Raw genomic sequence first — 144,179 nt, forward strand, 5'->3', positions numbered from 1 at the left:
CAGGGCAGGATATGGACCTTTGTGATGCTCCATTTCTTTTCCAGGCTATGTCATTAGCTCCCTGTGTTGCCACAAGCAGGTCACTCTGTTTGGCTACTGCTGGTTCCCTGCTATGCAAATAGCAACAGCCCCACTTGCCCATGTTTTAAAATTCTCCAAGGAAAAAAATTGGATTTACTTGTTAAAAACATAGATTGATTCCTAAATTTGAGACTGAAATCCATAATAATACTTCTACTGGAAGATAATCCACCATAATGAACATCACTGCTAATAAGAATTTAAATGTGGATAATTATGCACAATTTATTTAGATCAGCACTTCTTAAGTGTATAAAATACTTATACTACATAAGTTTATTTAAAGTTAGCAGTAAAACCAAAGGAACTCATCATCTAAACTTCCTCCTGTTGTTGAAAGCTACATGACTTTGCAATTCTGCTAGTCTGGTAATGGATTCTAGAAACTGCCTGAATACAGTATGTTGGTGATCTTCACCCTGCACATTATTACTTAAGGTCTTTGAACAAGGGGGGATAATATAAAAACGAAAAAAAACTACAGCCTTTAACAGAGTCAGATACCAGACTATCATACACAGTCTGGAGATTCCCACTATGTTTTTCAAGTTGAACAGGTGAAGATGTCCTTAATCACAGTGACTGAGAACAGTCTACTTCTTCTCACTTCCATAGAAGTTCATACCTCCAGCATCAGAGTGTGAAACACCCCAGCTCATCATATGGTGTTTGCACAGAAACTTTTCCAGAGATTCCATAGAAAGGAATTTATCTTGTACTTTTGCAGTCAGCCACTCCTGGGAGTATGGTATAGGATATATACCTTGTTTAAAACTCAGAAGCTATATATTACAGCTGTTGCTTTGCAATTAGCCTAGCAAGCAATTCAGTGTCAAAGAAGTTTAAAAAATTGTATGATGACAGTAGACTACTTAAAAGAATTAGCTCTTTCCAAAACTGTCACAACAGCAAATAGCAAAAATATGAACAGTTCAATACATTTTGTAAAATAGCAAATGTACTTCAGGAAAATTCAGTAGAAATTGGTGTAAAATCAGAAGTAATATGCTGATATGCTTTCAGCCATATGTTAATGTTGTTTTATTTTTCAGCACGTCATCAACAGTTTTCTTTTGATATGATCAAGGAACCACACACATTCACTCAAATAAGGTATAAAGAAATCTGTGCTTGTATTTTTCTTTAGGTTTTAGTCCTTCATTTCTGTCTGTTCTTTAAATAAGAAACCTTGAGTGTTCTTGTGGCTAAGATGTGTATCAATTAAAAGTTAACTGTTTACTGTGGGAAAGCTAAAAACTTCAGGACCTTTCAGATGTGTGTCAGTGGTAGGAATCTGATTGCACTCCAGGAAGATACTCTCAGCTATCACAGAAATGCTCAGACTTAGTGCTCTAGTGACTAGTGCAGAAAAAACATATGCACGGATAACTGGATTGAATGTAAGCAACTAATTTTCTCCTTAATTTGTAAAAATTTGCAGACACTTTAGCAGACCCACAGCTCTGGATCCATTCCCTAGTCTCCAGTAAATGGAGAAGATTAGAGGAAGGGTGCATGAGTCTCCCTACTTTTAGCTGTGCTAGCACTGTCCACAACTCTTCTAATGTACTATCAGAGCTGGGTTTGTACTGTGTTCCCTTATATGTCTAGTTCTGGCAGAATGGCGGTTTCTGTGCCTGCAGAAGGGATGTGTTTTGGTCATAAAGATGTTCACAACAGCCAATTTGACAAAGCAGCCTAAAATAAGCTAGTGAGAAATGGCCCAAATGTCCTGAATATTGCTTTTCTTGGTAATTTACAGCTCCAGTTACTTTAGAAACTTTCAAGTTTAGGTGGAGAGTGCATGTCAGCTTGTCTAGATCTGCCATTAGAGGTACTGTTTGGTGCATCTGGGAAAAAACTATGAGCAAACTGAGAGTGTGTATACCATGGCCAGAGCAACCTGGGGACCTAAGGCACCGCCTTGCTTTAGCTGTGCCGGTGCTCAGCTCATTGCAAGTGTGGATTTGGTGACTAATGAGGGAGCAAGAGACAAGGTGTGGCTGTCTAAAATCAGGATCCACAAACAGGTCTTCACAGGGCATCAAATCTTTTTGTTGATCTTTAGTAGATTTGACCCCAGCACAGACTTTCTAAAAATGAAGTTGGGAGTTCCACGACAAACAAGACTCAGAGCTGAAAGTATAATAAAAATGCCAAGTACTGCAAGATTGGTGCTAAAACTGTAAGCACTGACAGTGTCATGCTGAAGTCCTCCCTTCACCAAGGTCATTGAGAATTTTATTGAGGACCTGACAGAATAAGGACTTCATGCTATGTTTTTACGGGCAATATAAAACTATGTAAGTCTTGACCATATCTACTCATTTCAGTCTCTCTGCTAGAGCTCTGGTAACTTCTTAGTAACACTGTTTTTAAACTGGCACCACTGTTTCAATACAGGTTGCTTAAATGCTGAAGACCAAGCATACCTGCATGTGTTCAAACTTTCAAATCCAGTCACTGAAATTACCATTTTTTTTAACCAAAAAGGGGAAAAACCCCAAATAACCATATTTCAGAAAAAAACAAAACCAAAAAAGCAAAAAAAAATCCCCCCACATCAACTGTACAGAAAAGAACAATAATAAATTGGATATAATATATAGCTTCTAATAAGAACACAGAAGTAAACCCAAAGATCTTGGCCGTCTTCCATTTCTAATAATTGCATTTTCACTCCCTAAATTCCCTCTGTAACTTCGTATAGGTATTCTTCAGTACCTGTCCTAAGCTGTTGTGTAGATTTGCTATTCATTAATGAGCAATGTCATTTTCCAGTCAGGCAAAGCTTAAGTCATACATAAACTATTTGGATTTTATCAAATTTACTATTAAGAAAATGCCCTAACTCCAGTCTACTCATAGGTAACTTCCCAGGCAGTTTTGCTGGTAAAAAGATATATGGTTCTCCAAAGTTGTACTTCTTCTCTTCAGGTGAAATATCCAAGATTTTAATATTACAATACACAGCAGTAGTATCTTCAAATGCTATACTTTGACAAACTCTGACAGTCAGTTATACATTTTCTTTTATGGCCATCTGAATAAGGTACCTTCTTTTATTCAAAACCCGGACATGTATGAACAAAATGCGTATCACTAATGTTCAGCAGTGTCATGGTTTGAGCATGTTTTGAGGGTGTTTTTGTTCAAGGTTTTTTTCCAGCCAGGTGGAGGAGGGGAGTCCGGGAGGAGGGAGAGACAGGACACCTGACCCAGGCTAGTCAATGAGGTATTCCATACCATAGCACGAGATGCCCAGGATGCATACTGGGAAAGAGAGCTGGAGGGGTATAGCTCTGGAGGAAAATGGAGGAGGGAGCACGCGGTGCTTGGCCAGGCAGGGTGGAGTGAGTTATGGGTCGGTGGCTGGTGGGGTGTTGTATTCTTTTCACTTGCTGTTTGCTGTATCATTATTATTTGTAGTAGTAAATGGCAGTAGGGGTTTTGTGTTATGCCTTAGCAATAAAACCGTTCTTATCTCAATCTGTGGGGGCTACATTCTTTGGATTCTCCTTCCTAACTCTCCAGGAGTTGGGGGACTTGGTTTAAACCACGACAAGCAGCATGCATATCCACCAATGCAAAACTAGAACAGCTTTTCCTCTGTCATTTGAGTACATTTTTTTCTGATGCTCATTCTTTACTGAGTGTATTATGGACTTCTTCAGGGAGCAGAAAATGTTTTTTCAGTAAACATGAAATGAGTTGATAAATGAAAACATTAAAATGAGACTACTATCGGTGGAAAAAAAACAAAACAAAAACCTGATATTCTATTGTTTAGTATAACAATATGACCCTTTATCCCAAAAGGCTGAAACAAATTTTTATTCATTGTGGCCATACTGCACATTTCTTAAAAACTAAATTGTCATGTCAAATGTAAATACCGTATTCCCAGAAGCTAGTCAGAAAGAAATAGAAATTGCTTACAGCATACTGAGTGACTGATATTTTAGTGTGACAATTTAAAGAAGCAGCACCTTTCCTGTACAAATACTCCTGTATCATAGACATTCAGGGGTCTACACTTTTACCTACTCAGTATAAATCAAAGCAACCCACAGTGCAAACGGATCACTCACCTTTTGAATATTGACCTGCGATAGTAAATTTCAGACTACTGCTTGGAATGCTGCTGGGTAAAACACCAGAGGATTGTTTTTACCTAAAAAAACCCGAACACTTCTTGCTACTTATTACCTTCTATTGTTTTACATTACACCTTGGAATGTTACAGCTATGCAGAGATTTGTTTTTATGGAGATAAACCCCCAATACCTACTTTAATGTAAAAGCCTTATATTTCAGCTTTAAAACAGCGATTACAAGCCTGATACTATAGGCCATATACACTATTCAGTAATGTCTATTGAATACAATAGGCTCCTTGCAATTAATTTGAGACTGCTCCATAAGTCAAAGATGCAGCAAATATTTCTACGTAATAGAGCATTATAGGTTTTAGCCTCGCTTTGAGAGAAATAAAATAACTAAATATGTGCTACAAGAGTATGAGTCAGACACAGCAGCATTTGGAAAGTTTAGAATACTGAACATAAAGTCATTAATGTTTAGATAATTAAAAATACCTGTGAAAACTGAGAGATCTCTTGCCCCAAACTGACCTTCATAGAAATCTAAGTCTACCACTACTTTTAGATAGACCATTTTAACTCAGGAGATCTGATCTCAGCAAGGTTAAGAAATATACCTAAACCATAAACCTAATAATCTGGTAGAAGTCCAGCAAGGCATTTAAGCATGAGCTTAATTTAGTGACTAACTCCACTGAATTAAAAGCACAAATCATGGACTTGAAGTAAGCAAATGCTTAAAGCATTATATTGACTTAGTTGCAACTATTAGATTAGCATTTCTCCAGGCTGCTTCTCAGACACTGCCAGATTTGTAATTTGTGTGAGATTAAAAGAAGTGTTGATGTCAGGGAAACCCCTGCAATTCTGTAAAAGCCACGGGGCACACAAATTGCATGTTTTTGCAGGGTTTCCTGGATTTACATACACTGAACTTGAATCTCCTCTTCCTGAAATAAATAATTTACAGATTCCACAACCTTGTACAACATTAATTACAGTATATTTCTCTACCACGCTTCTCTAGAAAAAGTGAAAATAAATTGTCCAAAGTCAGGCAGTGAGTGGAGGAGCTGGTAACACAATTCTAATATCCATTCACTTGCTCTCTATTTTGATTTGATATATGATTTAAAGAGCTAGACACTCTGTCTGACAAATCAGACTTTGGACTGAGGTTATTGCACTTAAGTTAACCAATCCTGGGTGGCAGAGCTGTAAAATTCTTTTTTTATTCTTTTGAGTCTTTAGTTTCCAGGGAGGTGAACACTTCTTTTTGATTTAGAAACATACCCAGTGTAAAATTTATAGCTAAAAAATTCCCTAAAGTGAAAGAATGGGTTAGAGACAGTGTGTGAGTACAAACTCCTCCCTCCCAGACCCACAGACCCCATCCACATCTCATTTAAAGGGGAGGGTCTTTCTTTATTCAAGTATGCCCCGTCTTCTCTGTTACCAAAACTGCATGTCTATCCTCATCTCTGCCTGCTCAAGATGTTGTTACTGTTGTGTTGTCATGAGTACCTACATTCTTTTCAGTACACATGTTGTGAGCTCTGGCACTTTATAATATGAAAAAGCAGTCAAAACGCTAGAATGCAAAGCACTTCTTTATGAATTAACTGGCACCACAGTACTTGACCTCTTAACTAGATTGTGGTATGTAATTGGAGGGTTATCATTAGCAGCCCCTATAAAAGTGGTACAATAGCTCTGTGAACACTGTTCAGAGTAATAATCTTCCTGCAATTGTGTCCACTGTTGTTCTTTAACTGTATGGGGAAAAAAAAGTATCAGTTTAATTAAAAGAATCTAGTGTTTATTTCTTCCTTGCTATCTCGTACTAAGAAATTACAGAGCATGTTTATAATATCTGTTTGCTAAAGACAATAATAAAAGGTTGGTGTAGAAAAGCACATTTTAGTTGGTGTTGATATAGCACCTTTTAACAAAAATATCCATGACATTTGGTAGTATAAAGCTTTTATAAACACTGTTTTTTGCTAGGCTACTGTATTAGGAGTCTTAAAGCTTCCTCCAGTTAAGGCTAATTTATTGTCTGTAATAGTGCATACCCGTTAACAATGTAAAGAACATTTGCCACAGATTAGTTAATAAGATGCAGCACAGAGAAAAGGCCAATGAATCTGTTTGTTACAGTCTACTTAGTGAAGCTATGACTACAGTACTCAAGTGCTGAAGTCAGTGAAAAGACACCAGCACAACACAATCCAAGGAAAATGCAAGCTGATACAGCACAAAAGATTCTTTGTTTAAGCACAGCAGAAATTTCCAGCAACTATCTGTACAAAAATGCACGATAGCAGAGAATGTAATTAAATCACAAAACAAGCCCAAACTATAAGAGAAACATTATAAACCAGGACAAGGGCACTTTGTTTTTAAGTGCACAAAATGAATTTTAAAGATCTTCAGAAGGAGCAATAAAGTATTATGGAGGAGTGACACATTTGATGGATGGGTAAGTTCTGAAAAAAAATGTTATCAATTACTTCTTCATGTTTGGCTCTGGTCCAGTAATTTTTATTTGAACTGGCCACATGCTAGCATGGCTTTGATTGCAGGAAGTGATTGACTGCTGTTAAAGGGGGTACTGTTCATTTGCTATCTTCAACTTTACTCTAGTCCTCCTTTTTCTCATAGTGACTCTGTTATGGCAGGCACTGTTTCAATACTTAAAAAAAAATGTTTATTTAGTAAACTATTCCTTGTTTTGTTTTCAGCCAGCTCACATCAAGTTCAACCCAATATATCTTGCAGGTTGTTCAGAAAACAAGCAATGTGATTGCCCCTTAGGTTTATTTCCCAGTCAGTTTGACCCTGTGTATCTCTCTTTTATACCAGTGTTCATTCAAAGCAGTGTCATTAAACCTGATGGAGTCACTTGAGCTACAAGAAATTAGGGAGTAAATCCCCAGTCACTGTTCTCTTAAGTAAACTTTTCAAAGGTTGGTGAGATTGCCTCATCAAAAGGATTAACCATCACTGTTTACCTTTGAGACAGGTGTAGGTTAAAGGACTGGCTGATACCTGGAGTACCTGGAGTGAGGATCATTGTATGCAGATGTAGTTACAAAGACAGAAACAGTCCTTCAAATAACAGTCATTTTTACTTTAACTGTGGTTTGTGAAAGTCTATATCCTAGCATCCAGTAAAGAGAACTGCATTGTTTGCATTCAGTTTTTGTGGAGATGAGGCTATGACCCCTACTGTAAGTCATACCTATAACACAGGACAGGGTCTTACCACTTCCAAAATCCATTTTGTTCCACTCCAGGAGACTCACAGTATCTCTGCATCCAATGGAAGGTACTCTGGACTCCCAGTTGGGCTCCTCTCTGGTATCAGGGGCAGGAACAGAAAAATATGTCAAGAACAAGAAAAGCAAGGCTGCCCCACGATGATGTAACTCATGCTAGCAGAGCATGAAGTCTCAACTCTCCAGACCCAGGTCAACAGTCATAACAGAAAGGTAACCTCACACGCTGCTTTGACACATCTGATGACTTGGCACTACTTTTCACATCACCTAAAAATATGCATATGATCCACAAAAGCCTAATGTTGACCATTTTTCTGAAGAAAACATTGATGACTTCATGGATATGTCTATGTACATATATATGGTCACTGTACATCTATCCATTAAATACAGAAACAGAATGCATTTAGGGGTTCTCAAAATCCATTTACTGTTTAAAAGTTTCAATGCTGAATACACTAACAATTCAAACCTTCCTGGACTCTGGTAAGACAGCAGAAGTTTACACTGCAACTAATAAATTTACTTGAAGCACATCACCTTGACTATTTCCATTCTGGAAAGGAATTATTCTTCCAATTTCTTAGAAAGGAAACGTGTATTTAGAAAACAGCCCTAGCTGTTCATCATATGGAAAAACCCTGCTGTCAAATTAAGAGTTTTCCATTGTTTTAGAACAATGTATCTATAGCAGCTATTTTTTTAAATCACTCTCTGCTAATCACAATGTTTCACGTAGTAATTCCATAGCTACTAAAAAAGGTGTGCACATCTTACTCATGAATGTTGCTCTTAAGAAAAGGTGTAAAGAAAATAAAACTGTTTCACAATCTAAATTCCCGACTCCCTCTGCATGCTGAATCTGCACCATGACAGTATGCAAGTCAATTTCAATATATAATTGAAGATTATGAAGATTATTAATATGAAATGGGACTTTGGCAATAAGAAGAATGTAAGGACTTAGTTGAAAAACAGTTTGGAACATGCAAAACTCTTGCTTTGTGAGAGAGCTATCTATAAATTGACTTACAGATAATTGTATTATACTTAGTATCATAAATTCTCCTAATGTTCTTACTAGCTACAACATATCCCTAAGATCACTAATGACTAGTTTAGAAAGTTGTATGTAGGGAGTGTTTTAAAAACATACTGAGACAGGGTCACTTGACAGCACTTGTAAAACACGAGAACATAAACCGTGTCATGCTGTTACATTCTTCTACCGGTAAAACCTGGCTTAACACCATAATTAAAAATTTTGAGAACTTGATGCCAATTCAACTGAAAACCTCACTGAGTTTACCTTTCTGAAAAGAAGTGCATTTGTCACACAGTACACTTAAATATGTGTACTGCTGTAAGACTGAGGAGTTTTGAAATGACTGAATTATTAGTTTAACACTTCATTTTTGCAAGTGAGTGTATGTGTGGAGCACACAGCTGACAAAGCATGGTGACCTAGTAACTTGGTCCCAAAATAAACCGTAATAACCTACAGTGCTGGGCACAACTCTCTTGGTCTTCAGCTAGTCATTCCAGACAGGAAATCTGTGGGGTTACATACAAAATGGCCCCAGGATTGGACCCTTTATTAAAAGTCCTCTGGCACTGATAAATCTCTGTATTAAGGTTATGACTTGACTGAAGAAAAAAAAATGTAAAAAAAAAAATATATCACCAGAGTCTAGAAGTGGGTTAGAAAATCTCAGCTGGAAAAGAGTTTCTTCTTCATCTATCCTGTAAAATACATAAATAAGCACACATTGTTCTCTTCATTTCAAACCTTAGACTTTGAATATAAACAAATGCAGATTAGTTATAAATTAGTAGGACTGAAATAACCAGTTGCTTTTCTTGGTACCACGAGAAAAAGAATGGATATGTTTTGTAACCCCTGGCTCATCTGTGATATTTCATATGGGTTTTTTTACACCAGTCAAAACTCAGCACACTTACTGTGCATATAAAACTGCCTAAATATTTCTTGCAGTCGATTCACTTATGAGAAATCTTTAGTAAGATGTGTAAAACATTTAAAAGCTACCTTCTCTACTTGGTAGATAATAGCACAGGTTATATAACCTACCATAAAAGATTTCTCATAAAAGAAGGAAAAAACAAGGAACTTCAAATACAAAACAGCCTATATTTAAAGACCCATCAAGGCTGTGTCAGAAGTGACAGAAGACAGGAAAATAGAATGACACTAACGTTCTGATCTTAATTCACATAATTTAAAAGTGGCAAGTTATAGCACACTTTCTCTTAAACTTCTGGGTTTTATGGATCTTGTCAGAATGCTGCAAAACTGCACACAAATTCACTGAAGACTAATGGGAAAGCGAGAGTGAACAGTGTTTCAGCTTCAATGAATAAATTGTCCTTCAAAAGAAGGCAGCAGACTGCTTTGACCAAAAACCCGATTGCTTTTTGCCTTCCAAGGTGTTGAATACTTTTATTTGGAGCTCTGTACCTCATGCCAAACTCATGCATGGCAACAAGGAACAACGAATCCTGCTGTTATTTTTAGAATTCAATTTCTTCAGATATAGTGTCTAGTTTACAACCAGAGTCGTCCTTCCCCAGGTTGGGGATTCCACGGTAAAATCCAGAGTGGTATTTTCATAATTAGGCAGGTGGTTTACCTCCAGATCTTGAACAATATTTAGAGGTCTAAATCCTACTGGAACACTGATTAGGAACTTGGCAAAAAGAAAATTCCAGCAGAAACAAAATACGCAAGTGGGATGAAGGCTGAGTACTGCATACCCAACATGAAGACATTTTCAGTGGTATAAAAACAGAAGGTGAAAAGGACATGTTTTGGTGAACCTCCCACACATCATTTTAGGCAAAAAATTGTTTCAAAAGGATTCAGCATCAGTTGCCACAACCCACTCAAGATGCTAGTGGTTACTGCACTCACCACAGAGAAAGCAGATTTTGGTTACACAAGAGGAGGGATTTTCATCCCGCACCTACTGCAGCTCGGTGTCTGGGTAGTGCAGATGTATATCATTACCACCTTCATAGGTATCACCGCTGCTCTTTAGTCCTGAGCTCTTGACTACAGTACCAGTCCTCAGAGGTCATGTAAACAAGGCAAAAATCTCTGTGGCAAAACCTCAGAGGCATGTCCCATCAAGGCCTTAAGGTGCTCAGCAGCTGCATGCCTTTGCCAGATATCTGCGGGCAGCAGAAAGAATTTATGACCACAAAATCTTAAGTATATCTAAACTGAGCCATCATTGTTGTGGCATTAATTGCCAAGTGCAAGTTCCGGGACTGTAGATTCGGAAAGCAAGCATCAAAAATGACGTGACTAAACCGCCATCTATTTTGCATGCAGGTTTACACTGCAGCTCATCAGGAATACAAACTGCTTGAAAGCAAATCTAAGCATGACAGGCATAGAGCAAAAACCACACAGCCTGAGCCTATCCCTCACGTGTGCGTCACTGCACGGCACTGTCTGCGGTGGGACTCGCCAGTAGAGTTGTTGCGGGGTATTTTTAGGACACAGAACCCCTAGGTGCAGAGGTATCTGGTTACTTATTTAAAGGCAGCCTTCCCGTCGCAGGTACCCGGTGGCGGTGGGGCAGTGGTGCAGCAGGCATGAGGCGTGTGGGCCTAGAAAGACCCTCCGGAGACGGCTCAGCCTGCAGCTCACAGAAGCGGCGGTTGCCGTCGCCTGCCCCTTCCCTTCCACGAGTAATTCCGAAGGACGCTTACCGCCCCTTCAGCAACAGGGCCCTTTGCGCCCAGCCGCCCTCCGCCAGCCCGGTGCCGGCAGTAAATGCCCGGTCAAATGCCACCGTACCTGTACAGTACATCACGTAAAGGTCATGCCTTTTATGCCTTACTCTTTAGCTCAGACCCTCTCCCTGCAACCGCTTCCCGCAGCAAAGCGCTGCGTCCCCTAAGCAAAGCCAGCACGGAAAAACCTCTCACGTCGCGTCGCTTTAAGCGGCTATAAGGCGGCACCGCTCCCCTGCCCGGGAAACGCCGCGGGGCCGAGGGCACGACTGGGACACGGCGGGGTGCACCAGTGGCTGCGAAGGAAGGCCTGCATCGGCACCGTTCGCTTGGGGCTGCCCGGCCCGGCCCGGCCCGGCCAGGAGAACTGATGCGAGGCGAGGCGCAGGACACCTCTCTCTTTAAGCAGACATTGTCCCCCCCTAACTAGCGCACGCGGCCGGCGGTAGCCGCTCGCCGGACGCAAGGCAGGGGAGGGCGCCCCCCACCGCCCCCCCCGCGACACCGCCCCGCCCGGAGGAGGCGGCGGGAGCAGCAGCCGCAGCGGCAGCGACAGCCGACACCGTCCCACGTTACTTTGATTGACGGCTGAACAAATGTTTCCCCTGTTCGAACGCCGGCGCCGCGGAACGCCAGCGATCTCGAGGCTCCTCCTTGGGCGGCGGGCGAACGAGAGCAGCGAAGCAGGAGGAGCCGCTTGGTTGGCTGCGGGCCCGCGCGGCGTCAGGCCCCCACGTGGGGGCCGAGCCCGGGGCCGCCCTCCCCTCTCTCCCTCCACCCCCGGGCCCGCATGCCCATTTGTCAGCGGCGAAATGATGGGCATTAATACAGAACGGCGATTAATGTGCTGCCACCGCCTATTGGTTGACGGCGACGCCCTCCATGGGCGGAGCGGCAGAAGGGCGCGGGTGAGGTGTTGCGGGAGGCCCCACGATGGTCGCCGGGAGTTGAAGTCTTGTATTCGGCAGAGGGCGAGTGGGGAGGAGAGCGGTGCTGCCGGGAGGACTGCGTTTCCCAGAATGCGCAGTGGCGCCGGCGGCCCTTCCGGCTGCCTGAATATGTATCAGAATGTTAATGACAAGCCGCGGCTAAATTTGGTCAAAGGAGTCACCGCGCCACAGCGGGCTGTGCGAGCAGCGCGGAGTGGCTGAGGGCTGGGGCCAGACGGAACGGACCGGGCAGGGCTGCGCCGAGCAGTGTAGGGCTGCAGCGCACCGAACCGAAGCGGACCGGGCACAGGGCTCCGTCCTGCGACGCGCTGCCGCTGCTGCCGCCACTTACCGGAGTTTCGAAAGGCGAGGAGGGGAAAGAGAAAAAAAAAGACATTAATAAAGCAGCCCGGAGCATATATTCTGCTTCATCTTTCCCGCTCTCTTTTTATTTTTTTAATTAAAACAAAAAATCCAAAACCCGACAACAAAAAGAACGGGAAAAGAGCGGCCCGACAGCGCTTAGGGGAGATGCGGTCCGGCCGGTAGCAGCGAGGACCAGCCCGCCACACAAAAGCGCACCGCACCTCCGGGCAGCCGCCTGACCCCACCCCGCGAGCCGCCCTTCCCCGCCGGGGCGGCAGCTCCGCCCGGCGCCGGGAGAACCGCCGGCAGCAATAAAAGTTTGGAGAAGGAGAGAAAACTGCCGGTGGGGATCTCCGCCGAAGCGCGCACCGGCGCCGGCGGAGGGGCTTTCCCCTCCCTCCTCCTCCTCCCGCTCTTCTTCGCCCACCACCGCACGGGGCTCACCGCCCGCCAGAGCCCGCGGAGCGGCGGCGCTCCGGAGAGCCGGTCGGCGCCACCCGCTGACCGCCCCCGGGGGATGTGGCAGCGGCCCCTGCACGCCGCGGACGCCGCCGCCGTCGCCGCCGCGCCCCGCTGCTGTCGGCGGTGCCCCGCCAGCTCCGGGGCGGCAGGGCCGGGGCGTCCTTGCCCGCCACCGCCGCGTCTGCAGCGCTGATCCCTGCCGCTCCGGCCTCCAGCGCCCCCTGAAGCGGCGTGGATGATCCGTGACCTGAGCAAGATGTACCCGCAGACCCGGCACCCGGTGAGTGGTGGCAGCGGCCCCGCGGGCAGCGCTCCAGCGCGGGCACCGCGGAGTTGTAGCCATTTTCTTATTGTTGTCCGCCGCGCCGCCTCCGCTTCGGACGGGGGTTGACTCCTCTGTGTTGCCCCCGCCCGGCACTCCCGGCAGCGGACGCGGTGCCCGCCCCGCGTCCCGCAGCTGCGGCCGGTGCGGTGGTTCCAGGCGGGCGATGCCTCCTCCGGCGCAGGCCGTGCTCCGCCGGCAGCCCCGTCGGGGCAGTAGCCTGCGGAGGTTCGGGCATCGCGTCGCCGGCCCGAGGCGGGAGGGCGGGTGGGGACCCGAGGGAAGCGGCGTCTCCGAGGAGCCGGGCGCAGCGGCGGGCGGCGACCGGGCGGGGAGAGCCACGGGCGGGCGAGAGGAGGCGATTAAAAGACCCGCTCTTGCTTGCTTGCAGGCTCCACACCAGCCAGCGCAGCCCTTTAAATTCACCATTTCCGAGTCCTGCGATCGAATTAAGGAGGAGTTTCAGTTCTTGCAGGCTCAGTACCACAGGTAACACAGCCTACTTTACTCGAGGTCCGCGCGGATGCCGGGACCAAAGCCGACCCATCCGCTCTGGCCACCGCTTACAAAGCCCGTCCGCTTCCCTCCGCCGGTTCCGGCTTCCGGGACGGGGGCTTGAAAGGGCTCCCAGCGGCGTGGGGCGAGCGGGTTTTCTTGCTTTCCCCACACTCCAGTGTGTGTGATGGTTTGTTTTTTGTTTTTTGATTTGTTTTTTTTTTTAATGTTTTGTTTAGGATTTTGGGATTTCTGTGGCAGGGAGGGGTGGTGTTGGGGGTTGATGGAAAAATGTGTGGATGTCTGGGCTCGTGTTCTTTGCTTTCCTTCGAAATGCCGTTTAGGACAAGCATCTAGGCTTGGCTCGGCCCCCTCGCGCCTTTCATTGACATGTCAAGTGCTGATAACCTGGAAGTGAGGTGGCGAGTTGTTTCATTATCCTTAGGTGGAAGAGTGCTGTGTCTTCAGAGTGACAAGTGACTTCTGGCAGGATTGCTTAGCCGGCTTCCTAGAACAAGCAAACAAAAAAGCTCCAACAGCGGAGGTGTTCATGTTTACCACGGTATTCCATAAATTGCCTGCCGTGTTTTCCTTGCAGTTCTGCCGTCAGAAAAGAAAAAAAAAAATCCATCAACTTTTTGCTCCTTGAAGTAGTAATGCGTGTTTGATTCTCCTGGGGGTTGAGTGAAAACAAGAGGTGTCTCTAAAACTCTTTGCAATAAAAATGCCAAACCCCAAATTATGGATTTGTAAGTGGCTTCTCAAGCTTAAGTGTTGTAGGTGTGAGCCCCTATGTGCTTCTGTGAACTAGTGTTGGGTTTTTTTTAGTTGGAGAAAAATACTCTCCTATGTATTGTATACGGTTTGTTTAGATCAGGATGAGGGTATTGCACAGTGTCCCTTGAAAAAGGAAAAGTACAGACCCCACCCTGGAATCCCAAGCAAGAGCTGGAATGCCTATTTCTATTTGCGTGTTGGAGAAATGCTTGAAAAGGGGAGTAACCTGTGTTCAGAAGAATACCATGTTTGTGTTATGAAGTACCAATGCTTTTCCTTTTTATGTCTTGAACAGTTTAAAACTAGAATGTGAAAAACTGGCCAGTGAGAAGACAGAGATGCAGCGACATTATGTTATGGTAAGCAAGCTGCATACCAAATTCAAAATGTCTATTGACTTGGTAAACTGAGACCGAAATACATTCAGATTGCTGGAGGTGAACAAAAAGACTATAGTATCACTGCTGTTGTTAAGGTTGCATCAGTGCTTCCATTACAAATTCTTAGTTTCAGGGGTTTTTAACTTGTTTGTTGCAGCTAGTTTCTGCGCGACACCTGCTTCAGCCTTTGTCAGCAACTTGTTTCTTCTGAATGCTAGCAGATAATTTGTCAGCCTTTTAAAGCTGTGAACAACTTTCATAGTGTACCTGGGGATGATGTTTCACTTTTGCTGACTTCTCCCAATGATCATATCTCCTTAAATCGTTTTGGAATAATATTTATTCCTGTGAAGGGAGTAAGCCAAAATTGCACTTGTATGGATACAAACCCAAAGCCTACTTCTTAGAAGAACTGTTGTACCTGGGCAGCTGGTTCATTGTTTCCCTGAATTTACACGGGCAGGGATCTCATCTGTGAGAGAGATTTCCTCAACGGTTATGGTCTTCCTGGTTAAATAATGTGCGTAGGAAGGTATCTGTAAACACATGATTGGATGATGGATCATGATAACTTCAGAGGAGCTCTTGCTGTCTGTTCTCCTGTACATCTATGAGGAATTAGCCATTTTCCACATGTACATGTTGAATGACACTCTTTGTATTCACAAAAAGAGTAAATAACCTTGAGAAATTCTTAACCAAGGGTACAGGCAAATGTTAAGGCTCACAGTTGTCTTTTTGATCCCTGATGTACCTAAGTCTTGGGGATTGCTTGGTGCTAACATTACATACTGAACAGAGTTCCCTGCGATACTCGAGCACAACAGGGCATAGTTAGATTGGTGTGTCTGCTTTGGCTCTGATTTTACATGCTCTTGTATTTTTTGCAACTTTGCTATTTAATTATAGAATTCTGTGTGTTTAATTTAAAATATTGAATAACTGGTCTGTTAGACATTGCTGATTTAAATGTGTGTCTGGCTTCAAGCATTTTGGGTGTTTTTTTAGCATCTTTTATGTGTGCTAGGGAGTAAAATCTTGAGAGTTTTCTCTGTGGCCTTTTTGCTGCTTCTGATCATTAACTCTGGTTTTGATTGCTTTTTGTGATTTTTTTTTATTGTCTGGGTGATTTTTTTCTTGCTTTATGGTCTTTTTTTTTCCCATGAAACAATGTAGATAAAGCAAAAAATAAAAAAAAATGTTGCTGTGAAATGCTGTTTTGAATTCCAAGAGCAATTCAAGGCCAATAAATATTTGTAAGTCTGTATGTCCTTGTACAGATGATGTTTGATTCAAAGTGATTTTTCGCATAGTTTTAACAATTGCAAGGTCTAATAGAGTAATTTTCTTCTTTCTCAGTATTATGAGATGTCATATGGACTGAATATAGAGATGCATAAACAGGTAGGTGAATAGTTTTTGTGTAAGAATGCTCTGTACAGTTCTCCCATCAGTGTTTAAAAATATGTGTGTTCTGTGTGATGTGCTTTAATTGCATGCTTGAGTGCTCTGGATATTTTTTGTACTTAACCTGGCCCTGAAGCCTCAGCCTTGCGTGTGGTGTACACGCTTTGCATAGGGTTATGGTCTTGGCTGCCAGCTATATGTTACTTGGTTAACCTTCCACATGCAGTCTCCATAACAGCAAGTGGTCCTATATTGCATGGGGAGGGTGTATATGTGTAGGGACGGGTATGTAGGTTGTGGCCTCAGACCTGTCTGACCTCAAACTTTTGGGGTGTACTTTTTGGGATGATAGCGATGTGATGAAGGCATATTAGGTGTTGAAGGATTTGTATTTGTATATAAAAAAGACTGTTCTCTTTGGTGAACCTGGGCTATTTTTAAGCTGGAGCTACAAAAGCGATTACTGCACAGCTGTGTTTTTGTTTTGCTCAGGCTGCTACTTGGACCTTTGTCCAAAACCAGTGTCTTGTCATCTCAAACATGTAAGAGTAAATGAACTTTCTGTAAGGACATTAGCATATCATCATAGAATGGTTTGGGTTGGAAGGGACTGTAAAGCTCATCTACTTCCAGCTCCCCTGCCATGAGCAGAGACAACTTCCACTATACCAGGTTGCTCAAAGCCCTGTCAAGCCTGGTCTTGAGCACTGCCAGGGATGGAACATCCACAGCTTCTCTGGACAACCTGTTCCAGAGTCTCACCACCATCACAATAAAGAATTTCTTCCTAATACCTAATCTAAATCTAGCTTCTTTCACTTTAAAGCTGTTACCCCTTGTCTTATCCCTCCAGGCCCTTGTAAAGCAGTCACTCTCCAGCTTTCTTGTAGGACTGCTTTAGGTACTGGAAGGCTGCTATCAGTTTTGTGCCTCGAACAAGTCTACTACTTAGACCAAGATAGCAGGAGATTAATCAGATGGAACATGGTAGTGTAAATCAGAGTTTCTTATTTGATAATGTGTGTTTTTAACCTCTCTAGAGGAGAATAAATTAAGTATTTGACCTCTTTCCCAATGAGGGAACTATTTATGTGGTGGAGTTTAATACCGATAACTCATTTTAGCGAACCGTTGAGCAATCTGCCAGCATTGCTGGGGAGTGTAAATGGAAGAAATAAAGAAATGTTGGATGGGAGAAGAAAGACCATTTGAAAATTGGTTTGTATGCATTTCTGTTCAAAGTTAGGGATTTGGAACTTCTCTGGGTTGTGGAAATAGGATTTCATTATCTTGTTGGGAGCAGACATACAAGTCAAATGTGTGGGTTTTTTTCTCATGTTATTTATTATATTTTGTATTCCGTTAACATTCGAAATGCCAGAGTACTGATTAGGGTTATTTGTCCTAGATGGCAAACACATGTGAAGACAGTGGGATTTTCTGCCTCAAAGCATTTTGCATCTGCAGTTCCAAACTTAGGGGACCTTGTATATACGTGTTATTTTACAGGCTTATATGTAGACCTGTTGATTTCAAATGCCCACTTTACAGGTACTGTGAAAACACAAGAGTGTTTAACAAATAGTTGAGAGGAAGAGGCTGTGATTGCATCTGATCAGATTGTACGTACATGATGTCTCTCTGGACCTGATTCAGATTCCCGGTGCTGGTGGACAGACTCATTGCTGACTCAGAGGTGTTTGGTCTGTTCTCAAATGAATAGCTAGATTGTTTCAGGTCACGTTAAAAATAAATAAATAAAAACACTGAAGTAGGAGATACTGGAAAAGGCCAGAGTCCTTACAGACCACCAATGTAACAAATTTTTACAGGTGTTTGAAAGCAAGCATTGCAGCCAGACTCATTTATATTTCTAGATAACCTGTTTTTACAGCAATTAGATGTATGTAGATTTGCATTGTCTGCACAAAATTGCATGGGACAAAATCAGCTTGAAAATGCAGTGTGGAATTAAATTGTTTTAAGCGGGAGAAAAAAACAGCAAAAGCCCTTTTTACTTTTAATTTCTGAATGCTTTGCTTCAGGAATTGCATAAAGTTATGATGATGGAGTTATCAGTGATATTCTGGAGAAATTAAATACTTAGTTACAACTAAGTGTGGGGATTACAAAGGACTGAGTTTTAATCAAACACCCTTTTTCATTACTGTTCGGTCTGTTCAAATTAGTAGTTCATACTCTCATGCAGAGCGGTTAAATATTTTGTCAGATGTTGGTTCTAATTAGCTGTGGCTAAGAAACTTATTCGCTATCATTCTTAAATCTGATATAAATTTCCTATCTCTCTACTCCCCATCTGTTGGCACAGAATTGTGGGTTTTTTTCCTTTCTCCTCTTCAGCAACTGCAAAATGTTTCCCATCTTGCTTTATGGTCACAGTGTTAAGGTCCAATTTGGTATGTTATATAGATAGCGTTGGTTCCTTCATTTGATTGTGTATGAGGCTTTTTTAGTCTTCCACCTTAAATTCCCCTCTCTTCCATCCCTGAATTTGACTCAGCTGAAATTGAGCAATTCACCTTTTTTTTTTTTTTCCTGTTTTTCCTCCCCCCAGCTTTCTAAATTCAATCATATAAAAAAACCTGTGGGCAGTTTATCACATTATGAAATACAGACAGCCCTGCAAACCACCTACTTATTATATTTTCTTTCTCTTTTTCACTTTAGCACAGAGGCATATCTGTCTTTATTTGTTTTTCTGGGCAGGCAGCCTTGGTTCCTCTCAGGTTCTTTTCCAGATGTACTCACTGGATGCCCTTGTAATGGAAAGCAGGCAATAATGCAGTGAAGTTGCCCTTCGGCGTAATTGGGCCTACTTCTCAAGATCAGGTTAGGCTTATTCACTTATTAGATTTGCGTCTCAAAGGGTTCAAGAGCAGGACTCCCTGGAGTCCTTGGAAGTACCCTAGTAATTGGTGGCCCTGATATTTGAAACCTTTGTGTATTTTTCTGTTAAAGCTTCTGTTCTTCTTGGCTGCTCCCAGCCAAAGAGTATTTATTTTTAGAGAAATTTTTCACTGGAACAGAAAATGATGGCTGTGATGGAGTCATGACTCTGTGACTTAGCAAATTGATAAAAGGGTAAACGCACACAGAGCAGCGGTAGTGAGTGTGCCTGTGTGTCTGGAGGGTGAAGGGGAGGGGGGGGAAGAACATCGCTTTTCCCACTCCTTGTGTGATACTCATCATCAGTCATCCTGTGTTGATTTTGATAGAAGACTATTAAAGTGAAACCTATGGGGAATTTGTCATTCTGAAAGGAAAGCTAATGTAATTAGTACCAATTAAAGTACATTTAGTAAATTGGATTTAATCTTAATTAAGCCTGCATAATGTTGCCAATTTTTAACAATTATGTTTGAGAACATAATTAATTTAAATTTTGGTAACTGAGTAAATAGCATTAGACTGGTAGAATTAGTTACTTTTTTTTTTTTTTTAAGTGTGGGGTATGTTATGACGTGGTGTGATAGCCTAAAATTCTAAGCTAATTTTTGGTATTCTGTACTAGGATCAATAAAGCTTCAAAACAGACATAGTCTTGAAAAAAAGGCAGAGTTGGGGGTTTTGGGGACACAGGATGAGCAGATACTTCTCTACAGTTTCAATTTCACTGTTTGTATATATATATATATATATATATATATATATGTATATGAATGTTTGATCTAAAGATGCCAGTATCTTACTGAGTTGATTTTTTTAATGATTGTTTTTAAGAGGCTCAGCGGATAGTTTTATGAATGAATACCTGATGTGCTACTTTGTGTTTCTAATATACTTCTGCTACTTGGTGGTGGTCATTTGGTTTAATTTCTGAAATAAGGCTGTGTTAATGTTATAGTAAACAGCTTATTTAAATTGCTGTAATCAAACATGCTTGCTGAAGGTTTTAATTCAGTGTTGTAATTATAAGCATCTGTATTTGGCTACAGACAACAGCTATTTGGGGATGGGATTGATGGGAAGCATAAATCGGGTACAGCCTTCACTTTTTACTTTGATTGCGGTTTTTTGGAGGTGGTGTTATGTATATTCTGGGTTGCTCTTTTTGGTTAGGCCTCTGTCTTTGAATAAATTCACATGGTAGAATGTTGGATTTCAGCATTTTTGAGAAAATTCAAGTATTTTGAGGAGCCGGGTATTAAAAAATAAATGTCTTTTTAAAATCACAGTAAAAAAAAAATCAGTCCAATCCATGTAAATTTTATTACAAGACTTGGGCAACAACCATTTGAGTGCTGCTAAAATATTAATTGGAGAGAAATGAAAGGGCTCTGCTAGCTGATAGGATATCATAATCATAACTGCAGTAGTCGATGGTAAATGATGATAAATGGCATTAGGAACCTTTTAGCAAACTGTAATAACTACGAGGAGGGAAGCAGTATGGATTTGCATTATATCTGATACCCTCTAGCACCAAGTGGATTGCCAATACTGCTTGTTTAGCATTTTCTAAGTGCAATAGGATATTGATTTTTGACTTACAAGGAACGGCTCTATTTTCACCATTGAAAAGTATTGCAGGTTGTTAAGAAGAAATTGACTTGAAGAGGCCTGACTGCTGCCCATCATGGAGCAAATAAAGCAAAACTGCCGAAGCATGGTGGAGCAGCGAGATGGGGCCCTCAGCAATTTGTTGCTATTAATTTACCATGCTCGACAGCAAATCAATCGGCATCTACTTCATCTGCTGGAGAAAATGCTGTCCAGGGCAGATAAAAGACCCTGCATGGTCCAGGTAATAGACTGGATTAGCCAAACGGAGGCTCCAGTTAATGTGTAAATAAGTGAAATCAAGGCCACTGATGCCAAGAAAGCTGTTTTTAATTAGGTTGGGGCTTTATAGTGAGCTATTTAAGAAAGTAGTATGGAGAGTAAGGGCAGATTTATTGCTGACTTAGTTAATGTATGGGCTGTATGACATCCCAGCCATGAGCCTGCTTGCTGCTTAAGCCTTAGTAAATTATTTTGGTAAAGGGGTAAAGATGGGAATCAATTTTTTTAATTTAGGGCAGAGTTTTGACTGTTTTTCATCTTCATGGCCATAAAATGCATACATCACAGAGAAGTGGTTTGTGTGTACACTACCTGTATAACAGAAAAATGTTATTTTTTCGCACTTTTCTTTTTTTTTCGGCAATAATCTGGGCTTGGTGTGAATATGTTTGCATTCATTTGTGCACATTTGTTTCAACCCATTTAGTAGTTGAGCATATATTGTCTTCCATTTGAAGAATAGCTGGAGAGCCAACTAGAATTATACTGGCTGAATTTGCTCTCCGTTATAAACAGTGTAAAAGATTTAATAGAGATACAGGAAGTGGGTAGTCAGAATTGAACTAGAAGACTTCAAAATGAGAGAGATTAGAAGTGAAATTTTGAAGATTGCAGCTGACACAGGACTATTAAGGAGGAAGAGGAAAAACAAGTGGCTTTTCCATTAAAGTTGCAAAATGTAAAAAATAGGCTGCCAAGTCAGTTTGACAACTGAGGCTTGTTTGTCTCAGTTTTAGGTTATTTAGCCTCTGAAGCCAGCAGAGAAGCTTAGAAGCTTATGAATAGTTAGAAAATGTATTATTGTGCAGTTAAACCAGAAACCTTTTACTTGGTAATAACGGCAAGGTTCTGAAACAAGATTCTGCAGTTTCTTTTTCCTCATGGTACAGATGTTAGATAGCCTTTATGTGGAGAGGTCCTGTTAATTACTGTGGAGTTTATTGTTGACACTTCTCTTCGAGTTACTGTTGAAATAACCTTGTTCCCCCTGCAACTGCACAATAACATGCATGTGGACAAGGACTTCCATTTCACCCTCCTTTTGCTGTTCATAAGCAAAGTGAAGTGTCATTTTCTCCCACTTGTTTTGGCAATTCAGACAGATGCTTAAGACACAGGAAGTAGCACAAAGCATGCTGAGCAAACTTTTAAATTAAGACATGTGCTCTGTTTTTACTGGCAAAAGTCTGCTCTACAATGCTTAAACATAAAAGCATTTTGCTGTCTTTGAAAGAGGCTAATTGCCGTAATGCTGCCTCACTGACTGTGTTAGTTTATGAGCTGATTTGTAATTACAGAGGGGGCCATTGCTGACCCTGTGGTTAGGGTTGCCTAACACCCTCACCTATAAAAAATTCTTGCAAGTTGTTTTTTCTTTTTTTTTCTTTTTATTTCTCTCTCCTTTCTTTTTGAATGCCAGAAACTCTCAGTAAGTGACACCGTTGTGGTGAAAAGCCCCAGCCTATTTTGAACAGTAGTGGGGGAGAGGGAAAGCAGAGGAAGAGAGGCGATGTGGAGCTCTGGGGTGGGAAGCCTCTTCCTAGCCAGCTCGGCTGCTGGCTTCTTGGGTCAGCCAGCCCAGCTGAAAACTTGGCCATAAGGCTCCTGCTTAACAGTCAGAACTTAGTACCTGCCAGAAAAGGGAATCTGTGTCACCATTTTGTATATAGTACTTCTGCACCATTTTGTGGTGTGAGACTTGCCTACCTTTTGGGGCAAAAAAAAAGTGCTAAGGTCATTCAGCACAGGAAAAAAATAACAGGTAGATTTCAAAGTGAGGTATCAGGATGCTAGGGTGCCTGAGTCTTGCAGCATTTGTGTAAGCTTGATCCTGCACCATTGTGTATGTTCATCATGGTGCAGGTTTCAGTTACACACTCACTGATCTCTTTACTGGTTTTCCTAGAGAACCTCTTCCAGTGCACAAAATACATTAAGAAAGTAGAATTAAGGCTGCAGAGGTGACTAAATCTAGCTTGAAAATGTCTGGTTGCTTAACTTAGGAACTGAAATAACATAAAGATTCAGGCATATGAAATAGTTACCATTGTAAGCTCCTTGAGGCAGGGATTCTGATTTTGGTGTAACAAAAAGTGAAGGAGTTGTTTGTACTGTGTATACTGTGGACTCTGCATTAAAGCTAGGAAACAGATTTTGTGAAAAAGCTGTAAAAAGTTGAGAATTCAGAGTTACCAGTTTGGTTTTACTTTTATGATTCTTTTTTTTAATGAGAAAATGCTACTTGTTGAAATAAGAGGGAATTGGGTTTATCAAATAGGTGGGCCAGTTTGTGAGCAGTGTGATTGTAATTGTTACAGAAGTCACCTCTTTTGCTGTCTATAGATAGAGCACATCTTGTCACTGACTTTCAGAAAACTTGTTTAGCCACAAGGCACAGCAGGAACAAAACAAAGATGATAATGTGAAGCACAGGATGTATAAACTGATACTTACAGTAACTAACAGACAATACACTTGAAGCAAAACCTATCTATACCCAAAAAATGGTATTCTGTGAAAGAAACTGAATGTTTGAATTAAAAATTAATCTTTATTTTAAGATATAAAGATATTAAATGGTTTTAAGAACATCTGTTTGCCTCTCTTGTTCATCTGAATATTTTTACACCTTTTGCCTTTTTCAAAATGATACTTTTACAGTTCTGCTGGTATCTTGAAGTACTATTTTTGTAATTTTTCTTTTCCCCCTTGATATTGTTTATCTTAATGGTAGCACAAACCCTGTAGCACAAACCCTTTCAGTGTAGCAGAAAGCATTTTGGCGCAATATCAAGAGCATGTATCCATATATTTTAATAATATTTTTTAAAAAATATAACTGTAATATGTCACAAATAATAAAAAGAACTCTAAACAGTGCTTTTTTGCCTGCATGGATAGGATTTTGACATAAGGAATCATCTTTCGACGTCCAGGACAGGTACATAATGCTCCTGTATTGAACACTGTGGTATTATGGCTGAGATGTTTAAATGTGCAAATGTCAAGCATGTCAAAGTTATAGTCCCCACAGTAAACTTGAATTGGTCTCTTTATGGCTATGTGTTTGTATGGTATGTTGTATTGCCAACTCCAAATGTTAAATCTTGCTAGTCCCCAGAAAATTGTGAGATTGGCTTAAAATTAATCATTGAGATAAAAATAATAAATTTGGGGTTCTTTTTATTTCCCTTCTAATTTTAAGCTGTCAGACTGTGCTTGGCTCATGCTTTGTAGGTTTTCACCAGTATTCTGCCATAATAATTTTTCATAAGTAAGGAGTGAAATATCCCAAGATTCATGATAAAGACAGGGGAGCTGGGTATGAGGTACTGCTGGAAACTTTTTGTCATAATTTCTTATTCTGGAGAAATATGTGAGGTGTTTTCTCCTAGGTAAAAATAATACCAAATTAAAAATATGTACTTACTCTCTCTGTAATTGCTTGTTAAATTTTTGTGGATTATATATTGTAAGATGGCACAGATACGCTGATGGAAGTTCCCCTTTCTGTATTAGAAGGAAGGGAAACATAGGCCATAGTTTTGAATTGAGATCTTTTAACTTGTCCTCCCTTATTTGGTCTACTTAAATGGTTTCTCTGCAGGATCTTACACTGCCAAAGGTTTCTGACATTTGCTGGATCAGATTCAACTTCTTCAAAGGAGAAAAACCTTTCGGTGTTATGTTTGGGATGTGGAACACTGGCACGAAGAATGTGTGCTTTTCTTTTTTCTTGTGGTTGCCTGAAAACCTCAGCAGAACATCTCACAGTTGAGCACAAATCAAAATCTGTCCACTTCATGCTGTAAAGGATCTGCAGAACAATAAGTCGTGCTACTAGGTTTTGTTTGGCACATGTTGTGTCCTGTGTACATGTTGTGTATGATCATTGAGAGCATTTAGTTTTTAAAAATCCTATTTCTTCCATCTTAAATGCAATAAATTTCTCTTGTGCTTACTCTGTCTGCTTAATGTGCTTGGCTTCTCTTAATGCTTAAGTGTTTGGAGGTTTTGCAAATGTGAATAAAACCCTCTGACCCTTTTCTGCAGTACTCAAGAGAGAAGTGATTGCCCTTGGACTAGGTAGCTGGTGATGGAATGACACCGTATTGAGGGCATGATGATCCTGCTGCTGGGACATCACCTGGGTTTCAGTTACAGGCATAGCCAGTGATGCACATTTACTGTGACAGAAGAGTAATTTGGAAAGCAAAGGGGCCTCTTTCTCCTTCTCTTTTCCGCTTTGAACCTCAGACTGACAAATCAAAATGCAGCAGGGCCAACATACATGGTCTGCAAATACTTTGTGAAACATTGTGGTACTTCTAGGCAGTGATAGCAAATGCTATTGAAATTTAACACTAATAGTTTTAAACCCAAGGACAACAGCAGAAAGGTCTAGCCTGGGTCTACTGTGTCCTTGGGGCAGTGAGTTTTCTCAAAACTCACTGTGGGGTGTCCATGGGGTTGCAATAGGAGGCTGAGCAGGGAATGAGGGGAGAGCAGGTAACATGAAGCCCACTGAGCTGGCACAGTTTGATCCCCCTTGCAGCAGCTGTGGGGATCCCCTTTGCAAGAGCTGTGGGGAGGCTTGCATGATGGTGCACAGACATCAGTGTTTGGAAAGTCTGGTTGCAGGATGTTTTTGGCAGTTGCTCCATGGCTGTAGCTGTCACTTAGCATGCTAATCTGACAGCATTATTTAATCATAAGGGAAATTGGAGTGAGTTTCTAGCTGGGGGTTGAGGGAAAAGAGGCATTTTGATAACTTTTTATTTCTAATGATTCTTCTTCTTGGCAGGAGAGGTGGAACATTTTTTTTTTTTGCACGTTCTTTATAATACAGATAGGTAACTGAGGGCTTCTGGGTTGAAATACATGGATATCTGGTTAACCTGTCCATCTCAGTAACTTGTATTTGGTGGTCAACCAATTACTCCTGTGTAGCATTTCATCCAAATTTTACCTCTTAAACCTGTGGGGAAAATGGAGAAATCACTGAGGAAAACTTTTACCTTTGGACAACCACTTTTCCCCATTTCTAACTTTCCACAGGGATGAGTAAGGAGTTTTCAGCTGTGCTTCATAGCTGAAATGCTTCTGTGTTGTTTCCCTATTAGGCTTTCTTATTAATGAATGCAAGGGAGACAAAGTAACTGTAGAGTACCCAGCTAAGGCTTGGGGAAGGGTGCAGGCGTGGACCTGGCAATACGTTTCTATGTGTTCTCATGAAAGCCACTTCCCTGAGGGGAGTGCAGAGCTGGGTTTCTGTTGGCATCTCTGGTAGTGTCTCTGACCACCTTTTGTCTGCCTTGGCAGCATGGACTCTGGAAGTTTGAATCCAGCAGTTGAGCCAAACTGTGTCAATGGTTTGGCATCGAGAGGGATGTGGGGCTCCACTGGATGTGTACAGCAGCCGCGGGATGGAGGGGTATGAGTTAACTCATCCTTCATGAAGCACTGTGGGTCTGTAGGGAAAAGTCAGTGTTGATATCTGTCCTGTTTTCTGCTCGGGATACCTGCAGATGCCTACCTGGGGCCCTGTCTGCCTTGGATCTGGGAAAGAGGCTGTTTTTAATTTAAAGCATGTGACAGATTACCAGTTGTGGTTTCTCTGTCTGCACGCTCAAGCTCTGCAGCACTTTGTGAAAAGCCCCTTAGCATTTCTGTGCCTTTGTATCCCTCTGAAGTAGTGAGAATATTTACATGACACGGAAGTGATCTAAGATTTAATTTGTTAACACCCATTATTAGATGAGAAGCTCTAGAGAATTACAGAATATTGAATGAATATGTCTTTGCTATGGAGGGAAGAGGACTCCTTCCAAACCTGTGTGTACTCTCTAACAAGGTCCAGCAGTTCCTTAACTGCTATGGGATTTCCTTCGTCCTTATGCCACAGAGGTTACCAGGAGATAAAGGTACTTGAGTTGTCCTTCTGCCTGCTACTCTGTTCATTGTGTTTGGAGATAAAAGTTGGAAATGGGAAGAGGCTGGTCATGTGATAACATTTGAAGAAGGCAAGCAAAGATAATAAGACCAAAGCTGGCCAAAATGCTTATGCTGGATTTTTTGTTTTGAGGAAGGAAGCAGAAAACAAGGAATGATTGGAGGGAGCTCATAAACTGGTTTTCTTTTCATGTCTCTTATTTCCCTGCAGTACCATTCACTCTATATGACAACCATACACTTTCACAGTGCCCCCTTTGAAAGATAGCACTGTGCTCATGTGTAAAAGAGAGTCAGCTACACCACCACTACTCTCTGCTTTCTGTAATTTTATAAAACATGTGACAAGATACAAAGTAGGCACCTTTTCTTAAAATATTAGTCCGTAGCATTTGAATGACACAAGATTGGAAAGACTTTCTGCATAATATTCACCCCCTTTTTGTGTCAGTGGGTTAACAAAGGATAGGATGTGTATTCTTCTACTTAATTTAAGCACTAGGCTTTCTGTCCTAACTGTAGAAAGCTGTTGCAGCCTAAGTGTGCTGCTTATTTACAGTTTTTGTCAGTCCTTCTTAATTTCTGTTTTCTTTCTCAGTCTTGTCCTAAGCAACAACTACAACAAAATCTTAAGTATTGGTGAGAGTTTCTTGCATATTTGTTACTTCAAGACATCATCAGTGAAATAACATCAAACATCCAAACATCAGAGGACTTCTTATGTCAGAGTTATTTTTTATGTATGTGCCCATATGCAAATATAGAGGTGTTACTCGTAAAAAGTAAATTGTGTATAAGCTCTTGGTTTAATTAATTCGAGAGTGATGTCCTGCTTCCTTTGCACCTCTTCACTTCCATGTGCTTGTAGAGATAGCTATTAAGGAAAACAAAGTTAATAATGTGTGTTTAATGTGGACATGAGGAGAAAGACATTTTCCATGCATCTCTACAGGATCCTCGGTTCTTTTCCGCTCATAGCATTCTCTGGGTTGTGTCTGCAGACTGGTGACATCAAAACATGCATCCTGTTTCACTTCTAGGCAAGCATAAGAAAAAAGTCTTACAGTTCTGTGCTCGTGGCCTCCTGTAAATTTCTGGAAAATGGCTTGTTACTGACATCTCTTCTAAAACCGTATTTGACTGAGGATGACAGTTGTACTTAGGCTTGATCATATAGATAGAGATGTAAAGAGCAACAGCTCTACAAGATTGTACAAGAAGAGAGCCCCCACAGGCACACCTGTGCAGTGTTTTTTTTGTGAGATGGTAGGTTTCCACTTGAAGGTGGGTTTTCAAACATGTACAAGATGCTTTTCAAACAAACATTAGCACCCTTGCTATTTCACACTTTAAAAACCTACCTCTGTAGAAAGACATAAGATTTTCCTTTGCAGATAAAAACATCCAGCTTCTTCACATATGGAACAATTTTTTCCAAAAACGGCCTTCAGCCAAATGGACATACAGGCTGTGTGAATGTATGAAATGGTGATGCTTTGTACTTTGTTTAGTTGTTGCTTACTTATCTCTGTTTTCCACTTGGAACTGAGGTATATTTTTTTCTAAAGCAGTGATTTTTAACAAGTCTTTTTGTGTGGATGAGAAGAATCCTGGGATAATCTGAGTTTACATGTTTTCAAAGGAAAATGCCACTGTAAGTATGCACTATATTAAGGTTTGTTTAAGCCTGCGACAGAACCTGGAGAGCCTGAAAATACGTAGGGGCAGGAAATACCTCTCTGTATTAATATGAAGCAAAAGGAAAAGACTCCCAGGTAGACAGGATGCAACTGGCAGGGTCTGGGGTTTGGAGGGATCCAGTGGCAGGGTCTTGGGCTTCCCATGGGACTTTGGAGAAGCTGCTTTCATTGCTGTAGGCAGTGAGACAGGAGTGATGCTGTAGGGCCAGCTGAATGAGGGCAGGACAATGCTTGCGGTGTGTAGGCATATTAAGGGATTCAGCATAGAGCTGAAGAAATGTAGCACATACAGAGGGTAGCTCACGGGGAAGTGTTGAGGTGATGGGTGTGTCTTAAACGTTTTGCTGCTTAACAGCTGAGACACCAGAGCTGGTGCAGCCAGGACATGCTGCCTTGCCTTGGTAGTTTCAGAACTAGTGGCACCTAAACTTTATTGTAAACATAGTGCACATTTTTCTTAAACAAAAAAAATGAACAAAAAAGCTACAGAAAGCGGCACTCTTGGTTTGTCTGCTGGTGAGACCCATGTTCCTTCTCTCTCAGCAGAATGACTAAGATACCCAGCGGAAAACTTTCTGGACTGCATGAGATCTTTAATGGTTCAGTAGAGCTGAAAGAGGAGTGATGCATGGTGTGCTGTTATCCTGGAAAGACTCTGGCCAGCTGAAGAAGCTGTGCAGGGTTCCAGTCCCTGCCTAAACCCCAATTTACGTGTTTTAGCCTATGGTTATATTTTATGTACAATAATAAAACGGACTTTCTCCAGTGGAAGAACTGGGAGTATTTCCCAGAGTCTACAGAAGCTTGTTTATTAAACAGGGTGTTCTCCTAGGACGTGGGAAGGAGAAGTAGAGAAAGAATTAAAGTCTTGTATATAGTGCTGTGATTAGACTCTTTAGCCACTAACCTATTATTTAGAAGTCTGCCTGTTCTCCGCCATTTTATTTATTTATTCTTAAATGTGCTGCTGCTGTATGTTACGTGGGAATGTGGCAGTGGTTCTCAGCTCTCTGGGGGTCATGGTTGAAGAACATTGAGTTCAGAGAGTTACAGGGGCAGGGTTTTTGCACGACTGAGGTGAATGCCAAAGAGCTTGGTCTTGTGAAGCCAAAGATTCCTCTGAATATGTCTGGAAAGGGGGCTCCGCAGCGTTAATGGGGAGCTTCAGTGCTGGAGTTGGAGACTGCTATTCTGGTTTCGTCTGGCTTCAGCACTGCCCTGTATCTGAGTGGGGAGGCGAGAGAGGGAGGGTTGTAGTCTGAGATTTTAATTCCTAAATTCTTGTGGTGGTCTAGCCCTCATACATGATGTGCCTTTTTTTTTCTTTTTTTGTGAGATGCAAAGGTACATTTATGTATCTAGGTATGGGTAAGGGCCCCTCTGTGCTTAGGAATTCTTGAAAGTCTTCTTAAGCGTTTGTCTGCCTCTGGCTTTCTGCTTGAATTACATGTCTAGTCTGTTTAGTTATTTTCTTAAATCCCACTGCATACCTTTTAGAGACTTCACTTCTGGCTTTCAGTGCTCCTCTGTCTGGGAAGTGGAAGTAATACTATTTCTTGAAGCATAACCCTTATCACAGAGGAGTGTTTGAAGAGCAGCATGTTAAGAAATCGGAGGTGAAATATTATTACATGGGAGTCACTTAGAACTGGCTGTGTTTATCTCTTCTGATTGTACAATGCTTGCTGCAGGGTGCTCTTTCCCAAGGCAGTTTTGTCCTCATTTTCCCTCTCATGTAAATTCTGCTGTCTTTTCCATCTATGTAGCAATTAGCATGCTCCAATGATGTACCTTTCAGTGGTAATGCAGTCAACGCTTTGATTTGTAGTAAGGAAACTTGCCCTTTGTAATCTATCAATTCAGCCTCTGTTCTTCATCTGGAAAAAGGAATGATACTCCATTTTTACCTAGGTGGGATTTCTGGGGAAAGACCAAAACAAAATTTCCCATCTTGTCATAGCATGTCCCATTTGATATGGTTGAAAATTAGACTTTCTGCAGCTCTACTGACTAAGCTAGACTAGACACTCAGAAATACTGTAGTCTTGCTAAATTCACAGCTGTTCTGCCTCCAGAATTGGCACCCTTCTGAGGAAGAGTAACCAAGAAACGTAGTGGCAAAGTGGCTTTCGGCTAGAGTCGGTGACCTACTTTACCATCTAAATCCCACTGCTTCACCAAAGGGGAAAAGCAGAGCAGTGTTTCAATGGAGAGTACCTGCTGTCAAACCTTCCTCCTATAATTATGCTGAAGACAGCCCTCATACTGGTATTTCTTTTCTGAAGTCCAACTTGCATGTATGATCGTAACTACATTTACAGCTTCTCACATGGGTGGGGTATTCATATGCCAAGGAGCGAAGACTCAACCAAAGCTGTGATCCTCACTGTTGAATACTAAGATGGTTTGCTTAATCTTGATGATGACTTAAAAAATAATTTTTTTTGTACTTCTCTTTCCTTTGCTTTCACCTATGCAGCATAGTATGTTGCAGTAGTGAACTGACTTCTTTCAGTAAAGACATCAGTCATTTTGAACTGCCTTCCTTTATAGCAAAGGTTAATATTTTCCAACTTACACTTTTCACTGAAGCTCAAAGGAAACACGGTCTGAGATATACACTAGTCATCAAACCTATTTTGCCTGTCCTCCCAGTGTTTTCTGTTGTCTTTGTGAAAAACAGACAGTGATTTTACACAAACAGGTTTACAAACAGTCAGTAGGTAGTTCAATGACTTTAGGGTTTCCTTTCTCGTATTTTGGCAAATTTCTAATGCAAACAAAATAGCACAACTGACAATTGTCATGGGAAGCTGCTGTTACAAGAAGGAGTAATTATAATAGTTTGTGCAAAACAGAGTCCCATAAAACAAAATAGGTACAGCCTCTGTGTATTTTTGTGGGTAAAAATGTTAAGATTTGAATGGGTATTTTTCATATAAGTACTTGCCTGAAACCTTTTTGATTAAAAGGGTGGCAAGATTACAGACTTAGCAGACTAAACATGAAATTAATAAACCCAGGGACTGCACTTTGGTAAACCATAGAATTACCTGAGGGCAAAAAAAAACAGTCATGGAAATGTGGTTTTGCTGTCTGTCATGCTGTCTGCTGTAACTGACTAAACATGCATTGGTTTATGCCTTTGTGTTTTTCACAGTTTTGACCACAGTGTTTAATTTCTTCATCTGACCACAGCCGAACCAGTACATCTACCATTAATGTAAACTAGGTTCTATTTATGTATTGATGTAAGGTCACTGTGCAATTGGGTATTGGTGATTAGGTTTACCAGATGGCTTAACAGATCTAAAGACTAGTCAAAACTTGCAGCTAACCAAGATTGTGATGCTAACTCAAGAAGTGAAAAGTTTAGAATGTGGTTGACAGCAGTATGTCTTGGTTGCAGGGTGGAGGAAGTGAAATGGAATTCCTTCCTATGCCCAGAGAACTATCAGTATCTGTAACAAGATGAGCAGCTAGCCAAGAGTACTAGCCAAGTGTGGTTTGCTCTCCTAGCCATGCTCTTGTTTTCTGACTCACAGGGGTGTTCACAAGATAGTCTCAGCCTAGAGTTTTTTTGTCTCTGAGACTTCAGTTTTCTGAAGTGGGTAGAAGGTAGCATTTGTAATGAACGAGATAATTCCACATTTGGGTTAATCCCGTGGTAAACTGGGTCTGCAACGGGGAGCTCGGTTTTAACTCTGGTAAGTTAATTGCTTAGTTCACCACATACCCACAAAAATTCTAGCAGCAGAAGGATGGGGTGGGCAGGAGTAGCTGGATTAGATGAGAGCCTCTTCAGTGCCTGTTTTAATGCCAATTTAAAGTGCATGTGAAACTACAGCAAAAGTCTTCTCTTTCTAAAGAGCAGATACAGCATAATTGGTGGGTGTGTTATCTGTACTTTTGGCCCAGACATCTTTACAGGGGGTCATGGGTGCACAATTGGACTACCTTTATAGAGGAATTGTGTTTGACTGATGCCTTTTCTGATAGAGACATGTTTAAGGAGAAAAGTGTTGATATTATCATGTGGTTAATCTGTATACAAAGTTGGTTATTTACCCCTTTCATTTGCATACATTTGACATACTTTTCCGTGTTCTGCATGTTTTTGTTGAAGTCTGTAGGTGCAGTATGATGAAAAACACACTTAACATATGGTGCATCTTGAGAATTTGCCTGGAATTAATGCAGTGCATAGTAGCTCTCCACACAAAGTATGATCTCTCAAAAAGTTACAGCAGTGGAAAAGTTTTCATGAAATTCACATTTCCCAGCTAGAGAGTTCTCCTTTGCTCCATGCCTCCTGTTCTGCTTTTTATGGCATTTTCTTTAAACTTTGTTTCTTTACAAAGTTACTTTGCATTGAAAAGCCAACTGTGTGACCAATAGATAAAGGGAGGTGATTCTTCCTCTCTTCTCTGCTCTCATGAGACCCCACCTGCAGTACTGTGTTCAGCTCTGGGGCCCCCAACACAAGAGGGAGGTGGACCTGCTGGACCAAAGTCTAGAGCAGTGCCACAAAGATGCTACAAGGGCTGGAACATCAGGGCTGTGGAGACAGCCTGAGGGAGCTGGGCTTGTTCAGCTTGGAGAAGTCTCTGGGGAGACCTTAGAGCAGCTTCCAGTACCTGAAAGGAGTCAACAAGAAACCTGGAGAGAGACATTTTACAAGGGCCTGTAGCAATAGGATGAGAGGTAATGGCTTTAAGCTGAAAGAGGAGAGATTTAGATTAAATATTAGGAAAAAAATCTTCACTATGAGGGTGGTGAGGCACTGGAACAGGTTGCCCAGGGAAGTTGTGGCTGCCCCATCCCTGGCAGTCTTCAAAGGCCAGGCTGGATAGGGGTTGGAGCATTCTGGTGTAGTGTGAGGTGTCCCTACATAGGGGGGTTGGAACTAGATGATATTTAAGGTCCCTTCCAAGCCAAACCATTCTATGATTCTGTGAAATCCCTGTTGGATGAAGAGTATTTGAAAACTTTAATAATGCTGAAGTGATTTAAAGATAAAAGCCCTTTAGTGTTACTTGCCTCAGAGTCTGTCCTGGCAAGAATTTTACTGGGGGAGTGCTATTCAAATGAGTTGAACTTCAAGATGTACTTAGTATATCCAGCTGTCTTGGACAAGTGAATTTCCTGAACATTTTAAGCATGCATGTCTTACAAATGTCTTAGCATTTGCTTTGCAAATGTATCTTCTTAGGAAGGCTAAAATGAGAATTGTAAACTGCCTGATTATTTTAGATGTACTTTCCTAGTGAAACTGCTAGTTGTTAGATATTCACATGTTGAAGGATAAAATTACCTGTTGTTTCCTTGTCTTCCTTCACCTAGGGGAAAAATAACAAGACACCCCAGTGAAATCCAAATAGAGGTACTTGCAGCAATGGTAGTTGTGATCCACAATGATTGAAATTATGAGCAATGACAATCCATATCAATATTTTGTCCTCAATAGAAATCAGAGCTACAGACTATTTTTTTTCTTGTTCTCAGAAAAGCAGCATTTTGCTGCATAAAGAATTGCTTCCCATTGAGCTAGTCATTGCGGCAAGTGTTTTATTTAAAAAGATATGCAAATGAATCAGTATCATCTGACTGGTGTCAGAGATGTGTGAAATGCTGGAACTTCCAGTTTTTCCTTGTTGGAGGAATGTGCTCAGTTCACCAGCTCCTCATTACTGTCCCTCTCACTCTCAGGGCAACCTGCTCCAAAGAAAACAAACTGGGATCCTGACTGGTTGTGTCATCATATACAATGTGGTATAAGCCCTGAGTGACAAGGCTGGTAACTGTTTGCCCTAGCTTGCCCATCTATAGGGTGCTACAGATAACTTTCACTTGTTAGATGTTGATTTAAAAACAAACAAACAAACAAAACACCGACAAAAACCCCAAAACTCTCAAGGTGGGAAAGGGAGAAGGATGTCTTAAATGTCTCAGATGATCACTTAATTCTCAGATGATCACTTATTTCCAGAAACTGGGACTTGGTAAATACGACCAAGGAGTATGAAATATTTATGTTCAGAAAGAATTAACAGGTATCATACTTAAGTTGGTTTAAAGGTGGAGACAGTAGCATGTCTTTTTTGAATTTGTGTCATTGCAAGGATCCAGAATTGAAAATTGATTATAGCATTGCTGTAAAATCTACTGCACTATTATTTAATTTCTTTCAGGTGTTGTTAAAATCATGCTTTTGTGTACTGGCTTAAAATGGGCAGGATTTTCATCTATCATGTCAAACACAAAAATATATGGAAATTGCATCTGTTGGTGATTTTCATAGTGCAACAGGGAAGTTGCAGTGGAAGAGAAGTTAAAATGTTACTTCCTTTGTGTAGACTACTTTAACTTTAAATAAATACTAAGTTTTTTTTTTTCTGGGTTTCTTAAGTTAATTGATGGCTATTCACCATGTGGTGTAAAATTTAAGAATAGACAAAGGATTGAAGGTGAAACAAACAAAGTTTCAAACACTGTATGAATTCTTCTAACCAGGCCTAACAAATCCAAGATCAGTGGGCTGATTCCTAATAGTTCCCTTCTCTGGAAGCAAACATAATCAAGTGTGATTATTAATGAGTCAGACAGGCTAAGGGCTCCACCTTCCATGACCTTCGGGGCTGAGGTGGGTAATGAAACCAGAGGTGGAAGAGAAGCAATCCTGTTCATGATGCAGAAGGGAAGATACCTGGCCTTCAGATGAATCTGGAGAAAAAAAAAAACAAACAAACAACCCAGCATTCCCTCCCCCCCCCAAAAAAAAAATAAAATAGAGTGTTTAGCAGTCACGTTGCTTTCCCTGTTTTTATGGGGGACTTCTGCTGGCTGCTTTTTTAAGTTTATTGATCACCTCTATGTAGTTCATTAAAGCCTGGAACAGCACAATACTTGCTGGAGAAGCTAATTTTCCTCCTTGTCAGATTATTACTTGTTACCTCTTCAGGTTGCAGGGTTTTCTGAAAGCTTCAAGACTGAGCAGTACAACTTTATAGATCTAACTGGAAGTATGGCACAGTCATCACAGTTCTCAACCAAGATAGCGTATCAGCTTCTTGGCAATTAACATTTGGAACATACTGCTCCAGAGTAAGCACTGTAGCTATAACAGAGAGAGTGGGTGTAGGATAGTAGGTTATATGGTGCCTTGTTTCTGGCTTTCGTGTATATGTATTTGCAAATGAAAGGTAAGTGCTGCTGGGGATCAGAACTGAACACTGATAGCTCTATTTTGTAGAGGGCACAATTCTACTGTTTATTTTGCGGTGATATTCAAAAAGAGCGTCAGAAACCTCTTTGAAATTAAAGATAAGCCTATTTTTTTTTTCTTAAATTTTTTGCAATGTACACATTGAAACTACTGATCTGTCTTGTTTCTTTTCTGATTACTTTTCCTCCTACCCCTGAGAAAGAGTATGAACTTGTGATATAAATAAACAGGGGCATTCTGCATCCAATGAAATTAACACTGCTCACTAAAAACACTGTGTGCATGTATTTGCAAGGACGGGCTCACACTGGCTTGTGCCATTTTCTGCAGGCTCAGAAGAATTGTGGTCAGACACTCTGGAGGGTGATTTGTGCAGGGAAGAATAGAATAGTAAGAAACTGGTGATTGTGGATGTACTGTTGTGTTTCAGGAAAGATTAAAGTGGGAAATTCTGACCTAATTGCAGCTAGGAGACACACAAGTGACTGAACATGGAGCTGAAACTGCCTTAGTTTGATGTCAGGTTTATAAGCTTAAAAAAAAAGTTTTGTTTTGTTTTGAAACTATGAAGTCAGATTCCATCAGTGGGTAAAGTGGTGGAAAATTCTCATCCCTATGTTATAAGGCTATATTTCACAAAACAAATATTGCTGTGAAATGCTGAGTATTGCTGGTAGGTGAAGGGATAGTACCATACAGAGGACTACAAAGCTCTACAGATGGAAACAACACCTCCCATTGCAGTGTCCCCTTAGATGTTTCTGTCTGCATTTTCAGGAAGAGTTTCTTGCTGCCTTTAAGGAAGTGAGATTGAAGCCAGTCTCTTCCATTTCAGGTTCCACTTGCAGCCCTTTTCCTGAATGGGCTGTAGGTGCTTGTGGCAGGGCAGGATGCAGCTTGCAGCCTGGTTGCCTGCACAGCTGAAGGACTACATGGATCCATAGTCTGTGCATTTTTGTAACTTACTGATAAAAGTCAGTGTTAACAAAAAACATTGACTTCCTGAAGTGACAGGCTTGAAACATGTTTATATATCACCTTACTTTACTTGCTTTTTATTTTCTTAATCATGAATGATTCAGTATATATCCTTTCTTGCTCAGTTGAGCTCCACATGGTTCTTGAGACATTAAATAAAAGCCATGTCTTATCAGTTCACTTCAGCAGCCCACAGAATGGGATGTACATTAGAAAATTGATTTTGAAAATTCTGCCACTCCAATTTATTGCTTATGTTGCTGTCTGCAGTATTTTGTGCAAAATAAGAACCTAAATTAAGTTACAGAGGGTAAATATCAAGTTTACAGTACTTCATGTGCTTAGCTGACATGTTTGTAAAGAAGGTTGGTGGGAAAATGGAGAATGTACCTGCATTATTTGGCACAGTCTAGTGGTCCCACTTGCATTCAACTCATATTTGTGCTGCTCAGCTTTTATCTCCTAGACTTGAGCAGTTGGCCTAGTGAAGTTTTCTGTTTAGTATCCTCCTCACCAAAGAACTTTTGCCTCCACTGTCTTTGACTACAAGACTAGACTCTTCAGCTGTTGCCAAACAGCGTTCTTTTAGGGCTGAAAAGACATTTGATATTCAAGGCTTGCAGAATTTCCTCCAGTTTTGTAGAACTTGAGTAAGCTCTTGCAGACAACAGTCTGTGATTAAAACAAAACACATTCTTCTTTATGAAAGAAGAGTTAATTTTCTGTGAAATACTAAGATTAGCTTTTTTGCAGAAATATGTCTCATACAGTGTAATAATGTTTTTTGTTCTCACTAATTTGTGAAATGCTTGTTTAGATGTTATGGGTGTGTGCCTGTGTTCTTGGTAAGCACTTAGTAAACTAGATTGATCTTTTTGGCAAAGGCTGCATTGTGTAGAATAAATTAAACCTGAAATAACAGTTGTTTCAGATTATTTTTCTGAAAGTGTAATTGCATATTTTTTTTCCTACTGGCTGCTGAAATGGGTTTCCCAATAATGTTTTATTATTCTGTTTTATTTCAACAATACATATATAGTAGTTTTGCTTCCCTTCCACTGACAGGCCTACAGCCTCCAGTGGTAATTCTTTACCAGCAATTTTTTATAATTGTAATAATTATGAACTTTGTGAAATGTAGTGGAAATATTTTTTGAAGTACGTATACTATATATAAAATCACAGTTCTCTTTTTCCGCCACAAAAGAACGCAGATGGAAATTAAAAAAAAAAAAAGTTATGAACTCCTTGTGTATTAGAACATTTCTAATTATTTTTATTTTTGGAGTTAATTTGATTCTGGTTTCTCTTTTAGCTCCCATTTGTACTAAGAATTCAGACATACGCTATAATACTTAGAAAGACACTTAAATACATTTCTATATTTTATCATATGCTTATATCCTATTTTAGTTGTGTGTGGCAAGGGTTAATTGAATTAAAACCCTATGTTGCCATTCTTGGAGGGATTTAGGAGTCTAATGGTGCATTACGTGCTCCCATTTGAGTACAGCTGGTAGCTGTGGTGGTATCCCAAGGACCAGCTTTGCTGAGCCCCCTTGAGGGGTTGTGTTACCTTACGGTTCCTGAGGTGTAGCCTTGCCCACAGGGTTATCTTTAAACATTTTTCATCATGCATTATAAGCACTTACGAACTTAAGGTTCAGGTTTTAGGCATAGTTAGACAATTAAGTACCATTTAACTGTTGGCTTTGTTCAAAAAGAGTTTTTGGCTGAATCAAGTACCTAAGCTGTTGCTCTTCTGTTGGATCACTGCAGTAATGCCAAGGGACTGTTAACTGATACGGGTCTTTGTTCCTTTAGTGAGATCAGATTCTGGCACAGTGATCTTTATTATTGTCTATATGCATAACAAAACTAAAAAAAGGTAATAGCATTGTAGTTAATTATTCTTTCTCTTTTTAAAAATGGTGTCACATGAGTGGCTGTAAAAAGATGTCAGAACTGTTAAAACAGTGTCTTTTGTAGATGTCTCCCAAATGATGAAAATAACATACACTTGCATTCTATAAGTAAAAAGATGATTCCAACCAGAGCCTTCTCTGCTTGCCTGTCTCTCATCTTTGCTGGGTCCATGCTGGTGTGTTTTAAAGCACACACTTTAAAGAAAACACTTCCTGTGTTCAGGGAAAGGAGTAATAGAAGTGTTGGTGTTTGTTGACATACTTGACAAACTATGGCAGCAAAGCTATCCTTTTTATATTTTGGCATGAACAATCGCCGTTTTATTGGGCCATTAATGCTATTTCAGAGCATCATGCTGTATCCACAGGCAATAATTTAGCAGCTGTTTATCAGGAGCTTTCATAAAGCTTTGAATAGTATTACAACATTCAGTAACCCTACCAATGACATTTCAGAATCTGTGCTGATTTAAATGGGATATCTTTGAATGTAAGTTGTTCACGGATGCGTGACCCACATAACCTATAAATTTGATTCAAAGCTACAGTACTGGCATAGGCTGATGGATAGCAGATTAGAGCCCTGATTAACCATGTGATTCGCAGCCTGCTAGTATATTGTCCTAAGAAAGATTCATCCAATGTAATCAGAATTTCAAGTGGTAAGAAATTCAAATGCACTGTGGTCTTTGTATCTGCCTCCTAAGCCCCACCCCACCCCGACTCCTTCCTTGTGTTTTTCTTTTGTTGCCCTCTGTAATTTATTTATTTATTTTTTTAATTTCCAGAGCTGAAAAATACTTCTTTGATGAATCTGTTCCTCACCCTAAAGCTGCCTGTCCGTTATTCATCAGAAAACAGTTCGCAGTTCAGTGAGCAGAAGAAAAAATTTTAATAGAATCTGTGCCAAGTGCTGTAACACATCATTTTAGGGCCCTAATTACATTACAATGACAAATATCAATGATGACAACAGCAATAACCTACATTCTTTAATGGGTATGGAAAAGGAGTTTGGGCACTGTGCCATAAGATTAGACTTGGTTTCAAAACATAGGCCATTAGAAGTGTGTGTGTCCGCAGTATTATTGGCTGATAACTGAAGCCCAGTGGAAAGGCCTGTAAATAAATGGTGCCTCTCTAAAGCCTGGTCTCATGGGACAAAGGAGGCAAATGAGATGACTGCGGAAACAGCTGTGTTTCTGAGGCAACTTTGGCTTTTCTTATCAGGAATTGGCTGCCTGATTTTATGAAACCATACTTTTTCCTTCTCCTGGTAATTAGGATGATAATGAAAAACTCATTGGCCTGATGTTTAAGAGAAAAGAGAATATCCTAAATTGATCTTTAAGTGTAGGGTTTTAAAAATCTGTATGAGCTTAGAAATGTGAAGTGGGCTCGTGTTTTATTTTGTGTCTTTGTACCTGATGCAATGGAGTTTCTGAGCCCCATCTGATGGCAGTAGGAATTCGTATTCGAGATGTTAACCTCTGTCATCAGTACCTACACCTTCAAGTTTTAGGGCAGCATTGCAAGAAGCCCACTCTAGCTAACTCCTTTGGTAAGTCCTGTGGTAAACAGCCAACCTGGTTGCTGTGGCATTATGCTGTGCAGTTAGTTGCAGAAATAGTTGCAGTGTCAAAGCAGAGGATGCTTTGTACTTGCTATGTGAAAATGTCTGATTTAAGACATTTTGGGTACAGAATGTGTTATGTCCTTCCTATCACTGTGCACATGCACAGTGTTTTATGTTCCTTCGCTCCTTGCTGCTGGTGGTCTCCAAAGGCAGGCAGTCTGTGCCCTGGTCATGCGGTGCTTTTGCAGTCCACTGCACCTCAGCTGGGCTGTTCCCTTGCTGCCCAAGTGTTGAGGGTGATAAAAATTAACTGTACTCAAAACCACTCAGTTGGAGTAGGTCATTGTTGAGGGAAGTGAAGGCCATTTTAATAGGAAACCATGTAAACGCCTGCTGCAGCTTACCAAGGTGTTCTCAGCTTTGTTGTGACTGGCCTAGCAGGCCCCTTGCCTAAGCTGAGAAATGCTGCTGGGAATGTGTCGGCATTGTTTTGGAGCTATTTTAGCCAGCAGTTTTTTCTTCTCTGTGGGTTGAGCCGGGTGCTTTCTCCTTCAGCTCCCTTTCCTGCATACAACATGAAAGGACTGGCAGTTCTGCACTCCCTTGAGATTGTTATCAAGAAGTTTATTACAGTTGTGTAACCATTCATATTTAGGCACCTGCTTTCAGTTACATGCAGCTTTTTTGGAAGATGCTTTTTAGCTTAACATTTCCCAGGCGCAGGGTTTGCCAGAGGTGAATTTTTGTGTAAACACTGAGCAGATAATGTTTCAACCATTTTTGTGGCCAGAAGAGAAATAGAAGAGAGACATAATTATTCTATTGGGGAGGAGGGAGGAAAAGAGATCAAAAGAAAAACATCATAGCTGAAATAGCTTGAAATAGCTGGGATTGAGTACCTTAATTAAGAAGAAATGCCTCAAAGTGAGTTGAATAAAATTGTTTTTGTTAACTAAACTATATTCTAGCTGAACTAGAATTTACTGGTTTAGTGGAGAAGTCAGTGAAGTTTTACAGCCTGTTTTACTTAGGAGGTGAGATATAATACAGTTGCAATAGTTCCTTTTGGCCTTAAAATCGATGGATCTACAAGCCTTTTAAAATCACACACCAAGCTCCTGCATGCCTAACTATTCTATGATTCTGTGGTTCTGTGGCACTTTGAGACAGTTCTACTCTCAGTTCCTAAGCAGTGCAGTAGAGGCATCCAGCTCACATACCTGTGGTGGAAAAATGGTCTGCTGAGCACAGCAATGGCACAGGCTCCCTCCAGGTGCTGCACAGGAGGCGTGTGAAGTTGTGACACGTATGTTAAAGGTGGGTAGGAGGAGTTGTTTTGCAGCAGAGGAAAACATTGTGTGCCTTTTCTTTACGAAGGCATGTGTGTTTTAAATGGCAGATCAGAGGGGCTTCAGCTCAAGTCAGCATGGTGACACTTGCAAGTTTTCTCTTGATATGAAAAAAAGCCTTAAAGAGCAGGACGCCTGGTTTTCTCCTTGGTTTTAAGGCACTCAGGAGATTCCTTTTAAAAAAAAGTGCATTGTGGCTAAGGCCTGAAATTTGATAATTAGTAAATTAATGGTGCTTAAACCACAGCAGTACAGTTACTTTGCAGCTCTGCATTATATTACAGTCTGCAATTCCTCAATCAAGTATTGTTTCTCAAGCTGCAGCCTGTCTGGCTTAAGCTTAGATGCACACATCTTGTTACTCATTTCCTGTACTGCTCTGTGTACAAGCAGTTCATAAATCTCTGTGTCAACTAGTATAGTAAACACGGTCTACTTAAAAGGGTATTAAAGTTTTACATTGTGGCATATCTGATATTATAGGTATATATAGACTTTGAAATTAGTAGGTGATTTAGCTTTGTGCTGAACAGAACGTGTTCTCAAATGTCCTTTAAGGTACCTGTGCTGCAGAATAAGCAGAACAGGTGCCGTAGGTGTGCTAAAATGCATAATTTTAACAATGTGTGGACTTGCATAAACAGTGAAGACAAGAAGAAGATACCAGAACATTGTAACATAGGAATTGCTGTATAAATAACATGCAGCAGTTAGGTACATTTCAGAGAAAATGAAGAAACTGTATTGCAAAGTTGTGTTAATTCGAGTGTATTGCAGTACTCACAAGGGGGCAGAATTAGTTTCACATGTACCCTTATCTCTAGTGTACCATGTCTTCCAGTTACAGAGCTGTGTAAAAGTAATATTCCTCAATCCAAATCAATTTTATCTGTGGTTCTGACTTTTTTACTGCTAGTTCTGAGCCTTTCTGTTCTATAGGTACTTTTCTAAGCATTCACAATTTAAACGACAGCATAGCAAAAAGGCTGGAAGGGTTGCTGTTAAAAGTAGAAAGCATAAATTGCACAAGTTTGTGTCTGTCTTATGGTTAGAGACTTTGCAAGAGGAAGAGCATTCTGTCTTACTGTATAATGAGGAAATGATCCTGGTTACAATCTATTGTAAGAAAGTTATGATTTATTGTAAGAAAGTGTGTGGCTTTAAATATTCTGTTTCTGGAACTGTAATTTTTATGTTATCTCTACAAATCTCATCAGTCTCTATAGAGATCTGCAGATTAAATACACAGAATAAGAATTGATCTCCAATATGGAAATAAAACAATGTGTATTATTCATTTCTGATCACCATTGCCATATGAAAGTAACCTCTATTAACCCTGGGTTTGATAACAGCATAAATATGATACAAGACTGCAGTATCTCTTTCTAAAATACATAGTAAAATGATTATCAATGTAGTTGTATATTGTTTTACTAATGTTCTCATGATATGCAGTGTTAAGTAACTGCTTTGTTGCATTTGCTTACAGTCACATTTCTGTAATATGAAATGATCCTTGTTTTTGCTTCTTAGGAGAGAGTTTAGTTCAAAACACAGTGTTCGATGTTTTGTTTATTATTTTTTTTTTGTTACATCTCCTGAAGATTTTTTCTTTAAATCCCTTTGATTGCATAATCAGAATTAACTTTTCTTTGTGTCAGTTCTAAGGTGTCTTTTTTAAGGAAAACTTTTTAGCTAGAAGTTACTATCTTTCTATGTATTGTTTAATTGGTGTCCAAATGTTTTTACTATTTAGATAGTACGTCCTGGCTGGAGGATGACTAGAGATGAAAAATAACTCCAAAGAGATGTATCATCTGTGTTCACAGGTGACAATTACATCTGAGAATTTATGTAATTGAACTTCATTCTTCTTGTCACTTGCAGGCAGAAATTGTCAAGAGGCTGAATGCTATATGTGCACAAGTCATTCCCTTCCTGTCCCAGGAGGTAGGTAGTCATTTGTACTGGTGCTGATCTGAACAATTGCCTTATCGTATCTATTACAAAAGTGGGACTTTGTGTTGAGACTGATACCTTATGAAACTTTTGATCCTTGTACGTTACTTTCCACTGTGCTGTTGTCACTATAACTTCATTATCTTTTCCAAATCTGTTGTAATATAATTTCAGTATTTTTGTTAAATGGAACATGTTGCAGTATGCTAAGCAAGATTTTAGTTGTTTAAATATACTGATGTCATGCAGAATGCAGTTTTTATAAAAATTATGACTGTTGGTCTAAAATCAGAGGGCAGCTTGCAAAAATGCATGATTGTGCTACATTCCTGGTAGTGTGCATTAAAGTTTGGCAGAAACTTCTATTTTGGTGGATGTTCAATACAGTAAGCACACAAATGCAGCTTTTCTCTTGCCTTTTTTCTCTCTACATCCCAGATTACTTAATTACCTTAAATCCTTATATGTTTTCTACATATTTGGGAATATAGACAGAAGATTGAAACTCACTGTGAGGTAATTTCTCTAAGGACTAATTTTCTCCAAATTATAATTTTCTGGTATTATCTTGAGTGCATTGTAGATATTTTGAGGGGCACTGGGATTTGGGGGAGTCAGAGGGAGCTGGTGAGGAAGCCTTGGAGCCACAGATATGCATGAAATAAAATGACAGCATGGCTCATGAAGGGAGATATTGGGTGCATAACTGCTTCCCCTGCCCACTCTGTTAAGGGAAAGGGTCTAGAGACTGGGGTCTGCTGGTGCAGGCTGGCATGAATCTTTTTAATGCATGGCTTCATTTCACTAGAACTAGTACCTGAAAAGCCAAAGCTGGGAGGTGTATTTCTGTGAATTGCATTTGTAAAATACCATGCCTGAGAACACTCTCCAACAATTACTCCCACCTTTTCAGTTGTTCCATAAAATGCCATTGCGTTTCAAGGTTGCTGCTCATCTTGCAGCAAATGAGAGGCTGTGTGCTCTGTATCAGCATTCAGCTGATGTGATGCATGTGTGCATGCACGTTCATATCTCTGTGTATTTGAAATTAAAATAATGCTATCAAAATTAGAACCTGGCAATGTTCATGAGTGCTGCTCTACTCTCTGCTTAATAAAGACAGATTAGTGGAAACTAGATGGTGTGTAATGATCTAGTTACATTGCTGGTGGATCCAAGCTCAAGTCCTGCATGGATCTGAGCTGAATAGCTGTTGATTTTGTACTTTGACTGCTACAGAATCTCTATATCTAGTCACTGGGTTTTATTTGATGTGCAGGAATAGGACAGCATATAAAAATGAGGTGTAAAGCTGATTCATACTCATGCTAAAGTGAGCACTAAACTGACATGATTTTGAAACAAAGGCAGAGGTGAGTACTTGGCAGGCAAAGCTGTAATTTTGGCAAAGACATGGGATCAGCATTTGCACAGCAGAGAAATCTTCTCTAGAGTATGTGGTACTGTGTTTAGAAACTATGTACTGGTATATTACTGCTGGCACTGGTACTGCTGTTTTCAGCCAAGTGCTGAATGAAACTTTATTATCATATACAGGTCACACTGCTCTGCTAGCTCTGCTTCTACAAATGCAGCCCATGTGCTTTCTTGAGTAGGTGTTTCTTGACAATTAGTCAAGCAAAAGGATTAGATGGGCTTAGAATACATTTGAAAAAACAAAAGATATGTTTGATTCACAGTGACTGATAGATTTTGGCCTTTGATTTTGGAAGTCCTGACCTCCACCTCCTCTACATGATCAGATGGAATCGAGGGGGGGAAACAAAAAAGAATAGTTTTGGAACTTTGCTCATAGTGGCATACCACTCAGGTAAGCACAGTCTGTCTCCTTTTTTATCTGCTCCCCATGCATTGTGCTTTGCTGTCCCCGGAACTGGATCACCCTGGAGTCATTCTCCTGAAAGCTGATATTGGTACATTTTAAGTCCCTGTCTTAGAGGGAGAAGGAGCTGTGAAGGCTACACATTGTACTTCATTCTTTTCTTCCACTGAGGAGAATCTCCCATATGGTGCTCTCATGCAGTAACTTGTGAACTGTGAGCCAAGAGCCCTGATCACTGTTTAACAGCGTCCTGGCCATCAAGCTAGGCATGGAGAGCAATTTTACAGTAATTCTGAACCCAGCCATTGCAGTAGCTTGTCATTAATCACTAGTTACAAGAACTATGTAAGTAGACAACTGAGATGGTCAGATTGTAAATTTGGAAAATGATGTTGCCCTACTTCTGTCATGAGTACAGTGCCACCCAGTGAGGGCTTAAGCACACCAGCATCAGTGTACCTAACGACTGCTGTTTACTTTTTTATGCTTTGGATCAGAGCTTTGAGTTAAGCAGTTTTAGATCTGAAAAAGACTCTCATATGGCTTGCATGCTAGCGGGCATCTGCTTTTTAAATCTGTGACCCATAAGGTTTCCTACACCTGTTTACACATCTCATTTGCCAAGTCGTACAGCCCCTCTGCTGCGCATGTTGCCTGGCATCAAAGCTCTTTGGGCTACAGAGAGGATGGAGAAGTAAAAAAATTCCCAACTTCAGCGGTTTCACATGCATTGACAAAGACAAAAGGGAGCACTTCCAAAGAGCCAGTGTGCACATTCATCATGTGTGGAGGCAAGGGTGCTTTTTAGTTCACCTAGCAAAGGAAGGGGGGGATGATACAGCAGAGAGGGATTGAAAGAGGAAGCACAAAAAAACTTTTCGTCTGTCTTGACAGTGCCTCTGATCCTGCTAGTTTTCGTACTAGGGATAGGAAGATCTTAGTAATTGCTTGACCTCTGTTTGCAGAAACAGTTCTTAAATGAGTTTATATTGGCATGTGCTTACGAGGAAAAAGAGATCTGATCTCCAGATTTGAGTAAGCTGCTAGACTTGGTTTCTATCTAATTTGTGTCTTTTAAAAGTTAGTGTCTTAATGTAAGTCTCTTTATTTCATCATCTAGATTAATAGAGAATTGAATTGCAGCATGCTTTTGCTGTTTATGCATTTTGCATAGAGTCTAATTGTGGAATAGTGGCTGAAAAATGTGATCAGACTCCTTTGTATTGTGCCTGAGGGAAAAATGAACAAAATACAGTGGTTACATGCACTGATGGCAACTTTATTGCCTCATAATAGCACCAGGTTAACTTGTCTTATTGCTTGTTAACTTTGTAAGAAATCAATGGCTTGTGATAACTCACTTAGAAGTAAGAAATCGTGGCCAAAATTGCTAGAGATCTTGAGAAAAGGATGCAATTATAATACATCATCCTACTGTGTACTAGTGTCTGCTTTGTTTCAGGGGGCAATCCAGTAAAGAATTCAGGAATTCTGCAGGCTTCAGTCAGTTTTACTGTGCTGTACATCATCTAAGCATGTATTAAAAATAAAGTCCCTAACCTGCCTACATACACTGTCAAATGGTGCCTTCTTTTTACGTAGACTCTGACTCAGGCAGGCAGTGAAAAAACAGCACCAAGAAATACAGGCTTCCCATTTTGGAAAGAAAGAGTAACTTGTGGCCAAGGCATGAGTTGGACCTTAGTCCATTCTTAGGGCAGTGATGTGTGTTCAATTTCTGCTGCAGAAGCAGGCTTCCTGTGTTGCAGCATTTTCCAGCTCCCTGTGAGGGGAGATACCAGTGTGCTCAAAATAGTTCCTCTTGTATAACAGGTGAAGGGGGTGCCTGCAACGTTGTAGGTAAATACTTGGAAGTTGTTAGAACACAGTTAACATAGTTTTGATCTCCTGCAGTTGGTATAGTTAGTTCAATATTCATAACATTGAATGATCTAGCCGGTAGAATGCAATTCATTTTGGGTCTAAAGCCATGGATGTTGCCTCTGCTAATTGATGCTTCTTCTCATCTGAATTTACCGGCTGCACAGTAGCACAACTCTGTGGCTTTCAAGTTGGGGCTGGTTCCTGTCTGGTCAAACTGCTGGTTCCTTCTAGTTTCCACGTGTGTGCTGTATTCCACAGTAAATGTGTGTTTGCCATCTGGTTCTCAGTAGTGTTTTTGGTGTGGCCTCATCATGCTGCCTCTAGACAGAGCTTTTCAGAATGGCACTGCTGCAGTTCTTAAGCAGGAGTTGGTCTGTACTCCCTCTAAACAGAAAATACAACAACAAAACAGATAATACAACAACAAAATAATATGAATAAAACATGGCAGAGCCTGCTTGCTGCTGCAGAGTGAATCGGTCAGTGATTTTTGCTTTGGATGTTGTTGGCAGTGCTGGAGACAGGCTGGAATTAGGTGTTTCTAACACCAGTGTCTGTGTGTGCATACCAGGGGGAATTTTGGCCACCTGTCAGTGGGAGGTGTTGGGTAGCTCTGACACGGTATAAGAAACCCAGGTATTTTCTACTCTGCTTCGATGACTGCACAGGAGCCAGGGCTAGGTGACAAGACAGTGTGATGGGGGAAAAGCCTACATCCTTCTTGTGGTCTCTGTTGTTACTACCCACTGTGAGACTGAAAGGAGACTATTTTCCAACACAAGGCAAGCGTGGACATGTTTCCTATTACAGAAGGCAAAAAGGGGTGAAGAGAAGAGACAGGGAAGAAGTTAAAAAGGAGAAATGATACTAGTCTTCATAACAGGCGGGGCAGGGTATTGAGTTCAATGCTCTGGCCTGTTAAATGCAGTGCAAAATACTGTTTTCCCCCAACTGAAGAAAGTGGGTCTGTCATTTGCTTGTGTGCACAGTGGAAGGCTAACATTAAATGTGTGTGAAAGCTAGAGCCCTGTCTATTTCTGGTTGGGAAAAAGTAACCCTTTATTATTGTTGCTCTTTTTACTTGGCTGTAAATCACTGCATGATCTCTTGATGGGCAGGCTAATGTGTACTGCTTGGTTTTAGCATAATGCTGCTTGTTACTGGCATGCTGGCCAGGGAAGGCATTCAAGCATACTGTAAGTGCTGGAGTCATTAATCCTTAGGTACCCCTGCGGGCTGGACCAGCCCCACTTGGCTACACCTTGGTTTCAAATAGCAGTGGGTCTCTGGGGCCCAGTCAGTCTTCTTCTCTGTGCCTGGAGATCTGCACACATTACTGAAGCTTCAGCTGGTAATGTGGAGCTGCCTGCCAGCCTCAGGTTCAGAAACCCAAGGGACAGCTAGTGGGCTCTTCAAACCTTGCTCATTACTCTGCCACACCACAGCATGACTTTGCTTTCCTGTCTCTATCCACTGGAGTGTGTGGTTTGTGCCTCTGACTTGAAGTAGCCCCAGTGTCACTGGGGATAGGCCCCCTCATGGGGCTTCAGGGTGCTGACTGAGAGTCTGCACAGCTGCTGCAATGAGGTGGAAATGATGGAGAGGCTAATTACAGACCATATATTTTGTGTCTTTTGCATACTATGCCAGTGATGATTAAATCAATGTTAAAGCAGCTAGCAATAGGAGAGTTTTAATTGTCTCTACGGTACCTAATTTAGGTTCAGTGTTACAAGGCCCATGGTTTTTCTCCTCTCTATGCAGACTTGATCCCAAGCCTGTGAGAATCAGTGAAAGGTGCCTTGTGAGTCTGCTTAGGGAATTTCTGTTTTACAGGGCTTTTTAGCAAGAGTGTTAAGGTGAGATTTTGGTACTCAACCCCTCCACCTTCTTTCCCCTCACCTAGGAATGAAATAGTATTTTTGCCGAATAATCCTGAGAGCTATTATTTGTATGGTTGCTGTAAAGGAAAGCAAACCACTCAAACTGTTGTGGAGCTGAATTATTTTTCCAAAACTTGGATGAGAATTGAAGTAATTTCTACAATAATTTTGATGTTTTCAGGCTGGCTTTCTTTAGGTCCCTCAGAACGTTTTTCTTCTGCCTGTGGCCCCAGGAATGGAATTTAAGTAAATGGGCATTGGAATTGAATGCTCAGACATACAAATCAAAAGCTAGGTTCCTTACTTTACCTCAGTGCGAAAAGCATTGCCTAGGAAGTGGTAGGAAAGCAGAGGTTACTGTAAACAGCTAAATAAAGGATATTTTTGTTAACTTTTTTTTAATGAAGATTTTAAAAACCCATGTTGGTTTTCTCCATTTTTTTTTTTTTGGATGGCTTGATCAAAAATACTATGACCCATTTTTAGTGTGACAGACCTACACCAAAAATGGTGGTGTAATTTTCATGATCACTGTGTTGCCATATAGAGCCACGTGTCACTGGGCTTTCGGCTACATAATCAATGGAAGCTGTATGTGTCCTTAACATGTGATGACCTGGAGATGATAACACATCACAGAAACTCGAGTCTTGAGTATTGTAATTTCCTTTTTGCTGGTTATCTTTGATGGCAGCACACAGCTTTGCATTTTTGCATTTGTATCTTTTTTTTTTTTTTTTTTTTCCTAAATGCCAAGAACACATTTGTGCATTTTCAGCCTGCTTTATGGTTTTGCATTGTCTGCTTATAAGTGACAGATTTGGTTTACTTTAGCACTGTAGCTTTACAAAACTCTAAATGGGAATGCTGTGATTCTGTTTGCAGCATTATGTTATTTGCGCTCCTGGCATTTCCTTCATTTAATTCTTTGCTTAAAACCAAGCAAACCTTAAAATAATTTTCTTTCTTCCAGAGTGTTTCTAAATTTTCTCCTTTATTATTTGCATTTATCCATTTTTTGTAGTTGAGGCCAGCATTCCTTACAGTTACAGGTAGATTTTTAGGCTGGCTTTGCCCCATTCTTAGTGCTTCTATTGGAGAGAGTTCATAAGTGAAAGTGCCATTTTTGTTTGTGCGTTGCATTGGGAATCAGCATTGCATTAGGAATCTGAGGCTGCCAAGTCCTGGAGGTAGTGGAGCCCTTTGTTATGGCCCCTTTTCCTACCAGGGCTGAGAGAGTCTTTCCCAGTGCTCTTCATCTACCCTTGAAAGTGTTGGTAGGAGCATTAAGGGCTTGGGTCCCCACCTTATTGTGTGCAGCTTTCTGTCCCAGGTAAGGATGAGCAGGAGGTATTGCTGCATGGTCTGTTCTTTAGCTCTGCGCTGCCTGTATACACAGGCGTGAGGGCAAACTGAAGGCTTTATAGACATCCTTTCAGCCCTTTCCTGAAACTTTGCACTAAAGAACATCTAGATGTTGGTTTCTATGCAGAGCTGGTGTTTCATCATTATGTTTTCAGCACCTCTCAAGATAGACAAGAGCTTGCCTTGCTCTGTGATCCACCAGTGGTTATTAATCAAGGCTGACACACTCCCAGTGAAGATCATACAGATCACACAACCTGCATGCAGTTCTCCCTGACACCCCTCTTGCACCAATTTGTCATGTGTAATCCCAGTCCTGCAAGGCTGCATGTGTATATGAATTTGCCACCAGTGGAGCTTTGAATAGGCATGGATCTGGTTGCAAGAAGAGGACTTTATTTTATCTGTAGTTGGTGTTTTCAAATAAATATCAATCAGTTTTCAGTATACAACAATTTTGAATTTACTGCAGGAATACAGTATCACTCAAACTGAGATAATATCACCACTGAAGCTTGTAAACTGTATTGTTAATTAGACCATGTGGTTTGATGGACTTTTTAAAGCTATTAAAATTTACATGTTGGAGATGAAAATAATTAGTTCTCTTTCACGTGTTTGACAGAATTGTGAATGGCATTTTAAATTTGTTTCTTACGGTTGAGCTGCTTTGAAATGTACCTAGGAGGAGAATCTTTATATCCGTCAGTGTGGGTGTTATGTGCATGTTGAAAATACATACCTCTCTTTTTCAGTATGCTTTTACTGTTTTTTATTTTTTATTTTTATTGAAAAAGTTTCGATGGCTGTCAGGAAAGTGGCTTGCCTTTTGAGTTGGTGTGTAAATTCAAAAGCACACTGAACAAAAGGTGAACAAAAGGAGAACAGTTCTTTTTTTAGCCAGGTTGTAAAATAGCTCTTTGGAGAGCAAAGGTGTTATTCCTGGCAAATAACAGCATAAACTCTTTTCCTCCCCTTACCTAAGTCTCACAGATAAACACAAAACATGACTGTCTGCTAGAGAAATTATTTCAAGCCCTTTCTGTGTTTGAGAAGTAAAGAAAAAAAAAAAAGGAAGACTCTCTACTTAATAATTTACAAAACAAATAATTTTGTTTTGTTTCTGATCTTCATTTATAGCACCAGCAACAAGTAGTGCAGGCTGTGGAGCGTGCCAAGCAAGTGACCATGGCAGAACTGAACGCAATCATTGGGGTACGTGGTCTTTCCATTTTAGCTCTAATAGCTTTTATAAATAGTTTTTCTTTCTTTCATGTATGAACTCATTTTCTTCTGATGGGCAAAAGTGGGCAGTAGTGAAGTTCAGTAGCTTGATCTTGATAAAATCTAGTTACTACCTGAAGACTTCCATTTGCACTGTGTTGAAAAAACTAATGGAGTGATTAATGTCTGTGTTGTATCCATTTCCTGAAGCTTGGTCTGAATCTGTTTTTTTTTTGTGCTTTTTGCTTCCTTTGCATGCTGTGTGCCAATCTGCTTCTGCAGCTGTGGTAACAGGTAGCCTTCATAAGACACACTTATGCTTTAGAAGGGTTTTTCACATCACTACTGCCAGCATCTCTTTGGACAGCATCTGATGTGTCTCTGGACTGTGAATATTCACCACACTTTCATTTTTACTGAAAAAAATAGATGTTACTTAAAAGAAAAAAAGCCTATGAGCAAAAAGAAAACAAACCAAAACAATAAACCAAACTGCCAACCCAAATCAGTGACAAAATGACCTGTCATCAGTACACTCATAGGCGTGTCTGCTCCTTCCTACTCATCTCAAAACAAGGGTATATGGAGCCCCTGTTGTGAAAGCTTTACATCCAGCTCCATTAGCATGGTAGAGCAGTCCTGTGAGATTTTATGAGTGTTTACATTTTACAGCTGGAGAGGAAAGGCATAACAATAAAAGCCATGACTGTTCACACTACATAAAATAAAGGTGAGAAGTCACAGCTTAATAGCACATTATTCACATGTATAATTATGCAGCTGGTGCAAGCAGTTGTTTAAGTTATTCTAATGAAGACACTACAACTGTACTTCCCATCTTCTGCACCCTCCCAAATGCTTTTTCTTTTGTGTATAGATTATACATAAAAGTCTTTTTGCTTTTTTTATTCAGTATATCAAACACACTTTGAAATGCTAATTATTCCATTTACTTTCATTAAAATTCAAATTGCTGAGTGAAGATGTGGATAAGGGTCGCCAAATAATCAATCTGAAGTGAAGATATTGCTTCAATTATGCCTCTGTCTTTTAACAAGGAAATCAGGGCTCTCTGATCATTGCTGACGGTAGTGTAGAGCAGTGGTCTGATTTTAGCTTGTTTTTAATAGCTTGTTTCTAACTCTGTGTTGTATCCCTTTGACCACAAGAAAACACTGATAGTCAATTAGAAGATATAAATGAAAAAGAGTAACCTTTATTTCCTCTGAAGTGCCCATTAGAAAGAAGGGGGTGAATTGGAGCGAGTCATGTAGAATCGTGAATAGCATTTGTTGTACGTCTTTTACGCTCCATGGGGAGAGTGGGAGATGAATAATTTCCCAATTAGTTTTCATTACCTAACAAAAATATTGCCTTCTATTAACATTCTTTGCATAAAGTAAGTAGCTAAAGGTTAGCTTCTTTGTTAAAGAAGTTTGTAAATGTGTGCATATGTAGTGTGTGTGTATATTTGCACATTCCGTTTTGTGTGTGTGTGTGTGTACACACTTGTGTATCAATACTTCAGAGTCTACTTGTGTTCATTTTTGCCATTCACCTTTGTAAATATTAGATGACTGCAAAAAGCAGTTTGCTTTCTAGTAAGACTGTGTTTATTAATGTGATGTTATAGATACTGGCTGTTGCAACATTACTTAAGTTTATCCTGCTTTCATGAGCCACTAAACCACACAGAATAAATATAAGCAGGCTAGATACCTGTCTGGGAGCCTGGCAATAACTTTTGTTGGTCTTCCCCCACCAGACAGAAATAAATTTTCTGGTTTGTTTGTTGCTGTCTGAATTTATCTCTTCAAGCCAATTGAAATTCTGTGGCCTCAAATTTTCATAATGTTTGAACTTAGTTTTGTGCATTAAAATTGGACAGCTCTCACATCCCTCATAAGACCGATTTTTACCTTGCTGTACTGGCTTTTTTTACTCCTATTTTGCATTGACCTAGGAAATATCCTATAGCTATCACTTTAGTTTTAGAAAAACAGGAGCGATACCGACTGAAAACTGTGTTCATCAGGTTTAAAGAGAAGTGATCTAGACCAATCTTTAAGAGATTCATTACCAAAAAAAAAGCTTAGAAGGCATGCTAGGGCACATGAAAAACAGAAAGGTGCTTGGTGACAGCCAGCATGGCTTTACTAGGGGAAAATCCTGCCTGACCAATTTGGTGGCCTTCTATGATGGGGCTACAGAAGTGATGGACAGCGGTGGAGCAGTTGATGTCATCTACCTGGACTTGTGCAAAGCGTTTGACACTGTCCCACATGACATCCTTGTCTCTAAATTGGAGTGTCATCAATTTGATAGGTGGACCACTGTGTGGATAAAGAGCTGGCTAGATGGTTGCACTCAAAGAGTTGTGGTCAATGGTTCAATGTCTGGATGGAGATCAGTAACGAGTGGTGTCCCTCAGGGATCGGTGTTGGGACCGGTCTTTTTAACATCTTTGTCGCTGACATGGACAATGCTGAGTGTGCCCTCAGCAAGCTTGCCAGTGACACCAAGCTGTGTGGTTCTGTTGATATGCTAGAGGGAAGGAATGCCATTCAGAGGGACCTTGACACGCTTGTGAGGTGGGCTGATGCCAGCCTCATGAAGTTTAACCATGCCAAGTGCAAGGTCCTACACCTGGGTCAGAGCAATCCCAGGCACAGCTACAGGTTGGGCAAAAAGGAAATTCATGGTAGTCCTGCGGAGAAGGACTTGGGGGTGTTAGTCAATGAGAAAATGAACATGAGCCAGCAGTGTGCACTCACAGCCCAGAAAGCCACCCGTATTCTGGGCTGCATCAAAAGGAGCATGACCAACAGATCAAAGGAGGTGATCCTCCCCTCTACTCTGCTCTCGTGAGACCTCACTTGGAGCATTGTGTGCAGTTCTGGTGTCCTAAACATAAAAAGGACATGGAAGTGTTGGAACAAGTCCAGAGGAGGGCCACGAGGATGATCTAGGGGCCTGGAGCACCTCCCCTGTGAAGACAGGCTGAGAAAGTTGGGGCTGTTCAGCCTGGAGAAGAGAAGGCTGCATGGAGACCTCATAGCAGCCTTCCAGTATCTGAATGGGGCCTACAGGGATGCTGGGGAGGGACTCTTCATTAGGGACTGTAGTGATAGGACAAGGGGTAATGGGTTGAAACTTAAACAGCAGAGGTTTAGACTGGATATAAGGAAGAAATTCTTTACTGTGAGGGTGGTGAGGTACTGGAATGTGTTGCCCAGGGAGGGAGTGAATGCTCCATCCCTGGCAGTGTTCAGGACCAGGTTGGATGAAGCCTTGTGTGATATGGTTTAGTGTGAGGTGTCCCTGCCCATGACAGGGGGGGTTGGAACTGAATGATCTGAAGTCCTTTCCAATCCTAACTATTCTATGATTCTAAGTTCTGATTGCATGAGTACTCACAATAATAATATGTATGCACTTAGATTTAAAGTCTGAAAATGTAACATGGGACTAAAAAAGGCTTTTCATACTTTGTAAAGTGGTTACAAATAAAAATAAACCAACATAATTAGAAATCCTTGCTTTTCTATGTTTCTGATTATGTTGTGTTATTTTATTTTACTGGTTGGTAAGTCTGATGGAGTTTGTGTTCTTTTAACATTGTGGTATTTTAAAAACTTCCGAAGTTTTTTTCTCTTTACAGTTTTTAAAAATGTGTCTTTAGTTACCCATTGAACTGTGTATCAGAGAAAGGAAAGTGTTCGGGTTTTTGCAGTGCAATTGTATATTAAGCTTCTTCTAGCTTTAGGAGGCCCAATTCAGGTCACCTCACTAAACCCCATTTGGTTCCAACAGGGAATCCCTTGTTTTGAGTTTTGAATGGATTTTACCAGAATGGAGGAAGGTGCAAGAAAAGAATTGAATGTGCACAAATCATATCTCTCCTTGTGTTTCACATGTATATGTTTTTGTGTGAATGTGCTCTGATTTAATGAAATCTGATGAAGCACCTTTTAACTTTGCAGTATTATTCTATCTTTATTGGTAAATGAATGAAATCACTGATCCATGCAGTTTAAATGCAAAATACTGAAGTGAGCCTGGAACCCCGAGAGAATGCTTGTTCTCCTGACAATAAACTAGTTGTGTTTAATGGAATGAAACACAGTTATAATGACTTCTTTCACAGGTCATGTTCAGTTTCAAACTGTTGATGGGCTGAAACAAGTTAAATATCATCTATCTTCTTCTAGAGAGATGCAGGGAATAAAAATATACCAAATTTAAGTATCATAAGCATGCTGCAGGAGGACTGTAAACCTGCAGGCATCCAGACTCTGCATCTGGTGTTTGCCCTGGACACTATTGTACAGAGTTCTTGCTCAGAGCAATTTGTATGGCACATCCAGAGCTCCTTTCCAGGTTGGGCATATTGGAATGAGCAGTGGGATGTTATCCGGTTGATCTTGTCATGTGTCATAGTTGCCATGTTTTTAGAATTAGAATCTGCAAGGTTACATTGTTGGAACAACACACAAACTGTAGTCTTAAATCAGTACACTGATATAATTAGGAGTGATGTTTTCATTTCCTGTATTATTAAATTGAGTCATCTAACTCTCTTAAAATGTTTTTGTTTTGGTTTGTTTGGGTTTGTTTTTTTAAATTCATTAGACTATATAATCAGAGCATGCTGTGTGAATGTGGTTACATTTTAATAAGAGTACTAGGGAATTAACTTGTAACTTTATAAGAATTTTATCAGTGTTTCCTTCCCCCCATCCCCATTTAAAATAGTCTGTTTTCTGCTGCAGTTAGGTAGTAAGGCAGAAATAGAGGCTACTGCTTGTGTCTCTGTTTATCACATGGAAAGACATAAACGTACCAAAACCTTAAGAACAGGCATGTGATGGTGTTCAAAGAAAATGCAGTTTAGTACAAGAAATGCTGAACCTCAATTTTTAGCAGTGACATTTTAATGATAGGAAGCCTGCAAAATTATTTGCCATCAATTGTGAAGGCAATAACAAGCCTTGGTGGTTTTTCACACCCTCTGTGTTAAGTGCTTTCAGAATGACAGCGTAAACTGTGTTGGAGAACTCCAAGGAAGTAAAACTGATTAAAATGTTCATGCTTGAATGGTGCTGATGGAAGAGTTCATTTGGACTTTCTCTACCTCCTGCAGCTCAAGCTGAAATATTAAAATTCAGTGGATTTAAATCTCTCTCCCCTCAGCTCAGGAAAAAAAACATTACATTTTAATAGGTTTTAAACTCATAATTCATTGGTTTGGAGCAGTGCTATTACATCTATTTAAATATTACTTGTATTGCTGAGGAAATGATTTAAATTATTTTTTCTTTACCATTCTGTACATCTGAATGAAAAAAAAGGCTTTTGTTTAATTTCTAAGCAATTTGTTTTATTATGTCACTTTTCTTCTTAAAAAAAAATAAGAAAATGGCAGTTACTGAAAGAAAGGACTCCTGTATTGTCCCAGTCACCACGCTATAAACTTCCTTCTTAAATACACTGGTTGTCTCAATTTCTGCCCATGTTTTTGAAGGTGAGGAGCTTGTTTGACCCACCTCAAAAGGTGCATAATTTTTTTGTTGCTTTCAAGTGAGTAGTCCGTTTTACAGTTGCAGATAACAACACCTGTTTAAGAAATACCAGTGTGCCATCGCAGGTGAGGAAACCTTTGGAGGCTGTGCGATACAGATACAAGCACACTAGTTGTCATAAAAGCTTAGCATTAGTACATGCTGTCGCTGGCATGTCATCAGTGGTCCAGGGCTCCTGCTGCCAAATGCCAAAATGCTTTTTTGCCTTGGTGTGTAACATACAGAATCATCTCCCAGTCCTCACAGAGGGTAGGTTGTTTCTGCCTCTGGTCTCTGCTTTTGCTGTGAGGAGCAGCAAGGGGTTTTGGTTGGAGCAGTGTGGCTAAGGAGAAATGTTTTGATTCCAGTTTGCATGGCAAAGTTTTTCTTGGCAAGTGAGTGCATTCAGAAATGGGAGCTTCAGGGAGTATGTGGAAGGTAGTAGAACAAGCAAGTGTGTGTAGCTCAGGGGCAAGAGTTACTCATCTCTCCTTCTGTATTGAATGTTCAAAGGCTTATTTAGCTGTGATTAAAGCTGAAATGCTGTAAACCAGGTTGGTCACCTGCTGTATGTTGTACACAGATTGTAACTGCAGAAAAGTGGCAGACAGGGTTGACTTAGTGGGTGTGTGTTTTGAGTTGTTTTTTTGTGTACCCTAAAATGTTGAAATTCATTCCTTCCCATTTAATTGCTCTTGTTTGCTGTTTTTGTATTGAGGATGTGTGATCCTAAGGTCCTGCAAATCTTCTGATTCTGCCTATTCCCTGAAATTGAATTGCAGAAGAAATTATACAAGGCTTTTTAGTGAGTGCCTTTTGGGTTTGAATTATTCATCTGAAATCTGTCTAGGTTAAAGACACCTTTTTCTTTGGGAGGAAAGATGTGTTTTCTAAGGATTTTTCTTCTTCTCCTGCTATTCCTGGGTATCAGCTTCAGAGGGAGCCTTGCAGGTGAGGCCTAATTTAAATAAATCTCTTCCATATGCAGCATCAAGCTGAAAACAAGGAGCAGTATCATATTTTTAGGGATTTTTGAGGGAATTGGAATGGAAATAATTCCAGGTTCCATATTTACTGGAAAAAAAAAAGCTCTGAGGATGGATTTTAAATACTGTTGCTACATGTGGAATGGGGTGCCACTGTTTTCCTTTTTTTCACTTATTTCCAGTAGCTGTGGTAGCTACTGAATTTATATTGGTCTGTCACTATATGAGCAGTCAGTAACATTGCAGTGTGAAGTGCAGACCACTTTATTACATCTCACTGCCAATATGCCGATGCCAGAGGCTCTACTCGTTACGCTTAAGTAAGTGCGTATGACATGAGTGTTATAGCTCACATACTGTATCTGATCAGGCAGGAAAGCTGACTTCTGCCTCCATGTTTTTCAGGGTTTTACAGTTCGTGGCACTAAAGCTATGTGACCACCTTATCTTTTTTTTTGAATTATGATTAATCAGTGAAGATAACAGAGGTCCTAAGGAGAAATTTCTTCATATTTTACAGCATGAATATATGCAATAGTTTATTTATTACTTATTTTTGTATGCTGTCACTAAACACGCAGTAGAAAGGAGAAAACACTGTTGCCAGGGTTGTCTGTATTCAAGTGTATGGAAGCTGTCTCTAACCAAGCACAGATTTACCATACGCCTATCAGACTCCTGGTCCATTATATGCTATATATTACCTTCAGTGATGGCCCTATACCAGTGCTTTGGGAAAGAAGAAAAGGTGTTTAAAGGATCTGTTTGGTTTTGAAGTATTGTGGAGGCAGGGGCTCCTAAAAATGCTTAATTGCAAAATCAGCAGTTTTCATGTACTCAGTGGAGGTACAACCCCTATAAATATGAACCCTTGCTGAACAGTGTAACCTCACTAAAGCAAGGCATTACAGTGCTCTGGATGGGGCCAGAGCTTCACCAGAAATGTCAGTCTTTAAAGATGTCGAAAGACAAAGAAAGAATGGATCAGTCCAGGCAACCCAAGCAAAGACAATTTGCTGTAGTCCAATACTGTTTTGTGTTTGTGTGTTGTAAGCATGATGAAACATAGGTTAGCACTTACAGAGTTACAAAGCCTATGCTTCTCAGTAATTGCTATCCAGAAATTAGACTTGCTAAGGATTGATTTTAAAAAATGCATTAAAGAAATGCATGTGTGAAGTGCATAATATGCATCTCTTTTATGCTAAGACTGCATGGCTCTTAGACTATAACTTGTGAGGAAGCTTAGAAGTAAATTACAGCTGCCACATTAAAAGCTCCGGTGATAAAATTGCTCATAGATTTAGCAACTCGGGTCTCTGTGACCAGTGGTGTTACTTTTCTTCTAGCTTCTATTGTTTTATACATTATACATCTCAGATAGTGCTTTTTCCACTTTCCAGATGTGTTTATATAGCCCAGGGTTTCAGAAACTTTTTCATGTGAGAACCATAGAAAAGGTTCTTTAGGGCTCTGCTGGGAAAAGTATAGGCATCACTCTTCATTTTCTAGTTCTAAGGAAAAGGACCGAGATTCAAGCAGACACAAGAGGAACACCATTTTCCTACTGTCAGGCCATAAGAGAGAAACTCTCTTGCTAGTGTCTGTGATGGATTTGTGGAGCACTTCAACCACTGTATACATAGGTAGCCTAAGCCGATTTTTGCCATCTATTCATCTGTAACAGAACACACCCAGTTGCTGAGATCATTATTCTTTTCTCTGCATTTGTTCTTGTGAAATGGTTTTGAAGAGCATGTGTAGCACATTTCACACCAGTGGTGCTTGGTATGGTAAGACGTTGAGCTTTACTGGCATTAGGTGCTTTTTGCCTTCTCTTGCAGATGTGGATTTTCTTTTCCTTAGCTAGCAATTTATGGGACAGAAGGAAGAAGAAGGGAGCTTAAGTGGCATGATTTATGCAAGAGTTTCTGCCCTTTATTAGGTGATAATAGAAAGTAATTTAAAAAAGCCTATTTTATTCTCCATCCACCTCCAGAGTGAAACTGAGGTGGAGAGGAGTCCTGTGAGCAGAAGGAACTACTGAATTCCAGGATTCTGGAGGCAGGTGCATTTGGCCTTTTGTAAGGAACTAGGTTTTTCTGTTATTAAAATGCTGACCTTTTTACCACAGATCTTGTATTTGCTAGTGGGTTGTATTAATTTTTTGTTATCTTTGTTCTCTGTTTATGCTGCTTTGCTGAGTAAAGAGAAGTCATAAGGGGGTAAGGGAGGGTCATAAGGGGGTAAGGGAGGACAAATGGTGAAACATGTATTTGGACAGATAGATGTTCCTATATGTATGATTAAGAACGGAAATGTGCTCTGCATATATTGCCTTTCATCTCACAATATGATTTGGGAGATGACTTTTTGTTCCTAGATCACTTAAAAGATCTGTGAAGCAATTTGTAGAGATATGATTCTGATAGTTTCTTTTGTTATTTATGTGGGAGTTCTAAATGCTCCCCTTCTGATTAATGACAGCTGTTAATTTTTTTCCTTCCCCCCATAGTTTTCTCAGCGGAGCTTGCTTTCCTCCTGTAAATCAGTATCTGCAAAGGCAGAAATCACTGTTCTCAGAGAGTAAGAAGTTTGGCATTTGCTTTTCTTTTATTTTTATATTTATATTTTTTTTAGTTTTTTTTTTTTAATTATTATCATTATTGGTCTCCTTATTTTCTCTCCTTTTTATTGTTTTTCATTCTTTTTCCTAGATTTTGTCTAAACTTGTGCATTCATTCTCCTTTGTGAACAGAAGCTGTGTTTTCCAGTAGATCAGCTATGTCTGAGTGTTTAGAATTCTCACCAATCTCTGATACCTTTCTTTCACACTAGGCATGTTCATTTGCAAAATAATCGCTTAAGGATTAAGGATAGTATGTAGCTCCACCCTACATCTGTGCCACAGTCTCTTTATGGCATGCTTACCATATGCTATATATGTATATAGTTCCAGGATCGTTCCACTGAAGGAACTGCTGCATGACTCTTCGTACGGTCTTTTGCTGTGTTGTATCTTAACATCAGAAAAATGACTTCTGTAATGGTAAGCCAGCAGAGACAGAAATGTACAAAGGAAGTACAGACAGCGTACAGAAGGAAGTACAGACAGTATCAGGGGTGCAAACAGGCATGATAGATAACAATATGTATTATCCTAAGTACACTCAGAACTGCATGTGCCAAAGGACTTCCTTTTCTTGATGGTCTCTAAACCATTGTCATAGATACTTAGTACTGTTGGGTTTTTTGGTTTTATTTCCTCTTCATCTTGGTTACTGTTTTGTCTGTATGCTATCCTATTAAGGATTCACTCTGAGCAATACATCACTTCATCTACACAAATTTCAAACAAACAAGCTATTTTATCCAGATGTTTTAAGATCTTCTCCCAGGACTGGAGGTGTGGGTAGTGTATGCATGTATGTATGCATGCATGCATGTAATTTTGAGACATTAGTTTGATAACATTATAAATGTCTTCAGGTTAGAGGAGTATGTTCAGGTTGTTTGGATAATGCCTATGAGTTTTCAGGATCTGCAAAAGGAAAAGTGGTAGATTACTGAGACACAGAGCTGCTTGGAAAGTATCCAGTGAAAACTTGGACCTTTTCCAGGAAAACAGGCTTTGAATGTGCTGACTAAGAGAGCATTTGAAGCTAATTTGTTAGTGGGTTTATTATCGCACTTTACTTTAAATTTGATCTCTTAAGATGTGTTGGGAAAAGAGTTAAGCTAAGCATCAATATTTAGAATTGCAGTTGTAAAAAATGGTAATACTCAGATAAGAAGCTTTTGCAAAGCCTTTTTGCCCATTTGTTTAGACATGGCTTTGGAGTTATTTTACTCCTCAATGTAGGCTGTTTAGGAGAATATACAGAAAATTAAAAACTAACAGATCAGTAGCAACCAGCTGTTATCTTGACTTGACATGTGTCAATACGTCTTGAAAATTTTACTTCAGTCTTTACTACTGAACTGATTTAAATAATCATTGTCCTAAACTTATTGTCAAAAAGAATGCAGTCTTCTTGTTTGACTTCTTTCTGATTGCTGGGTTCACCATTGCTCTTACATTTTTGTATGTTGGATGTTTCTTAAAAACACTTCAGTCTATTTTGCGATTCTGTAGGGCATGTTTCTTGATAGCTAACTGATGCTGGTTTTATTTTTAAATAGTTCTGCAAAGTGTATAACATAATAAGCCTGCTGTACTGCCTTTGCAAGTTTTCACCTATTATGCATTGATGCTGAAAATGTATGCTTGTCCTTATGCATACTGTAGTCAACTGTGATAGGATTGTCTACAGTTAACCACGTGCTAAGAGTTCATAAATAACATGACTAAGGATGACAAATTAAAGAGGAGATGGAGGAGTGGGAAGTGAAAGCATTACAGCAACATCAAAAAAAAATTATGTAGTTGCTCAGCTGGCTCATTTTCAGGCTTTGCTTGCAAGTTTTTAAATTGTGTCAGATTTTATGATCTAAATTCATGGTATAGGCAGAAACAAAGGTAAACTTTCTTCCACAGTAGAATATTTCTGTGTGGAGAATATCTGTCAGTTGTCTTACTCTTCCATATATTTGGTATTTTGGTGACTGGAGGAGCCCACTTTTATTTAATCACTTTGCAGTACTAAGGTGATACCCAGTTGGTTAAGGAATTGTCTATGTTTTTGTAGTTTCTGCTGTAACTAAGTGTCTGGTGACACCCGTGGGCAGTGGAAAAGCAAAACCAAGTTGTAAATGCTGTGAGCATTTGAATATAGTAATAGGTATCAGAGGTCTGGAAATGACAGAGATACTGTACCGCTTTGTCTTTACCTTCTTGTGTATGCCTGTTAGCAAACAGTGCTTAATTATGCGATCATGTACTTTTTTTCCCCTGTTTGGTCTATCATATTTTGAGAGTAAAAGTCTACCCAGTATTTGACTTGAATTTTGTCATTTCTGTTTTCAGACCAGTGCCTCCCTTTTGCCATACACCATTGCTCATTGTGTTGGGGGAACTCAGAGTCCTTTCCTGTACCAGTTCAACCATCCTCCCGTTGTTGACTTTTTATTCCCACAGCAGTCTAACAACATGCACAACGCTGCCCGTTGTCTCTGTGGCACAGGCATTCAGGGCTATATACTGGAATTTTGAGTGTTAGTTTAGATTTGCTTAACAGTCTAGTTTTCATAATGAAGTGTTTTCTTTGTGCCATTACAATGTGACCAAATTTCTGCTGTACCAGTGAATGAACCTTTTGTGACTGTGGGGTCATGTTCCATGTTCTTTTCAGATTCCATGTTCCCATCACTTTCCATGAAAGAGCTTGGTCTCTTTAGAAAAGCTCTCTATGGCAGGAAGGTTGTGTTTTGTTTTGGTTTGTTTGTTTTCCTCCTACTCTCTCCAGTTATTTTCAGAGGTCTCTACAATTCAGCTTGCAGTGAAAACACATTGGTTCTTGGCCAAGAGGCCAGCCATGCTGTTCAGAATGTTCTCAAGCTTCTACACACTGAGGATTCATTACCCATAGTACTCTTAATGCCTGTATTATGCCTGGGAGGCGTTAATGTTGTTGAGTACATCCAAAGTGCTCTCTGTGCTATGTAGAGATGTTCCTAAAAAACACCAGTAAAAAAGTGGATTACATTTGTAGGGCAGTTCTCTTCAAGCTCTTTGGAAACCATCCTGCATTGATAGAGGAGGTCATATAATGCAAATTGGGTAGGTCAGTAGGGAGATATGTGTGAATTGTACAGTGAGTGAACTCAGTGTGACAGTGTGAACTGTCAGTGAGTATACCTGGTATACTTTGGTCAACGGTGTGATTAGTTAACAGGGGGAAACCTCTGTCACTGTTGATACGCTTGGGCTCTTCTCAAAGCCTTTGCTTTCACGAGCAGATTCAGGCAGACATCTTCTTGCAGTGGTTTATAGCACATTCTGTAATACAAATGGGAAATTCCTGTTTTAAAATGAGACTCCAGAATACAAATTATTTTGTCCATTCCCTTCTTTCTCTTGCTGTCCTCCTTCCCCTTCCCCAAGTCAGGAATGCCAGATTGTTCACTTGGTGAAAGGCAGCTGCATTCCAACCCTGAAGCTAAACAATACGCTGTTGGCTCTTGCTTCATTTTGTTGTAGTTAATTAAAAATTCTGAGAAATTAAGCATCTTCCATAAGAGCATCAAGCAAGAAAATGTGCTTGATACTTTGTACAAGAAGGAGCACCTGCTGGAATGACATGGGATTGCAAGCAGAGAAAGGATTGAGGTGGAAAGGATTCCACTTGGAAAAATACTCCAGTTTTCTATTTTTTTGTTGTCTGTTTTCCATTTGCCTCCCCTCCCCCCTTTCTTTTTGGTTTTTTTCCTGCTTACCTTCCGTTTGGTTCATTCCCTTCCTTTCCCTGGTACTGATGTGGGTCAAATGACTTTTTAATGCCACCACCAATCCGATTCCGCTGCCTGGATTGTATTTCCGAGAGTAAGAGAATGATCTGCATTTTCACAGGGGGTTGTTGAGAGAGGTGGGTGTGCAGTGTGCCGCATGAGTTACCTAGTGTGCTCAGTGTGACTCTCAATCTTACTTTCATCTCACCCTTACTTAAAGGCTTATGCTAGAAAGGGAAGGGGAGAAGCAAGTTAACAGCATATTGTCTTTTGATTGAGTAAAGAGCTGGGTTACAAGGTGGAAAGTGAATTTAGGTTCAAATGAAAATCAAACAAAAGTAGGACTTGCATCTCGTCAATTAGGAATTTCAAATTGATTTTTTATGCAAAGCAAGTTAAGTTTTTATTTCTTCTTCTTCTTCCAAAGTCGTGTATGCTGACGTGCGGGGAGGAAAGAACAATCCTAGAGTACTTCTGATTCAATTTACCCTGAGTCTTGAGCAGTGACTGTTTGAAAACAAAAAGGAAATTTCAGAGCTAATCTAGTTACTGTATGGACACAGATTAGTTGGACAGTTAGTGAGCAAGCCTTAGACCTGAACAGGTCTCTCCTGGGATATATTTAACATAACTTCTTTCACTCGTTTGCTTTTGTTTTTCCTTCCTTCTCTATGAGTACAAACAGTCTATCTACCCCACAATGGTTAGTATAGCACAGAGCTTGATGCAGCCCTGGTTGAGGTCAAGCACTCCAATTCGAACCTCTCAAGGGCTTTCTGTATGTGTTGCCAGTGTACTGGTAAAAATGACTTTAAACTCTTGTCAGCGCAGTTACTGGTGCATGCATCACAGTCCCACTCAAATAAACCTGTCACAACACAGAGTCAGCAGCTAGAGAAGAGTACGAGGGCAGGCCTCTAGCTTTTCATTCGAGCATCACTAAACGTGCACAGAGTGCCCAATTATTTCAGCATTATTGAGCAAGCCTACAGGAAGACCCAAGCCTTGCTACATTAGATTTTCTTTAGTAATTTGCTGAAGTATCGCTGAGGACCCTTAAAAGGCTTAAAACGATGGTTGAAACCAGTTTCCTTTTCTGGATTGTTAATTCAGGTTTTCTCTTTCAAATTAACTCTCACTACATGCTGTGCAGTAGCGCTGGGAGAACTGTTTAACACTAATTTTCTCAATTTTCAGCTTTTTTTTTTCTTCATTATATAACTGCTTTTATATAGTTACATATGTTTTGGTTAGACATGTACATGGTGTGCTTCAGATAGGAAGAGTAAAATAGAAGAGTAAAATGTAATACCTCTGTCAGAGAAATAAAATATCACCAGAACTGTAAAATGCTTTTCCTTTATTCCTTTTTTTTTCCTTTTTCTTTATTTTTCCTTTTGTTGTTCCTTTAATTCATACTGAAGTTTACTGGTTGTGTTGTGTCCGAGCATATGGGCAATTTTAAAATGCCAGGATGTTGGTGGAAGTTGATACCTGGATCAATCAGCTGCATCTGTTGATCTGATCCAGTCATGCCTGATGTACTACTGTACAATTGGACAGCCCCAGCTCTCTGAACAAATTCAATATCTGTGTTTCCTTTTTCACAGCAGCAACAACTCCAGGCCCAACATTTGTCACATGGACATGGTCTTCCTGTGCCGCTCACTCCACACCCCTCAGGCTTGCAGCCTCCAGCCATCCCACCCATTGGCAGCAGTGCTGGTCTTCTGGCATTGTCCAGTGCACTGGGGGGGCAGTCACACCTCCCAATTAAAGATGAGAAGAAGCACCATGATAACGACCACCAAAGAGGTAGGCATTGCCACTTGTGTACTTTCATCTATTCCTCTTTTCTTCTTTTTCTTAAACTTTCCTCTTAAAAAAATGAAGGAAACAGAAAAATGGGGATGGGGGGTAAAAATAAACCCTAGTTTTCACAAGAATTCGCAAGGTTATTACATCAGTGTTTGTTACTTAGTAGCTACCAGAAACTGTGTTCAAATGCTGGAGTTTTATAAATGTGGCTGTACAGTATTAATAATTAACTGTACAGAAAAGTTAACATCTGTGCAATTTATTATTTAAGAGACATCAGGATTCTTCCTTCCAAGTATGATAAATGTATAATTTTATGTAAACTAACTAGTACTTTTCTCTTTCTCTTTGCCACCGCCTCCTCCCCTTCTTGTGCATGGGGGCTGCTCTGCATGCAGACAGAGACTCCATCAAGGTAGGACTCCATTTCATAGGTGAAGGAGGCAGCTCAGAAGAACTGCACACTGCAGTTTCCTGAAGCATGACCCAGGGTGGTGGAAAAAGTCACAAAGTGAAACCGGGTTGTAACGCTCGTATTTATTATGTTAGCCGAGCCCTGCATAGACTGGCTGTCACTTAGAAAGTGGCAGGTAGTGGGGCAGCTGGGATTCTAGGCAGTTTGGTGGAACAGCACTCGGGGGCTGTTCCTGGATATAAAGAAAGGGCTGCCCAGGATCTCTGCCCAAGCGTCTGAGGTACAAAGAATTAGGCGGTAGTTTTAAGTCATTTGGAAGCTGTAAACTGTAATTCTGATACACCCCTATGATGCAGTTGTGGAAGGAGAGTTCTGTTGCTCGCAGGGGAGTGGGGGGGTGCTGCCTGCCTGCTGTCCTTGCCAAAGCAGTTGAGAGGAGAGAGCTGCTCTTCTGTAGACTGACAAAGGTGGTACTTGCCCTGAGAATTCTGCCTTCCTTTTCCAGGAATTAATTTTCAGGTTCTGAATGACTCTGCAGCATATATGTGTGCACCATCCTATGCATGGTAGTATTATAAGTAGCTTCAATGCACACCTTGCTGCTCATGTAATTTTGAGCATTCAGTGACGCATGCGACTACAATTCAGCGTGTGTGCCTGGATGCCTGTACATACTGGATAGCCACCAGAGCCTCTCAGAGGCTCCTATGGTTTTAATGCTGCGAGGAGGTGCATCTTGGCCCTGTCCTCTCCTCGATTAGTCTGCTCTCCTCACTGCTGCTGGCGGTTTACTAGCTTGCAGAAGACCCAGTTGTTGCCAGCTACACAATTACCTGCCCAGCTCTGGATAGCTAGATGTAGTTATAGAGTGGCTTGCACAGTTTTCAGGACCCGTTTTAGGTGATGGTCAGTGTGAAATGAAAGATAAGTTTCCCTTACAAAGGGCAAGACCAGTGCCTGCCTTACTGAGCGCTTGTAACACATTTGTTAAGTTTTTCATGGTGTTTTTCTCAGGAAGAGGTAGAAGAGGTGTTCACAGCTTGAGTCTTGGGTGCATTAGACAAGATCACCCAGAGTTTGCCAGTCAGATGTTATCTGGTGTGCCCTATACAGCTCTGGGAGGAGCATGGTGATGGACACGGGCTTTGCCCCAACCAGGGACCTGTCTGGCTGGCACTGCCACACAAGGGGCCATGCTTTTGCTTCTCCGTCAGCTCCAGATGGGAATGTGCCCCACAGCTTTCCCCAGTGTGCCCATTCTGCCACTGGCAACTCTGCCATGTCCCAGCTGAGCGCAACTGAGCTGATGGTTGTCAGTTTTGCTATTACCCACAGGGTTCTGCATAACAACCAGGAGCTGACAGGAACTGTCAGTTTTTACTGTGAGCAGCAGAGGCACTGAAGCTGTCTATCTGCTGACATAAGACAACAGCGCATCAGATTTAACTTCAGCTTCCTTGTCATGAGGGCTAGAAACTGGGATTATGGCTTTATGTGGCGAGGCTGAGTGCAGATTAATGATGATTTCCCTAGAACAGCCCCTATTCACTGTGAACAGATAGGTTTAGTTCATTCTCTTTTTTGCCTGCATTCAAACATGCAAGCACAAGTAAGGCAGATACCTAAATGTGGGAATACAAACCAACCTAGTTTCTTTAGCATGTTTACATACCTGTACAGTTGGAACCATGAGCATTTCTCTCAAGAAGGTGTATGAGGATAACTGCTCTAGTATATGCTGATGGAGTTTTCTAATCAAAATTTGCTAGTCATGTTTCTGTAATGCCTGTGGGATGTTGGCGTGTTTATGCTGGCGTGGGTGTTACATGCAGTGTTTATACCAAAAAAGCTGATTTTGTCTGGGAATGATTAAAAGGCACTGTTATTATACGGCTTCCAGAGGGAGAGGAGGGCGTCACTGCTTTTTGCCAATTTACTTCAAAATGATAAGTAGATGTTTGTCTTGCACGGTGTTCAGAATGTGAGTTGGCTTGTATGTCAGCATTAGCTTGCTGCCAGCTTTGCAAGGTAAAATAGTTTGCTAATTTCCTTAAATGTTTTCAGTGATACCCAGAGTAGCAGTTAGTCGCTTGTTCGATCGATCTGTCCTCCCTTAAGTGGTTCCTGGTTAAGAGAGGCTTTTTATGATTGTCTGGTCTGTGACTTGAAATGGTTTTTGTCAGCCAGAACGTACCAGTTGCCAGCAGCTGGAGTCTGTGTGCTTGTATGAAATAATTTATTCATGCAGGATAATGCTCCTTAACATTTAACAGGTAATGAACGTGACATAAATTTTCTTCTTGCTTTTAATTTTTCCCTTTCCTCTTCCAATGTGCAAACAGGCAGCTTTGGTACTCTAAATAGTAAGTAATTTTTGGCCATCTGTCAAAAGGAAATTTCAATACAAATTTAAATTAATGGTGCCTGAAATTTTTTATAGCTCCTCTAAAAGCCTCTAATGTGCAGAAAATTCTGAGTCTGCTGGTAGTAATTAGTGTAGCATGTAATGAGGATATGGGCAATGTTATACAGCCCCAGTGTAACGTTTTGATATGGTAGCAAAATTTTGATTCATAGAAGGTTGTTCCTGGGTTTAATTGTGAGAGACACTTTAAAGTGTTTTCTTGCTGATACAGATTATTAAGCAGGGCAGATTTTAGAATAGCTCATAAAGTGTAAATTTACGCTTTAGTGTACTATCAAGATAATGAAGATACCCTACCCATTTCCACAGAGAAAGGAGTTTGGCTGAAGTGTCCCACTTTTTGCTTCAGGTGCTTTGGATTTGCTGGGCAGTTGTCTTTGTGAAACTTGGGGTCTTCTCACTGTGCTGGTCCTAATTCTCCTCCTGGTTCTGGCCAAGGAAAATGAGAATTTGCCTCACCCTTCTAAACATGTTGTTTTCTGCCTGATAAGCCAGACTAGGCTCACATCCTTCTGAGCATCTCCCTGAAGTAGTGAGTACTTCATGGCTGAAGCCGAGTAGTCACCTTACAGATAATGCAAGTTTGTCCAGGAGCTATTCCTAAATAATAGATCAGCATCAGCACAGCAAGCTCCATGAAGAGGGGCTTTGGGAACTCTTTGATTTCGTCTTGGATTGAATCCTCCAAATCCTTTGCAAAGTTTGAAGTGTGGGAAAACACTAGACACGGTAAACTGGGTCATGGGAGCACTCTTTGTGCAGTGGCAATGCTGCGGAGTGGACAAAGGGAAAGGAAGGGTGACAAGCACAGGGCTGTGCTCAGAGTGCAGCTCTGGCTTAAGGGTTATGAGGGAGTATAATGTGTTTAGACAGAGAAATAAACTGAGCAGCATTTTACAGAGGGAACTTGAGGTGTCACCTTTTCAAAGCAGTAAAACTGCTCTGTCTAGAACAACAACAAAAAAAGGTATTTTTCTGCAGTGGATCTTGCTCACTGATTGCACCCTGCAAGGATTTTTCCACCTCCTGCAAGAGCTGCTGGTGTAGGAGGCATGTCATTCTTCCCAGCCCTGGCACCCTCTCTCAGACAGATGTGGCAGAAGTTTCTCTGGTCCCTAACAAAGTCCCTTCTGTCAAGCATATCTTGTGAAGAAGCTGAAGAAGCATTTTGTATGCAAAAGCACCACCTGGCAGAAAGTAGCCTTAGTGCTTGCGATCTCTTCCCATGGCTCTCACTGCAGCAGCTGCAGTAAAGGAGCCTCCAGATGTCTGCCCAGGGTAGCCAGGATGATCCTGAATGGGTTATTGAGAAATTTTGTGAATTGCTGCCCCATGTGCAGGATTCAGCTCATGTAACCTTTTTACCTCATCTGTTGTTAATCCAGATCTGTTGTTCTTTACACTGATGGAATGTTGCCTTTGTTTGTTTGTGGTTTTAGTCTGAATTGTAAATCATTTGTGGAAGAAACCTTGCTCATAGTAAGACTTGCCTACACTGTGAAGACTGTTTATTTTGATGCTGGGGTTACTGTTTCAGCAGCAAGAAATGCCAATAGTTAAAAGATGAGGCCTTGTGGCAGGAATGAAATAACTTGAGATTCCTGGGGGTGGGTGGGAAGGAATGTATAAAGGTTCTGAAATAAGATATCAAATGCAGTTTTGTGGTGAATTTAGGTCCAACATGCTGGTGAACTGTGAGAAATCTGTCAGGGAAAATTCAAGTGGGTTTAGCAATAAGATTACTTTTGCCTTAATCTGTGTGAAGCCTAATAATTACACATGGCTGATACAGAGAAAGCAGATGGGTGCGATTCCCACATTCCATTAACATTTGTGGTGGCAGGTGCTCCAGCGCTTCTCAATTTAGCTGCTTGAGCTGCTAGCCGCTACTGAGTGTTTAGACCTCTGTTCATTTGGTATGTAAGTAAGAGTAAGCAGCTTACTCCTGCAGCTGTAATTTGATACTTAAATTAAAAGTAGGAGTGTAATGCATCTGAAAAGAACAAGGTAGTTTGAAATCAAAATGCCCAACATCTAAAACTGTGAGATATTATCAAATGTAGTTACATTGCTCAGACTTTATTCTTCTTCTGGTAGAGGAACACCACATAAGCTCCAATGGTCTACTGCTGCGGACTTGTCAGGTTTCTTTTAAATGAAACTTCCTCCACTGTCATGAGTATTCTGCCAAATGTGTGCATTCAGTGTGTATTAAACAAGCCAAAGAAACGTAGTTACCTGTTAAATGCCTTAAGAAATTTACAAAATTTATTTCATTTTGTTACTTTGCCACTGTAATAACATTCAGCTGAAAAGCACTTCATAGACTTGTTAAAATTCAGACATTTCACACTCGTGTCATGGATTCTGCTTGTGCCTTTCTGTGTTTGGAAATGAGGCATTAGATGCTTTTTGCTTTCCATAGTGATGAAATGGTAGTTTTAAACTTAGCATGTTTGAACTAAGCTTTGCTCCACAAGAGTTGTGGTTTTGATCTTCATGGGTGCTTTGGGAGTAGTGTTATTAAAATACAAGTAACTTCTCTTGTCTTGTGATACAGTAATTTTTTCAATATTAATTGATATCTGCCTCTGGGCACGTAAGCTGTGCTGAATGTAACAGGTGCCCTAATTCTAGAAAATGTATTGTAATTGTTTGTTTGTGGAACAGATGAATAAATATCTGTGGGGCATAGTTGGTCCTCAGGTGGTGAACGTGCATGTATAAATTATGTGATTGGGTGAGACATGCTTGTTTGTTGCAGTCTCATCCAGTAACTGGCTGCTGAAGCAGAGCAAATATTAATTAGCAGTGTGCTGTTTGTTGTCTCAGTCTATCTTATGGAGCTGATTTTTTGGCACAGCTTTTTTTTTTTTTCTTAATAACCTTTTCGTGGCTAGATTTGTAGCGTATCATCCAGGCTGGTGTTTTTTAACAGATTTCAGAACATGAAACTGAACCTGAGGTGTATGAGGGCATATATCTTCCTCGTGCATTTTTATTCTTATTTTTTCCCCTCCTCCTCACTTCCCTGTACCCTCCCAACTGAGTTTTACATTTCTTTCATTCAGTGTCTCATAATTTGCCTTTTTAATGAGGTTGTCTGGGAATTTTAATTTAGTGTATTCATACTAAAGTAGCACCATGTACTCTGGTATCAAAAATTAGCTGCCTCTGCCATTTTTCATGGCTTCACCTCCTTTACCCACTAGCTTTTTTGCCACTTCTGTGTATTAACCGTATATTACTGGTCTCTTACTTTGCATCCTTTTGCAAGTTGTCACAGGTGACTCTTACTTGGTGGTGTGCCAACATTTGGACAAACTTCTGCAGTGCTTCTCACTGTCAAACATTATTTCACTAATTGGTGATTTAGGGTAACTCAGATGTTCCCTCTCCAGATGCTCTCTTCACTAAGGAGGCAAATACGTAGATGGGCTGCAATTTCTAACCTGAGCAGAGATGTCTAATTATTCCCATGGCAGCAGACGGTGATGTTGATAACACAGGATTATGCCTTCAAGTCATAGAGTAGGAAGAGGAAGTTTGCTGAGGTGAGGAAGTGGGTGGAAAGGTCTTCTCCAGTGCAAGGGCTTTGACAATGTAATAGCTGGGGAAAAAGAAGTAAAGGAGGGAATTAATTTATTATTGCTTTTGAAGTTCTCCTTATTGTAAGCCTGTGCTATTAAAATCATGTTTCGAATTCTGGTATTCATGGTTTATACCAGTTTACTCACAGTGAATGTGTCTGGAATGAAGAGCATTTTTGTGGTTGGGTTAAATAGTTGGTAGTCAAAGTAGTGGGAGAAAATAAATAATATTTACTAACTTTTGTCAGAGTGGGACACAAACTATATGGCTGCTTTTCTCCAAATTTTTTGTTGCTGTATTGAGCACTTAACATTTTGATTTTGAGTTGTCTTTCAGACCCTTAGATCCAAAGCCACTTGAAACATCCCTTATTTTTATGCAAATTAGTGGATTCCTCAGGTATGCTGATTATCTGCTGAAGGGAAGGAAGAAGGACAGATTACATTCTGGAACCAGTGTCAGGGTTGATTTGTGCTGAAAATTTCTGTCATCTTGGCTAAAGTCACCAAATGCTAGTAGTAGGTTAATATTTATGTTAATGTTTGTATTGCTCTTTGTGTCTCTTCCCTGGCACTGGGAAAGAATTGTATTCCTAGTCAAAGTGTTCTCAGTCTGTTAGGCTGATTTTAGAAGAACATGAAAGAAATGAGTAGTCTGATTGTTTCCCAAGTTATTATGCAAGATTGTTTAGTGCATGATGAATTACAAAGTTTTAACCGTGCTTTGAGGGAAGAAGCAATTAGGCTGGGCAGCAGGAATCAGCCATTGAGGGGAATTCGCAGGAAAGTTAAACCATGTCTCCCGCCTCTCTCTGATACAGCTCTAATTGAGTCAAATGATTAATTAAATATCTAAAGCTCGATTAGCCTATTCTGCTTGGCAATTTGAAAAGTTCTGTGTTTTTTTGAGCGACATTTGGCCTTTTGAATAACAAAAAACTGGAAATGCTAATGTTTTCCAGTCAACTAAGAGAAGAAAAATAAAAACGTCTCCATAGCAACAAAGCTTCTTTCTAGATGGCTTCCTAAGATATGCCTGAACCAGAAGCAGATGTCTGATTTGAGAATCTCAGCTCCTTCAATGTAAACAAATAACTTCTAGGCAGGTGTTGGAAATAATATGGAAATCCTGTTAAGGGGCCCTGGGTTCCTGTCACTCAGGAAGTCCCTGCCACAAAAGAGTTGGTTGTCTGAATAAAGGAGACAGAGTAAATTCTCGTTAGGCTTTAGCTTTTCCCAGGAAATGATTGTCTCTGCATGCTCTTTCTCCTGTGAGCCTGAATGCAAGCCGTTTCTTCTATTGATCTCCCCTACCACCCTGCTTTCTCCCTCTCCTCTCCTCTCCTGGTGGATTAGCACTTGATGTTGGCACTGGCTGCTGCTGCTGCTTGAGGTATTGTGGCATTTGTGATTTTAACCCCCATCAGTCCCCAGCCCTGCCTCAGCCAGTGAGAGGACAGCTGGAGGAAATGCCCATTGCCTGCCTGGAGAGAGGAGAGGAGGGGAATGGAGCTGCATAGTCATGGGCGGCTTATTTCTCTCTGGCTCGTTTGTGTGAATTTTGTGAATGATGTTGTAGCCAATGGCACTGTGCGACCGAGCATCATCTGGACACAGGACTTTCCTTTTTCACAGGGACCACAGCTTTGGATGGCTGCAGTAGAGGTTTTACTGTGGCTGGTGTCACCTGCTGGGAGTTGAATTAAGAAGTGGTTTTTATCATAATGTGTCTAGGAAGTTGGTGGGCTGCTTTTTTTTAACTTTTTTTCTTTAATCCCTTCTCTCAAAGTTACTGAGAAAATATGTTGTGGCTGCTGTGAACAGTGTATTAGTCTAATGTGACACTTATATTGCCTTTGCACTTGACAGGGTCAGTTTCATCCCCAGGTCCTGCTGTGTTGAGCTCTGCACTACTGCAGCCTGGGGACCAGCTTACTTGCGGCCTTTGGGTGAGAACTTCAGTGCTGGGCAGGCAGGAGCAGGTACCAAGGATGGATTTTCCAGGGTTTCTAGGACGGAAGCAGAGACCACGTGTGTGTGTCCCTCCTGTTCCCCTTTCTACGCTGCTTGGTGCGCCAGATGTGCATAGTGATGCTCTTAATAATGCTCAGAGGGTTAAATGTGGATAAACACAAAACAAGGCTTCTGAAAAGCCTGATGATCATGCAGCATTTCTCGGACTATAGCCACTGAGATGCACTTCATAAAGCCAATAAAGCGCTCACTGGTGGTCTCCTGTTGCCTTGGCAACGGACCACAGGGCACCCTGTGTGTGAAATGCATGAACATCTGCGAATTAATCTTTTTTAGTTTGTTCTTTCCTTGAGGACACACTGGCCGGCAGTGCTGGGGGCTGAGCTGGAGGGTCTCCCCAGGATGCCCCAAGAGCCTGGGTCCCTTCCAGCAGTGCTTCCCATGGTGGAAAGGGTTAGCCTGATGAGTTCTCACAAGGATGCTGTTGGCCTGCTTTTGGGTGCACAGGGAAACAGATGAAGAAATTTTCTCCTAAGTTGAGGATTTATTTGGCTTGGCAGTCTGCTTTGAAAGAAAAGTAACATGAGGGGAAAAGTGAAATAAGTGCTCATGTCCACACTGCAGTTTACTGGACCTCTCCACTCCCATGCTGTACTCTCGCTGGATTGCCATGAAAGCAGAAGTTGAGGGGTAGCTGTTCTCATTCAAACCACAAAATGGAGACGTGTGATGAGAATCAGCAGCGTGACAGGATACCTGGCCACTTGAGAGAGAGGCAGATCCCGAGGGAAAGTAGTTTTTCCACTGCCTCACAGAGCAACTACTGGGTGCACCAGTGTGGGGGTCATTAATTTCCCACCATCACCCTAGCAGGTGTGCAGGGTTTCCTTTCCCTTGTCTCCACAGATCTCATGCCAGGCTCCGGGAGCTGTGCCAGCCACTGGCTGCAAGTGCTGGGCTCACCCCAGCATGCTCTACCAAGTCTTCAGGAATACTGTAGGGGGAACACAGAGTATGCCATATCACCAGAGAAGGCTGGGTGCAATCAGTGTTTTAATGAAGTATTGGAAGTGAAATGCCACTTTAATCTTGTAATTGCATTAAGAGGATGGCAGATTGCTCTGTATCACTTCTTTCTGAGCTGCAAGCTTATCAAAAGGTACCGAGGTGCTTTTAAGTGAGGTATTGCAGCCAGTCAGATGCTATTTGTTTGCATATGAATATTAGCAGGCACAGCTGTACCTCTGTTTTTCTGGCTCTCAAGAGGCAGTGAAAGCAGCTGTGGGGGTTTCCTTAATTTTACTTATGAGTAAGTGGGGCAGAGGGGAGCGAAAACAGAAGAATTTCAACAGTTTGTTCCTTTTTTTGTTCGCAGGGTGAGTGGTGTATTGTAGCTTCTCTGTGCAGAGAAGCTGGTGTATTTCAGGCCACTCTAGATTTTGAAAGAGGGCATACCATATTTTCTTAGATGTTTTATTTGCCAGGATAAAGTATATAATAACACTAATTTTGCTGGTGGTGTTGTGTTTCATCAGACTGGTATGCACGGTAGACATGCCATGCAGATGTATGGAAGGGCCAAGAGAGATGCTTCCGAACACAACTACCCCCAGAAAAAGAGTCGTCTGCAGGAGTGTGTGGTTTAAGTTTGGCACAGACCACACACAACACAAAACTCGGCTGCTAGAGTATCATATTTTTCAGTCCTTTGCTCATTTTATTTTAATAATTAAGTGGCCAGACTATATAGAAATTATTGCTTCCATTGACTTGGAAAGCCAGTGCTGACCTAAATAACATGAAGCTTTGTTTTGTGATAGTGGAGGAAATCACTGTATTTGGCTTGCAGTAAATATAGCTGTGTGTTTATATTTCTTGTCCCTCCCTGATAAGTTTGCTGAAACCATACCTGCTGATGTTGTATTTCTCTCTCACCTCTATTTCTTTTAAAAATACCCAACTGCAATTTATTTTAGCCCTTGAGGAAATGGATGTCTTTCTTTTCCTCCCCTGCTTCGAGAAAAATGTTCCTTGTAATGACCTGCAAATACTGTTTTGTAATGAGCTTTGCTGTCTCATACTGCAAAATATGAAAGGAATTCAATGTCTGAATGATTTTAGAATAATAGCTTTAAAATTAATTACAGTAACTTTGTAGGGTGAGAAACCTTTTTTCTGCCATTCCTTGAAGTGCAGCATCTTTCCAGGTGCCCTGTCAGGATGCATAATTGGCATTAGAGTAGCATTAAAGTAGTATAGGCAACCCTGCTTTCAGCAAAAAGGCAGCCTTGTCCAGGGTCAGTTTGGTGACCTTATGAAAAGCACTGTATGCTTGCCATCTAGGTAGCCTAAAAGGTTTGTATCACACTTCAGGTATTTGAAAGCAATTACATGCTTAGCAGACCTTCTGTAGGAGTCCTGCATGCTTCTTGAAGGTTTTCTGGTAACTGTGTTGCCCTCAACCATGGTAAAGGCTGGAGGTGCCATTTTTGGACCCTTCCTGCTCCAGGGGATGATGAAGAAGAGACATTTTATTGTGGTGTTGTCTCATCCCTGTTCTTTTTATTGTATCTAGCATCAGGCTGTGCAGGTTTTCTTCCATTTACTCTGTACATGTTTCAGCCCTTCTGATACCAAATGTTTTCTCTGCTATAGTACCTCTCTATGTTGCCTTTGGTCTCGGGACCTAAACCATTTTGCAGATACTGCTAATGACTGTAACAGTCCCGCTCATCCTGATAAACTTAGTGTTGAAAGTTTGATTTATAGTAGTAAATTTAAGTGAAGTTTCCCACCAAGTGGAGTAGGGCTGAAATGGGTACCAACAGCTGTGGCAATCACAAAGTCACAGCTGCAGCTACGTAGTAGGCAAGTGGTCATAACTGGTTTAGACAGAATGAGGAAGAAAACTGATTAAAGAAGGCTCTTTACGTTGACAGCACACAAATCCTGAGATTGAGAGACTGCTACAGAGCAATCACTGTAAAACCGCTTGTTTTGCAAACAAAGTATGTTACAGATTCTTATTGTAAAATAAAAATATGTGCTTCAGTTTGACATACAAACAGAATTTCTTTTACTATTTTGCTGAGTCTTAAAAACTGTCAGGAATTCTCTCTGGAATGCTAGTTATTCAGTATGCACAACTGCTACTATAGATGTCAAAATTAAAATATTTATAAGTGTATTAGATATTGTGTTCTGGCTCAAGATACATATAAGTCCAGCACTGAACTCTGATGTATATATAAACTGGTCTCGGGAAAAACATTTGTTCATATCCAGGGCTGTTCCTGCCAACAGTGAGATTAAATCAAAACAAGCACCACTTGTTATCTAATTTGCCTGTTTTCTTAAAGTTTACTTAAAGTTTAAAAGTAACCTGTTAATGCAATGATATGGTTGTGACAAAAGCCAACAAAAATGAGGAAGCAGACATCTGGAGGTGGCTGTTTCCCAGACTAAAGAGGCAGTTGAAGTAAAAGATGTAATGCTTAGTTCTGTGCTATGTGACTAGTTAGCCCTGCTTTTTGAAAGTGTAAACATGAAACCTTGTGAAACCTCTGGAGAAAAGCATGTGAACAATTCACCTTGTGACTGGAGAGAAAAAAAACACTGAGGTGAGTGATTAAGAGGAGACCAAATGAAAATGAGGGGCTTCAGGGGAGGTGGAGAGAGGTGTGGGAATAAGTGCATGTTTCCTCTCTGCATCCACCTGACTAACTACAGTGCTTATTTTTATCCACATTTTACATACTCTCTGGAGAGATCTCTTTTACAACTTGCACAGAAAAAGAGGACGAAAAATCATAGGCAGTAGCCTTGATTATGCTGTATATAGATCAGGCACCTGGGAGCCTGGGGCATGCTTAGCGCTTGTATGCTGGAAGCAGTTTGCTCTCTATAGAGTGACACCAGAAGCAAGGTGTAGGACAGCGTTCATACTCTGAACATTAGTTCTTTCCAGGATTGTAGGCTACCACTGTCCTCTGTTATGTCAGAATTTGCCTAATGTTTCTTTTTCTCCTGTCGAACATCTGGTGTTTCCTCAGAAATATTTGAAGAGCCATCATTTAGTAGTTTAAGGGGAAAGCCTTGAATAATTCACACAACAAATGATTAGGCAAGCACTTGTCTATCTAACTGAATTATTCTGCATGTTTGCTGAAGCAGTTAAGCAGGAGAATAGCATTTCCTTTGCCGGAGGTTTTGCAGTGGTAGTAGTGGCCCACCTAGTTATTGGGTTTCAGCTTTTTGTTGACACTGTTGTAAATGAAAGCAGCCTGGACAGGCACTGAGCAGCTGGGCTGGATAATAGTGAAGGATTCATGCTTGTTGCTGTTACCCCCAGTGTTTGTAGTGGGTTGTTTGCTTTGACTTTTGTTGAACTGTTGACAAAAGCATTAGATACAAATGGGAATGAATAAAGTGGTGAGATGCCAGGAGGGCTTGGCAGTAATGGTGGTTTTCATTCTGACTTAAATGGAGAATGTCAACACTTCTCTAGATGGGCTATGGACAGTGTGCTCAGCATTTGTATGCTTCCCTCTCCCCTCTCCCTTCCTTTCCTTACTGCTAAATATGTTTTGGCAAACAGGTGAATAAAAACAGAGCAGAGGCAATTTCACCGCTTCCTTAACTCTTTGGCACCACCTTTTTTGAAACTGTGGATCTCTTGCTGGGCCAATCCAGTTCCTGGCATGAAAGGATTAAGTATAAACAGGGAAGGGGAGAATGGAAAAAAAAAATTGAAAGAAAGAAAAGGAGGGGGAGGTAGAAGGCATAGAATTGAGAAAAGAGAGGATTAAATAGAACAGTATACACTAAGTAGTATAGCCAGCAAAATTGAAGTCATTTACTGGAACATTTTTAATTTGGTTTAAACAAAATACTCTTTTGTATATTCAAATGGGAAGTAGCTCAGCTGTTGTGAAGCCAGAAAATTAATGGTATTTTTAGTGAAATAGCAAAAGCATGTCAACAACATAGCTGTGGATGATAATGTTGGCATTTTATTCATGAGGAATTATCAATGCAGGTTACTGGACAACATAGTGTGACTGGAATGATTGAGCACAGAGGGGAAGCGGCTGTCCTTCTGTAAGATGATTTCATTTTGCATTTAGTCTTTTAGGAAGAGAAGAAGGAGGGAAGTTATTTAGAAATACGTGTCTAAGATGCCTATCCTTGTGGATTCTGGCTCCCAGAGACTTAACCTTTTTACCTCTGTCTGGATCATGGTTTTGTCACTTGCTTCTCTTTTGCCAGCTGTCCTTTCTTTTCAAATCCATCTTGAGGAATGGCAAAGAATAGAAGCAGAAGAATAGAGTCACTTTAGGATATATTCCCTGAAAAGAATGGCCCTGTAGAAGATGCAACTATGTCCTGTCCATCTCTGGCTCTTGAATTTTGAGCCTGAGCGTTGTTTGCTTGGAACCCTTAACACATTTAATTGTTGTGAAATATGGTTACTTTGGCTGGTCATGGAGGAAGTTAGTGTATGATCTGGAAGGTCTTAACACTTGGCAGGAGCGATGCTTCAGATTTGTAATTCTGGCTGTAGCTTTCTTGTAGCAGTCAACCTCAGAGTGCAGGTCAGCTGGAAAGTGGCAAAGATCATTCACAAGGGTGAAGACACCACTGCAATGAAAGGAGAAGACATGTTTTTTGTTGCTGTCTGAAGGCACACAAAAGTATTCCTTGCCTCTGCTGTCATGTGTGCATCTGGTGGTATCTGAGGTACCCACAGGATTTCAGAGCACCGAAGTTGTTGCATGCAGGGATTTTTTGTTGCCTGCCTTCATGTAGTTTCAAGTTGTCCTAAAACCAAACACCATAGTAGCAAGGTAATAGTGACATTTATGCACCTACTTTGAGCAGTCATCCGCGTTTTCTTTATTCCCCCTTTGTTACGGTTGCCATATTGTTCCTAGTCTCCTTGCAATAAGATAAAGGAAGCACAAAAAGAGATAAGGAAGAAATTGCCTTTTACTGCTGCCATGACTAAGGTTTTTTGTAAGATGCAGCATGTTTGTTTTGCTAAACCACAGCCCTGTGAACGTCAGCAAGAAGTGTTTTGCCCAGATGTTGAATACTATGAGATCAGGGCCTGAATTTTATTAATCCTACAAATATTAAAGAAATACCAAGCTATTTCCAGCAAACATGTACTGGGAGTGGTGTTACTGTAAATATCAGCTTGTGTGTGATGAATCCCCAATTCTTTTTTGTCTCCCTCTGGGAAATACCTTGAACAATTCTGCAGGGGTCTAAAGAAATTATCATAGCAAATTTCAACCTTGAATGAAGGAAAAATGAGAAATATCAGAAAAGTAGGGACTTAAAGCCCAGTCAAAACAAATATTCCTTAATCATGTCTGCACAGCATTTGGGAAATCCAGTTTTGGATCCTCTAAATTGTGTATGAATTCAGAAGAAAATAACTTGTGAATGTTCTGCGGCATTGCCTGAATGCTTTTGAATCATGCTTGGATAGTTTCCTGATTTCACGTGAAATGTACCCTGTACTTGGTCACACAGAATTAGCTCTTCAGGCTAATCTGCTTTGCTTGCAGACCTGTAAAGAGGGCCCCAAGCTGTGCTTTACCAGGATAAGGCATGAGTTTCAGGAAGCTGAGACATGGAGTAGGAAAGTGGTTCTGGAAAGAACTTACATTGGCATAAGAATAGTTTTAAATGATTAGAGGAGCAAACAGGAGAGAGAGAGAAGTGGTGTACTACATAGGCTGAGTTGGTCTTGCCCAAATCACAAAGTGATTATACATCATGGTGCAAATTTTTTTTTGCATGGTCTGCTGCCAGATAGTAGAAAATGGAGAGTTAAACTATCCAGGTAGGAATAAAAGTGAAAATGGGAAAGAACATTCAATAATGTAGAGTAGGAAACTGTAAAATAAAGAAGCTCGAGTAGAAGTATGATGGAGATGATGCCCTAAATCAGTGATACACAACCTTCAGCACAGGTCTTTACTGGCAGCTTGCCATGAGCCAGTGGGCCACACCTATTTTGCATATCATTTACATCAGATTTTAATCAGATCAGCACACACCCTGATTGTTTTTCTTGTTTATGGAGAGATCTAAGTACAAACACTTCATAGCACAAAGCAATAAAACACAATACTTCGTGGGCTATAGTAAAAAGAGTGATGATCGGAAGACCAGCTCTGCATTTTTTAAATCAGGGAGTTTAATTTGACATCTGTCTGTCTTTGAGAAGGCCTTATACATTCTGAAGTACAGGTTTGAGTTTATTAGGCAGCTGCAACATTGGCTTTGTTCACATTTCAAATACATAAAGTTAATTTGAGAAAAATAATTTCAAAGACAAGGTTGCAGGTAGCACATTTCCTGGCTAATTCTCTTGCCCATGGGTAATTTTAAAAATAACAATAACCACCAGCAGTATTTTCTTCCTGGAATTAAGAACATTAAGTTAATTACATCTCAGATGTAGTGGCTTTAGGGTCTTGTGAGTTTAGCTGAGGACAGTTTTACATACAGTGCAGAAGTGTTTCCTCTTTTACATTTCCTGTGTCTCTGTGATACAGATTTATGCAAACAAAAAATGGGCTAAAGTTATTATTACTATTTGTAGACATACTAGTTTCTGGAGTTCAGTGTAGGCTGTCTGCTACAGTAGCTGGATTGCTCTAGTCATCTAGTTGTGTTTTTTTCTAAAACAAGGAAGATTTGATTTATATTTTTTATTTTTCTCTGTCCCTTCTTCTCTTGCTCTTACTTTTCTGTTTCAGTCTAGTGTATTTAATGGATCCATGCTCTGATACTGGAGAACCTCCAAATCTTAAATACATTAATCCTCACAACAACCCTGAAAAGAAAAGAAATGCTCTCTAGGCTTCTGAAATTATCCTTATTTTATAGATAATGAACTGAGGCATGAAGAGGCTTAATTGACTTCACACAATCAGACAAAAGAGTAGAGACTACTGAACATAGATTTCCCAAATATAAACAGAGTTTTCCACCTCCCCAGTTTTTTATTTTTTGCTCAGGCATCAGCGTTACCCTGTGATCCATTTTTACCTTATTTTTCCTTTAAACATCCCTCAGTGGATTTGAGTCCTATGCATGACATGAGCAATTGCTTCTTTCTGGTGGTAGCTTGTGTGGGCTAGTTTGCCAGCTCGGTCTTTTTGGGCTAATTCTGATTTCAGTTGACTACTTAATCTCTGCATGTGTTCTCAGAAGAGAAGCTTTCATTGAATTTTCATCCTTCCTTGGCGTTCAGTGGTATGGATCCTTCAATATCACAGAGGGTTTTAGATGCAGCAGAATTGGAGGAAGCCCACCACACTGTTGGGAAGGTTATGGCAAGGGGAGAGTGTATGCAATGTCCCCCTTGCGCTAACTAGCCATTGCACAGCATATGTACACCATGCCACCAAGCAGTGCTGAATCCCTGTGGCTAATGTTAACCTCATGGTAGAGCACCACCCACCAGCAACATGACTCTGGCAGCCCAGCACTGTCCCTGAGCTGTTCCCCATGGCATTACCTCTGGCCAAGAGCCACGGCAGCAGGGCTTTGCATTACATGGAGCAAGATTGTTCAGCGGAGGATCAGGATTGTCTGCATGCTGCCCTGTTGCCAGCTAGCAAGGTGCCCAGCGTGGGCTGCTGCATGGCTGGAGGAATCTCTCAGGCTTCCACCAGTGCTGCTGCAGAGAGAGCAGCCCCAGAGGTGGATCTGGGAATGTGTTTTTGTCAGTAGTGAAAGCACCCTGTGGGGAGAACGTGTAGGCAGGGAAGAAGGATTTCCATCTGTGGGCTGGAGCTCCGGATACAATTGTGCCTGCTGTGAAAGAGCTTGTTACACTTTCTCACTCTAAGGGCTCCATCTGGTGCTCTAGGTGTCTTTAAGTGGAAATTTACGTTTACTGTCAGAACTAAAAGTCTACTCACAATGAGCTGTCTGATGGTCTTACCAGTCACAACAAAAACAGAAAGCCTGTCCTTTAGTTCACACATGTAAGACAAGGGCCAGGGAAGAGGTGAAATTAAGGGGTATGGACTGGGCAGATTCAGAATCGGTCCCTATCATAGTGAGAAACGGCAATGCAGACTCACCTTAAAATCAGGCTTTTTCTCTGTCTTAGGGCAGAATTTAGCTCATTAATGACAGTAAGCAAGGTGGCATTGCAAAGAAACTGAGTCAGTAGTTGGTCAAAGCAGCCCAACGTGTTGGTTAGTAAACAGTGGTGTGACTTAAAACTCAGCCTCTTAAATTCTAGGTAGAAACTTGCTGGGAGTGGTTTGTGTATTTGACATAAAGTCCCCACATTCATCAGGACAAATGTGCCCTACATGGATGTAAAATTTGAAGATGGTGTGAGCAGAGATCATCATAGTAGTCAATCCTTGCATTAGATAACACTTTGCTAGCTGTTCTAACTTCTGCCTTAAAAAGTCAAGGTCTTGGCAGCTACTAAGAAGAAATGCACTGACAAAACTTCTTCAGTCTGGGATTCAGTAACCCTTACCAACTGAAAAACCTATTTCAGAAATTATCCCGTGCATCCTTCCCAGCATCTTTTTTTTTTTTTGCCTTCTCACCATCTAGCTGCTTCAGTCTCATCTGGATCAGTCTTTACAACTAAAATAATTCCCAACTGTGCATAAAATCAAGTTGCTTGGGTAGGTGTCCATTAAAATACGGGTGTTGTAACGTACTCCAAAGCAAGTTAAAAAATACTTGTCTTTGATGTTGCACCACCTGAGTGAATTGTAGTTAGAGGAAATTTTCCATATTGAGGAAGGTTGGAGAGGCTTTCCCTTAACCCTGTAACTCCTGGTTTTATAGTGCTGCTCAGGCCTTTGATCTCCACACTCCTAATTGGCTCACAGGGAGGTTTTTTACAGTCAACAAGAAAAGTACATTGGACTTGTCATTTTAATAAACTTGTTACTTGCCAGCTTCTCTAGGCACATTCCAAACAAAATAAACATCATGCATTTTGTTTTATAAACAAATTTTTAAAATGGTTTCCTAGACAACCTTGATGAAATGTCAGCTTCTTCTCAGATCTAAACCCACACCATAGGTATTGTTATCTCCATCCCTGCTGGGCAATTTGTACACTGCAATAGTTTGTTTGGAAACATGCTTCTTGTCTGCTTGTTATTCTTTAAAATGTGCTTAACGCTAGATTAGAGAACACAAGAATTTTTGGTTAGTTTTTGGGTTTTCTTTTGTTTTCTTTTGGAGTTGTTTGTTTTGGGTTTTTTTTTTTTTTTTTGGTCTTCTGTTTCAACAGCTCATTTCTAAACTGTTTAAAATAAAGAGTTTGAGCATGTATGGTATTTAAAAAACCTTTCAAATGATGTTTTTAAAACAGATCAATTTCAACATTAAAGTGCTAGGAACTCAGCCAAGGAAAATTCAACTCAGGATTGTATAGCTATAATGATAATATATTATACCTGTCTTCCTTGAAAATGATTGTAACAGTAGAGTTGAACCTAGTGAATTACATAATTCGGGAGTGCTTGCCAAAATGCTGTTTTCAGGAGATTACTGGAGTCTTCTCTTAACAAAAGCAAAGGGAAAGATGGATCGCATTATGAAGTACTTAAATGAGGGAGAACAGTCTTCGCAAATTATCTAAGATAATTCATTTGAATAGAACAGAAGGTCATGTGTGTACATGCTGGTTACCACACTTAACTACTTGGCAGACTGTAAGAGGGAAGTACAAGAGGGAGATTTTTGCTTTTCCTCTCCTCTAGCCTGAATTAAAAATGTATTGGCTGCTCATTGCTGACATCAAAACATTTACAGCTAGCCTGAAGTTAGTATTTGATTGTGCTTTTAATGTTTAAAAAATTAACAGCATGACCTGTCAAATATAAATAATGAAAAGTCCAGAAAAAATAAAAGCTACTGCAGCTTCTCATGGTGAAGCTTTAGGATGTTCAGGAGTTGAAATGCATCTAAAAAATCTGTCAGAAAGAACTGTGTGGTTTATTTTTTCAGTCTTCAAAGTAGGTGTTGTACATATAATGTGCTCTTATATACTGATGTAACTGCCTTAAAGCTGACTGCAGGATCTGTGTTCCTGCCACTCCTCCGTCCATTCCTCTTACTAGAATCCTTGATTTGAAGAATGAGACTGGGGGCAATTATTTTTGCAGGAGGCTGAGGTCCAGATTCAGGGTAGCGTGCAGTAGGCATCTGAAGTTCAGCACATATGTACTTTCCTCTGATTTCTTTATCTGTCTTGTGACTTTCCTGAGATCAAAGTATGTGCCTCATATCTGGCATCTGCTCAAGTGCTTTCCTGAATAGGAAATGGGATAATTTCCTGAACAAGGATCTTGGGAACACAAGTGAGTGTAGATGAAGTGAGGCAGACATAATGGGCTTGGATGTTATTTGGGCAGAGAGGCAAACAGTAGTACTCAAAGATTTCTTTCTGGAAAATATTTTTATAGATGGTTGAGAAAATGTTTTGCTTTAAAATCATCATCAACTGGAATGTGCAAAAAATTAAATAGCACCTCACCATGTTTTATCCACCTGCCCAGTTAGGAGACTGGTTGGATAAAGATACGTGTTTTCACTGGGCACTTAGCAGTGGCTCTGGCTTCCTAAATCATGCAGAATAATAGAAAAACATAAAATCTATTGTCCCTTCAGAAGTCACAGAAGATGTGACAGGGAAGAGATGAGTGAATTGCCAATGTCTTAGTTAATACCTGAGAATGAATACTTTTCTATCTATTGAGGTGATCAGGAGGTAGAGTGAATGTTTCTGTTGAATTTTAGCATGTTTTTGTAATTTTGGTAGCCTCTTGAAGACTACCTCTTTTCCCATCACTTTCTTACTGGTCAGATCAGGAATGGATAGTATTGAAAATGGGGGGAAGGGAGGGAACAATTCAGAAAGTGTGGAAGGAGGTCATCAGCTCTATTCATGAAGCGTTCATTTAAAACAATAATTTGCTTTGTTTTCTTATCATCTCCTAGGTCATCTCTGCATCAGAAGAACTATAAAATCCTTTAGAGACAGGCAGAAGAAAAGACAAAGTGGTTTTCTCTGAGGGCTTGGTACATATGGATAGATTGGAAGGGAACAGAAATGTGAAAACTCAAAACTGATGCCTTTGCCATGAATATAGCCTACATTAGATGTAACCAAAACTAAAAATGGGATACAGTACCTGATTTAAAGCAGCTGAATGGAGTGTTTCATGGGCCTGTCTTCAGACATGATCTCTGGTTTTAAAGCAACAAAAAGGCTAATTAGTGCTAGGTTATGTCCTTCTGGTCAAAATGAAGTATTGAGTCGGGAACATAATTCCCAGAAGGAGGTTGTTAGGACCTGTCATATGAAAACAATCCACTAAGCTATCCCAGAAGAAGGCAGTGCTTAAAGTACAATCAATGCTAGTTTAACATGCAAAATCTGTGGGTTGTAGGTGTGTGTATTTCTTGCCTCCTAACCTGTATTGCCAGTACTGACAACATTTTTATAACCCCTGTGGCTTGAACCGCTGCAGGAAAGTGTTTGCGTTCAGCATGGCACAATGCCATACCATCCATTTTAATCACTGTGCAAAGTGAAAGGATAACAGTTTTACTGTGGTGTATAGTCTGAAAAGAGGGCTCTAAGCAAAACTTCAGAGGGATTTTGTGATTCTTGTAGGAATTTTTTTGACAAAGTGTAAAGCATACTGACACAGCCTTTAATGGCTATCATAAAACATTCCTTTGTTAATGTTTTCTTGCTGTTCTAACACTCAAATTACTTCACGCATTTTGTTTAAATTCAGCCACTATGACAATGTAATTAGTGTTAATATTCTGTAAATGTGTGGGATGTTGGGAATTTTCTGTGTGTCCATCATCGCCTTTTGATTGAGGGCTGATGGAGTGCTGCTGCTTTTCCTTGCACTGTGGCACATCACTGCATCAAAGCCTGTAATGCAGGCTGTTGGTTATCCTCCTCTCTCCCTCTCATGGTGGTGAGCCCACAATTATATTGCTGCATTGAATGATCCAGCTAGTTGAGCTTTTTCTCTTACCCTGTGATGGCATGCATTCCCTTGTTCTTCCTAGTTAACTCCCAATACTTTCTTTCTGTTTTTTGTTTCTTGCTAGAGCTGCTGAAAATATTTCAGGTCTCTGCTGAAGGAAATGGCATGAAAGATCAGTAATTGGAACCTCAAATAAATATTTAAGGAGAGGAGAGCTGTAGTGTTCTGAATTTCCTTGGCCCTGCTCTGTTCCTCAGATTTCTGAGGATTATATTTACCCTCAGTTCTGAATTTCTGTAACTTGGTGGTCTTTGACCCCTGCATTTCAGTGTGTCTGATCTTGGTAAAAGTAACATTTAGGGGTTTGTACGATGTGTTGACCAGCATGCAGGTTTGCCCCTGATTTTCGCTGGGTTTTTTTTTTGTCTAAACTGCCGGAAGCATTTCCTTGGTAGCATTTCCAGGTTTGCAGTGGGAGTGCTTATCTTTCCTGAGATCATTAGGGACAGAATTCCTTTGCAGCCTGAACATGCCCTGAGGCTCACCTGATGCATTGTCCATACCAGTTGCAATTTGTGCCTTAACACCTTCTAGCAAATCTTTTCATTCTGTCCATATTACCTGCTCTGCTGTGTGCAGAAGAATGTGGTCTTAGTTTGGGGTCTGTGCAGAGGGGAAGAGATTGAAGTATGCTGGGTGGTGAATGGAGAACGGATCAGGTGAATTGCTTTGTGGATTAGAGGGGAGGATATTTGAAAATACCTGGGCTGTGTTACCATCAATTAAATTCAATATTTACAAGTTGGCAGATTCAGACAAGAGCAGGCTTGATGGTAAATGTAATCTGTGAACTTTGAAGCTTCTGTAAACCTAACAGAAGTGTTTAACTCCTTCTCCTGCCTATCTGCTTCTTTTTTTTTATGTTCCCTGCTGAAACCAGGTCCTTTGTTCAAACTGTCTTGCTTACCAAAGGGTGCTTGTTATTCTTGCCACACTCCTTGATTTCACTTTCTCCATGTGCCTGTGCTAAGATATACATTAACCTAAACCTGTCTTTACTTTTTGCCTCACAGTTGTGTTCCTCTACTGTTTGACTGCTTGTACTTAAGATGCGTTGGTTCTTCTCTCTATCCTTTGACCCTTGAAAGGTCCATAGTGATTAGACCTTATGTGTGTTATGTACTTCAGCCAACGATTACTGGAGAAGCTGTATTTTAAAGGATTTATTGCAAAAATCCATCTGTGAAAGGCTAGTCAGCAGCCCTCTCCGTTGCTTTTAAACACCTAGTTTTCTTGCCACTACCATGCACCTGTACACCAGGAGTGCGGGAGAAACAGCTGCACATGCTGATAGGATTATATGTTAGAGTTGCTAGGTACCTCCAGCTCCTGCTCTGTGGCGTGCTTAGTTTTGCCAGTAAATTGTTAAATGTGTGTTGAAATACATGACTGGAATTAACATGTACAGCTGTAGTGGCTTATTGCTCATTTTATAACCCAGTTCATAACAACTAGACTTTGATATTTTTAATTAGCTTAGATTAAATACCGCAATGGTACTGCCAGGGCAAGCAGATTGCTAAACAGTTACACAGATACTCTTTAAGAAATTGCTCTCATGTGCATACTTCTATGCGTGCAAAACTTTTGAGAGCACTTGTGTTTCCAGAACTACTGAGCCCACACATTTTTTCTATTCCGGACTTCTTTGTGGCCATGTCATTGCTCTTGCAGCAGCCCTGCACAGCTAGACTTTGATGTGTTTTATGACACTTTTATCCACTAATTAGCTTCATTAATTTTGCAATTAGTGAAGTTCATTAGTGGGTAAAAATGCTATCTAAAACTTCAAAATGCTCATTTTAATCATAGTTTATATTAAAAATAATTGTCACAAGCTTTGTCACAGAATTGCAGAATCCTGGAATGATTAGGGTTGGGAACGACCCAAAGATCATCTACTTCCATGGGCAGGGATGTGTCACACTTGACCATGTGTCCCAGGGCTCTGTCCAGCCTGGCCTAGAACACTGCCATGGATGGAGCATTCACCACTTCTTTTGGCAACCCATTCCAGTGCCTCACCACCCTCACAGTAAAGAATTTCTTCCTTATATCTGAACTTCCCATTTAAGTTTGAACTTGTTACCCCTGTCCTATCACTATAGTCACTAATGAAGAGTCCCTCACCAGCATCCTTGTAGGCCTCCTTCAGGTACTGGAAGGCTGCTATGAGGTCTCCACGCAGCCTTCTCTTCTCCAGGCTGAACAGCCCCAACTTTCTCAGCCTGTCTTCATATGGGAGGTGCTCCAGACCCCTGATCATCCTCGTGGCCTCCTCTGGACTTGTTCCAGCACTTCCATGTCGTTCTTATGTTGAAGACACCGGAACTGCACACAATACTCCAAGTGAGGTCTCACAAGAGCAGAGTAGAGGGGCAGGATCACCTCCTTCGACCTGCTGGTCATGCTCCTTTTGATGCAGCCCAAGAGATGCTTGGATTTCTGGTTTCTGAGCACACACTGAAGCCAGCTCATGTTCATTTTCTCATCAACCAACACCCCCAAGTCTTTTTCCGCAGGGCTGCACTGAATTTCCTTTTTGCCCAACCTGTAGCTGTGCCTGGGATTGCTCTGACCCAGGTGTAGGACCTTGCACTTGGCATGGTTAAACTTCATGAGGTTGGCATCAGCCCACCTCACAAGTGTGTCGAGGCCCCTCTGGATGGCATTTCTTCCCCCCAGTGTATCAACTGAACCACATAGCTTAGTGTCAACAGCAAACTTGCTGAGGGCACACTCAATCCCACTGTCCCATGTCACCAACAAAGATGTTGAACAAGACTAGTCCTGACACCAACCCCTGAGGAATACCAGTTATCACTGGTTGGTCTCCAGTTGGACATCGAGCCATTGACCAGAACTCTCTGCGTGTGGACATCCAGCCAATACTTTATCCACTGAGTATCCATTGATGTTTCTCTAATTTAGAGACGAAGATGTCATGCAGGACAGTGTCAAACGTTTTGCAGAAGTACAGGGAGATGACATCAACTGCTTTGCCTCTATCCATCAGTTCTGTTGCTCCATCACAGAAGGCCACCAGTTTGGTCAGGCAGGATTTCTTGCATGCTGGCTGTCACCAACCACCTTGTTTTTCATGTGCTGTAGCATGCCTTCCAGGAGAATCTGCTCCAGGATTTTGCCAGGCACAAAGGGGAGACTTGACTGGTCTGTAGTTCCGTGGGTCATCCATTTTCCTCTTCTTGAAAATGGGGGTTATATTTCCCTTTTTCCAGTCATCAGGAACTTCACCCGACTGCCATGATTTTTCAAATATGATGGCCAGTGGCTTTGCAACTTCATTCGCCACCTCCCTCAGGACCCGCGGATGGATTTCATCAGGTCCCATGGACTTGTGCGCATTCAGGTTCCTAAGATGATCTCGAACTAGATTATCTCCTACAGTGGGCTCAAGGTGTTCATTCTCACAGTCCCTACATCTGCCTTCCAAGGCTTGGGTGGTGTGGTCAGAGCATTTGCTGGTGAAGACTGAGGCAAAGAAGTCATTGAGAACTTCAGCCTTCTCCAAATCCCGGGTAGTCAGTTCTCCTGATAGCTTCTGGAGAGGGCCCACATTGTCCCTAGTCTGTCTTGTTAGCGACATACCTATAGAAGACTTCCCTGTTATCTCTGACATCTCTGGCCAGACGCAATTCTAACTGTGCCTTAGCTTTCCTAACCTGATCCCTAGCTTCCTGGACAATGTCCCTATATTCCTTCCACACTGCCTCTCCTCACTTTCAACTTCTATAAGCTTCTTTTTAACTTCTAAGTTTCCTTAGCAGCTCCTTATCCATCCATGCAGGCCTCCTGGCCCTCTTGCCCCATTTTCTTCTTGTTGGGGTACAACGCTCCTAAGCTTGGATTAAGTGATCCTTGAATCAGCATTCTTCTGCCCCTGGCCCTCTAGGGTTATATCCTATGGAACCTTACTAAGCAGGTTCCTGAAGAGGCCACAGTCTGCTCTCTTGAAGTCCAGGGCAGTAAGCTTGCTGCATGCTCTTCTCACTGTCCTGAGGATCTCAAATTCGACCATTTCATGCTTGCTGCATCCAAGGCTGCCCTTCCCTGTTGGTGAGCACGAGGTCAAGCATGGCATGTCTCCTTTTTGGCTCCTCTATTCCTTGCAGAAGGAAGTTGTCTTCCACACAATCGAGGAACCTCGTTAATTGTAGGCCCTACCGTCCCTACAACGGATATCAGGGTGGTTGAAATCCCCTATGAAGACAAGGGCCTGCAAGCATGAGGCTGTTTGATTACCAAACTCAATCCAGTTAGCTCAGAAAGGGTTACGTGTTACTAAAACCATCATTGTTCTGTATATTTCATACCTGGTTAGTGGCATTTTTCACGAACAGTTAATGAGAATTTGTCTCATATCTGAAAATGCAGCTACAGGGAAAAGGCAGTGAATAAAACTGCAAAAACTGATGTCCAGGTGGCTGAGTGGAAGTTGGATTTCAGCTTGTGTAAGTAGAGAAACAGGGTGGAAAGAAGGGAGGTGAAAAACTAAAAGCTTGTCATGATGAGTAATATATGTGGGAACTATACTTGGCTACCTGCCCCCACTCCTTTGGTGAGCCATTTTGGAAGAGATGCGCTCCAGGCTCTGCTGCCTGCCTGTGTCAACCTGGTCATGACCCACTGCATATATCTAAAGGGAAAGATATGGTAAGGAAAATCTGCTTGCCTAAGTACAGAAAAGGGAGGATGTTGTGAAATCAAAGACCACAAAATCTGTGAGGTTGGAGTGGATACTGAGGTGTAGTAATAGCAATAATAGTAATGTAATAATAATAACAACAAAAAGGCATAGTAGCAGTGTAGGTGTGGGTGACCTCAGGAGCACAAACCTTATGCAAACGCTCCATATGGTGTTTTTAGAGCAGCCCACAGCCTTTCATACCGTCTCCATCAGTTTAATAAAACTAATGTACCTGTGCCTACGAGTGTATGTAAATGAATGGTGGGTTTTTTTTTGACAGATGGATATTGCCTTTAGTTAGAGCCCTGCAGAAGGTTTGGTGTGCCGAGCTTGTGGTTGTAGTTTTTCTCCCTGGGCACATGGTCTCAGAGAGCTGTGCTGGGACTGCCCCTTCCTCTCTCCTGGGTGTTTCTTATGCTCTCTGTCCTGTCACCTCTCTGCTTGGTTCTCCTACCTCATACCACATATTACTCACCAGAGGGTGTTCTCTGTCTCATCCCTGGTGTGTCAGAAGTCACAGCACTCATACCTTGTATTTTTTGGAGCCATGCCTGAATCCAGGCTCTGGTGCTGGAATGTCCATCTATAACATTGGAACCAGCCATCCAAGCAGCATTACTGCCTGATCGTTTCCCAGCAATGCATATTGTATCCATTTTTATAGTTTCTTTTATACTTTCAACAGACTTTATAACAGCAATAATGTCATTCAGATAATTATACCATAATTGACCTTACTGTTGAGCATCCTTGGCTTTTACTGCAGTTTGCTTAATACTTCAGGACGGTCAATTATCTCATAATTCCCACTTTGTTGGGAATTACTGTTTTAATTATGACACTCCAAATACATCATTTTGGCATAATAGTGAGGGTACACTTGGGAACAGTCATGTTCGTGAATGCTTTAAAGAGTTACCAGCTTCGTCATGTGGGAGGGCTTTTCATCTTGTCATTTCTAGTCATTACTATTAACACTGATTATCACTTAGTCTGCTTAGGCCAGGTCTTCATCTGCAGGAGCCAGCATATAGGGATTTGGGGTTTGCAGGTTTTGAGAGCAGTTGGATGGCAGCCTGACCATATTGATTCCTTTTCTGCCACGTTAAAGTGTGAGTCATAACTTCCAGTGGAAGCTGGAGGTAAAATGGTGATTTTTTTTTTCTTTTCCTAGCAGTTTGAAGCATGAATTACGTAAAATGTTCCTGGTGAGGATTTTAGGGCTACGTAAAAGGCTTGTATGACCCTCTCTTATGTTTATTTGATTTGTGCCTTGGTGGCACTGGTACTCCACCTGGAGCAGCACCCTGCCAATGTTGGAGGGAAAGCAGAGTAGTCCTTGTGGCGGGAGACCTGTTCAGTTTTCACTGTGCTCAGTATTGCCCAAAACAGAGACTGCAGCATAGCATGCCATGCTTTGCAGCCTAGTGCAAAAGATACTGTGGGTCCAGCACTAGAAACAGACTGTTCCACTTCTTAAGCAAATTCTGTGAACTAGGCAATATGCTCATCCTTTCTATAAATGTGTATGTTCAGTTGTTTTTGTCAGAATTTTGCAGTGTATTTAACATTAATAAAAAATGTTCTACCTAAGCAGAATATGAAAAAGTAGTACATTTCACTAAAACAGAAATTAAACATAACCTACTTTCCTGTGTCTGATCTAATTCTTATATGTTGAGCAAAGTCAGGTGTTGGTTAGTAGGAAAATGCTACTCTCTAGTAGATTAATGCATTTTATTGAAGAAAACAGCAGTGAGAAAAGACTTTATTTCTCTACAAATTTAAATAGTTACTAAAATGAGGACTCCGGCCCATTAAGTTACAGCCTGCCAAGTCATAATGCTGAATCACTTGGTTTCTTTAAGTAGCTATCCTATTGCAGCTTTTCAAAAGCAGCTGTTAGGAGAGCACCAATGTTTAAATTGAGGAATAGTGCAGAGTCTGACAACTAAACAGTGTGTTTCAAAGGAGGTTTTCTTCCACAATCTGCAAATGTAAGGACCTCTCTTGGAGTATGTAGATTTGCACATTCAGGAACCAAAGTGTGTGTGGGCACAGGATTATATGTAAGGAATCTGATGTCAGTGGAAACCATGAGGACATTGTTACATCCTGATATTTCTCACTGAAGATAGTGTTTGTAGCCTGATAAGCTATTACAAGCAATAGTGGGAATCCAGTATGGGTAATAATGTTGTCCCTTGAAAGTAGTAGGTGTTAGGTCCATAGGAAGATCTAGACAATAGCTCATTGGCTATGTACATGACATATCTTTATTACTCAGCAAATAAATTTTGTCTGGCACCAGTACCAGAAATTCTATGAAGTCAAAGATCCTAATGTGGCAGATACATATATGTGTTGAAGGGAAAAGAAGCTAGTATTGCAGTGGTATTGATTGACTGGCTCCGTGCAAGGAAAGGGGTAGGACAGCTAAAAGTGAGAATATTTTGATTTTTTCTGTAGTAATTGGCTCTTGGGGCAAAATAATGTTAGTCCTAGTACACTGGCCAAATTTGAGTCTGGGAAATGAGATTCTGACTGCTGCCAGTATGGAGTGTCTCCACTTTTCTGCTAATACAGGTGAGATACCAGAGCAAGATCTTTCCATATTGGTATCAGGTCTGGTCCATGTTTGAAGCAATAAAACCGTTAAGCAGTGTACATTTCCCCAACATGATACTCATCCTGTATACGCTAGTGATAATTAGCTACTTTATAATTCTAGTAGGGAGCTTTAATTTATTACTTTATTAAGCAGAGAAATCAAAGATTAAAATGGCATCTATAGCACTGAGCTCACTAGATTGTGAAATATGAAACTATGGTTTCAAATTTATGAAAATAAATATTTCTATTTAAATAAGTGCAGTAGTTTAATTCTTTAGACACAACTCTGATTTGTAGTTTACTGGTGATTATTTTTCTTAATTTTAAAGCAAATTACTTACAGTAGGGTGAAGTTGAGAAATAATGAATTGAATTCATATTACAAGCTACTGCCTCCCAAATTATGAATATAAATGTAATAGGAGCATACTGTTAAAGTCTTTTGCAAAATTCTATGCTACATTGTTGCAGTAAACAGATATATTTTTCAAGCCATCACTTCATTTAATGTTGCATTTCTACTTAACACTTCTGTGCCTACTGCCACTGCTCTCTTCCAGTGTCTTAACATGTGTTGTCTCTTCAGAGCAAAAAATAACACTGTTTGTGTCGTTTACTAGAATTGTTGATTAATGATCTGCTTTAAAGCTGAATCGGTGAATGTATTTTAAGATCTATTTGCTGAGGATGGGAAATTCTTGTTTACCTATTTTATACTGTCAGAGAGAAAGAGACAGGCAGGCCAGCAGACAAATGGGAAAGGCACAGGCTGTGTTCAGCACTAGCTTTGTTGTAAAATTTTTATTTCCATTCAGTGCTCTCAGAGGGTAATTAACAATTACCACTCAAGAAGATGGAAGGTTTTTGCAAATTCCACACTCATAAATCTGAGCTGCTGTTCACAGGACTTGGAAATTTTGGAGAAATGCAGAGGATGATCTGAGTGCCACAGCTAAGAGAAATGTTCGCTCACATTATTTGGGCAACAACCACAGCTTAATTTGTGTGGTTCAGTGTTCTTAATGCTTTCCAGAAATCTGTGGTGTAATAAGGAAAAGAACAACTTTGGTAATAGCGATGGAACAGAAGTAGCATAATGTAAATGCTAATTTCTTGGTTTGCACTCCTGGTAATAGCTATAAAATAAACCTAGGGAGGTGTGCACTCAAAGCTCCAAAACCAATTTGCTGTGTTGTACAGTTTTATGCAGAATAATAGCTCTCTGTAGTGCATGGAGGAAAAACTCCAAACTCTATGCTCTGGATGAATGGGAGATCTAAAATCTGTCAGTAAGGACTTTTTTGGTTGTTGTTCCTCCCACACCCTTATATAAGGAGGTAGAGAGATGGAAACTGCAGGGTTTCAACTGAGGATTACTTGCCTCTTCATTTCTGTCAGCTCCAATTTGCAAAACGCCTGAACACATCCTTACTTACATACGTTCAGACATTGACTTCAGCATGAGAGAATATTTAGTGGATGCTTAAATGCATTCTTGAACTAGGGCCAAAAGCTGCTGCTGCTGCTAAAGTCAATCCCAGAGGGAGCTTTGCATCTTCCATTACTGCCTTCATTGTGTACCAAGGTACAGGCTCCACCAAAATCTGGAAATATGGTAGGAGTTAGTAAGTATTGCCTGCCTTGTTTAAGGGAGTAGAGCAGAATTGTTGGATGATAATGCGTAAAACTTCATAATATGTCTGTTTCTCTCCTGTACTTTGCATGAGCTCTTTAATGATGATTGCTAAGTGAGGGCTGCAGAATAGCCAGACTTACTGAGCCACTGAGTTGTGTTTCCATCTACTGCAGGCACAGCCAGTAATTGTAAAAGGTACCAAAATAAAATGAGCTTAGGTGCTTCCCTTTTTCTTTCCTGCTTTGAGACTGTTTAGAAAGAAGCTTGCTTCTTTCTTTGCTAAAAATCTTTGTTCAGATGTTTGCTAAAGTCTAACTTACCTGGAGCACTTTGTTCTTCTTGATTTACACTGTCAAATGTACACACATACACACCCAGCCTCTTCTGGGAGTATTGATTTAGCTCTGCATATTTGTAGAGGAAACAAGCTAAAACCAGGTCAATGTACAGTGTTCATAAAATGGTCCAAAGTAGCTCTACATTCTTCCTGTTAACACCAGCAGATAGCAACTATGATCCATTGGCTGATCTCTGTTTCTTGCAATGCATTGTGCACTTTTAATACAAGACACTTGCTGGGTAGCTATCACTTGATTAAAATCCAAAGTGCTACCTGTGACAACAACTCCAAATCTTATTATCAGGTTAAGTTGTATTGAAGGATAGTGACAAATGAACCACTGTTTTGAGCGAGCATCTAATGTTTTCTTCCTCTCTTTCCTGACTCCAGAGCTCTTCAGTATCTCCCTCAGCCAGTTTCAGAACAGCAGAAAAACACAGAAATTCAACAGATTATTCTACAGATAGTAAAAAACAGAAAACAGAAGAGAAGGAAATAGCAGCTCGTTATGTGAGTAAATTGTCTACATTGTACATTGTTGAAATTAAGTAATTTCTCTAATTTCCTCTGTAATTTCACCTCATTCCTGCTGCATAACTACTTTTAAAAAGAAGCATCAATTTTTTAGCAGCTTCTTACTGACTCCCTCTTCACATCTGTGCTATATTGAAGGTTTCAGTATGTAGGATTGATATTTTTTTTTAACAATACAAATACAGAGCACCTGGAAGACATGCAAGAAGAGGACTGAGCATTAGTTAGGCTGGGACTTGGTGTATCTGGACTGTAGCTTGGCTCTGGTTCTCAGTGCAATGCAATTTAGGATGAGGATTTTAATCCTGTGTCCTTCACTCTTGTGAAAACTGGGAATAACCTATGGCTACCAGTTCAGCAGAAGGACTGTAGGTGACTTGAATATTGCAATTGTATTACCATATAAAAGTTGGTAAAAGTAAATGCTGTGTTGCATAGTTGTGAGCAGCCTTGCATTTCATTGATTTTTTTTTCTTAGTACTTAAAAAATTTTAGGATATTAAATAAATATTTTTGACACATTGATTTATCATTGCAGGACAGCGATGGTGAAAAGAGTGATGACAACTTGGTTGTTGATGTTTCCAATGAGGTGCGCACAATGGCGTTTTTTCTACCTTGCTGTGTTAGTGGTAGGGGTGTCTTCAGTGGTTTCTGTGTGTATGGGTAAATGAGTAAGATTACAGCCTTTGCCTTCATAAAGGAGCTTCAAATGCCTGAGGGAATTCAGTCAGGTCATCTTTCTTTAGAATGCAAATCAGATCTGTAACACTTATTTGTACAAAGGAGCTTTTTACTTCTTGTATGAACCAAAAGTCTGCTTGAGATATTTGAAGCCAGCACAGCACAGCAGGTAGTAGGCAGCTTGTAGCAGTATCTGTGTTTTCTTTCACTCTGGCCATGACTTCATTTGTGAACTTTATCAGATCTGCCAAGTGCCTCAAACGTTTTCAATCTGTCGCCTGACAAATTACATTTACTTGACTATTTCAATATCCACAGATTGGGCAGTATGTTTCATGGTTAACGGCATCAACTTTTCAGACTCTCTTAAAAAAAATGTAAAAAAGTTGTCATTATCCATCTCAATGTCACAATTTTATCAGTTAAATCAATTAAGAATGGAAAGAAGATGTCAGGTTTTTATGAGACAGGTTCATTCCGAAGTGAAAATTGCTCAAGACAAGCCCTAGTGGCTAGTACAGAGTTTTTATACTAACTCATATTGCTGATGTTTAGGATCCTTCCTCTCCTCGGGGGAGCCCAGCACACTCTCCACGGGAGAATGGCTTGGACAAGACTCGGCTGCTGAAGAAAGATGCACCAATTAGTCCAGCATCTATTGCATCCTCCAGCAGTACTCCTTCCTCCAAATCCAAAGAACTTAGCCTTGTAAGTGCTTCAGAATATTCTAGACCACGGTCATATGCCAAAATGCATGTTTACCAAATTTCTGACTGGACACAATTTGGATTTCCACAGCTAACAGTAAAGCACTGTGAAGCATCAATTTAAAATCTGTTTTATTTGTTTCTTCATTGGAGTTTAGTAACAGAGTAAGGAGAAAGTCCACAGCTTTTTCTTGTTATAGGAAGAGGTTATTTTCACTGGTGGTGTAGGTAGATGATAGATGTGCTGTACTGAGAGATGTTTTTTCTCCTCCCCCATATGAAATACTGTCATTCTGAGAATAAATAAAAATACACAGGGGCTTCTTGAGCTGTTTTCCTGTGCTGTGGTTTATAGCAAATTCAGTTCCCTGCTTGGATGTGATTTGGTTGTAAGCTTTGTTTGAATTACCAGGCCATATACAACAACAATAATTTTTATTTTCTATCTAAAAAGTAATCTGTCATTTATGAGAGCCTTCCTTGGCTTGTATCTCAAATCACAACAACAACAAGAAAAAAAAAAAGAGCTGATTGCGAGTCAGGGGTGTTCTTTCCTTTCCTTTTTGTGACCACAGTTAATCATCTTCATGAACTGCAAAGAGACTCCTTCTCTATTCTTCACAGGTCAGAGTACATGATTATTTAAAGGAATAAAATAAGTAAAAAGAAAGCTTAAAGAGAATGTAGTGCTCAGAAAAGGTGATGGAATTACAGGTTCAGGCCCAGTGTGGTTTGCCTGATGAACAAGCTTGTCACAAGAGTGGCACTGCATAGTTCCTGACTTTATACCCATCACCGTCTCCATCCTGTGTTTACAGCACCATGTTTGGGCATGAGTTGTTGGCCAGTTGTATGTGGGGGTCTGCTCTTCTTGTCCACCCACCAGTGGCCTCTCACAGAAACGTGTACTGGGAGCAGGTCCACTATGAGCAGAGTGAGACCACTGACAGATTTCACATATGCTGCCAGCGTAATTGTCAGCAATGATTCTCAAGTCACTGACCTCATTCTGGATGATATCGGTGCTCCTGACGAGGAAAGCTGTGAAGGCTGTAGATAATTCTCAAAGCCATTCCATCATTTTCAGTGTCTCTGCCCCTTCTCTTCATTGACAGGGACTGTTGAAACCCCAGTCTAAAAGCTAAATACCTCTAATCACATGCATTCTGGCTTGTCCTCACTTCTTTTTCTAGCTGGTAGCTAAAAAAGTAAAATAACATTTTTCTTTTTTTTTTTTTTTGGTGATTAGAATGAGAAATCTACCACTCCTGTGTCTAAATCAAATACCCCAACTCCGCGGACTGATGCCCCAACTCCCGGCAGCAACTCCACTCCCGGACTGAGGCCAGTGCCTGGCAAACCCCCAGGTGTGGACCCACTAGGTTAGTCTCTGTGTATTTCGATGGTGTGAAATACTGCCCATTTGTCCCTAAATACACTGCCTTTAAACCTGCAGTGATGGGGCATTATATTACAGCTGCTTAAACTGGATGCAGAGCTGATTCTTCAACACTTCAGTACAGTGCATTTACCAACCTTGTGTGTCATTTCGTGGGTCTGGATTGGCTGTATGACCTCTCTTCTTTTCCCCCTCAATAGCTTCAGGTTTAAGGACACCTATGGCAGTGCCATGTCCTTATCCTACTCCATTTGGGATTGTGCCACATGCTGGTATGAACGGGGAGCTGACTAGCCCTGGAGCTGCCTACGCCGGTCTGCACAATATTTCCCCTCAAATGAGTGCAGCAGCTGCAGCAGCAGCAGCAGCAGCTTATGGGAGATCTCCAGTGGTAAGTGTTTGATGCTAGTGCATTTGGTGTTGAGAGCAGCTTATAGTAAATGTAAGACCTGCAGAGTTAAATCTGGTTCAGTCTCTGTAATTTGGGGAGTTAAATCTAGTTCAGTCTCTCTAATTTGGGGAGTGTGCTATGGAGAACGTGAATTAAACAGTCTTCCTTTAGCTAACTCTGTCTTTAATACACTCTTTTGTTTTACATGGGGACAACTATAGGTTGGTTTTGATCCACATCATCACATGCGAGTCCCAGGCATCCCTCCCAATCTCACAGGCATCCCAGGAGGAAAACCGTGAGTATCAAACACACAACTTCAAAAGTCAGTCATCTGTTGAAGTTGTGTTCCCTTGCCAGTTGGAATTCCCCTCAACTACTGAAAACTGTTGTGTGAATAGAAATAAATCTAGCTGTTTGGCAAGGACAGGAGAAACACTATTTAATCTTAAAGTTGCATTTGTAAATTTGCTTTGGAGACTAATAGCAGCTGACAAAAACTGGGTGATACAAAGTAAAAGAGACAGTAATAAATGAAGAAAAAGAAAAAGCTGAACTTCGAGATGTTACATGCTGAATCTGACTGGTTTGTCTTGTATGGAAATGCAAACTGGAACTGGAACAGGGTCTCAGCTTTCCATCTCTACTGTATTCTGTTCCTCAGTTTAAAAAAATTATTTCTTTGTTCATAGAATCCTTGCAAGTTACTTGCAAACTTATCAGCTGCTATAAGCAGCATTGTGCAGAGAAAGGAGTATGGTAATGTTTTGTTTGATTGAAAGTACTGAAAAGAATAATTGTATCATAATGTTCAGATTCATCCTTGACGGAGCTGACCGTAGAGTGACCTGCTCTACCAGGCACCGTTTGCTGTAAGCCTCAGAAAAAAAATTACACAGATAGGAAGAACTCTGTGCTCACATCTCTCTTGAATTAGAGAAGGGAAAAAATAAAACAGCTGTGCAAACCATATTGATCCAGATTTTATGTAAGGGTCCTCCAGTTTGACTCTTATGGGAAACTGTGACCAGTTAACACTGGATAAGAGTTTAAGAGTTTCAAGGGCAGGGGATGTTTATGCTACTTCTTCTTTTGTTTTTGTATGTATGGATATGATTGTGGAGGAGTAGCTAGGGGGTAGTCACTTGGTTGCATAAATGTGAGTAAATGCATATACTTACCTGTCAGTGAGCTTGCAGATGCTCAAGGTTAATAACATATTGTGATGACAAGCAATCAGTCCTAGCATCTGTAGCTCCTCTGTGGTTTAAGAAGGAGAAAAAATGACTGCTACTGCTGAACCCAGGGTGATGTATCACACAAATCTTAAATCATGTTCAGCTCTCTTGCACATCACGCACTCGTCAGCACCCTAAATTGACTTTTCTGCTACTTGCCACGCCCTTTAGGTGGCTGCATAAGGCAAGTACAAAAATCCCTGTACGGCAGCTTCTAGACCAACTGCTTGCATTAAAAATCCTGTGGGGCACAGACCTTCATCCTGTACATGCATCAGGCACATAGAATGTTTGCTGGGTTCAAGTTCATCCTTGGTGGTGTCGGTTGCCCGAGAGGAAGTGTGTCCAGTTCTACGAGACTTAGCAGTGGTCTGAGAACACCAATACCAGGGTGCAGAGATCTCCCTGCTCACATCTCACTTGTGTTAGAGAGAGGGAGAATAAAACATCAGGCAAACTGAAGTAAACCAATTCAATTCTGGTTTATCTCCAAGGTTTTTGAATGTTGTTGATGTATTGATGACTGCTTTAAAGATTTAACTGTAACTGCCATTTCTCTGCCATAGGCCTGAAACCTTTGAGATCTGTGGTCGTTTTAGCATAATTGTATTGATTTTTCTTCATCTTAAGTGTGGTGCTTTTCGCAGCTATCGTCCAGGGTTTTTGCTTTCTCATCCATTGTTCCTTTTCCCTTAGAGCAGAAGCTGTGTAAATTCTCCACACTGTTGAGTGTCTGTTGAAATGCAGCAGAACTGTACAAGAATTGTACAATATGCAGATACAAAAGGTAGCTAACGTGAAATGAAGCAAAAAGTGCCTGCCAGGTGTTTATAGTATCAGATATTTAGAGGACTTCAAATAAGCAACGTAAGGTGTTAGTTCTCAGACTGAAAAAACAAACAAACAAAAAAAAAACTTCAAAAAACACTCAACCACCACAAAATCAAGCTAAGCAACAAAGCAGCAGTTCAATCCTATGTGCTGGTATGCTGCAATGAATAGAGTGAGAATAATGTCATCACAGATCACTTCAGATCTGTACTTTGTTTCTGTAATTGTTAAACATGTTTCCTGTGTACTCTATAAGCATGCTAAAAATCATTTTGGCTAATAAAAGTACTGTACAGTCAGGGCTCAACATGGTTCTGTAGAGAATGACTGCGTACAGAAATCAGAAACGATGTTAATGAAGTTCCACTTGTTTTGTTAGAGATTTCAGGAGACCATCAGCTGCTTTTTTTCAGTACCTTATTGCAACAAGCAGGAATTAGGGAGATAATGAAGAAGATACTTCAGATTTCTGTGTGATAATTGAACCCTAATTCTACTTATAGAGGTAGTTTGCTGCTTCTGACAACCACGGAAATGCCCTACCCTTTCCTGAATATATTTAATGTCAAAAAATGGACAATGATTATACGATCTGTCACTCAGACCTGCCAGAACAAGAAACAGAGCGTAGGATGAGAAGAGTGTGTAAAGCTCTGGGAATAGGGCAGAAAGGTGGAAATGCAGTTGCCTTTTGTCCCACTGAAAATTACTGTTCTAGTGTTAATGAATCCTGAATAACAAATTCAGTAGTTGAATACTGCTTTCTTCAGTGACTTAGAAGTAACAATTAGGGAAGTGAATACCTGAGTATTCTCTTAATTTTCTTTTTTTGTGAGCTTTTCTCATCCCACCATTGTGACAATGGATTTTTCATCAGTACTATGATGAATTTTTAGGTCTAAGGAAATTAAAGCTTTCTGTTAATCATACCTTGTTATGTGTAGGTGAACCCTCTTATGAAGTCTGTGCTTTTGTAATAGATGTGATGTGTCAGGTAGCATCTCAGAATAAGACAATTTCATAACCTAACTGTTCTGCCTGGAAAATATTTTGAGATGAAGCTGTGGATAGGTTATTCACAGGCAGCATAACTGGCAGTCACAAAACACATTCCTTCTCAGTAAGAACCCTAGTTGGCAAGAGAAATAGGGATTTGTAGCTATTGTGTTAGGTACACATGAACACACACACACACAAAAAAAAAAATATATATATATATATGGAAAAAAAAGAAGAGACAGCAAGCTCCAAAGTGGGAAAAAAATCTAGTGCATTTTTGCTGGTCTGTCATGTCAGATGTCAGCAACTGTGCCTTGAAGACTTAACTCCTTGACAGTGGAGGTTTCACTGCACCCTTAGGTACAGTGCTGGATAGTCTGGCTTGAGGAGTGTGGGAACTGCAATGAGTTTGGGCCACCTTGGCAGCACACACAGCTGCAAGTGTGCACATTAGAGTCAGTAATTGAGAAACCAAATGATCCCTGTCACTCTGCTCTCTTCATTGTTCTGCAGTGGCCAGCCAACTATTTCTGTCTTCCAGGGATCCCTGACCTGACCTTCCTTCCCTGAAATGCATGCCCTAAGTTTGAGAGTAGCATTGTGTATCCTCATGCATGCCTGAAATCATCATTGCATGAGTTCTTAAAGCTCATTTGATTGGTAGATGGTACTTAACTTTGCCCATTAAGAGTACCTAAGTTTGTACTTTGATGGTCCTGTTATAGATAAATGAATTATTTCTTATTCACATTCTTAAAAAGATCGCAAAAGGAGCCAAGTGTACAATCTGAATGCCTGCAGTGGAAATACACCTTTAATTCTGTTTTCTTAAAGAGGCTTGAGGGAAAACTTCTTAAATCACCCTCTATCTTTCTTCTACCCTCAGAGCATACTCATTTCATGTAAGTGCAGATGGTCAGATGCAGCCAGTTCCTTTCCCTCCTGATGCCCTCATTGGTCCAGGAATCCCTCGCCATGCCCGTCAGATCAACACTCTGAACCACGGGGAAGTTGTGTGTGCAGTTACCATCAGCAACCCCACAAGACATGTTTATACAGGTGGGAAAGGGTGCGTCAAAGTCTGGGACATCAGCCACCCTGGCAACAAGAGCCCTGTCTCCCAGCTGGACTGCCTGGTATGTGAATAACAGAATATGACAGTGGGAGAATATAGAAGGTTGTGTTAGGATAGAAATGCTACTGTTAAGGTGCAAAAACCATTGGCTACTTGAATGCTCTCATTGGTATCAAAGCTGGGTATTTCGTTTGTAATTTTTTTTTTAGTTTTAGAACCAAGTTTGAAATACATTCCTTGTTATACTTCTGGGTTTCTCCCCACCCTTAGCAAATCAAAACATCTTTAATGGCCTAAAAGTGAATTGGTAGGGGGAAAGATCAAAGACAGAATAGCAATTATTTATAGCTTTGACTTTTGCTGGCAGTCCTAAAGCTTGATATCCTATCATGCAAAAAATTGCTGTCTTGCAGCTATATTCTTCCAGAATATTTGAAGATAATATCATGTATATCATGTCTGCGTATGTATGTGAATGCATTGCCCTGTCTTAATGTGACAATTAAAAATATTCCTGAGTGTTATTGACAAATTATTCGAATGTGCTAACGAGATGAACTATTGTTAACAGCTTTTCTGATGTTATTTACCAGTCCTTGGTAAGTTGCTGCTTCTTGTTACAGAGGCAGTAAAATGAAAACTGTTCAGCACATGTAGACATATAATGAACTGCTACACAAGTTGCTACACAAATGAAGAAAATTGCCCAAATATTTTCCTCTGACATCTAGATGGTGGCAGCAAGTCTCACCGGAACAGAGCGGGGGAGTGTGCAGGGAATTTGGTACTCCCCCATGTTGAGAGGTTAATGTGCTGAAATAAACAGAGTATGAAAATACAACTTTCTACACAAGCTGTCAAATACAGCTATCTTGAATTGTTTTGGACTGGGTTCAGGTCTTTGTGTTTTGATGCTAATTAAGATTAAATATCTTTCTGTGCTGAATTTTGTAGATCAAGTTTAAGTACTTCCCTAATGTCATGTAATTTTGTGGCATTAATACACTTTATCATTGTAAGTATAAATGGCTCATTAAAACCAGGAGGGAATACAATACTTTTATGGATTTCTGCTCTCATGTTAATGCTGTTTTCCTTTCCTCATGAGTAATCTCTTGATGGCTTCTGTCTCCACAGAACAGAGATAACTACATCCGTTCCTGCAGATTGCTCCCCGACGGCCGCACCCTGATTGTTGGTGGGGAAGCCAGCACATTATCCATTTGGGATCTGGCAGCTCCTACTCCTCGTATCAAAGCAGAGCTGACATCTTCTGCTCCGGCTTGTTATGCCCTAGCTATCAGCCCCGACTCCAAGGTCTGCTTCTCTTGTTGTAGCGATGGGAACATTGCAGTGTGGGATCTGCATAACCAGACTTTAGTAAGGTAGGTCGACAGAACTGGATCATCAGGTAGTGAAGAATTAAGTAGACACGGCTTTATGTGCTCTTCTGCATATGTATGCTATTTTCTTCATGGTGTCTGCATAGATGTTTCCAGTATTTCATTGCTAGGCAATAGCCATGGTAATACCTTGACAAAAGTCTATATAATTTTGTGTAGGTTTTGAGAGTTTGATAATTCCAGGCCTATTGAGCAGCCCATAACTGTAATTTCCTAAGATCATCTGGTGTTGACACTGCTGTATGTTCTTTGAACAGATGGTTTTCTTTGTCTCCATGCAATACACTGTGCTCACACTCCAATCTCTTTAATCAGTTCTTCAGCAAATGTGCCTTGGGTAAAGATGTATGTAAATTACTGCATTGCAAACTTAGCATCTTAGGAGTATAGGTTGCTGCTTAACACTAAAGTACAGTAAGCTAGGAGCCCGTCATACAAAGCTGCACTGTACACTGCAGTATGTATGTTGTTTTATGTAATATATCAGTACTGTGTATAAAGGCAAACTTTTACTCCCTGATACAACCATTTATACCCATGGTCTTTTTTTTTCCCAGCTTTGTTGGTGGCCTAAGGATTCTTCTTAAGCTCAGTTAATTTTGGTGATCATGCTACATTCCTTTGAAGGGAGTGGGGTATTTTCAGTCAAATAGTGGGTATTGCACATTCAGCAGCAAAGTTCCCTAGAGCATCTGACTTGTAAAGCATGCTTTTTAAAATCAAATTAATGTTTGGCTGTCTGGCCTGATTGCGTCATCAATTTATCACAAAACTCACATGGTCATCCCAGAGTTTTTTTAATCCCAGATTGCTATTGGAATCTACTGTTGCTGTTGTCGTTAATAGCTGTGTGTTAAGGACTGAAGAAAAAAGGAGATATTTTGTATACATGATCAGAACTGGCTCTTTGCAGTGTGAGAATGTGTGTGTCTTGTTTCAATGTTTTCAGGCAATTTCAGGGCCACACAGATGGAGCGAGCTGTATTGACATTTCTAATGATGGCACCAAACTGTGGACAGGGGGCTTGGACAATACAGTCAGATCCTGGGATCTCAGAGAAGGAAGACAGTTACAGCAACATGACTTCACATCACAGGTTCAATCTTAGAAGCTGTGGAATGTTAAGAAAAATCTGTCACGGTTTTCTAAACCAAGCACTTTTGGGGGTTTTATTTTTTTTATATTTTTAATTTATTTTCAGAAAAAAACAGGCTCAAAGAGAACTCCAAAGAATTTTTCACTTAGTCTCACATTTTTTCTTTTATATCAATGTGGCAGTTAAAGATCTTTCTGGATTATGACTATTTGACAGATTAGTTCTTCTTCAGTGAGAGCAGTGGAAAAACTTTTTTATAAAGGAATTGCCAGATTGAAGTATTCCTATGTGCAATGTGTTCCCATTTCTGTATGTTCTTGATCAAAAATATTTTACAAAAATATTTTTTAATGCTGTCAGGGTAGAATGTTAACTTTGATAGCTTGATTCAGTGTGTTACTGTTACAGTTTTAATTGAGCTTTGTTTACCTGAACTAATTTATCTTGATTATTATAGTAATTGGATTATCATGTTTTTAAAACCGTAGTAGACTAAAGTATAATTTTATTCAGTGTTAACAGTGTAGCCAGAGTTGGTTTTGATATCTGAAGCTCATTCCTCTATTTACTGAAGCATGTGCTGTGCTTATTCCAGATCTTCTCACTGGGCTATTGTCCCACTGGTGAGTGGTTGGCAGTAGGAATGGAGAACAGCAATGTTGAGGTGCTGCATGTTACTAAGCCAGACAAGTATCAGCTGCATCTTCATGAGAGTTGCGTGTTGTCACTCAAATTTGCTCACTGTGGTAAGCAAATCTTTCTATGACAATGTTTCCCCTCCTGAGAAATTCATTCAAGATTACCTTTAAATGAAAGTAAGGCTATAATTAGAAGTTAGATCTTTAAGTATTAAAATGATTGTAAAATTCTATATGACTGCTTTTTTGTGTGAACTGCTACTATTGTGGTTGAATATTATCGTGCAACCAGATAAATACGTGACTGTCCTTTGGATATGTGTGAATGCTTTGGTTTTTATGATTAATCTGTTTCCTGAGGTGCATTCCTTGAAAACAAAATGCAACAATAACATTTAAACAATCTGTTGCAGGCAAATGGTTTGTAAGCACTGGAAAGGATAATCTTCTTAATGCCTGGAGGACACCTTATGGAGCCAGTATATTCCAGGTAATAATCTCCTAAAAGCTATTTTCCATGTACATTACAGTGCAGTGGAGCTGCACATCTCGAGGTCTGTCTTTAGCTTAAGGAGGTTTTAAATGGGAATTTTTGGCTAATTACTGTATTCCTTTAAGATTTTTTCTGTAATTAAAGAGAGATGCGCTCTTGTCCTTTCTAACATTTGAATAACCTAGCTCTTACAATAAAATGGCCTGTTAATCCATAATTGTTTTTAATACCCTTCTCTCTCACCTTATAGTGCATATTGCTGTAATACGGTACCCAAGTAATGTCATTAGGTGAGCATTCCTAATGTCCAAAATTCAAGCTAAAACAGTGAGAGACATACTCAACATGTGTATATTTTTTTTTGGACAAGATGTGTAAAGTGAGTGGATTGGGCAGTCAGACTTCTAAGCAAAAGACTTTATCTTTATGGAGGAGCCCCGTGGAGTGTAACTGGAAGTTGTAACCTTTTTATAGTCTTCAGTCCCTCTGTACCCAATATTAATGGCACTTCAGTGTGTGCCATTAAACAAAAGTGGGATTTTTGGCATGACATTTTCTTCTTTCACCTACAGATACCTCTAGGGTGGGTATTTTTTAATTACCTAACTGGTGTTCAGGTTGAAATGGTCAGGTCTCACCTGTTGTGCTACCTGCCATGTAATTTGCTTTCGGAACAGCACAGTTTGCCTTGACAAGGGAATGCTGAGGTCTGGTATTATTTAGTGGAGGCTATTAAGCTCTGGAACCACCTCCCACAGAAAGCCCGAATCATCCTAACAAAAACACATCTTCCTTAAAAGTGATGTTAATACTCCAGTGTAGTTTTCTTAGTGAGGGGTAGAGAAAAAAACTTCCTGTGCAGTTCAGCAGAGGTTTCTTGGCAAAAGCTTACCATGATTGGGAAGTGTTTAGCTCTTATGGTGACAGATAGAGAAAAACATGGACATATGTTATGTGAAGAAGACATGCACTGAAACAGGAGGTATAAAGTGACAAGAACATACATGTCATCTTGGAAAACACAGAAAAGACCTGAGAGGCAGAGTTACTGTATCTTGATGTTTTCTGTCTCCCATTCACTTGCTGTACACTGTTGTGCATCCTATTTCACCATAATATCTTTTCATATTTGCATCATCCCTGATAATGTAAATTCCTTTGTGCGAGGCACAAAGACTTCTAAGTTGGGGAAATAGTGAGAGGAGGTACAGTTACTTCTATGGAGTCTTTTTGTCTTATGCCTATGGGTGAGCAGGGCTTTATAGTGCTACTCCATAATGATTTCTGGTTTACAATAAAAAAGGGAAGGAAGAACATCAAGAATATGGCTCTTCATTTTTAATGCAAAAGCTAATGTATAAAATATTAATAAATACTCATTACTTGTAAAGGGTATAGAAAGGACTGCTTCCTTTTTTTTCTCTTGATTGATAGTTTATCTCTAGGTTCATAACATTTCCTTCTCTTTCTGCTGCTGGTTTTTGTTGCCATAGAGCTTTAGGTACAGCAAGTTTGGAGAAACAGTCTTGTAGCAAAAGCTGCCACTATGGTACTGATATTTAAATCAGCTTTTGGTGTATTCCCTTTCTATAAACTCTTCCAATTAACCTTCAAGCCCTTCTGGATTGAAGGATTGGAAAGCTGTATTTTTTTATTCTTTTTTTCTTCTTCTTTCTTGTAGTCCAAAGAATCCTCATCCGTGCTTAGCTGTGATATCTCTGTGGATGACAAATACATTGTCACTGGCTCTGGAGACAAGAAAGCTACAGTCTACGAAGTTATTTATTAGAGACAAATCTGAATACAGACAGAACTCCTTCTCCTAGCACTTTGCTGTATATTCCGTTTTTTTTTCTTTCTCAACTGAGAATTTAAATGTTCATCCATCACAGTTGTGAAATTTATTTTTACCTTCTTAACTTGCTGTTGATTTGTGAATGCTCATTAAGAGCTTGTGATATCAAATTGTCAGATATCTATTTGGAAGAAGATGGAATAAGCATACTTAACAGTGAACCTGACTCTTTAATTATGTATTATAGCTGTAATGTATTTATTTTCTTTAAAAAAGCTTTCTAACAATGAACTGACTAAATAAAGCTGTCTGGCCCGGCTTTAGTTTGAAAGATACATTGTATACTTTGTGATTTTGCAGGTGAATAAATTGGGGATCTTGGAGAAGGATGTTCAGGAGATAGTTAAAATTACACTAAATAAGACTTGCAGTTTCTATTTAAAAAAATAAACTTTGTTATATTTTTTAGTCCTGTTCTTGGATAAGACCTCTAAGTGTTACTACAGTATAATTATTTCGTGGGAAGATGCTGTATCTTAACTATTTTAGACAGTCTTGGAAACTTAGGAAATTGCAAACTGTAGCCAGTGATCTACATGACTGTAATGAATGGCAAATTCAGTTCACATCTAAATTAAATTCACTTTAAGTAAGAATGTGCTAATTTATATATTTGCAATGTTAATAGAACATCTTGTGTACAGATTTGTTCTCAATGCTTTTCTGTTAATAAACATTAAGCATTTTGGTGTCAAGCTAGGTTTTTTAATATAAACACCTCTCTTTGTTATATTGTAGAGAGTACAGTAAGTTGCCTCAAAGAATCACCTTTGTTACTTCTGGAAACTTTTGCAATGTTTCCTTGAAAATGGGGATATGTGTCTTTGGGCAATTTTTCAATTACAAGAGATTATGAAAATATTTGATATGTTCTTTGGAAACTGCACTGAAATAAGAATGGATGCCTACCAATATACAAACTACAAAAGCAATGACCTCCTAGGTAGGATTTACAAGAGTACTCATTCCGAAATTCAAAAAGGAATGGATTCTCACTGGGGTAAGGACTTGCTTTGTTCGCCAGCAGTCCAATCCAAGTCTTGATTGGATGTCCCTAAAATGGACACAGACTGAGCCATTGTGCCAGAGACAAAGTGTTACCTTTTTATGTTGTTGTTGTTGCTGTTAAACTATGATCTGTGACTTTTTTTTTTTTGAATGCTTTAAAAAAAATCTTTTAAGTCTGTGGATCTGCTGATGTACAGTGCCTTTGCTGCTATGGATCAAAATCAAAAGACCCGTGTAGATAAATCTTATTGTATAAGTAGAAAATTACTTAATTTCATACTAGAAATGGATTGATGCTGCAAGTTAAAATGGACTGTTCATTGAAGTTCCAAATGTGGTAGCAAAAAATTGTGTCTTAAGTGCTTAGTGTTTGATGTCATTAACAGTTTCGTAATACTCTACATTGTAGAAAGGTTTTGATACTAAACTGTGTCATTGTACATAGTTCTAATGCATTGTATTGACCACCAGTACTTCTATAATGGTAGACTATTGTTTGTGCATTCAGACTTTTAAGCATTAAACATAAGTAACTTCTAAGATTTATTTTTCTTTTGGTTTTATTGTCCTCCTCCCTCATTCTTTCTGCATGGGGTAATCTCAGTTACATTTGCAGAATGCTGTTTGTAAGGATAACAGGCATGCAGTTGTAAAGCGTACTGCTATAGACTTCACAGTATTGTCACTGAGAGACAACATAGAATTTCACAAAATTTCGTCCAACTTAGCAAATTCAATGAATTTATAGTTTTTCAAGTCACGTGACTGCAGTGATTCTGAATGCCTGGAGGTTTGGCCACAAGGCATTGGCTACATCACCTGGGAGTTTGCCACCTCCTGTTTATGGTTTCCCTTCTGGTACAAAACTTTACCCTGTCCAGTACCTGGGAAAGAGAGTGGCACTGGGGACAGCTCCTGGTCTTGTTCCTGCTTAAGTATGCAGAGTTCCAAAGGATGTGTGGAGTAGTGTTGCACTGCAGTATCACTCCTGGGATTCCCCATACAGAGCTAAAACCTGTTCATGCCTGTGGAAGGGCTTCTCTTGACTCCAGTTGGATTTTAGGTGTAAATTTAACCCAACTTCTTTTGAGTTAAAACAGGTTAAAGTGAACCATGAGAAATGAATTTATACATTAGTGGGGGTTGCAGATGGGAGGAGTTGGGCTATTTGTAACAACAGAAATTAAAACTGAAAAAATCCAGGGGAAAATTTAATTTAAATCTGTCTCACATGACCCATTTCTGAAAAGTGGTGTCGTGCATGCTTGAAATTCCCTGTCACAGAATCATAAAATAGTTAGGGTTGAAAAGGACCTTAAAATGATCTAGTTCCAATCCCCCTGCCATGTGCAGGGATGCATCACGGTAGACCGTGTTGGCCACAGCTCTGGCCAGCCTGGTCTTGAACACGACCAGAGATAGAGCATTAACCATTTCTTTGGGCAACCCATTCCAGTGCCTCACCACCCGCATGGTAAAGACCTTCCGTATGTCTAACCTGAACTTCCCCTGTTTAAGTCTGAACCTGTTGCCCCTTGTCCTATCACTACAGTCACTAATGAAGAGTCCCTCACCAGCATCCTTGTAGGTCCAGCCACTTCAAATACTGGAAGGCTGCTATGAGGTCTCCACGCAGCCTTCTCCAGGCTGAACAGCCCCAACTTTCTCAGCCTGTCTTCCTACGGGAGTTGCTCCACTCCCCTAGATCATCCTTGTGGCCCTCCTCTGGACTTGTTCCAACACTTCCATGTCCTTTTTATGTTGAGGATGCCAGAACTGCACACAATACTCCAAGTGAAGTCTCTTGAGAGCAGAGTAGAGGGGCAGGATCACCTCCTTCGACCTGCTGGTCATGCTCCTTTTGATGCAGCCCAGGATACGGTTGGCTTTCTGGGCTGTGAACGCACACTGCCGCCTCATGTTCATTTTCTCATCAACCAACACTCCCAAGTCCTTCTCTGCAGGGCTGCTCTGAATCTCTTCTCTGCTCAGCCTGTAGCTATGCCTGGGATTGCTCTGACCCAGGTGTAGGACCTTACACTTGGCATGGCTAAACTTCATGAGGTTGGCATCAGCCCATCTCACAAGCGTGTCAAAGTCCCTCTGGATGGCATTCCTTCCCTCCAGCATATCAACTGAACCACACGGCTTGGTGTCATTGGCAAACTTACTGAGGGCGCACTCAATCCCACTGTCCATGTTGCCAACAAAGATGTTGAACAAGATTGGTCCCAACACCAATGTGAAGTGCCAGCTTGTGGTCACTACTGTGGTCACTAAAGGCCCAGAAATTTTTTTGTTCAAAAAGTGAAAAACGAGGCTTAAGCTGATGAGGTCATTTGCCTGTACTGTGAGTGAGCAGGGAATCCTTTTTGATGGAGCAGAGTGTAGAGGCATGTTTCCCTTATAGCTGCCAGTTTCCTTAGGGTGAACTGTGAAGATTTTTCCAGATGGCCCCCAGAATAATATAAGTTTTCATTCATATTGATGTTATGTGCTAGTTAGTACAATAATGCTTCATAAACATGGTACAGATGCTTTCTGTTAATTGTAACTCTTGTCTGAAGAAATCTAATTTACTTGTTATAAATATTACATTGGAGACACCTTTTATTTCCAAAGACATTCAAAAATTTAAAAGGCTAGGGTGTACTGTTTGCTAACAAAGGAGAAACCACCTACTTAATGTTTGCAGAGGATGTTATATTTTTATGTAGCAATTCAGGCATTAGTGATTACTTAGAACCCCTAAGACAAAGCCTTCCTTTAGAAAGAATAAAATATTGCATTTGTACCTGAGCTAGTTTTGACAGCAAAGTAGTATACTTTTAAAGCAGTCTGCCATATATCTCCTTATTAATGTTTATATTGATGGCTTGTAAACAGTCTAGGAATTAAATGCTTTAATCCAGGATTACTGCAGTTACATGTGTGATCATCATAATACTTTCCCTTTCAGTGTTCACTGCAAGTGAGAGACGGTACAGAGCTCCTTTATGGTTTTCAGTTACTCATGTATAGGGTCACATATCTTTTTCATTTTGTTTCTTGTCACTGTAGAGTACAATTTTATGCAAAAAGGTTTTTTACAGATAGTTTTTGTACCACAGATGTGGCCAGCATACTCCCTGTTCAAGGTATGACGATTGTTTTCTCATATGCTTTTTCCCCTCTCAAATGTTTAGTGCAACAGTACATCAAAAAAGCCATTTCTCTAGTCTTTCTGACTGGCCACTCTAAACATGCTTAAACGGAACACTTAACATCAAATTAGTAGTTTATAAAAATACACAATTTTAAATTGTATTTCTCCTCCTTGTTCTTAGCTGGAAGTGGTTTTTCTCTCCTTATTTTTAACCTACTCAGTTATGTAAAAAAAAAAAAAGGTTTTTTATCAGTTGTGACTTTCCTCTATGAGGCATTTTTAAGTCTGTACTGGAGTAGTTCACATTGGATTTTGTGTTTGTTTTCACTCTGGTGTCCGAAACACATAGGAAATTCCTTCTTCCTGAAATGTTGATGGGTGTGTAAGAGAAACAGGAAGGAAGCTATGCAAGTCTACTTATGCCTGGAGTATCTTCTACAGAAGTACAGGCCAGATCCTTTGCACAAACAAGCTCATCTGTGCTGAAGACAATAATGCTCCTATAGCTTACACAGCTGAAAATCTAGCTGAAAATATAGCTAGTGCTATAGGCATAGAGGACCCGATCAACCCGTTCAGATTGGGTTTTTTTGGTTTTTTAACAGTGTGGTCCTTTGAGCCTGTGCTGTTTTCTTACTAGCACATTTATTTGTGATCATCCCCATGAAATCCTAGTGTCACTAACTTTTACTCAAGGATTTATGCTCTGAAAGAATGAAAAGGAAAAAAAATTAATAAAATATGCTCAAGTTTTTGTATGTGCAGGAGTCAGGAAATTCAAAGGAGTAGCTTGGGCTGCAACTGCTTGTCATTTGTATTGAATATACTGCATCTTCGTGGCACCAAATTAGCACTGGATACAGCAATACAACCGTATGCTTTAGAACATCAAGTATGGCTACTGAGAAAAATGTTGCTTTGCATTTTTCAGAGCCAATGCATCCTGAAGAGCTCAGCCACAGAACTATTCTTATGAGGGGCATGTGGGAGGAGTGGTTGTATTCAGGACTGAAGACCTTTTCTGATACTAACATTTTGTAGTGACCACAGTGGTACTGAGGAGGGCTGGGCATTATGGGCTTGATGTGCAGTCAGCCAGTTCTGCCATGTATTTACATGACAGTCTCCTTCCCAGACATAGCAGGAGACGAATCCTGCAGTAGTGTGCTGTAGATGATTATCTCTGACAAGCTCTTAAATAATGCACCTACCACGTCTGCTTTTGAACCAAGAGTTACTGAACATAACCCTGGAGATTTCACTTTTCTTCCGGTATTTGGAGTACAGCATTTCCACCTCACAGCAAGAAATTTTTATGTCAAAACCAATAAATGTTCTTACTCTTACCAAATGATTTTCTGTCCTGGTTACAAGGAAACCGTATTAATGTGTCTTTTTTTATTATTAAAAATGGTGTAGTCTGACGTTTACAACGTGTCCATGAACCTGCTGTCAACTGCAAAGAAGCTCTTCTGGGGGTCACTTCAGCTCATACGGTTGTGTTCTAAAATGTTGTTGCAGAAATACATTTTTCTTGTTTGGTGGGGGGGGGGGGGTAGTAACCTATGATACTGTGTACACAGTATATAGTTTAAGGGAGGGACTGCCTACGAGTTACTTTTGCATCTGTGGTTTGGCTTTAACCAATTACCCCAGCATGCTAAAATGCATCTGAAGGATGAAAACAGTAAGTACAAATATTTAAGGTTTTTTAAAGAAAATCTGCCATTCTGCAGTAATTATATTGACCCAAACTGTCTTTTAATGTCATATCAAGGTAAGCATCTGTATTACGCCTTCTTTTCATATTCAGATAAAAGAAGGGGTGGAGGAATTTAAAGCTAATCTTTACCTTTCAATCAAATCTCTTCTTTAAAAAGTACCCCAACACTAGTGTTCGAAGTAGTAATTGTCTTGGCTTTATTGTCATTATTCTTGAAGAACTTTATAACAAATGTGTTGTGGCACAATCCACAATGATGCTATAAATGGGGGTAGGTGGTATGGTTGCTATTAACAGCCAGGTTTGGACAGTGCTATTGGCATAAAAAAAGACAGGGTGACTTGGTGGTCAAAGGTATTGCCTCATTTCCTGAGCAAAAGCAATATAGATCTTTGGCAGTATAATTGAATGCATTTGGATGTCTTGTCCAGTATGGGAAATTCTGAGATGTTTCAAACATTCTGTCTTGATTTTTTTACTGTTATGTAGGAGGTGTTTGATGCAAGAAATGGTGCATAGGGATGAATTCAGTCCCAGGGCCATGGGCAGGAGATGCCATGTGGAATGGGCTGCTCCAGTTCTGATTCCAGGCTCTGTTCTGTGCTGCCTGGCATGTAGTGAAATTATTTGCATAAGCCCCATGTGAAGTGTTTGTTACATTCTTTTGCATGAAAGGCATTATCTAAAGGCTAGATATATGATTTTTATAAAAATTTGTCACAGCTGTATTGAAATATATGGAGGCATTTTCTGTTGGGGAAAGAACAAAGATGACCTCTGGGGAATAAAGTATTTAAACCCCTTATCAAGCATTATAAATGTGCAAATGATGTAGTTCCACTGCTGTGTTAAAAACTGTCAGTCTTCTGCTGGAGTGGGGAGAAAACAAATCCTAAAGTACATGGTGTAAAGGTAATACACTTCCTTGTGTTTCAGCATAGCTTTAAGGTATTAGGTATGCAGTCCAACTTAAATTCCTTTCAGAATAAATAAGCATGAATCCTTTTGTGATATTAATGATGGTATAGCTAGCCATCTTAGAAAAAAACAGTGATGTTGAGAAAACAAGGATAGTTACCAGGTTTTCTCCTCTCCAACACATGAAGCAATATTGTAAGAAAAAACCTTGCTCATTTTACAGCATAATCGAAATGTTGACAGTGATGTTAGTATTTCAGTAAAAATATTTTTTTTCCAAAGCAACATTAATGTCATTCTCCCATTTACCTATGCGCACATTTTTGCTTAATTAAAAAAAAAATCACACCTTCATTGCAAATTAGCCTCAGAATAACAATTAGAATAGCTTATCTACAGCATACCCATTTTAGGATTTTTTGGGGTTGTGTGTGATCATGCTGCCATTTTCTCATGCGTTCCTGTCTCTCCCAGTGAGAACCTTCCTGAGTCTGTTGTTCACTGCTCAAAAGATGCTGTTGCTTGTGGCATGGTCTTAATCTCAGGCGTTGTTCAGTGAATGGGAATAGAAAGTGTTCACAGGATTTGTCTGGCTGTAGCAACTGCTGTGACAGCTGTTACAGACTTATTTATGCCTCTTTCTTCCTCTGAGCAGTCTTAAATAAAGAGGTGAGGTAGGAGCAGTCTATCTAGCTGACCCTTTTCCTTTACCAAGTTTCACAGGTGGTCATCAGCTGGAAATGACAGAGGAGGAGAAGGAGGTGGGACTCTTAGCTGCACTCAGCATGCCAGCAGGAGACAGCCATGAAAAAGACAAATGTGATCTAGGATGTGGGGAGAGGCATTTGCAGCAGAGATACGGAAATATTGTTGCTATTATACGAGGTACTGGCGAGACCTCTCCTGGAATAGTGAGTACAAGCTTGGTCACCTGTGCTCAAAAACTTAATTGAAAATAGGACTGATAGGGAGAAGGGCCTACCCGGCAAACTGGAAAGTCTAGAGGATGGAGGATGCGTCATGTAAGAAAAGCCTACATCCTTTTAAACCAGCAAAGTGGCAGGCCCAGAGCAGTTAATGTCATTTGAAAATGCGTCAAATGTCTATTCATCAAGAGTGAAAAGGTGTGACAACTGAGAGATAACGCTACCACTAAAAACAAGTGAGGAAAACAGGGTAGCCTGGAATTAAAGAGGTTCCCATTAGAGCAGGGTGGCCTTGGAGTAAGTTTCCAATCCAGAGACCACTGAGAAAAAAGCAGACTTCTTCTAAGATTGAACATGATGCTTTAATGAAGAGGTGCATGTGATAGCAGGGCATTGGTGTTCATATTCCTTAAGTCTCTTTCAGTCCTTCATATGTGATTTTCTTGCATATATATAATGATAATGGAATTAAATGTTTATTTTGAAAAAAGTTTTGTGTAAGAAAGGGGGGAGGAGGAGGATAGGTAGAGAGAGAGAAGGGCTGTCAAGACAGTCATTTGGAGTGTTTCTTTTCAGCTGAAAAACAAGCACTTTTCCCTAGATCTATTTATTATGACACTGCTTACCTAAAAACAGTGGTTAAAAAGCAAACTGCACATTGTTCAAGCTCTAATGCAGCATATTCCAGCCTACTTAACTCACTAAGTTCATACACCATCAACCCAGGCAGGTGATCTGGTTTCTTTCATAAATCAAAGTGTTTGCATTTTTTTTTTTGCTTGGAGATATGGCAGATGCTTTTCTTCCTCATCTGTTGCTGCCTGCATCCATAGCACTTGGATTCTAGTGGAGTATCCCAGACTGCAGCTATGCAGACTGATAGCTTTAAGGTCCTCAAAATAATAAGGGAAGAGAGGGAAGATGATTTTGGCTGCATAGGAAGAAGGCAAGATATTACAGCTCAGGGTAGTCAGTTTTACTGGCTGCTACTGTGTACTGCTGTGAGAGATGTAGCTTGAGGACAAGGATTACAGAAGGTGCCTTCACTGGCTGTGTCAGGAAGGGTAGGGAAAAATGACATTAAAAGCCAAATTGTTCCATGTGAAACAGGCAGCCATCTTGCACCAGGCAAAATTTTACTAGGCTTGTCATCTAGGTGAGGCATTTATTTTCTTAATGCCTAGCAAAAAAAAAAAAAATTGCTGATCCTGCCACAAGTATTTGTAAATTTCAGGCTGAGCAAGTCTGCAGCTGGAAGAATGTGAACATGCATGTACAGGCTTGAAGGATCACTATGAGAGCAGTTTCGCATTAACACCCCCTCCTTTTTCTTTTTTTTTCTTTTCAAACAAAATATTTTCTGAAGCTGAACATGAGTCCACCAGAGAAATCATTGTTACCCATCCTGCATAGCTTTTAAAAGAACTTATTTAATGTACCAATATTCAATGGTAACAACAAAATTGTGAACTGAGCTTTGTGTGGCCTCACACCAGTTTTAGGCAAGAAAAATATATACAGATGCAGTCAAAGTTAGGTACCTGGAATGGTACCCAACTGGAATGCAGGTTGGTAGGGAGCACCCAGAAAAAATGAACAAGTGGATAGCTGAATTTTCTTACTCAGAAAATAGTCACAAGGCTGACTACTTTACCTGCCACAGTAAAAAAAAAAAAAAAAAAAAAAACCCTAAAAAAAGCGAAGCAACAACACAAAAACTCAACCAAACCAACCGAAAAAAAACCAAAACAACAAAACAAAACAAGAAACAAAAAAGACCAAAAAAAACCCCTAAAAACCTGAAAGAAACAAAAAGTGAAAAAAAAGCAAAACAAAAACCAAACAAACAAAAAACAAACAACAAAACAAAACCGAAACAAAGCAAAAAAAGCCAACACAGGCACAGTCCTGGGAAAACTATTGCTGGATTCCAGTCATTGCTGGACTGGTGGGCTGGACAGCTACTTAGCAGAGGAAACATACACATTAGTGGGTAAGCAACTCATTAGTTTGAAAATACAGGTTAGCTACTTCTTGTTGTTAGTACAGATGTGTTCCATGGTGTACCTGGTCATGTAAACAGGTTTTGATAATCCCTCATGACTAACATCTCTTCCCCACCCAGTCCTTCACACTGTGGCAGTAAGATTTCTTGAGAAGGAAGGACATGGAATTGCTGTGGAACATTTAGGTTTCTCATGTTATCTTTTACTAAAATATTGAGCCACTTTGGTGTCAGTGAAATATTTGAGACTTCAGGGACTCATCAGTCTTTCTGCGTGGGTACAGAGGGACTCTGACTTCAGGGCCATGCTATACGGCTTTCACCTTCACGTCATTTGATGATCTTCATCCACTTCATCTCACTGCAGGTCTATGACTTCCAGCCTTAGGGGCGTTCCTATGCATGGGCATGAGAGGCAAGGAAGTTTGCCTTAGTCCTAAAAAAGTAATGGCCTCTATTGGTTGTAAAATGGGAGCATTTTGAGTCTTTACAAGTTCCTTGAGTCTTTGCTGGTGGGTCCCTTCCAAATGCAGAGCTCTGATTCTGAGTTACAGCTGGTTAAAAATGTAAAGAAGGAAAAAAAAATAAGTCCACAGATAAACTAAAAGTACTTCAAGAGAAATTATACATTTTACCTTTATGGCAAACCTCAGATAAGTGATACTAATTCACTTTTTAAATTGAAATTTCTATTTTAGACATATACTCAGTTCCCTTCTCTGATGAACTCAGAGCAAGAGCTTGTGCACTGGCCATCGTGATCATTGAAGGCTATTGACCCTAGCTACTTGTCTTTTTCATTGTTTCCTAAGTTGCAGCCTCTCTGGATGCGAGGATTGTCATCCTTTCTTTGTGTGTAGTATGTGGGACTCTCTTAGATCTTCTCACTTTACCAGAACACAAATAAAACTGTGTCCTGGTTGCTGATTCTGAGTGTCTAGACTGAACCATGAACATAAGGGTCCCTCAGAACTAAATTCCAAATTTTAATGTGTTTTACAGTTGATTGCTATAATAAACTTCCACCAGTTGGCTACGGTATATCTGGAACTCTTTTTTTTTTTTCCTGTTTTAGGGGTTAGGTGATGCAATATCAAGTCCTTCAACTCTATTGTGGCCAAACTAGAAGATCTTAAAAGCATGTTTGATTTGCTTTCTGTTATGTTACGTGTGCCTACAATTGTAGTTTCATTTGGTGTATGGGATATTAGGCTCTGACATTAATCATATTTCTTTTTTCTATAATTGCTGTAATGGATCAATTATTCCAAGGTGGCTCTTAATCAAATATTCTGATAATGTCCTCCATTGAAATCTATGGATATTTTAATATGAGGCTGCTTTAACTTAGATTTTATCCTTTATTAAAATATGGTTAATAATATGGTGTTTTGTGAGAAACTTCCGATATCTTTGTATTAAAAGTGGGAAGTGTAACTATTACCTTGTACTTAGGGATTCACTTACAAGCTACATAACATTATATCTGAAAGATTACATAAAGGACAGGAACATATTTTTAATATATCTGCTTCAGGAAATTTGAGATTGAAAGACAGGCTAGAGTGAAAACCTGACACATCTATAGATATTCCAGAATCCAGAATGCTTGCATTTTGTGTCTCATTATGCAGAATCGTGTATAAAGTGAGGTACCTCCCCTAAAGGATATCACAATGTCTGTCAGTTGGTGTTTGCTGCATATTGTGATGTTACTCTTGGAGGTACTACTCTCTTAGGAGGACTTAATGTAACAGGGAGGATTGTCGTAGTTTCGCAGGCAAACCAGAAATTTAAAATATTAAGCTTACTCTGAATCTCTAAACATCCTTCTAATAAATAGATTATCACAACTGCAGTCTTTTTTTTTTTACTTTTCTTAACCCATATTCTGGATGGGTGAACTCCGACAAAAACCTGCACTGTAGTTGAAAGCCTTCTTTAGCCATTGTTATATGAATAGAAGAAACAGAGCAAGTGTGTAACTGTGTCTCTTTCTTTCGAGTGCATCCCTGCTCATTAGTTATAATAACAGGTGGTGATAGTTATGGGAGTCTGGCTGTTGTATGATATTTGGAGGCCTGTGTATTTTCTGTTCTGACAGTTAGGGTAAATGTGGCATTTTCAGTGAATGGAGATACTTGAAGGTACTCGATGAGCTCTAGGAGATGGAAGATGCTTCCATTCATTTACACCAATATCTATGTTTGCATTTCTATTGCAAAGCCTGCCTTATATGGAACTTTTTTATGAAATCTGCTTTTATTACAAACATTGTTTATGTAAGGATTTAAGACAAAAATGGTGCCAGCTGGGCAAGCCCTGTGCAAAACTGAAAGAAAACACTGAAATTTGCTAGAAACTGTGTTTTTCAAGGTCCCCTGCTACTAAAGAGTTTCAAACAACCTTTTAGTAACCATAGAAAAATCCATGATTATTTACATAAAAGCATTTCAAGCTCTTTCTCTGTTATAAATTATGTGCTGTGAGTAGGTATGTTAATATTTGAAGTAAGCTTCTTTATCATGGTAAGGTAAAAGGAATATTTATAATTTCCTTAAAATGCATTTGGTCTTCAGTAGATAAAAGATTCTGAAGTTATTCCTCTAAAGATAACAATATTTCTTGCAGTTCTTAAGCCACTAACATTTGTATAAAAAAGGTTAGCCTATGTAAGTGTTTCACCAATCCAATAGTCTTTTTGCTTGCATGAAGATAAAGTACAAATGAATGACATATATTTTATCTTGAAAAAAAAGACTATAATTTTCATTTGGGGACACCATATATAGCCTACGGTTTCCATTGTTATGCTTTCCTGATGGTTTATTTATGGCTGAATTATTATTTTTAATAACTGAAACATCACAGGGTCATGTGAGCCATTATAATTTAAGAAGTTAAGGTAAAATTCTATTTCCTGTAGAAGCGTCTGTAAATTTTGATGGACATATATTTCAGCTTCTGCAGGATGGTCTGTTGGTGGCTTAGGTATTAGCTTGAACATGTGTCTGATAGTTGAAGAATCTGATACTCTTTGTTCTGAGAAGAAGTAACAGAAGCCTGAAAACACTGCCATCTCTTTTTAAAGATGCAATCAATTTTAACCTGCCTCCCTCTTTGCAGGCAACCTTATTTTTGCAAGGTACTGCTGAGAATGGCATTTCCTCCTGGAAAGGAGTATTTTGTTCCATTTTGCTTTGCCTTGTGTTCTAAAGGACACAGGTTTTACTAAATAAAAACCTGTCAGTGCAGGCAGCTACCTGTAGGATAGGATGGTTGGTATAACTGTGAGGGTCCTCCCAAGACATTCGTAGGACCTCTGTGTTGCCTGTCACAGCCCTGACACTGCATTGTCTTTTATCCCAAACAGAGTAGTCGTGCTGCTGGATAGCAAAAAGGGTTGAAATTTCTTATTGCTCCCTTTTGTTGCTGTGTGTTAAGATCACTGCTGTCCAAGTGACTGGTGATGTACTTACCTCTGCTGGACCTTCCCGCACCTTACAGCTTTCAAAAGATCTTCTATTTGATACTGAAGTAACTGACACTATAAGTGTTCTCTACAAAATTCTTTTGAAATTAAAAATAAGCTAGATCTCTCAAGTTCGGTTCTTTTACATAATACATGAAAGGTGACTATGTATAATAATAATGTAGATGTGTTCACTCATTATGCTATAATTCATTTCATGTCCTATTGTTATGTGCCATTTTGTTTAATATCTGTAACTTGCTCAACTGAAGCACAAAAGTAGCAGAGCTGTAATGCAACCATTCTGAGTGATAAAGGATGATGTGTTTTCCTTAAAGGGACAGTCTTGATTTTCATCTAGTCTCTTGGGCAAGTTACCTTTTACTTCAATGTACTTTTACTTAGGGACAAGGCCTCAGGTCTAGAGGCAAGATTAGGGTAAAGAGTTAGGCTTTGTATTTGCACTTTTTTGACAACTTATATGGCCCTGCAGCTAATACCTGGTGTCATGGGTTCAGCAGTAGCTCATGCTCTGTCAGGGAGGAGGGAGAGATAGGGCGCCTGGTCTGGGCTAGTCAGGGAGGTATTCCATACCACAGCACGTCCTGCTCGGGGAGGGGACTGGAAGCTGGACGGAAGGGAAGGAAGCCTCTGGGCTGGGCTCGGGGAGGCAACTGGAAGCTGGCCAGGAGGGGAGGGGGGGAGCTCTCTCTCTTCAGGGCTGGCCTCGTGGCAGCGGGTGGTATCGTATTCTCTCTCCCTGTTTGCCTCCTCTAACATTGATTTATTATTGGTACTGTTAGTGGTTTCTGTTATACCTTGATTGCTGGACTGATTTTACCTCAATCCGTGAGAGTTGTATTCCTCTGGCTCTCCTTCCCATCCCTCCGGGAGTGGGAAGGTGAGGGGGGGGGAGGGGAAACAAAGGGGGAACTGTGCAGATTTAGTTTAAACCACGACAGTTTTTGGCGCCCAACGTGGGGCACAAACCCACGGAATAACAAATCTGACAGGATTTATAGTCATTTGTCACAATGCTGTTTTATTGGCTCTCACAGTTTTTTCTCTTGATCTCATGGTTTCAGGATTGTACCAATTACTTTTCATATATATTAGCTGTGTTAGTGTTTATCAAGTATGGGGTTTGGGCTAAGGTTCTTGTCTCATTGTACTTTATGTTAATGACTTGTAATACAATAGAAGCATTGATCATGAAACTGATCTGGTTTATGCTCCCAGTCACCAACTTTATATTTTGGGAGGTATATAATAGAAGTGCTTAGCAATGTCACATCTTTTTTCTCCTTCTCGGGTGGTCAACCTGTGAAGGAGACATTCTGCTATCCTCCCAGTGTTCTCTCCAGATGGTCTACAACATCATTTGAGGGTTTTGAAGTTTTTGAATGGCCTTTTAATACTGTTGAGACTTGTATGCTCATTGTGATGGGGATCACCATAGTAGCACGCATACAGAGTGTGTTTTGCCCACAGTTATTTCATCTGATTTCAAGAGTTAAGCAGAGTCAGGTCTGGTCCTGTATTGGGGTTAAACGACGAAATAGGAGGACCAGGAGATCTTCCCAGAGGCTGGACAGCCATGAGTGGCAGGGTGTGTGGGATAGTATGGGCAAGCATCTAGGTCAGTGGGCCCCTCCAGTACTTTGGAATTTTACTCCTGAACAAGTGAAGAATCCGGAAGAATTAGTAAAACACCTAAATGAGGTGTGTTGTCGTCCTGGCCATACCAGAGATGGACAAATTACGGCAACGTGCTGGGGCTTGGCCTATGCCTATAGGGCCTTGTTCGACACTACCCAACACCTTCAAAAGGAAAAAAATGTCCCTGGATCTGAGAGCAATACAGAAGTCAGCGCAGCTGTTCCAACTCCAAGTACAGCAGCTACACCATCCCCAGCGGCAAGTACAGTTGCTACCCAAACTTCAGCTGTGACAGACAGTGCAGCTACCCCAGTAACGAGTACAGCGGCTATTCAACCCTCGACTGCGACAGACAGTGCAGCTACCCCAGCAACAAGTACAGTTGCTACTCAAACTACAGTGATAATCACTGCAGCTTAACTAGAGGACCAATTCGTACCAATATCGGTTGCTCCTGTACACAAGAGAAAAAACAGAAAGGAAGCAAGAAGGAAGAGGCAGGATGAAGAAACTATGCATCCGCTACCTGGTCTAGTATCTGAACAGGGGTCATCATCACACGACAAAGAAGAAGAGGTGACTTCTCGATCTCAGACCTCAGCTGAGCTGCGGAATATGCGAAAAGATTTCACCCGTCAATCAGGGGAGCACATCATCACCTGGTTGCTCCGATGTTGGGATAATGGGGCCGATGGTCACGAATTAGCAGCTACAGAAGCCAAGCAGCTGGGATCACTTGCTAGAGAAGGGGGAATTGACAAAGCAATTGCAAGAGAGAAAAAGTCGCTCAGTCTTTGGAGGCGGCTTTTGGCAGCTGTGAAAGAAAGGTTCCCATACAAGGATGATGTTATGAGTCGTTCGGCCAAGTGGACTAATATAGACAAAGGCATCCAGTCCCTGAGGGAATCAGCTATCGTAGAGATGATCTATCACATCAAGCCAAATAATGGGAATGTACCCATAGACCCAGATGAAGTCGAATGCACACGACCCATGTGGCGAAAGCTTACATGAAACGCACCGTCGTCATATGCCCATCCATTGGCAACGGTAACCTGGAATGACATAGCACCACTAACAGTGGATGAAAAGGTTCATAAACTCCGAGAATTCTAAGACAATCTTACCCCTTCCATCATCTCAGCTGTGGAAAAACTGTCTCATGATCTCAAACAGTTGAGGGATGATCTGTCTGATTTATCTAGCTCCTCACGTGTGCCAACACACATCTCAGCTATTAACAAAAGGCGTCCTTTTGCTCGAGAGAGAAAATATATAAGATACACACCACGGGCCACCCTATGGTTTTACCTGCGGGATCACGGAGAAGACATGACAAAGTGGGATGGAAAACCTACTTCAGCCTTGGAGGAACGTGTGGGTGAATTGAAGAGAGGAGCAAGGGCCAAGACTGATCGCCCCATGAGAGCTGCAGCTTCAGTCTCTGGTGAACAGTTTCCCAGATGGAGTGGAAGAGCTGATTTTACTCCAGCTCCTGTGATAAAGAAGAATAATCCCTTTCAACACAACTTAGGTGCCCAAGATTGTGACGATGATGACTATTAGAGGGGCCCTGCCTCCAGCCAGGTGGAGGTAGGGAACAATCGTATTTACTGGACTATGTGGATCAAATGGCCTGGCACATCAGCCGCACAGAAGTATAAGGCTCTAGTTGATACCGGTGCACAGTGTACCCTGATGCCATTGAACTGTCAAGGGGTGGAACCCATCTATATTTCTGGAGTAACAGGAGGGTCCCAAGAGTTGACTGTCCTAGAGGCTGAAATTAGCCTGACTGGGAAGAAATGGCAGAAGCACCCCATTGTGACTGGTCCAGAGGCTCCATGCATCCTCGGCATGGACTACCTCAGGAGAGGGTACTTCAAAGACCCAAAAGAGTACCGGTGGGCTTTTGGTATTGCTGCTTTGGAGACTGAGGAAATTGATCAGCTGTCCACCTTGCCTGGTCTCTCAGAGGATCCTTCTGTTGTGGGGTTGCTGAAAGTCGAAGAACAACAAGTGCCAATTGCGACCACAACAGTGCACCGGCGGCAATATCGCACCAACCGAGACTCCCTGATTCCCATCCATAATCTGATCCGTAGACTGGAGAGGCAGGGAGTGATCAGCAGGACCCACTCACCTTTTAACAGCTCCATATGGCCAGTGCGAAAGTCTAACGGAGAGTGGAGACTAACAGTAGACTATTGTGGTCTGAATGAAGTCACACCACCATTGAGTGCTGCTGTGCCGGATATGTTAGAGCTGCAGTATGAATTAGAGTCAAAGGCAGCCAAGTGGTATGCCACGATTGATATTGCCAATGCATTTTTCTCAATTCCTTTGTCGGCAGAGTGCAGGCCACATTTCGCTTTTACTTGGAGGGGTGTCCAGTTCACTTGGAACCGACTGCCCCAGGGGTGGAAACACAGCCCCACCATCTGCCACGGACTGATCCAGACTGCACTGGAACAGGGGCAAGCTCCAGAACACTTGCAATACATCGATGACATTATTGTGTGGGGTGATACAGCAGAAGAAGTTTTTGAGAAAGGGAAGGAAATAATCCAAATCCTGCTGAAAGCCGGTTTTGCCATAAAACGGAATAAAGTCAAGGGACCTGCACGGGAAATTCAAATTTTGGGAATAAAATGGCAAGATGGACGTAGACATATCCCTACAGAAGTAATCAATAAGATAACAGCAATGTCCCCACCAACTGATAAGAAAGAAACACAAGTTTTCTTCGGTGCTGTGGGGTTCTGGAGAATGCACATTCCAAATTACAGTTCAATCGTAAGCCCTCTCTATCATGTGACCTGGAAAAAGAATGATTTCAAATGGGATCCTGAGCAACAACAAGCCTTTGAGCAAATTAAACACTAGATAGTTCAGGCAGTGGCCCTTGGACCAGTCCGGACTGGTCCAGATGTGAAAAATGTACTGTACACCGCAGCTGGGGAGAATGGTCCTACCTGGAGCCTCTGGTAGAAAACTCCAGGGGAGACTCGAGGTCGACCCCTTGGTTTTTGGAGTCGGGTATACAAAGGCTCGGAGGCCAGCTATACCCCAATGAAGAAAGAGATATTGGCAGCTTATGAAGGGGTGCGAGCTGCTTCGGAAGTGATTGGCACTGATGCACAGCTCCTTTTGGCACCCCGCTTGCCAGTGCTGGGCTGGATGTTCAAAGGCAGGGTCTCCTCTACACATCATGCAACTGATGCTACTTGGAGTAAATGGGCTGCATTAATTACACAACGAGCTCGGATAGGAAATCCCAGTCGTCCAGGCATTCTGGAAGTCATCATGGACTGGCCAGAGGGCAAAGATTTTGGAATGTCACCAGAGAAGGAGGTGATGCGTGCCGAAGAGGCACCACCATATAATAAATTGTCAGAAAGTGAAAAGCAGTATGTCTTGTTCACTGATGGGTCCTGCCGTATTGTGGCAAAGCATCGGAGATGGAAGGCAGCTGTATGGAGTCCTCAGCGACAAGTTGCAGAAACTGCTGAAGGAGAGGGTGAATCGAGTCAGTTTGCCGAGGTGAAAGCCATCCAGCTGGCCCTGGACATTGCTGAGCGAGAAAGGTGTCCAGTACTCTACCTTTATACTGACTCATGGATGGTGGCAAATGCCCTGTGGGGGTGGTTGCAGCAATGGAAGCAGAGCAGCTGGCAACGCAGAGGTAAACCCATCTGGGCTGCTGCATTTTGGCAAGATACCGCTGCCAGGGTACAGAAGCTGGTGGTGAAGGTACGCCATGTAGATGGCCACATACCTAAGAGTCGGGCCACTGAGGAACACCACAATAACCAACAAGTGGATAAAGCTGCTAAGATTGAAGTAGCTCAGATGGACTTAGATTGGCAACATAAAGGCGAATTATTTTTGGCCCGGTGGGCCCATGACACTTCAGGCCATCAGGGCAGAGACGCAACATACAAATGGGCTCATGATCGAGGGGTGGACTTAACAATGGACACTATCGCCCAGGTTATTCATGAGTGTGAGACGTGCTGCAATTAAACAAGCTAAACGGTTAAAACCTCTTTGGTATGGAGGACGATGGCTGAAGTATAAATATGGGGAGGCCTGGCAAATTGACTATATCACACTCTCCCCAACCTGCCAAGGCAAGCGCTATGTGCTTACCATGGTGGAAACAACCACAGGATGGCTGGAAACATATGCTGTGCCCCACGCCACTGCCCGGAACACTATCCTGGGCCTTGAGAACCAGATTTTGTGGCGACATGGCACCCCAGAGAGAATTGAGTCAGACAATGGGACTCATTTTCGGAACAACCTTATAGGCACTTGGGCCAAAGAGCATGGCATTGAGTGGGGATATCACATCCCCTACCATGCACCAGCCTCTGGGAAAATTCAACGGTGCAATGGGCTGTTAAAAACTACACTGAGAGCAATGGGTGGGGGAACTTTCAAGCACTGGGATACACATTTACCAAAGGCCACCTGGTTGGTCAACACCAGAGGATCTGCTAACAGGGCTGGCCCAGCCCAGTCAGAACTTTTACATATTGTAGAGGGGGACAAGGTTCCTGTAGTGCACATGAGAAATTTGCTAGGGAAGACAGTCTGGGTTACTCCTGTTTCAGGCCAAGGCAAACCCACTCGTGGGATTGCTTTTGCTCAAGGACCCGGATATACTTGGTGGGTAATGCAGGAAGATGGGGAAGTCTGATGTATACCTCAAGGAGATTTGATTTTAGGGGAAAACAGCCAATGAACTTACTTATATGTTGTTGCTTGCTGTGTAATATTTTTATAGTCCATCAACTAGATGTCTTCAGGTCACCAGCGACTGGCCCTGACTTCCCTCTAACCATCGTCCCAACAGAGAATGAACTTTGATAGAACCAGATGAGTTCTGCAGTAAAGGGATGATCAACTTCGGCAGGCAACAATCCAGCACTGCACACAGACTCTCCTGCTACAAAAGACTATTACAAACTTAACATCATGGACCAAATTGACTTAATTGCATTATAGGGATTGGTCCACGTATTAAGAAATTATTTCTTTCTATCTGTCTGGGTGTATGCAGATGTATATATATATATATCTATATGATGGTATATTGAAAATGTGGGATCTGAGCATGACGTGAATGGTATGGAATAAGGGGTGGATAATGTCATGGGTTCAGCAGTAGCTCATGCTCTGCCAGGGAGGAGGGAGAGATAGGGCGCCTGGTCTGGGCTAGTCAGGGAGGTATTCCATACCACAGCACGTCCTGCTCGGGGAGGGGACTGGAAGCTGGACGGGAGGGAAGGGGTTAACACTCCGGGCTGGGCTCGGGGAGGCAACTGGAAGCTGGCCAGGAGGGGAGGGGGGGAGCTCTCTCTCTTCCCGGCGGGCCTCGTGGCGGCAGGTGGTATGGTATTCTCTCTCCCTGTTTGTCTCCTCTAACATTGATTTATTATTGGTACCGGTAGTGTTTTCTGTTATACCTTGATTGCTGGACTGATTTTACCTCAATCCGTGGGAGTTGTATTCCTCTGGCTCTCCTTCCCATCCCTCCGGGAGTGGGAAGGTGGGGGGGGGGGGGGGGGGGGGGGGGAGGGGAAACAAAGGGGGAACTGTGCAGATTTAGTTTAAACCACGACACCTGGGGTATTAGTTAGTATAGGAAATGCTTTTGAAAAGTGCCTTCTTTGAATTCTAATATAGACTGTCAACTTCCCCTCTCTCTCCTGCTACAAACACATCCCAACCTGTTTCAATATTCACAGAACAACAATAACAAACAGGTAGAGAACTGACTCTGATTTTTGGTTTATTTTCTTAAGAAACAAGCCAAACGTGAAGTACAGTGCAGGTGGGAGAGGTGGTAATAAAAAATTCTTTTCCTCTCACAAACTGAAATGCTGTTGAAGAAAGTGCTCAAAAATATAATCCATATGTTATGTAAATATGGATCTGGAAATTCAAAGATACAAACATAGAGGTAATACCTGTATACAAAAAACTAGGTCTGCACTCTCCAGACTATAAATGAATGTTTAATTGCAGTCAATAACAAGGATAGATTCATGAATTTAAAAATAATTACAGAATCACAGAATCCCAAAGGTTGGAAGGGACCTCGAAAGATCATCTAGTCCAACCCCCCTGCAAGAGCAGGGTAACCTGGAGTACATCACACAGGAACTTGTCCAGGCGGGCCTTGAATATAATGTAGGAGACTCCACAACCTCCCTGGGCAACCTGTTCCAGTGCTCTGTCACTCTTACAGTAAAGAAGTTCTTCCTGATGTTAACGTGGAACCTCCTATGCTCCAGTTTACACCCATTGCCCCTTGTCCTACCACTGGATATCACTGAAAAAAAGCCTAGCTCCATCATCCTGACACCCACCCTTTACATATTTGTAAACACTGATAAAGTCACCCCTCAGTCTCCTCCAAGCTAAAGAGACCCAGCTCCCTCAGCCTCTCCTCATAAGGGAGATGTTCCACTCCCTTAATCATCTTTGTGGCTCTGCGCTGGACTCTTTCAAGGAACTCCCTATCCTTCTTAAACTGAGGGGCCCAGAACTGGATGCAATATTCCAGATGCAGCCTCACCAAGGCAGAGTAGAGGGGGAGGTGAACCTCTCTTGACCTACTCACCACAGCCTTTCTAATGCATCCTAGGATGCTATGTGCCTTCTTGGCCACAAGGGCACATTGCTGGCTAATGGTCATCCTCCTATCCACCAGGACCCCCAGGTCCCTTTCCCCTTCACTCCTTTCCAGCAGGTCAACCCCCAGCCTCTACTGGTACATGGGGTTATTCTTCCCCAGATGCAAGACTCTACACTTGCCCTTGTTGAATTTCATCAAGTTTCTCCCTGCCCAACTCTCCAGCCTGTCCAGGTCTCATTGAATGGCAACACAGCCTTCTGGTGTGTCAGCCACTCCTCCCAATTTAGTGTCATCAGCAAACTTGCTGAGGGTACACTCAGTTCCCTCTTCCAGGTCGTTGATGAAAATATTAAACAGCACTGATACGAGCACCAACCCCTGAGGGACTCCACTAGTCACAGACCTCCAGCTAGATTCTGTGCCATTGACCACAACTCTCCGCCTTCTTCCTTTCAACCAGTTCTTGATCCACCTCACTATCTGATCATCACAATATCAAATACCTTACTGAAATCAAGAAAAACCATGTCTACCGCTCTACCATCATCCCTCCACCTAGCTACTTCCTCATAGAAGGCTGTAAGGTTGGTCAAACATGACTTCCCCCTGGTAAAACCATGTTGGCTGTTCTTAATAACCCCCTCATCCTTGATATGCCTAGAGATGGAGTCAAGAATAAGTTGTTCCATCACCTTTCCAGGGATGGAGGTAAGGCTGACTGGTCTATAATTACCTGGGTCCTCCTTCTTGCTTTTCTTATAGACTGGTGTGACATTTGCCATCTTCCAATCCTCAGGCACCTCTCCCGTTTCCCACGATTTACCAAAGATGATGGAGAGTGGCCTAGCAATGACCTCCGCCAGCTCCCTCAGCACCCGTGGGTGCATTCCATCCGGACCCATTGATTTATAGATGTCCAGATTGCATAGCTGATCCCTAACCCAATCCTCATCTACCAAAGCAAACTCCTCCTTTGTCCTAACTCCTTCTGGGACTACAGGAATCTGGGGTGCCCCCGGGGAGAGTCTTCAGGAGTAAAGACAGAGGCAAAGAAAGCATTCAGCACCTCTGCTTTCCTTATATCCTCTGTCTCCAGGGCACCCACCTCGTTCAACAATGGGCCTATATTGCCTCTTGTGTTAGTTTTATTTGCTATGTATTTGAAGAAGCCCTTTCTATTGTTCTTAACACGACTAGCAAGATTAATTTCCAAGGAGGCCTTAGTTGTCCTAATTGCCTCCCTACATCCTCTAACAACTGTCCTATATTCCTCCCAGGTGGCCAGCCCATAATCCATAGATTCTCTTTTTCCACATGAGTTTGCCCAGCAGTTCCTTGTTTAATCACGCTGGTCTCCTAGATCCCTTACTTGACTTCCTGCCCATTGGAACACTCCAATCCTGAGCTTGGAAGAAGTGGTCCTTGAGTGCTGAACAACTATCATGAGCCCCTTTACCACCTAGTACCATTTCCCATGAGACTTCCCTTAGCAGTTGATTGAAGAGGCCAAATCTGGCCCTTTGGAAATCCAGAACTGTGGCCTGGCTAAGTATTCTATTCCTCCCACACAGGATCCTAAACTCCACCATCTCATGGTCACTGCAGCCAAGGCTGCCATTGACCATCACCACTTCAATCAGACCCTCCTTGCTGGTGAGTATTAAACCTAGCAGCGCTCCTCTCCTAGTTGGTTTGTCCGCCATTTGCATTAAGAAGTTATCATCAATGCACTGCAGGAACCTCCTAGACTGTGAATGATCGGCTATGTGAGTCTTCCAGCAAATATCGGGGTAGCTAAAATCCCCCATGAAGACCAAGGCATGTAGTCATGAGGCTACTTTCAGTTGCCTGTAGAAAGCCTCATCAACTTCTTCGTCCAGATCAGGAGGTCTATAATAGACCCCCACAACTGTATCACCCGTACCAGTCTGTCCCTTAATTCGTACCCACAGACATTCCACTTTCTCCTCATCTGCCCCTGGACAGAACTCGATACATTCTTGTCGCTCTCTCACATAAAGGGCGACTCCACCACCTCGCTTTGCTGACCTATCTTTCCTAAAAAGGACATAGCCATCCATGACCACATTCCAGTCATGTGAGGTGTCCCACCATGTCTCTGTAAGTGCCACCAAATCATAACCTTTAGACCGCACATAGACTTCTAACTCCTCCTGTTTATTCCCCATGCTGCGTGCATTGGTGTACAGGCACTTCAGGGAGCAAGCAGAGCACGCTGATGGCACCCTCGGGAGGCAGGAGGCCTTCTGGTCTTCATTAATACTAGAACAATGCCCACTAGTGCAAACCCAGCTACGACCCTCTCGCACTTTGAATCTAACCCGAAGCTCTGTGAGTTAGCTCTGCTAACTCTTGTCCTAGTACCTTTTTTCCCCTGTGGGACAGGGTCTAAACAACTATCTTTTCACACAGATGAAACAATAGATTGATAGTCCTCCCTAGTCCGTCATCCTTCAAGCCCTAGCACGTTTCTCTTGGGCTTGTCCCTTACAGGCCCAGTTCAATCCCCTCTCCCCTTCATATCTAGTTTAAAGCCCTGTCAATAAGCCCTGCTAACCCCTGCCCCAAAACCCTTTTCCCCCGCTGGGACTGGTGTATCCCACCTGCCACCAGCAAACCAGGTATCTCATACAGCAGCCCATGATTGAAAAACCCAAAACCCTGCCTTTGGCACCAGTCACGTAGCCATACATTAATCTGCAGACTCCTCCTCTTTATCTCTTCACCCTTGCTTGTAACAGGTATGGAGGCAAACACCACTTGCGCTCCAGACCCTTTAACTAGCCGTCCCAGGGCCCTGAAGTCTCTCTTCATTGCCTTTGCCCTCCTTGTAATAATTTCATCACTGCCAACCTGAAAAACCAGCAGTGGATAGTAGTCAGAGGGCTGCACCAGATCAAAGAGTTTCTTTTTAACATCTCTAATCTGAGCCCCAGGTAGGCAGCAGACTTCCCTGTGGGATGGATCCGGTCGACAAATGGGCCCTTCTGTTCCTCTCAGAAGGGAGTCAGCCACCACAATTACTCTTCTTTTCTTCTTGGCTGGGGAAGTTCTAAGCCATGGGGGTGAGTGACAAGCCCTAGATGACTCACTAGATAGATGTACCTCTCCATCTCCATTTACTTGGCCCTGTAGTTCCAAGACCTCATACCTGTTATTCAAGGTCAACTGGGAGGGAGGAAGGGATTGCGAGGGTTTTTGCTTACCTCTCCGAGGAGAGACCTCCCTCCATACCTCCTTGTCCCTTAAGTTCTCTCCTTCTGTCTGATGGTAGGAGGGAAGGGGATCCATCACTTGTTCAACCACTTCCCTCTGCCCCTGCCTTAGGGTGTGGCTCCACCAATCTATTTCACTTTCGCATTCTCTGATGGTTCTCAACCTTTCTACCTCCTCCCTCAGTTCAACCACCTGCCTGAGCAGATCATTTATTTGTTCACGGCGAACACAAGCAGTGTCACTGGCTCCCTCCAATACAACTGCCAGGCTCAGGCATTCACTGCAACCAGAGACCTGCACGGCCGCATGTCTGCAGAAAGGCTCAGTCTGGATACCCACATTATTCCTCACTACAGCTTTTGATTGTGTTGTAACCATGACCTGTCTGGTCGATCGATCCATCTACATCTCTCCACACAAACAAGCACTCCTTCCTCCTCCTGCACTCAAGGCGAGTCCTCTTGATGAGGCGGTTATCCCATTCACCTGCCCACGTGAACTGCCACGCAAACTGCCTCGACCCGCTCTGTTCACCGTGCTCCTGGTTGCCGTGCTCTCTGGGTAAATTTTTAACTACTCACAGTTGGTGCCACTCCTCCTGTCTCCGGCCCCGGTGAGTCAGCTCCTCGTGTAGTCTGAGCTGCCAGCTCCTGGGCAAGTCCTGTTGAGGACTTGAGGCTCCCTCCTCAGTGGCTCTTGTCGCTCAGAGGTGAGGCTCCTGGACGCTGGTCTCCCCTCGCTCCACTCTGGAGTTGCAGGTGTCCTCTCACAAGCCACTCCCCTCAGCAACTGACTGAGAATGGCCGATTATGACTGGTTTGAATCTGCCACTGAGCCTCCTGACTCCGCCCCCGGTGACTCAGTCCTTTGCGGGAGCTGAGCTGCCGGCTCCTGGCCAGTCCTGTCGAGGACTTGAGGCTCCCTCCTCAGTGGCTCTTGTCACTCTGAAGGGAGGCTCCTGGATGCTGATCTCCCCCGGCTCCTCTCCGGAGTTTCAGGCGTCCTCTCACAAGGCAACCAACAATCTTCAAGACAGTTTGATCCATCTAACTACTTGCCATGAAGTACTTGAAATACAGAATACAAAAGGACATTCACAGTTAAAGAAGGAGCTTTTTTTTTTTTTTAAGCCAAACATGAGTGGAATGGGATTATTCTGTTTATCTGCTCTTCTCTTAAATAACCTGTCAGATGAATGTAGTTTTGAAGCTTCCCTTCTTTATTAAACATTCATTTAAAAAAAAATACTGCAGACAAGCCCAACTGAATGAAGGCCTCATTTGATCACTTCCCCCTGCAGTATTGTAAACAGTAATTTTTTAGTAGGCCATTTTAGTGTATTTTTTTGTGGTGATGAAAGCAGAGGGAGAAAGACAAGAATGTGAATAGCTCTTCTCTAACAGATTTTGCAGACATGTTCTTTTCTTCAGCAGAAGGAGAATGGATAAATGCCACTTATCTGATCTTGTTCCCTGAGAATTCTTGCCAGAGTTTCTAGAGAGAGTAGTTTGAGGTTTTTCTCAGCATTCAGACATCTACTTATTAATTATGATATGGTGTTCTGTTGCGTGCATTCACCAAGAAACTTAACCTGAAATACTTTTAGGTCAAACCAACTCACAGAAACAGCAGAAGATCAAGAGCTAAGCCATGCAAAACCACACTTGTAGTACAAGTGGCTGGAGCTTGTACCAGAGAATTGAATTTGTCTACAACTACACTTATTAACAAAAATGTATTTCATTCAGTCTCTTACCCTTTCCTTCTACTGGAATAACAGATACCTAGTGATTGCTAGTGATGTGTGATTAGATCAGCTTGAGTGGTTGTGAAAAAATGAGGAGCAATCTTCCCAAAATACAGAGACATGCTTTAAAAGCTACACTGGAATCCTGGTAACTTACCTTTTCAAAAGTGCAGGAGTTATGAGCATATAAATCTGTTGCTAGATGTTACCAATAACTGAATTGTGTGTTACAGCAGTAATCTGCCCATTGGAAGATCAATAAATGTAACAGGTAGTTTCTATCTCAAATTGCTCTTCACCACCAGAAAAAAATAATTTCTGTTCCCCAGCTCAACTATTACCACTTTCACGCTTTTCTCTGCATTAAAAAAAAAAAAAAACAAACAAGCCAGCCACCTAACCTGAAGCTATTCTGAGGTCTATTCCTTGCTAATCCACTGATTTTCAGCCAGTATTGCTCCCACACAGGTTGTTTCATTGTCAGAAGCTTCGCATTTCTCAGGTGTGTACTTCAGGGTGTGTGACTCAGGAGGAGGCTATTGAAGCCTCCAAACACATACATGGTGCTGTTATACAGCAGAGCAGACCTGCCATTCTGGAATCCTGCACTCTAGGATAGTTGCCTTCTTAGAAACCCACACAAGACCTGTTATCTCTCACACATCCCTCTAGTTCTTACTGCTGTCAGTTCTGGGGACTGTTAGGGCAAATGAAAAGTGAGAGCAGGAAGAGGCTTTCCCCTGGGAAGGTGGACTGGGTGAGTGGGTACCTGGCCCTGATGCCATTTGCTGCCAGTTTCAAGGACACCTTGAATTGCAGGAAGGAAATGGAGGGAGAGGATCATCTTGCAGCACTTTCAAAGCTTCAAAAGCTACTGCTGGCAAGTGTGTAAAATTTGTATTCCACCATCTCATCCCTAATTTAGAGCTAAAGCATGTTTCCAGGAATGTGCTGACTGTTGCAGCAACCACCAGTACAACCCCAAGAAAGCTCCTCTCAGTGAAAGCAACTGCAATAGAGAATATCTCTTACCATGGCCTTAGAATCAGTGCCTGCCAAGGGGCAAATGTTTTTGGCAACTTCAGGAGAATGATCCACAAAAAGAAAGTCTGTTACCACAAGAAAGACTAACACTTGCCCCTGGAAATATATCCTGGTTTGTGGAAAAACAATTAAATGCATTCACTGAGTCCTTTTAGTGTTTAGGTCTTGTCATTTTTTAATTTTCTTTTCTATTTTCTTTTCTTTCCTTTTCCCTTCTTTTCTCTTCTCTTTTCTTTTGTATTTTCTTCTTTTCTTTTTTTTTTTCATTAACAACATTTCAATGTGTGAAAACTTAATATTTGCTAATATGATATAATGAGATTCTTCAGACTTACTCTAGGTCATGCACTATTTTATGCTGTTGATATTGTATGAAAATGCTTACAATATACTCTGGAAATGAAATAAAGAAAATAGTCCTTTACCTGTGCCTAGACTCCTACTAGTTTTATAACAAGTATTAATGACTTGTAAGAAATGTTATTCATGATAGAATTAAATTAAAAGAAGGCAAGTAGAAAGAATTCAGGAAACCTGATCACCAAACTGGCTACAATAATGAGATAGAAGAAGGAATTCTGATGGTAGGTGAAGTTCATAATACAAATTCACGAGAACTCTGATTCAAAGTTTGAAACTTTGGTTTGTCTTTACTACAGGACATAAGCTGGAGGTGTGTGAAGGAGATGGGTGTAGGAGAGTTTGCCCCATTCAAACTAGGGTTTCCAAACTAATTACAACCTGAACCTTCAAGGTGCTTAAAGGCTGCATTAGATGATATATCTCTAGACTGGGTGAGATCTAATTTATATCACTTTTATTACATCAAGAGTAAAAATATTACTCTTCCTTTTAACTCACCCTTGTTTTTACTGCTATAATTTCTATGAGGTTGTAATTGTAGTATTGTTGACTGAAAGTGTGTGTGTGTTTCAACCATGTGGAACAGCTTTAGATTTCTTAGGACTTTTGTCTGGTTCTTTGGTTCAATCTTTCTGCTCCATCTGTTGCAAAGTGAGTGAGTGAAACATTTCAGATGAGAACTGTGTCTTAGACATCTAAGTGCTGTAATGCAGTGGCACTTAAAGTAAAAGTGAAGCTGAAGTGATTTCAGTTCTTAAAACAAAAGTCTGTTCTCAGTGAGAATCATTAAGTGTCAGAACTTTTGTGTTATCTTGGATAAAGGAGATAGGAAATTTCTTTATGTTGGAAAAGAGCTTCATATTTTGTGTGTTATTTCTGTTGTAATAGAAGAGGGTTTGTTCTTTTTTTTTTCTTCCTTTTCCTTTAAATAAGAGTCAGCTTCAGGAAATCACACAAGCTCATATTTTGATCTTTTTCTATCCATGGAACACCTGTACTTAGAAGTGAAGGAAGGTTTTATATGTTCTACAAAACTTGTCATTTTATATAACACTCTATTTGCCTCACAATCACATTTGTTCCTTGTTAGTGTATCACAGTGCTTGTATAACTTATATAAATATTTACGTAATTCCCATCTCAAAGTGGGAGAAGATGAGACATAAAAATCTGAAACTGAAAAGAGATTTTACTTTACTCCTTTATCTTTGGAAATACATCTCAATTTATAATGTTTCACAGTGTGGGTATGAAGAGAAGATACATTCAGGATTTGATTAGTTTCCTTAAGGTCCACTACTCCCAAGATGTCACTGATCAGCTTCCTATAGTTAACTTCCTTAGTATGAGGACTTCTTGGTTTTCAACAGCTCTTTAGAGTGCTTACGTGATATAGGTGGCTGAGGTGATTAAACTGTATGGTCCCAAATGCTTATCATCAGTGGTGTTCTTGGGATTGCAAAACTCAAAAGCAAATGGATGAGCAAAATTGCTGAAATCTTGTCTAGTACTTGTACAGAGTTCAGGAATAAAATCAATTTTCTTCTAATTTAGTGAATAAATCTTGAAGCAGTTTTCAGAGTTCAGAAATCTTAATTTATCTGAATTGCAGCCCTGTTCTTTTTCAGTTTGGGAAAGTATTCATGACTGTTAAAACAAGAATGAAAAATATGGACATGGAGCAGATGTTACTTTTGCATGCCAAATCAAGAATTGGCTAACACTGAATATACCTCTGTGTAGTTCCTACAGATAATACAGTATTTCTGAATGAAAAGAGTGTGGGTTGAATCTTAAGAGTTTTAAATATTTAGGTAAGTAAATGGACCTTGTAATTCTTAGTATAGATTCAGATGGGCGTATTCTTTAAACAGTCTGTTTATTCCTTTTCTTATTCAGTCTATGTTCACTTATACCTTCAAAATAGTGCACACTACTGAAGTAACTTTTGGAAAATAGCTCCCCCTAAGGACACTGTATCCTTGCTTTGTGAAGATCATAGTATTTCCAGAATAAACTAAGGTCAATAAACATTCCATTCCAGAAATGACTGCCAAAGGAGGTGTCCTGCACTAGCTGCTCCAGTTGTTTGCTTTTTTTGACTTCTCCCAAAGCAGACAGGCCTCTGCTTTTCTCTAAGTGAAGATTGGTCTAAAGTTTGTCTAAAGGATTCCAATATTTGTAAAGAATGATAGAGCCCAGCAATTCCTTTGTTAGAAGTTAACAAGAAGTTGAGTATGGATATTCCAATTAACAGATATTTTGCACCATGCTCAGCTACTTCTTTGGTAAGAGGAAGTCTGTTTCTAGTAAAACATTGGTCTGAGACCTGGGATGCAGCATTTGCTCTTGCTGTTAACAGGAATTTCTTCAAGCACATTGTTGTGGTCACATTTTGACAAAAGATAAGAATAGATTTACGTCTCAGTGATTGCAAAAAACACATGTTTCATGGAACAGAAGGTATAATCCCACTGCTACTTCTCACGTAAAAAGCAAGGGAAACCACCAGGCCTTTTCTATCCCCTTTTTTCTGCATGGTCCACTTGCATTGTTAGCTTTCCAAGACAAGAGTTTTCTTACTATAAAAATACACCCTCTTTATAACGCATCTCTGCCAATTGGTTCATACTATCAACTGTCATTACTGGCTCCCTAGCAGTCCTAACTTTTCCTTGAAATTTCTTGGCACAGCTCTTTGGGTGAACATTCTTTAAGCTCTTTCAGCCAAATGACAGAAAGACCCACTATTGAGCCTGGGTTTTATAGTTAATTTGGATAATTTAGGTTCAGATGAGATGATCATCTGGGAGCAGCAATGTCATCTGGCAGCATGTAATACTGAGAAGCAGGGAGTGGTTGCATCTTCTGTTGGCATAGACATGGTGTTTTACGGATCCAGTGTTCTCTGGGTAACACAGTGCAGCTCTTTGTAATGAGCTCTTTGTAAAGAGATATTCAAATAATACAGCTATAGAAAGATCTGTCATGCTTTCATTTCTAATGGTTGTTCTGCCATTAGATGAGTAAATTAGTCTTACTTTTCTTTGTTGCATTTATGAAATATTTTCTTTTTTCTCATATTTGAATGTTTGTTTGTTTACAGTATACCTTTTAATTGGACACATGAGATTTTGGCAGAGTTACACATTTGTTATTTTTAAGCACTTAGCCAGCGTATTTTATATCTCAAAAAACGTACACATAATTTTCTGCTTTAAAGCCATAAGAAGTTGTTTGTCAGTCAATCAAAATAAAAATATCAGAAATACTAGAATTTTATTTTCATGACTAAAGCTGCCAGTCCCTCTCCCAAGTAATATTACCTTTTCAGCCTTACTAGCTTTCTATTTTACCACTGAAAAATATAATTTATACAGAAAAGATATTTAAGAGCAACATAAGTTTGTCTATTTATGTTCAGGAAAGCCGAATACAGCATGAACAGTCCTTGCTGTAGTTACACTCAGATTTAGGATCTACTTTTCATGTAGGTCTCCGTTTCCATTCTTATTTGTATTATTAGCCTTTGAAATGGGAAATTAGCTAAATGATATATAGGAGGTGTGTGGAATAGATAGGTTGTTCTTCGTTTCTTTCATTCATTCCATCTGTCTTGAGCCAGATTCTTCATCTCATTCTCCAGCTGAAGTTCTTTGCAAGAATTAGTTTGAAGACTGCTGATATTTTTTGAGCTTATAATAGACAAGGTCCATAACATTTTTGCTTCTTGCTTATAAAGTTGCTATGTAAGATCTGAGTGTAGTCATCTGCTCTCAAGTTTTCCACCAGCCTTAGCATTCCAGATGGTAATCTATACATAGTCCTGGTTGGCTATCACCACAGCCTTTTCGGTATTGCCAACTAAAAATCATCTTTAGGCAAGGGGTATTGAAAACTTCTGATCATCTCTGTACATTTTGCTCCATATTTTGTTTTAGTGTTCACAAGGCATTGCTGTTGCACGTTTTCAGTCTTTAGTTTAAATCAGGCAGCTGCATCAGATACTTCTCACTTGTCTCAGTGCATCCTTTGCTGCTGGAGTTTGGTTTTGTTTAGAATTTTTTGACAGTTGATCTTGTTCTGAACTTATTTCCGCTTACAATTTTTGGCTTTCTTACAGTTACCACTTTTGAACAGACATATATAGGCATAGTACTTTTCTTAGCTTTGAGGTGATAACTTTTTATTTTAATTCCTTCAAGCATGTACTATATTTTACGTCATCTGTTGTTCTTTGTGAAGTTTCCAAACCTTTACAAGACGTGGCATATGCAAATTTCAGATCCCTTAGATGTTCCTCTTCATCTGATTGATTCCCATCTACTCTAGTCTTCAGTTCCTCTGTATTAAAGTGGCTGAGCATGGAGATGCTAGCATGTGCACAGGTGTTTGGTTGGCATCAAGTGTACACTGCATCACAGCTGTGAGGCTTTGGAAATACAGGAGTGGGAATGGAAACCTAAAGAAAAAAGAGGCTGGGATCATAAGCCATGACCATGGAAAAGAAGTGGTTTCCAAAATGTATAGAAAGGTCTTTCCCAGTGGTGGGTGGTGATGAGCTCAGCTCATCTCTGGCCTAGTCATATGAACAGCCAGAGCGCTATAATGGTGCTATTTAGAAGACATTTATGCTAAAGTTGCCTTCACAGTTAACAGGCTAAATCTGCCAACAACAAAGACTTTAAAATATTTACTACTTAACTTCTAAGGCAATAATTTCTGACAAGCTAGGAAGTAGCATTAAAGCACTATGGAAAATGGTTTATAATCCTCTTATATTTATCACTCATATTTCTGGGGTCAAAGATGATGTCATTTTTTCAGTGGTTGCCAGCAGCCATATATTCTGAAATTACAAGTAGAGCTAACATAAATTTTTATTCAGCAAAAAAATTGAGACTTGTTTTTGCAAGTGATTTCTGTACGTGATCTTCCAGAATACCATTGTGTCCTTCACAAAATAAATACTAAATGTTAATCCTTTTAGCCTTGTTAATTGTTGAAGAACTGTATAGTGCTACTGTTACTGTCCTCCTTTATGTTTTTTTCCAAGTAACATGAGAGGATGCTTTTAAAGGATGCATGGGTCCAATATATTATCTGTGTCAAGATTCTTTGTTTATAATAATTCATTTTCATTGTTAAAAAGGGATGATGGCAATGATGAAAGTATCTGATTGTAAAACATCTGTAAGATGTTCTTTGTAGAAAATATAACAGGTTGCGAGTGAAGCAAACAAAATTCACTTGCAAGATTTCTGGTATGCATAGCACTTAAGCATACACCTAAGACACTTTGCAGTCAGTGCTTTAATTTAAACATGTGCTCTAGTGTTTATTGAATCTGGTTGATGATACACACCCATG

The 144,179-nt window shown here is 40.8% G+C and overlaps 1 protein-coding gene across 4 annotated transcripts; it reads left to right on the top strand.

Annotated features, from left to right (window-relative positions):
• The first annotated feature begins 13,116 nt into the window (after window positions 1-13,116).
• Window positions 13,117-112,464, top strand: LOC101870797 (TLE family member 4, transcriptional corepressor). Of its 4 annotated transcripts, none has more exons than XM_034072665.1 (20): window positions 13,117-13,267; window positions 13,701-13,798; window positions 14,877-14,940; window positions 16,321-16,365; window positions 43,767-43,829; window positions 51,954-52,028; window positions 66,582-66,786; window positions 67,188-67,204; window positions 97,960-98,079; window positions 98,642-98,695; window positions 99,343-99,495; window positions 100,744-100,876; window positions 101,094-101,284; window positions 101,506-101,582; window positions 105,239-105,488; window positions 106,565-106,812; window positions 107,780-107,927; window positions 108,523-108,673; window positions 108,979-109,055; window positions 110,740-112,464. In XM_034072665.1, exons 1-20 carry the CDS (start codon window positions 13,223-13,225, stop codon window positions 110,845-110,847), a joined length of 2,322 nt encoding a protein of 773 aa, XP_033928556.1. In that variant the 5' UTR covers window positions 13,117-13,222; the 3' UTR covers window positions 110,848-112,464. The 4 variants fall into 4 exon arrangements, with proteins under 4 accessions (XP_033928556.1, XP_033928557.1, XP_033928558.1 ...); XM_034072666.1 differs by having other exon boundaries at window positions 66,585-66,786; window positions 110,740-111,300; XM_034072667.1 differs by lacking the exon at window positions 13,117-13,267 and adding an exon at window positions 13,462-13,537.
• The last annotated feature ends 31,715 nt before the right edge of the window (window positions 112,465-144,179 follow it).

The sequence above is a fragment of the Melopsittacus undulatus genome, chromosome Z (genome assembly GCF_012275295.1).
Source record: "Melopsittacus undulatus isolate bMelUnd1 chromosome Z, bMelUnd1.mat.Z, whole genome shotgun sequence".
Classification (NCBI taxonomy): Eukaryota; Metazoa; Chordata; class Aves; order Psittaciformes; family Psittaculidae; genus Melopsittacus; species Melopsittacus undulatus.

Coding starts and splice junctions, on each gene's coding strand:
- LOC101870797 (XM_034072665.1), top strand. CDS start 13,223: ATGATCCGTGACCTGAGCAAGATGTACCCGCAGACCCGGCACCCG. Junction 16,366..43,766: donor ATATAGAGATGCATAAACAG/GTAGGTGAATAG, acceptor TGTCACTTGCAG/GCAGAAATTGTCAAGAGGCT. Junction 98,080..98,641: donor AGGAAATAGCAGCTCGTTAT/GTGAGTAAATTG, acceptor TTATCATTGCAG/GACAGCGATGGTGAAAAGAG.